Consider the following 144,179-nt stretch of genomic DNA (forward strand, 5'->3'; position numbering starts at 1 on the left):
CCTCTTCTGCCTAAGCCCGTTTGAGACCTCAGTCTGGGGCACAGACCATTCTCTCAGCCCTGTTACAAGCCCATTAAGTCGGTGTCTGTGGAGACAATAGGCACCCAACTCAGTCGCCAAGCCCATCTGTTTCCCACCCTTAGGACCAGTTAACCACAATGGTGACCACTACAGCTCTTGAGCCGGGAAAGGTCATTACCTCGAGTTTCTGTTTCAAACTTTTCCAACCATGAAACTCTAACAGATATGGAGATACAGGAGACTAGGTGAGAGGAACTCAAGCACAGGGGGAAAGGGAACTAATATTTACTTTTACTATCATGAAGAGATTATTCCGTCCCCAGTATGCTCATACATGGTGATTGCTCAAGTGTTTAAAGCTTTATTTATTTATTTTTTTTTAACTGCAAATGCCAGTGTGAACCGGTTTGGAAAGGAGTTTGCACTAAAACTGTTCTGGCCTTTTGAAAAATCTGATCAAGAGCTCCCAACTCCTCGGCTGGTGAAAAGAACCCTGAGTTCTTATTAGGGTCATCTAAATGAGGCTTAATAGCACTTAGTACTTCAAAGCACACTGAACGCATTAACTAATTAATCACCACCATACCCCTTCAAGGTATATAAATAGCTATTATCCTTACTTTACAGTTGGAATAAATGAGACATGGATGCAGCCCGCTTGCCCTGGGCTCGGAATGGAGTCAGTATGTGCAATAAAGGCAAAAATCACAAATTTCTGAATGCCTCATCTTTGCTGCAAACCGGCTCTTCTTCTAGAATGTTCTCTCCTTCTAGACCTCTGTGAAACTGTTTTACATTTGGAGTTGGAGAGATTTCAAATCTTTTCCTAAATGTGACTGTTTCTGACATAGATACTTTAAAACCAAGGGGGTCCAAGCTGATTAAAGTTATAACAAATTGGAACGCTGGAAAGTTCATGTCATCAGCCAAGGAAAGAGGTTAATCTGATTGAATAATGAGTTTCATCTGGATTTGCTTATGCCATCTGTTACCAAATGTTTTCCAAATCATGTAGTGTCAATGTAAGATTTTACAGACCCGGAAGATTAACTATTACAACAAAAGTAACATGTTCTCATTTTTCCTTAAAAAAAGTAAATCTTTCCCCAATGCCTATATAATATTAGAGAAATGTTTGGAGACATGATAGAGGAAGATACAGAAAGTTGTTGGTCCCTTTGAACAATAATCCAACTGAATCTGTAAACTTTTCTCAGCATTGATAACTTCAGTGTTAACACCTGCTGGTCTCTAAAACTTCCTAAACATAGAGTTTTTGATAAAGGGAGTCATTTTTCTGACAAAGGGAATTTCAGAGAAGGAAGTGAAACTTGAGATTGCTGGCTTCAACCCACAAAGAAGACAGCAAAAAAGTCTAAAGTTAGGGTTGTTGGGGGGCCCTCCCTGGTGGCGCAAGGGATTGGGCACTGTGCTGTGGAGCTGTCCACAGCCTCTGCAACACGAGTTCGATCTCCGGCCAGAGAGCTACCCACATGATGCAGCAAACCTCTCCTGTCTCCCCCGCTGCTCCCCTCAGCAGTGTATTTCATCAGTCTGCCTGTTCTGTTCCCCAGTCTGTCCCTGGTGAATCCTCTCACCCCCCTGCACCTCTGCCCTGTACCCCAGTTCTTGTATTAAAAAAAAGATATAAAAAAATCTGAAGCTGGAGAACTGAAGCAAAGAGAAGTTGGGGCTCCTAATTCTTGAGCCTCTGTTTACATAAATATAAGGACACCTATTTATTATGTGCTCCAGCCTATAATTTTACAGATGCCAATTACAGGCAGACCATGAGTAGACCCGGGTAAACTGCTCCCTAGTCCTCATTCTTCCCACCTAGCAAGCTAGCTTCGTAATTCCTTCTTACTTTATTTAGCAAACTGTGATACTTCATCTCATTTTGCGTTTTGCTTTAGCGCATGCGCCAAAACACCACCTAAGAAGATCACCACGAGGTGGATATTTTCTCATGGGAACAACGATAAAATCAAGGGTTGTATTTCTAATGAAGAACGTAGCATCAAACAGGACCTATATATGAGCAACAACATTCATAAAGACAAAGATTAAACAACCACAAACCTTTAAAATAATTTTCATCTCTCTAAGCCTCAATTACCTCATCTGTAAAATAGGTATAATAGCGGGGTCTATCTCATAATATTGAAGGGTTAATGGAGATAATGTATATAAGGCACCTGACACAGCGCCCAGGTTTTATTAAGTGTTCTTATAGGAGGAGGCTAACTGTTATTAACCATCAGATACTTGCAGTCACTCTACATTTTCTAAGTCATAGTCCTGCAACAGTGTTAAAAGGAGGTGTCATTGTTATTGCCTGTTAAAAAAATGAAAAAAGACCAGAGATGCAAAGTAACTTGTACTAAGCAATGTAGCCAGAAAGCAACTCAGGTGGCATTTCAACCCAGACAATTTCAATTCAGGATTGACACTCTTACTCCTAGTCTACAGGTAAAGTTGATGTATGATACAGGGCTAGGGAGGAAGGAAAGTCACTTACACCTAGTATTGGAAACTGCCCACAAATTCTGCAGAATCCCCTATAAACAGCTAAGAGGGTTGACTTGCTAATTGCACTAACTGTAACTTTCACTGTGATATGAAACCTTAATTCCTGAGTGTACCCTGTGGCAGTGCAAACACCCACCAGAAATTTCAAACTGTTACCAAATTGGTTGTTGCTAATGTGGCTCTTCCAGCTTCTTTAGTATTTCTATATGGTCATCTCCACCTACCTACACCATGCAAGACCGCTGTTAGAAATTCCCAAAGGAAACTTTCATCCACACCAAGTCCAGAGACAGACAGAGAAATTTTGGTGTTATCTCTCTTCACTGGTGGACAGAGTTCCTTTACCTGCTCGTTGAGATTCATGGGCCTCTCAGGTGGTGCAAGGGGTTAAGACTGCAGCATGAGTTGGATTCCTGGCCAGGGAGCTAATACACATGGTGCAGCAGACCTCTCCTGACTTGCCCACTGCTCCCCTCAGCAGTGTATTTCAGTACATCTGCCTGTTCTGTTCCCCACTCTGTCTCTGGTGAGTCCTCTCCCCCCACCACCTCTGGCCTGTACCCCAGTTCTTGTATGCATAAATAAATCTTAAAAAAAAATCCTTCATGGTCCTGGGTAGCGATAGGATCTGAGGTTTTCAGTGCTACCTCATTTACTGCATTTACAAGCCCCAAGTCCCCCAAATTCCTCCATAGCGCCCCCAGCCCTGCCCAAGGCAAACTTTCAGACTTCCTCCTGCTCAACCTCTCATCTCTTATTCCCAACTGACCCCTGGAAGCACCCAGAGCTTTCTTGCAAGCTCAGCCACGCATTTAAAAGGATGTTTGCTAACATTTTCCTAGCACTTAGAGATATTTGTAGTTGGAGGGATTTCAGGTTATTTATCCACCACATTTCTGGAACCAGAGTTCTTTCCTGAGAATCGTCTTTGAAAGCCAGGAATGACTTAACTTTTCTCACCTTCAGCCTTTCTTTTCTCAAATGTTTATTCAAAGATTGACTCAATCCCCCTCCCCACTTCCCACCCCATCAAAATGCAGTTATCTGGACACTTCGCACATCATTGGAAAATAATGGAAATGAGTTTGGGGTCACTTGAGACGTGGTGAAAGGAGCGCCAGGCACCTCTGCCCCAAACACTCTTGCAGCTCATGGAGTTCAGCCACTTCAGGATGTTGAGACCTGATTCTGGTTTATGAGGCTATGCTGAACCTTGAAACGCAAACTATGCAGATTGCCTGTGTAGACGCAATTCTTCCCCCAAAGCAGCTCCATGTTTTACAGGAAAAGGCAGAACTTAAATCCAAAGGCTGTTATTTAAAACCCAAGCTGCACTCTGCACTCAAAAGGAACCTAAGACTTAGGGTTCTTCTACCTAACAACCCAATCCCAAAGTCCCTTGTCAGATCTTTCCTTCTCTCTCCTTTCAAAAAGGAATATTCTGGCATTATCAAAAGTGATCTGATGGATGGTTTCCCTTCAAATCTCAGATCAAGACAATGGCAGGATCAGTTTTGCTAACTTCTTTTAACAAAGCACCTCTTTGCTAGCCCCACCTGGGCTTCTCCACACACGTAAATATGTACATGTGTGTCCTTGTGTGTTTGCACATGCACATACACACATACACACACACGTGTGTGTCTGCCTAACTTCATGACTTACAGCCTCCAAACTGATCAGTTTCCTTGACACATGCTATTTTCTTGTAAAATATATTTACCAAGCACATTGGTTTGTGCACATCTAGAAGGTTACAAAAGTGAACAAAAAGCAGCCAAAGCCCCTGTCCCCAAGGATCTTACCTTTCAATGTCTGGTTGTCATTATTGCTACCATCTATTGAGCACTTGCCATATGCAAGACTCTCCAGGATGCTCTGGCTATACATTATCTCTAATTCTCATAAACTCCCTGCACAGTGAGTTATCCCATTTAACAGACTAAGTTGAGTCTCACAGAGAATAAGGTTCAAAGCTACAAACATCTGATCCCCAAGTCTTTCTTCTTTTCATGCCATGGTGTTAACTCAGCCTGAGCCAAGCCAAGCACCTTCTTTCCCTGTGAAAGCATCACCAACCCCATGGATAACTGAGCAGCCTTCATTCTGTATGATGGCACTGAGCTTCCCAGGATGGTTACCTGCTGGCATACATGTCCTTGAGCCCCTTCAAAGTACAATCACATCTCATTCATCCTGGTACCATCTGTGCTCAGCATAGTACCAGAGCAAATACAATAAGAGAGATGGAATTGCTAAATGCGTATTCCTTTGGCCCATCTCTTGTCTCCAAGCATCTGCAGGGAAACCTCCCATGATAAGCGGAGCATGATTGACTCAAGATTGTACACACAGAGTTTGCAAACGTCTTTCCCTGGCTTGTTCTCATTTCATCATCGCAGTTGTCAATGAGCAGATAAAATGCTGAGTAATACAGCAGGATGGAACAGCCTCAGCAATTAGACAATGGATACATGGAAAATGAGCTACCATAGAATATGATATAATGTCACAGAAAAACAAAAGATGATATTATTGCTACTGTGCAAGCAAGCCTGGTCTTTTGGTCTTTGAACTGATAGGTTCATGAGACAGAGGCACTTTTGTCTTAAACACTGCAGTTTTAACTGAACGCAAAATTTACCTATCTGCCTCCTCTTTAATAGCATAAAGTTTAGTCCTCAAACTCAAGATTAACTCTGCTGAATAAAACATATTTTTAAAATCTCTTCAAATTTTGAAAACTGATGTTCTCAACCCTAATCTTGTCAATATATACTTCCCCCCACCCCAAACCAATTTGCCCCTCTTCCAATGAATGGCTAAGAAACAATTATAGGTAACACATTATATTGTTTCAGAAGTTTCAGATCCTCCTGAACCTGCTTTCCAAGTGTTAACCCTCTTTCAATCTTAAACCAATAGTTTGGGTACATGGGGTGTAAGACAAGGCTCATTTATTACCTAGTCCACAAACTCAACTCCTGCATGAGTCAATAAAAGCTCCTGTCAGATTCGTTCTATTTTCTATAGGGAAATCATGATGAATGAAGACTGAACATTAACCATACACTCTGAGAATTTAGGCGATAACGTAGCAAAACATTGATGTTGTCCACTAAGAATTCCCCCTATGTGACCAAAACAACCGCCATAAAACCACAACCAACATCGCCTCCTTTTCACAGGCCACCTCCGTGGTTAATTCTTCCCTTTAAGCCTGAAAGGCAAAACCGTCCTATAGAGGGAGATTTTGTTTTACTTCAGACTGTCTCCCACCAACTGCGCTAACAATGAAACATTAAACAGTAACCTGAAAGCCCGTCCACAGGAAGGTGTGTTCTCAGTGATTTAAGACACTAGGGTTGGCCTCCCTGGTGGTGCAAGGGGTTAAGCGTCAGCACTATGCAGCTATCTGCAACTACAGCAGCATGAGTTCAAGCCCCAGCCAAGAAGGTGACCCACATGGCACAGCAGACCTCTCCTGACTCGCCCGCTGCTCCGTTCAGCAGTGTATTTCAGTAGATTCGCCTGTTCTGCTCCCCACTGTCTCTGATGAATCCTCTTAGCCCCCGCACATCTGCTTGTAACCCAGCTCCTGTATTCATAAATAAATAAATCTTTAAAAAATAAATAAATAAAGATACTAGGGCATGCCCCTTTATGGCATTTATCCCAGTGGCCTTGAATCAGAAGCTCATCTTGGTGATGATGTAGGTGGAATACAAGGGCTACCCTCCAAGCCTCAGCCTGAGCTAGCTCCTGCCTACCTTCTCCCTCTACCTTTGCCACACTCTTCCCTTCACCTCTGTGCACACACAAGGCTTCCTTATTCTTCAAACACACCACACGTCCACCTCCTCAGCCCCCCGGGGTCCACCACAAGATATTGCTATATTTGGAGTTGTCTGCTCCCCCTTCCACCAGTTTTTGCTTTTGCTGGCCACTGTCTCTAGGTTTCCAGAATACTTGCCACTTTCCCTAAGGAATCTTCCCTGACATCCAGATTTCTCTTGGTAGCATTTAAAGGACTTGTGTCTGCTTTCCCTTCTGGAATGTGAGCTCCGTGATGTCCAGAAACACGCTTTGCCTTCTCCTGCCCCGTCCCCAGCAGGCAGTGCAAAGTAGACAACATGTTTGGTGAATCATTCAACGTGGGCTGGGTCCTGTTTGTATTTACCATCACTGCTACACACGGCAAACATAAAACAAAGCACTGGGTGAATCCATGAGAGATTGTTTCTATAAACACAATTTAGCATTAAAAATTGAGGGTAAACATTAAGTACTCTTCTTTTTATCACCTAAGTTCTATTCATGTTGTCTATACACACACACACACACAGTTTCTTGAAATTTTCATTGTGACAATTCCAGGGTGACTGAAAATTCCCCAGCCCACAAAAACTGGCTTGGAATCTTTTTATGGGGAGATATCACTTCTCCCAGAACTGGACTCTTTTTGCAAAGTGACTCATTATTCCCAAGATGAGAGAAGTTTCTCATGTGGCCCTGTTTTGTGGTCATTTCTGAACATCTGTGTTGATTTTTCTTTCTTTCTTTTAAAAAAATATTGGCCTACAGTTTAAGAAAAATGAGAAGTTTCACATTGTAGCCAAAAGGCTAATAGAATCTCACCCTCCTGGATTACAGTTAAAAAGACTCTAGTGCTGTGGCTTTGTCTAAGTAAATGCTCCTCCTTATTTCCCCAGAACCCCAGGAAGTGACCCCCGTGTCAAAAGTCTAAGGTGGAGGGGCCTCCCCGATGGCGCAAGGGGTTAAGACACAGCACTACGAAGCTATCCGCAGCTTCTGCAGCACGAGTTCAATCCCTAGCCAGGGAGCTACCCACATGGTGCAGTCAATCCACCTGTTCTGTTCCCCACTCTGTCTCTGGTGAATCCTCTCACCTCCCCCCACATACCTCTGGCCTTTACCCCAGTTATTGTATGCATAAATAAATCTTTTTTTAAAAAGTCTAAGGTGGAGAAACATCTCACACACATGCTTACACTCAACACACAAAATACACTCAACACATACCCACATACCCAAAGTGCATGAATAGCCCTACCACCCAGCCAACACCAACACAGCACCCCACAAACTACCCTGCACAGACAAACACACACACACACACTCCTCAAGAGTGTGTGTAACCCTAAAATAGTAATCCTAAAATAACACCTGAACTTTCTCTTCTTTCTCTTCCCCTGTTCCAGCTTGTAACCTAGCCTCAATTTGAGGCAATTCACCCTCACACTTAATGTTATTTTGATTCAGGAAGACTCAAAGGTAATGTCAGTTCCTCAAGTTCTCCAAGGAGGGCAAACTTGACTTGGCACGACCTTGGGGACTGCAGTTGGATGCCCCCTGGAGCAGGGATGGACTTCTTGGCAGTTCTGAATTCAAATACAACTGCCCCAATTAAGAATCCCTTTTCTTACCCAACAGCAGAAATGCCCTTCTTACTGTTCTCTGAAAGTCCTTCCATGGGGAAAATAGACAACCATGGTATTAAATCACCCAAGGATGGTGTCATTCCAATTTCAGAGTGCTGCTGCACTTAAAATAGGATAAAGGCATGGCAGGGAAGAGTCACAGCCTCTCACCTGGGTGACCCTCTAAAGATGAAATGTCCATATCAGAGAGATACATGGGCTCTGTTACTGGCCACTCCTCCCTCAAGCCCCACTTAGGGACATGGCAGAATGAGAATGTGAACGGAAGGAACCTCCCCATCCATCTCCCACTGCCCAGGGCACCCTGCCACGTGATTCAGCAGGACTGTGGGCATCTCCAGGACCTGATCATTCAGGGAGGTCTAAATCTGGTAAGAGAGAGAAGTGGAGGTGCTGCCTTTCAAGGGCAGCGCCCCTGAGGCCAACCCAGGCAGACAGGTGGGTCACCCAGTTGGGCAATCAGCATGATAAAGGTCTCCAGGAATGTTGTCTAATCTGACAATTTTATTAGATTGTGGGTGAGAGAGATGGTGGGTGAGTATCTGGTGTGATTAAATCAAACCATGGAGGAATCCCCCCACCCACCCAACACATAGCTGATGGCTGAAAGAATGTCGAAGGAGAATTCAACATCCTACTTGTGTTTTTTTAAGTTACCTTTGTGGAAGATTTGAATGCATTTTTACTGAAGAATACATGGACATGAATGCTTTTAATAAAGATGAGGATGAGGATGATGGTAAACAACTGACAATGATATAGTGGCACCTCTTTGGAGTCATGAAGTACTAGTTACCATGGCGATGAACACAGCTACAAGTCCATTTTGCAAAATTCTACTGAAACATCCAAGGAGCTTTTCCAGGTGGAAATGAAATGGAAATATTCAAAACCTCGGTACCACAAAGCACTTTTCAAATATAAAGAGAGGGGTAGAGCTTCTGGCCCTGAGAATCACCACACGACAAGCCTAAACCAATAGCAAGAATTTCAAGCATCAACTGTGGAGGCCAAATGGCCAGCAGCAATTATACTAACACCTTCCAAATAAAACTGTTCTCCACAACTGATTTTCTACAAGAACCCTGTATCTACTTGGTGGGTGACATGTGATAATCTTCTCTGTGAGTTGGCACAAAGAAGGAAAAGGGAATGGGCAAGAAACACCCACCCCTCACAGGGTCCCTAAAAATGCTGCTTCTGACCCACTTGAGCTCCAATTTTTCAGGTCCAGATGGTGTGAAGGGACCAGATCTCAGCTGTTCTGGTCTCCCTGATTCATTCTCTGGGAAAAGAAAGGACTGTTGCTGACTGCCAGAGCCTCCAGAAGTCGGTGGGAGTTCATTAGTGGTACTTACCCAATAAAAAAAGGGACATCCAATTAACTCTTCAATTTTTCTCTCATTTCCAAATTTTGACTCTGTGGCTGACTGCCTGGAATAGCAATAACAGCTGTTTTTACACCTACTGTGTGCCAGGCATTTTCTGTCATTGTCCTATTCACTCAGCAGCTCTCACCCTTGGTCTCTGCCCTGATCCCAGGGGACCCCGACTCTAAAGTGAGAGCCATGAAGGCACTCCAGGTCCCGGAGGCTGATGGGGTGGCCACTCTTCACTCACTAATGAGCTCCTGCTACCTTTTGGAGGCCCTGGCTGTCAACAAGGGTCCTTCCTTTTTCCAGAGTATAAAGCAGGGAGACCAGAATAGCTGAGATCTGACCCCTTCACACCATCTTCAAATTGTTTTGCGTTCACACTTTTCAAAGTATTTGGTGTGTTCTCCACTCTCCACACCATGCCACGCCAGCCCATGGTCAAAGGTGCATTTGGTGCTCACTTCCTCATAGGTATGATGTGTTACCACCAGGAGCTTCCTGGTAGACACTCAGTCTCTCCTTCGGTCAGTAGGTTCCAAGTTGGAGGATTTTACCAGTTACAGAAACTGGGCAAGGGGTCATGATTTGTTTAGGGAAGTTAGGCAATACTTGTGTTGGCGGCCTAGCCATCTTACCCTAAGAACACCATGTTCAGGACCTGGGATACTAATCTGATTTTCTGCTTCTTCTAGTAATTATGCCACTCCTGACAGGTAAGCACCACCTACTCACCTGTATTATTTCATTGATAGTATCCTGTCATCCCCACCGCCATCATGGACCCATTTTGTAACTAGCCCATAGCCACAGCCCATAGCCACTTCCAGCTCTGGGGGCGACAGAGAACCGTCACTGCTGCATTTCTCAGGGCATTCCTCATCGCTCTGGTAAATGAAGTCTCTCTGGCGCCTCCTACAGGGAAGAGTGAGCTGGTGCTTTTTCCCACCTTAATATGTGAAGGCAGATTCAATGGGTTTTTGATTCGTTTCTCCCCTAGATGCTATGCAATCTGACTCAGTAGCGTGCCTCATTGTATGAGTTCCCATGAGCCATTGTAGGATAGTCTGTAGACACTTTCTCCCAGGGCCCATGGCACAGCAAGGACATGACTCCTGGAGTGGAGAGTCCCTTTTCCTTAGCAGCCTTGAACTTCCCTGGCCAGGTTATCTGCTATGATCTGGTCACCAGGAAGAAGATAAACCCTGGAGAAGACCTATGTTTCTGTGAAGGCACAGGCCTCTCCTCTGGAGTGTCTTCGAGCAAACCAGAGAGTGCTAGACCTCACAGTGGCAAGCAGGTTGTTTCTGAGCACCTAGGGAGTGCAGGAGTCCTGGGATGTTGAGCTTCTTGGCTGCATCAATCCAGAAGTCTCCATACCAAGTTGGGGTCTCACATTTCTCCTGAGTGTGGGTCGCAATTCCTCATTTTCTTTGCATGTCCTGTCATTTTATTTTTAGTTAACTGTTGAACTCTTCACATAATAAGCTGTAGGCATTCAGGGTGCTGACTTTCCCCAAGGGAACAGTTGTTGCTGCTATTGCTTTTGTCTGTTTATATTGTCATTTGCTGGGAAGATGTCGCTCAGAACAGCCACTGATGATTGCTGAGTTCTATTTGATATGTTTTAAGCCCAGCTTCCCAGGAGTCACCCACGTGTGAGCATAGCTTAGTGATCAGGGAAAGTTTGACAGCTTTTGTGATAATTTACTACAAACCAGTCTGGTTTCTGTTCTTGATTGATAGATCCATGGAGGGCTTGGGGAACATGTTGGAAGTTTAGTCCATTTTCAAGACCACCCCAGCTTTCTGCTATGGGTCCCTCTTTTTTCTCCTAAGTGTCTTTTCTTAGGCTTTCTCAACCAGGGATGTGAAGGTGACTTTAGGCCACTTGGTCTCACCTGTTCATGGACACAACATCTAGTCAACTGGGTATGTGCAGAGCTCGTTAAGCCCATTCTGGCTGTTTCACCTCTTGGAATTCCATTGATATCAGACTGTGCCCAGACCATTGCTTGCCGGAGACCACCACACTCACTGACAATCCAGTGGAGAGAGCCATCCTGTCCAGCTGGAAGGGCTGGGAGAAGGATTTGGTCAACTTCTAGAATCCAAAATGATTGTTTTCACAGGTTATTTTTTTTTCCAGTATAATAGTTGCTTAGGGGGGAAGAGGATTTGTCTAAGTCCTCCTTTTAGTGTTCTGGAAGGGAATTTCCCCAAGCATTCCTACCACTATCTACCAGTGAAGCCCACTCTGGGTAGACAGGGCAAGGAGAGTGAATTTTGGGTCAGCTTGAATGGTTTACCATCACATTCAGTTCCCCCTGCCCTGCCATACAGGTTTGACAACAGAAGACAAGCTCTGTCAAGTTTGGTGGCTTGAGGGACATTGGAACCTATGACACCAAGTTGGTCCCTGTGGACCGGCGGCTGGCTTCCCTGGGGAGGCACATGGTCACAGCAGATCCCAGGAAGAACCCTCTACTCATCTCTGAGCTTCCTCATACTCCTTGTCCTGAGACCAGACTGACAAAGGAGACTGTTCTCGGGCCTCAGTTATAAGAGGATGGAAGCAAGTCCACCCTCCACAGCTTACATCACTGCCATGGGACTGTCCGTCCCCCCTTTCAGACTTCTGGGATGGTCAATGGACACTGAGTCAGAAGTGGAGGCCTGAGCTGGCAACGGCTGCAGTGTTTTCCAGACATGACCCATGGAAGACAGGGTCTAGTCCTAAGAAGACCATGTGAGACTCAGAGTAGGAATCACGATCAACATTTCTTGGCTAGCCGTGCTGATCATCATGAAATACTTACTGACTCACTTAAACATGGTGTGAAGCAGCTGCTGTTTCTTCTAAGGAAAAGAAAATGATCATAGTATTCCGTACAAAAATTTTCGAATATATACTGAGAGCAAACTAAATTTGTGCCTTGCCCCAAAGTAAGCAATTCATAAATTAAATTTCTAAAATTTCTATAAAGCACAAAGAATATAGTGGTAACTCTCAAAGTAGCTCATTTCATTCAGCTGTAATAAAGAATTAACTTAAAATATTTGTTAACCAGCATGATCGCTTAATATCTTATTTAAAATATCTTAAAAATCACCTAATAGCTTTACACTTTTATCCTACATAACTCTGTAGCTTATAATTTTTATGACTTTTTTATATTTTTATATTCCCCATAAAATTGCAACAGATGACCCATGCCCCTCCTTCCCCACCCCCCCATAGTGTGTCTCTGGTTTATAGTTGTTTGTTGATTTTGATTTTTTCTTTCTTATAGTTATTCTTTTGTCCTGGTCCTTTATTTAGGTTTTCTATATTCCTGCTATGAGTGAGACCATCCGGTATTTTTTTTTTTCTTTCTGGCTTATTTCGCTGAGCATGATCCCTTCCAGCGCCATCCATGTTGCTGCAAATTGCATGTGTTTATCTTTTTTGATTGCTGAGTAATATTCCACTGTGTATATGTACCACATCTTCTTGGCCCAGTCATCTGTTTTTGGGCATTTGGGTTGTTTCCAAAGCTTAGCTATTGCAAACAGTGCTGCTATAAACATAGGGGTGCAGGTGCTCTTTGGAATTGATGTTTCTGTGTCCTTTGGGTAAATACCTAGGACAGGAATTGCTGGATCATATGGAAGTGAGGCTTATAATTATTTGCCAATTATTTTTTGTTTGAACCATTAAACAGACACCATGAGTTTCATAAAACACAAATTGTTCTAAAAGTTTATTTAAAATGTCTTTTGTTTATTAACAATTATTTATGAAGTTTTAAGATAATACAAACAAGATTCTAACTTCAACTATTAACCTACATATTGTCTTTACTGTGTAAAAATGGCTTTTTTCTCCACCCCTTTCACCAATCCCCCAAATAGCATTTTATAATGTGGACAATGAAGACATTAAAATATTTGCTTTTGACAACTTTCAAGAATTATAACGTATTCATATAATCCATTAAAATAAATTTGAGGCTCAGAAATCAGTGACAGCTTGTGCAATGCTCTGTTGTTAATAAATGACTATCAAGCTATGCCCAGGAAGGAAAAAAGACATTCATGCTCTCTGATATTAATAAACAGATACGGGAGTCCCCTCCTCGTAGAAGCTATCACTCAAATAGTTATTTCCTATGCAGTCCAAGTTGGAGAAGGGGGATGGAAATGAGCCATTAAGAATAATTTCAGCTGCATAGGAACTATGCAGTAGCGGACACTGGGATTTGTGCAAGGATGGGGTTCCTGGGCCCAACTCTGCAGTGAGTATGTATGGAGGCCTCCCTTATCAACAGATAAATTTCAGTCACAGACAGGGAGCCTGAAAATTCAACTTACTTCAGCTCAATCCTGACATGATGTACCTGGAAATCACCAGCTTCTGCAGGTGAAGATGAAGGTAGCCCCCAACAAGAGACCTGGGTCAATGCAGTGGAGCTCAGGGGCAGCCACAGGGGTGCAGGCAGAACTGGGGAGGGGCGGGTGGAGGGACTCCCTCCTCCCTCACTGCGCCTCTGACAGAAGGGTCAGTAATAACGAACTTAAAAACCAGTTTCCCGCTCCATGAAGAAATTCTGTCAACTCAGGATTAGCGTGTTGAATCATGATGCCTCGTCTCCTCATTGTTTAAAAACATTCTAATGGATGGAACTGAGCAAATAATGCTGAAAACAGCACCAGCCGGGCGAACCTGCAGTCTCTCAGGCATGCCGCCACTCGCTGCCTGGAGCGCTCCTCAAATAGTTTACTTAGAGAGCTGCTAAGCATGTCAGAGACAAGAAGCTTTCACCCCTCACTTAAAAGAACAATGATTGTTATCAAACACAGGAGATACTTAGAACTAACAACCAATTCACCGACCCCTCACTCATTTTATTGGTATCCTCTCTCTCTCTCTCTCTCTCTCTCTCTCTCTCTCTCTCTCTCTCTCAATCATTCTGATTATATCTTTAAAAACTTGGCGTTTAAATTGTTTCAGATAGCAGCTTATTTTGAAGTAGTGTCCTGGCTTGGGAAATAGCATATTTACAGAGATCTAAGGAATATATTTAGTCTTCCTAAAAATCAAACCAGTTTTTCTGTGATTATTTATTTTGTTTGCATGTTTCTCTTCCTTTTTTATTTATGCAATCTTAGTTTATAACATTGTGTGGGTTTCAGGTGTACACTTATATGTCAACATCTATATAGATGACATTAAGCTCATCACCCAAAGTCTAGTTTCCATTCATCGCCATCCAATTGACCCTCTTATCCAACTGACCCACCCCCACTTCTTCCTTCCCTTCTGGCAACCTCTATTTTGTTCCTGTCATCTGTTTGTTTTGTTTTGTTAGTCGATTCATTTGTTTTCTTTCTTTATGTACCACAGTATTTGTCTTTCTCCATCCGACTTATTTGACATAGTATAACACCCACCAGGTTCATCCATGTTGTTGCAAATGTCAGGATTTCGTCTCTGTTAGAGCTGAGTAGTATTCCATCATGAACAGATGCCATTGCTTCTGTAGCCACTCAGCTATTGATGGGAACTTAGATTGTCCCCAACCCTTGGAATATACTGTGATGAATATGGAGTGTATGTATCTCTTCAAATAAATGTTTTTGTGTTCTTTATCTGGATAAATCCCAGCAGTGGGATAACTGGGTCATATGGCAACTCTATCCTTTTTTTTTTTTTTTAACTATCTCCATACTGCTCTTCACAGTGCCTACACCAATTTGCATTGTCACCAGCCATGCTCAAGAGCTCCCTTTTCTCCACATACTTGCCAACACTTTGTGCTTCTTATCCTTTTGATAATTAGCGATTCTTACAGATATGAGTTGATAGCCCAACAGAGTTTTGAGAAATTGAACCAATTTTGCTTCTTGGCTTTTCTGTGGAGGAGGATCCCATCCCTTCCTGAGGAAATAACCTCCTGAGAATTGCACCTAGATAGATATATTAATCAGGAGAGGGTGGTGTCCACAGTGCTAAGATGTCCAGCTACTCACTCAAGGCCAAAGTTCTTTAGTCCAAGGACAAGGCCTGATTCTTCAGGGAGCAGAGAGTAAGGAGAACATGGAGAACTGCTTATTTCTTCGCTAGGAAGTGCAAGGTTAAAAAGGAACATTCTAGAAGGACAAATGGAAAACTCTAGAATAAAGTGAGCAGAATAAGAGTGAGGAGCCATGTTGAGAAGACCCCTACCACCTTGAAGAGAGCAGAGGCAGCTCATTCTTTGCTGTCTGCTAATCATCCTCTTCTGAGGCTGATTTTCAAGAGGCAAGGGAAGTGACATGCCTGGATGCCCCCATACCCTTACATTGAAGCATCTGCCATCATGGCCCCTGTGAAGAGAGCAGCTGAAAGTCTTACTATTGTCTCCTCTAGTTGTCTCCCCCTTCTCTTTCTTTCTTTCTCCAAATCCTAACAAATCTGACACAACTCTGATGCAGCCAGCAGCCACTAGGCATCTTCGTTGAGAAAGAAGCAGGACCAATGAGACCCTCAGATCATTGTCCATTTCCCCATCCAGTCACCTTGCCAGTCCACTGTGGCACCATTTCAAGACACTAAAGCACTGACATGGGAGCTCTGAGTTAAAATAGCAGTTCACCCCACTTGAAGTTTTTAAGTTTCCAACAATTTTTGGGATATGTGGGATTTTTATGACATTTGATTTTACAGGACTTTATAGGATGCTTTTTTAAGAACTTAAAGGGTCCAAAAAAAAAAAAAAAGTAAAGATCGATCTACTATAATTATTTGCTTTCTTTTCTTCCCTCATTCCTTCTATCCCATTGAGAAATCTACAACCCTGAAATCTGATGATCCATCAGCTGACCTCCATAAACCTTTCTTTCTGAGATGACACATTCTTAGCCAGATCATATGCTATTTTCATAAAAACCATTGAAGGGGTGACCTGATGCTGTGAATAAGAGGATCATCAAATTTTAGCTTCATTCTCTGAGTTTCAGCAGTGATGCAGACTTTAATGGATTTTAACTGAGGTCAGGCTCATAAACGCATCCTGAAAACACCTCATTACATCCTTACAACACCCCATACCAGTTCTGCTCTAGTCCCATTGACAGGTAGGAAGCTGAAGCTCAGAGCCACAGAGTGGTTTCCCCAGGTGACAGAAGTAGAAAGGCTGTCACTCCAAATCTGTCTCACATTGCGTCCCTCACTCTGGACCATAGCCTCCCTTGCTTTGCTGTCTGTGGAGACCCTGGCCCAAAACTTTGGCACTACCAGGGGTGAACAAGGGGCTGTTAACAAGTCTACCTCGGCTTGCTGCAACAATTCAGCAGGGTTAACTTGGAGCTTAGTAACAGTCAGTTCAACCAGGAGGGCTTCATGGAAGAGGAGGAGCTCAGAATGGCCTTGAAAAATCACATGACTTAATGATAGAGGGTGTTCTAGGAGGCACTCTACTTTAGTTGACATTCTGCTTCCAGAAACATCTAAATTCCTTCTACTCAACCTCCAAGAGACAAGAGCTAGAGATTTCAGTTTCAACTATGCTGACCATACATCAAATTCCATCTCTCTCTCCAGTGAAAGAAATACAATATACCTGTGCATGGACTGAATTGAGAAATCAGTCCACAAATGTTATTCATTTTGTAGTTGAAGAACCTGAAGGCCCAGACAGGTGACCTCATTGGCCAGGCCTCACATTGGGAATTGGTGGCAGAGGTAGATTTACTTCTGGGTCTACAGATATCTGGCCTCATGCCCTTTCTACTCTGCCCCTTGGTCGCTATATCTATTTCTCTTCTGGAAATCTCCCAGTGGGAAGGATGCTGTCCCTTGTACTGTGTCCCATGTTCCATGGGACAGAACATGGGCCCCTTGCTTTTCAACCAGCCAGAAGAAGGTAGTTGCTGTCAAGAGCCAATGTGATCACCTCCCTGCTGCCCTGGAAATCAAAAAAGGCCAGGGCTCCTGGAGATAGGCCAGGGACTAGACAGGAAGAAATAGGTACAGAGCTCCTGTTGAAATAGCTGAGAACACTTTCCTAAATTGGGTAAACTCCCCAGCAATGTAAATCATTGTCACCTTTGCATTTATCTATTTGACAAACAGGAATTTTTTGAAGGGGGGGGTTTATATAGAAGAAGCTACAAATAACCAGTGTTGCAATGACGCCCACACCACACCTTGCACAATGCTCTGGAAATGCACCCAAAAGTCTAAAGAAGGTCCAAAACAAGCTGGGTGATGGGAGAAAGCAGGTCTTGCTCTCAGACATTCAATAAAATGGGGATGCCTGGAGTCATCGCCACACAAGGCTAAGAAGACACCAGGACTTGGTCTTCCTCTGAAGAGAAATGTCAGGACTCTGAAGGGAGGTGTTGGTGAGCCTCTATCCAGGACCATGTAAAGACTCAACAGGAACAAGCAGTCTGAGGAAGATTCCATACCACAGGCACCAACCAAACAAAGCCCCTTTGAGTTCCTCACGACTTGCTCATTTGATGTGACACCTGCAGCCTCCTATCTTTATTTCTAGTTTCAGTAAAGCAAAGGAAGTTTCTTCCTGATGGGCTGCATGCTCCACCAGTTTCTCAGATACTCAGCATTAGGCTCTATGTTCTGGAAATAAGAAATGCCAGAGAAGTTCTCCAATGTTCTTGCTAGTCAACATCTCCAAATCAAAGAGAATCTGAAAACCGCCACTGCCACCACCCCCAGAATCAAAGCTCTGACATCTGCAAGCTCATAGTTTATTGCTTCTTCTCCAGTTGGCCCGTTGAAAGATAAATTACAGGGGGAATAAAAACAACACATCGCCTTCAGCAGATTAGTCTGGACTGAATAATGCTATGTCTTTTAACACTCTTCTTAAGAAATAGCTTTCAGCCTGTGGGTTCTCGTGGACTATACCTGGGAGAGTCTGCCCACCTCTAAACTCGAAAGCAAAGTCCGTGATTTCACAGTCCCAGAAATGTTTATTTTCTCTTAGCCATTCACACACACTTGGGCATCAGCCAACTCTCTAAGAGTCACATGGATTATAAGGAAGCATGAAGTTCAGAATAATAGAATGTGGAGAGTTGAAAGAAACCTAGTGCCCGCGGAGACCAGCCCCTTTCTGTGACAAAAGAGTTCCCTGATTCTGAGAGCTTAAGGGCTCACTGTGAGACGCCACAGCTAGTAGGGGCAGAGGTAGCACTGGGAGTTGTGTCTTCTGAGGCCCAGCCTTCCAGAACTCTTACCATGAGCCACACTGTCTTGAGGTCAGAAGTTGATACTGGATAGAGGTAAAAGCTAAGGGAAAAGACAAACGAAAGAAGCGAAAGTGCCATCCTCTCTTGGGCCAATGCTCTTTGCATTCCTCTTCAGTAAGTGTCCAGAAGGAAATTTAAATGCAGCCATCAAGTTCTTTCAAGGAATCTGAAGTTCTATTTTGACTTCAGAAATAATCACCTTACATGAAAGAGCAACTTTGCCCATGTTCACAGGAAAGCATAAAATTACACTTTATAGCATGTTTTTCCTCTGTAGGAAACCTTAGAGGCTGAGAAAAGACACCACCTGAGAGATGTAGGCTGCAGCCTAACTCCTCTTTACAAGGAGGTGCCATGTTGACAAGAAGACAGGGGCACCCCGGAACAAGGAGGAAGGTCACCCAGAGTCTAAATGCCTGGGCCTGTTTGTCTGCGTTAGAGAAGCTCCTCGCTCGTCATTCTTCAGAAAGCCTCACACACTTGCCAGCTCTCCTTGCCTGCCGAGGGTATGCCTAGCAGGCTCTAGGGAAGCCGGAATTTAAAGCACAGTCAGGATCAATGCGCAGGACAAAGCCATGGGTGACCAGCCAGGCCTGATGTTGTGGGCCCTGTGTGGGGACCTTGGAGAGGCCTGTTTCCTGAGAATGAAAGCTTGTCTTCTGGAAGCGACAGTCACATGGGAACCACCTGCAGACCATGTTTACAAATCCACTAGCAGGGACTGACTGATCTTACAATGGGGCTGAGTAAAATAAACACTTCATTATTCTACAGCCAATACTCACAGGGACACCTAGATCCTAGAGCAGATCAGGGCAGTTACAATGGAACATGCTACTCATGCCCAAATGCAGCCATGTTCCCTTTAAGCAATGTGAACATGAACTCTACCCTCATACATGTCGTATTTTAACTGAGGGATTGTTTGTAACCTCTTTAGATATCTTAAGAGAAAATTAGGGCAGAGCTCAGAGCTCTGAATTTTGCAGTTGATGGGCTCATCTATTTCAGCAGGGGCTGTTGGCATGCGTATGAATATGTGTGTCTCTGAATGTGTGTATGTATGTGCGTGTGTGTGTGCATGCATGTGTGTGTGTGTGTGTGTGTGTGTGTGTATCACATCCCTTTGAGGTTTACTTACTTGGTAGCATTAATTTAAAAGGACACACCCAGGGGAATTTTATGAGGTGACAAGCTAGAATGTAAAAGTTAGAAAGGGAATAAATATTTTCCCAACAATAACAAGCTGGAAAAATTAAGGACAAGGAAGCAAAGAAAGAAAGTGAGAGAGTTTGGAAGGGAAAGAAGGAAGAGCAGGTTTTGTTTGTTTGAGCTAAACACCAATAATACCATTGTTCCACACTGCCAAAGTTTATTTGGGGGAATCGAAGTTTTTAACCCGATACAATTCATTTGGTATTCATTAGACCTCAAAAAAAATTATTTGGTGGAGACACAATTTGAAAACAGTGCTGATGTGTAAACCAAATAGATGTAAGGAAATGCCCTTTAGATGAATTTAGAGCAAAGTCCTCAGAAGCAGGAAAGCAGGGCAGGCCTGCAGTTGTGTCTAGCTGCCTCCAGGAGAGGTGTGGAAAGCCCTGGAGCAAGAGGATGGTTCCAGCAAAGTGGAATCACCCTGTATTTTGGGATAAACAAACTCCACAGGCACTGAGATTAATGACACTGCATCGCCTGTGGGAACATGTACAAACTCAGATACTACAAACTATTTTCCTGTTTTAGCCATAACATAACGACTTCAGGTGATTACACATCTACAAACTGAAAAATAAACTATGAACAAGGCCTCCCTTCACGTTGCCTCAAAGGCTCCAGCACAGGGAGGCGAGGAATGCAGTGTGCTGACTCAGACTAAGGCCTCTCCAGTATCTGGAAATCTCCCCTTTTTCCTGCCTCGAAGTTATAAGAAAGACAGGTAAATCCATTTCAAAAAGAGAGGCGACTCACCTGACCCCAAAAATGTACGTTTTGGAGAAAATTTCAGTCTGAGGCCAGTTTATTCAAAATGAAGTTTGGTTTTGAATAGACAAATGGTTTATGACATGTTTTTGAGAAGACTGAGATCCAGCAATGCAGAGCTGAGTTTCCTGAATTTGGACTGATAATCCTAATAAGAAGGGGGAACCAATCACCATCTGTTGATTGGTGTGATCTGAATTCATCTGCCCTTCAAAGGGCAGGATGTACTAAATGCAGGATATGAAGACCAGGATAGCTGAGTGGAGCAAAGAGCTAAACACGGATCAAAGGACATGGCCAATTCAAGGGTGAGGGGCCATCAGCAGCCATGTGTCATGCTGTGTGGGCAGATCTTACTGCAGGAGGAATGGCACTGACCCTCCAAAAATATGCACATATAAGAACTTAAATGAGGCCTCACGGCCCTGAGTCCCTAGTTCTTGGAATTCCCTGTATGATGATGCTGAAGGAAGGAAGCTTTAAGAAAATGGAAGACACAGAGCAAGGAAGGCCCTGATAGGATAGACATCGTCTTTTTCTCTTATATCCCCAACATCTAGCCCAATGCCTGTAACACAGTAAGAACTTACTACACATTTGTTGAAAAAAAAAATGAACAAATGAATGAATGAATGAACTGGGCTGGATAGTGTGGCAAATACACATAGTAAATATGATTGAGGAGCTTACAGGCAAGTTGAAAAGCAACACACAAAGTGCAACACAAAAAAGTGGAATCATCATCCTTCTCTTTCTCAGGAAACCTACCACACCCACATTCCCTGCTCAAGGTATGGCCCTAGACATGTATGTTCACTTTCATGAAACACCACCCACCCTCTAAGGCACACTCATTGGGCTAAGGGAAGGCCTTTGATATAAGACAAGGCGGTGCCTGGCACAGAAATGTTCTCCCCAAATGGGGCATATCAGTCTGTTCTCAAGAATTTGAATTGGGAAATATTGAGATAATTAAGTGGCAAAAACTGGGACTGGAAGCCGAAAAGATGCTGAGAGAAGCCACAAACACTGCAAGACCATGAGGATCTCAGAGTTGAGCAGTAGTATAAATTATGAGTAAATTTTAAGAAAGGAGGTAGAGATTAAGTAAGTCATCAGTAGCAGGAAAAGTATGAAAAGAAGTTGAATTATGTTAAAGGTAGTGGGAGTGATGAGCAGTAATTCCATTATAGGTTCTAGAACTGCTAGGGGACCCAAATGACCTTCCAGATTCAATTCCCATGAGATCATAGTTTGCAGTATAACTTCTCAAATCCCCATGTGGTTCCTTTGCCCTTATTCCCATATAACCATACATACACTTCATTTCCCTTTAACTGCTCTTGTTGAATCCCAGCACAAAAAAGAGTGCTTGAAAATGATTGGCTGTAATGGTGAATGGCATGGAAAACAAGTCTAGAATGGTTAGGATCGTTTAAAATGAATCAAATATTGGAAAGGTGGAAAGTGAGGGGCAAAAATGACAGCCAAACAAGTGGTATCGCATTACAGAGGCCTTCCAGGCAAACATTCCTCTGGGAAAGTGAGTAGCCTTGCTTGTCCTTCCCCTTTCTGCCTTGAGCTCTGTTCCACACCTTGCTGACCTGTTTATCAGGAGAGTCCATTTCCCAGAGTTCCCGGCTCCATGACACTCTGGTAGTTTTGGCCAATCGGAGACTTAGTTGGGAGTCTCGCAGGAGAAGGAAGAGACACTCAAAGATATTTCTTCCTCTCTCTAAGAGTTAGCAAAGTGTCTCTGGTAGCATCCACATTGACTAATAATGAAAAGAAAAGCAACGTACTATCAGTTCCAATGCTTCAGAAGTTAGGTGGTTAGAAACAAAAAGCTTTTAAAAATGCAGAGTTGGTGGAGGAGCCAGTAAAGACCCTGTTTACACTTTGGTGAAAATGTGCACTGGTTCCATTTTGAAGGGCCATGTAGTAGAATCCATCATTATTTAAGAGTTGCAGAACTTTCTAGTAATTATAAATCTAGGGACAGAGATTCTAGCAACCTAGGAATCTGAGAATTTATCTGGAGTCTAGGAATCTATTTCACAAGTTAGATAGATGATGGATGGAGAGAGAGAGAGAGAGAGAGAGAGAGAGAGAGAGAGAGAGAGAGATCCATAGCTATTCCAGGGTTTTAATCGTGAAAAAACAGAAATTATGTGATTTTACATCAGTATGCCCCTTATTCAATTAAGTTCCCACATCCCCTCCTCAGCTGGATTCCCAGCCCATTAAAGGAGACTATGGTGGAGGTAGTTTTGCCACTTGCCCAGGTCTCTCCCTGCCCACCTTCCTATGGGTACATCAGGATCAAGCACATTTCCTGGACCATGGTGCTAATGTTGACTCAGTTTCTCCAGTGTGGGTATCTCCAGCATGATCTCCCTCCCCTCCTGTCTCCTGCTTAGCTCCGCCAGGCTTCTCACCTGGATCCTAACAACTCAGGGAGACACCTCCTCCCCGTCCTCCCTTCCTTTTGGGTGGTTTCTTGAGTCACCTCGCCCATAGAAGTTAGAGGACATGGGGCCTGAGACTTGGGGTCAAGCCAAGGCAGTCACACAGCCTGTGTGTGTTCCACCATTCCAATGTGGGAACAAGCGTCCCATGAGGCTACCAGGACTAGCCTTACACACTCAGAGATGGCACACGTGTTTAGAACAGGCAAGGGCATTAGTTGCACATTTTCCTTGGAAAGCTGGTGGTGAACTTGGGGGTTCAGGACCCTGGGTCCCAGCTGCACACATCAGCTGGCACACCTGAACAAGACTCCCTGGGGCTGCCTCCTCCTTTGCATCCAGCACACTCATCACCTCTATGGGAAACTCTCCTTGTGCATGTTATTGTTTTGTTTTTGTTTTTGTTTTTTTATAGAGGCATGTTTTTTTTAATTTATTTGTTTGTTTGTTTTGTTTATGCATGCACTGGGTACAGTCAGAATCACAGGAGGATGAGAGAATTCACCAGAGCCAGAGTGGGGAGCAGAGCAGGCAGAAGGACCTAAGTACACTGCAGAGGAGAGCAGCGGGCTGCAGGAGAGGTCTGCGAGCCATGTGGGACCCTCTTCCGGTAGCTGGGGAGCAGCTGGGGATCGAACCGGCACCGCAGAGGCTGCGGGCAGCTTCGCAACCCAGCACTCAACCGATGCGCCACCGGGGAGGCCCTGCATGTTATTGTTTTGTGGGCATCATCCTGCACCCTGGTCAGCTTTCAGCGTCCTGAGGACAGGATCACATCTTGGGTCACTTTTCAACCTTTGCAGCACTCAGCACAGCCTGGTGCCTGCAGCAAGTGTTGTGGGGGGGAGGGACTGTGGACTGATGGTCCCCAAGGATGACATTCCAGCTCCCAGTCCCCAATGCAACCCCCTATTCTATCTCATTATTGCTCTTCCAATACACTCACTGAGCGCAGCTCAAGATCATCCACCAGGACAACAGGTCTCACACTCACTACCACCCACAGCGAGACAGCTGTTTCTAGGACCACAGTCATACAGACAACTGAAGCAAGAGCACCAGGAAATGAAACTTTCTCTCCTTTTCTATCACATTCTTATTGACTCTGGTTTTTCTATTCTGATCCATCTAGTTCTATTCTCTCCTCTTCCATTTTTAAGATACCAGCAGTCAGTCCACTAAATTGATGGCACAACCCACTAGTGATTGCAAAATGTTGATTGTTCCTGACTTTTTGGAGGTCGATGTAAGAACCTTGCTTTGCAAAAATGAGGAGGACACAATACCAGCACCCAAGAAGTTCACTTTCCAGGGGATGAAACAACCACATCAGCAACAATCAAGTTTCTCACTAGCTTTTCCACAATTAGTGTGTATTATGCATGTGATGTGTTTCTCTTTTTTCCTAAAAAAAAAAAAAAAAGCTAATATTAAATCAGTGGCACATGTTACAATAAGCAGCACCTCAGAAATGAGGAAATGCAGTGAGACAATCTGCTTAAGGGTGATGCTGCCCAACCAGCTGCTTCTAGGATTCTCTGCATCTGGTATACCCAACGTGGGTCACCTGGACACTCTCAGCAGTAACTGGTCAAGCTTCCCAGAGAGTCAGAGCGTCACTGGCTATAAGAGTTGCCCTTTCAACTGCCATCTTAAGGTGAACTTCAATTCACATTCCTCCCAAAAACCCTGATGCCAGATCACTCCACTAAGCCAGGGGCCAGCAAGTTTTTCCTGCAAAGGGCCTGCTAGTAAATATTTAGGCTTTGGCGGGTTCTATAGTCTCCATCCCAGCTACTACTAAATTCTGCTCCGAATGCACAAAAACTGAAAGAACCAGAGGGTCATGTCCCCATAAAATCTTATTTATGAACACTGAAATTTGCATTTCATACTTCTTTCATGTTATAAAATAGTGTTCTCTTGACTTTTTTTCAACATTTAACAAGTATAAACACCAGTCTTAGTTCACTGCTCAAAAAACAGGTGGGGAGCCGGATATGGCTCCAGAAACTATAGTTTATTGATCCCTGCTGCAAGCCAATAGGCTTGGAAAACACTTTACATTCACCAGGAACTGACAACTCTCCACCTGAGGGCTCCCTAAGGACCCTGGATCGGAGACAAACTAGGGAAGTCATCCAGGCAAGTTTCTCTGGATGTCTATATCCAAGAAGGGACATGTGGAGATTATAAAAAGTCCTTCTAAAGAGATTTTTGCCTGAGGCAAGAAATTTTAAAACAACTGCTGATTTTTTTCAAAAAAGGGAGAGTTTATAAATGGAAGGACTGGCAGACAGGTTCCTTCACCAGCGCTCATGGGCACAGCTCCTTTTAGAATAAAAGGAATAAATCTGCCTCTTAAAACAATCAAGGTCAGCCCATCATGTGGACTTTCTATTGCCCAGCATTTCAGGATAAATGATCACCTTGTCTCCTAGGATATTAATCCCCTCTTTGCCATGGTGGAAAAGGTTCCTGGTCCAGTAGGCAGCGTGCTCGATGAAGTGTTTCATTAGTCAGGATCAGTCCCAATCAGTCCTCAAGGTCTGTGGGCAGCTGCCCAAGCCCAACACATTCCTGCGTGGCCAGTGCCTCAAATACTGAAGCTATGCCCTCAGGTCAGTCTAGCTCCCTTCCCCAGCCTTGAACTGTGACATCCAATGGTCGAGTCCACGTATGACCCAGGCAGTCATTCTTATTCATACCCCCCAATTTTCTTTTCCTTTGCTCTCTTTTTTTTTTTTTGTAAAATTAATACCTGCTTTAAAAAGCATACAGCAATCCAGAAACATCCAAGCTCAGAGACCTGTCTTACTTACCCCTTCCTCTACCCAGTCTATTCCCCTCCCTGACTGTGGACAGCAATGACATGTCCTACAGAAATGCAAACATATGTATGTGCCTCCCTTGTACATCTGTACCATTTCATGTATTTCTGTATGTCTTCGGTGTGTCACTTTTTTTAAAGATTTATTTATTTATATAAGAACTGGGGTACAGGTCAGAGGCGCAGGAGGGTGAGAGAATTCACCAGAGACAGAGAGGGGAGCAGAACAGGCAGAGGGACTGCAGACACTGCTGAGGGGAGCAGTGGGCGAGGCAGGAGAGGTCTGTCGTGCCATGTGGGTTTCTCACCGACCGGCCAGGAATCAAACCCACACTACAGAAACTGAGTACAGCTTCACAGCGTGGCGCTCAACCTGCTGCGCCACCGGGGAGGCCCAGCACGTTGCTTTTTTGGCATAAGGAGCTCCCGCATCCACAGTAAAGACTCACTGCCTTTTAAAAAAAAGAAGATATTATTTATTTTTATACAAGAATTGGGGTACAGATCAGAGGCATGGGAGGGTGAGAGGATTCACCAGAGACAGAGGGGGAACAGGACAGGCAGACTGATGACATACACTGCTGAGGGGAGCATCAGGCGAGACAGGAGAGGTCTGCCGTGCCATGTGGGTATCTCCTTGGCTGGCAATCAAACCCACACTGCAGAGGCTGCAAACAGCTTCACAGTGCTGCCCTCAATCTGCTGTGCCACCCGGGAGGCCCAACAGAGGCATAGTATCGAGAGGGTGTATCTTTTTTACAGGTACCAGTTGAGCATGATATTTTTGCCTTGGAAAATGTCAAGCTCTTTTCTCCAGATGAAGTGGGGAACAAGTTAACTGATTTTTAATTGCTTGTTTGGTTGCCCTTCTCACATTCCACCCCTCCCACACCTACAGACATACAGACACATGGGTGTTTCACAAAAAGGCAAATTCCTAAAGGCTTATTAGGAGGCATTTGCTACCAGAAGCTCTTCTGCACAGCATTTCTTGGTTTTAATGGTCCTGAAATGCATTTTTAATAACCTCAACCACTCAAGTAGTAGCTGTGATATTATCTAGGTAAATTTGACTTAGGGGATTCCTTCAGTGTCAAAAATATTTGAATGTGTCTGCATGAACCTGGCCAGGGGTGCTCTTTAATACTCAGATGCTGTAGAACAAAAACAAGCCAGGAATGAAAATCTAAGTTTGGTGACATAGTTGGGAACAGAGGAAGCAGCTTAATAAAAGCAACTTCATAAGGGCATGCTGAGGAGGGATTGAATTCATTCACTTAAATATTCGATTAAATGCTCCGTAAATTTATAGGGTTGTACAACCATCACCTCAATCTAATTGCATTTTGTTTTATTTTTAATGGGCACCTAATTACTTTTTTGGAAGGGCTGGTGCAGATGAAAGATTTCAGTAGATGTTTTGATACAATTTATAGAAAAGGTAAAGGTAATCCCAACAGGTGTGCACTGCCTTGGTAAGCAGAAGAGTTTCTCTCTCTCTCTCTCTCTCATACACACACACACACACACACACACACACACACACACACATGCCCTGGCTATAAGAAGCCGGCCTAAGGCATAGCTTAGCTCTCATCACATTCTCCAAGGGCATACTTGTCAACCAGATACTCCACCATCTTGTGCAAGTTGGTTAAGGGGTTACCCAACTCTTTGATAGATTTCACCTGCTCATCCAGGTAACCACTCTCCAGGAAGTGACGCCAGTTGGGGAGGGATCTGGTAAGTGGCCAGTTGATGCAGGTCCAGTACAAACTGAGTTGTGCTTTTTCCCAAGTGTAACACCATCTAATCTTATTTTTCAAGATTCATTTTGTATTTATTTATGCATACAAGAACTGGGGTATAGGCCAGACATGCAGGGGTGTGAGAGAGTCACCAGAGACAGAATGGGGAGCACTCTATGGATCTACTAAAATACACTACTGAGAGGAGTAGCAGGCAAGACAGGAGAGGTCTGCTGCACCATTTGTGTTAGCTCCCTGGCTGGGGATCAAACTCATGCTGCAGTGGCTGGCAATAGAGTGATAGTACTGAGCTTTAACCCCTGTGCCACCAGAGAGGCCCACAATCTAATTTTAAAATATTCTGCCATCCCAACCCCAAAAATCTATGTCCACTAGCAGTTATGTTACATTCCCAACCATGTCTGGCAATCACCAGTTGATTTTCTGTCTCTGCAGATTTACTTTTTCTGGAAATTACACAAAATGGAATCATAACACATGACTTTTGTGAGCTGTTTTTCACTTGCAATATTTGTAGTTCATCCATACTGCAGTACATATCAGAACTATGTTCCTTTTTATGACTGAGTAATATTCCACCAAGTGGGGAGAACACAGTTTATTGATTCACAGTTAATGGACATTTGGATTATTCCACTATTTTGGGTATTATAAATAATCCTGCTATGCATACTTCTATATGAGTCTTTGTGTGAACATATTTTTTTTTATATTCCCCGACCCTGATTTTGACCCCAATCCTTCCTTTCCCTCCCCCCACAAAGAGTGTCTCTGGTTCATAGTTGTTTGTTGATTTTGATTTTTTGTGAACATATGTTTTGATTTAACTTGGATAGATAACTTAGAGTAGAACTGCTTTAAAATAACATTTTAAAAACTGCCAAACTGATTTTCAAATTGACTGCACCATTAAAAAAATATATATGTCTTTGCTACTTGCTTTTTTAAAAAAGTTTGGGATCGTTATTAGCTAATCTAACAGCAAGTCAAGATTAATAAGAGCATCTTGTTGGCCCATTCTGGGGAAACAATATTTATTTTCAAGCTGTTATCTACATAAACAATTGCATTCCATTAGTGTGCAAGATTCATATGTCTGGGGGTTCCTATTTACCTCCAATTTGAAATAACATTCATACCCAGAGACTGTAATCCATTCCAATCATTTCTATGGAATCTATTGCACCTGGGTAATTAAACTCCCCAACAACAGTGTAAGAAATGGGGATCCAACAGACACCAAAAAAATCCAGATGCAAATGTATGACATAAGTAAAGGTTTTAATAGTCTGAAAATGCTGTGAACTTTTCATTTTAAAAACATCTGCTCCTGCATGAGTCATGCTCTCTTCCAGCAATAATTAGTGACTGTATTTTTATATATATCACTCAGAACACACTCTAGTGATTTTTAGATTTCTAGTAGGAATTTGATTCACAGCCTATTAAAAGACATGCCTTTGTCTTTACAACTGTGCTTAGAACATGATGGTGATGGTCAGTTTTCAGGAGTTACTTGAAAAGCGATATGGTCTAGAGAATTAAAAACAAGACCTAATTTTAAAAAAAAAACCTTACTTATATCATTGCTCATTTTTGTACAATATTTGCTGTCTCCTTCAGGTGTGGCTCCCATAAATCTCCCGCCACCATGGCACCCGTGACCATCATCATAGTCCCTTGTGCTCATCCCACCCCTGTTTGACCCTTCTCCCTCCCCACACTCCCCTACTGGATGACTCAGATCTCTGGTTTGCCTGCAAATTTTGCCTTTTCTCTGATCTTTTGTTTGTTTTCCCTGTCTTCCCCCTCTAAATGAGACCACCTGATATTTTTCTTTTCCTTCTGACTTATTTCCTTTAGCATAACCCCTTCCAGCTTCATCCATGTTGTTACAAATGGCATGAGTTTATCTTTTTGATGGCTGAGTAGTATTCCACTGTGTATATAGACCACATCTTCTTGATTCATTTTGGTTTACATACAAGAGCTAATTATTTTTTTAAAGATTTATTTATTTATGCATACAAGATCTGGGGTACAGGCCAGAGTTGCGGGGGGTGAGAGGATTCACCAGAGACAGAGTAGGGAACAGAACAGGCAGACTGACTGAAATATACTGCTGAGGGGAGCAGCAGGCAAGACAGGAAAGGTCTGCTGTGCTATGTGGATTGCTCCCTGGCTGGCCGGGGATGGAACTTGTGCTGCAGAGGCTGCGGATTTCTTTATAGTGTGGTGCTTAACCCCTTGCGCCACCAGGGAGGCCCCAAGATCTAATTCTTTTAAAAGTCACCAAATACATAGTGTGAACAATCACAGGCTGAAAAAGGCTCATTAAGAAATTATCTACCCAATACACCTGCACCCTCCATCCTGAATGTCAAGTGCATTCCTGAATCACTTGGGACAGTTGAAAGTCTATCTGGAGTATACAAAGACTTCCAAGGGAAAAGAGTCACAAGCACTTCCTGGCAACCAACTCCTGAGCCTGGTAGCCTTCAACATCCCTATATTTTTAAAGGTAGCTAGTGGAAGTCTCTCCTCTTGAGGTTTGTGTCAGTTTCCCTTGTGTGTTCAAGGGCTTGAAGGAAGTGCAGGATCACTGCATCCCCACAGCAAAGAGAAAAGAGAGTGGCAGTGATGAGCTATATATCAGACCAAGAAGACATGTTGAGTCCACAGGAAGGATTTTAAGCTTTATCCTCAGGCCAAGCAGCTTGTCATGATGCTCAGGTCACAAGGGAGACTTCCCAAAGCACTCATGGTGGTGTGGCCCGTGGTAGGTAATGCTACCAGAGAAGACAATGGAACTTTAAAGTGTTTAAGGTAGAAAAGGTGAAACCTGGGGGTTGACTGGTGATGAAGCTTCAGGAAAAGGAGGTATCAAAGTCACTTAAATTTTCTTTTTTGATTGCTGAATAATATTCCATTGTGTATATACACCACATCTTCTTGATCCAGTCATCTGTTTTTGGGCATTTGGGTTGTTTCCAGCTGTTACCTATTGTAAATAGTGCTGCAATAAACATAGGGGTACAGGTGTTCTTTTGAATCAAAAAAGATAAACTCATGCCATACGCAGCAATGTGGACTGAGCTAGATGGAATTATGGTCATTGAAATAAGCCAGAAGGAAAAAGAAAAATATCACATGGGTTCACTTATAACAGGAATATAAAGGAACCAAATAAGACATCAGTTTAAAAATATAATAACAGTACAAAACACAACAAAGCAAAAACAGACAAGTATAAATCAGAGACATCCTGCAGGAGAGGAGGAGGGAGAGGGATGAGAGGGAGGGAGGGAGGGAGGGAGGAGCACAGGGGACTGAGGCGATGGTGCACGGGTGCATTGGGGAAGGAAATTCTATGGGGACTACACCTGAGGGGGTGGGGCAAGCAAATATTGTTCAAAAATGAACAGTGATGTAAGGCATGCACTGTCCTGGGGGAAGAGTCAGTCCGGAGAGAGAACGTTGAGCCAAAAAGGATGGAGACTTTTTAGAAGGTTATCGTTACATCGTAGACTCTACGATGGCTTGGATTTTCGTGGTAAATCTCACTTGCCTTTGATTTCAGCCTTTCCCACTCACTCCCTCCCTCGTCGGGCAGAACAGGAGATGCTGGGGTGAGCTAGGGAAGTGATGAGTCTTTTCCCAAATCCCTCCTACTCTCCCTTCCTCCTCACCCCAAGGATGGTGAAACCACACTATTTCTCTATATGTTTTAGCCACTTGCACTATATTACTGAATGAAAAGGCTGGTTGGTTTACCTTCAACCATTTATGCTTCCTATACCCTGCTGCTGGCAAGTCATTGCTCCTTATCTTTGGACATCCAGGGTCTGCTTTTTTAGGAAGTATTTTCTGATTCATCAATGCGAAGCAGCCTCCTACCCCAACTCAAACTGACCACGACTGGCATCCCCAAACACTGGTAGAAATGGGAAAGGATATGGTTTTGACTCTGGGTGTTTCCTTCTGAGAAGAAAATCAAGATCACAGTCCCTTCTTTTTCTTTGCTTCTCTGTCACTCCCAATTCCCCACCCCCACTTCAGTTACATTCCCTCCACCACCATCCCTCATCCCTGCCTCTAGAACTTCTCCCGGAACTGAGTCAAAGCAGCAAAATTACTTAGCCAGATGTCTGTGTGCCAGAGCAACCACAAGCAAGCAAAAGGAGTTCTCTAAGGATAAAAATATCATGTTGTGTGCAGGAAGAGGTGGATAAACAAATCTGCATGCATCCACTCCTGTCCCTGGGAGCATCTGTGTCTCTGGAGAGTTCCCCCAACATCAAATGTCATTTCCCTGATGTCCCCTTCACTAGGGAGAGCCTCCAGCAAGCACCTGTCAAGATTTACAACCTTAGAGGGTATCCCTTCAAACATCTGATGGGAGAGATGAGTCAGAATGAACCATATCCTCCCCTGTGCTGGGACAGTGTATGCAAATTTCTCTACACTTATAATAGGACAATTTCAAACAGGCTTCAGTCACATAGGCATTTGAAATCTTCGGTTGAACCCATCCTCACAGACTGATGGGAAAGGTGGGAGCTAGTCTGGCAGAGGGGGAGGCCTCCAAATTTAGGTCCTGTCCAACTTCCCAAGAGATGCAAGAGGGAATGCAAGAGGAGAAATACAGGGGAGCAATATCCCTGAGGGAGGTTCCTAGGCTGAGCCGTGGAGAACAGAGTCTGGTCAAGGATATGGCCCAGACATCTTTCCCAAATGGTGAATTATCCCAGAATCCTATTACCAACTTCTCAATGTGCTCTTTTGAATTTCAGAGCTCCTCCTTTTATCAGTGAAGTCATGAAGCAACAGCAGAGTGAAAAAGACAAAGTATCATCAGTTTTAGAGCCAGTTTCCTACAGTACGGGAACGTTCTACTGCACTTGCCCAGCTGTGTGACTTCTTTGCATCTTTTTCAGAGGCTGAGCAGAGGAGAGAGAACTAAATGAACCCCACCTGCCCCCATGAGTCACCCAAATAATAAGGCATAACAAAAGGGTTTTGCTTGATTTTGAGGATTCTACAGCACAGTTTTTCCCTTGATAATATCACACCCGAACAACCACCTTCTCTTCCTACCACCATCAACATCCCTCATCTAGAATTGTGCTGATGATCACTTCTGTTAAACAGGGCTTCAAAGGCCACGTGCCTTACACAGTCTACTGCTAGTGAGCATATCTTTGTACCAAATCAGTATCTATCAGCTAGACACAGACTAAGCTGCTATAACGAAGATTCTCTCAAATAAAATAGAACTATTTTTCCCCTATACAACCACCCAGGATGACTCGTGCAAAATGGGAGCTCCCCATAGCAGTTGGCTTCCAAGTTTGTTCCAAACATCATCATTTATCCAACTAACAAGAAAGAAACACCTTTGATCTCATTGATTTTGTTGGCTTAGCTTTACTACTTGTCCACAACTAGCTCAACAAGAAAATTAAGTCTGAGTGGGTGGTCATATACCCAACTGCCAAGCTGAGGGGATCCAAAAGGAATAACAGGAGACTGGATATTGGGGACCATTTAGCCACCACATGAGGTACCATCAAATAAGTTATCTGTCATTGGTTGACTCAGCAGGTCTTCACTTACTAAGGCCCAATACATACACTTATTTGACACATCAGACAGATGTGCTAGTTAATTTTATTTTATCCTTTGTTGACAGAGTACCTTATTGTTCCACACTTGTTTCTTCCACTTGAGTCTACCCTACCTCCCACTTCTGGTTTCCCTGTTGGGTCTGCCTGAGAGTTCATAAATTATCCATACTTCAAGCACTTGAATTTGTATACTACCTACTCTCTCAAGAGTGTTCAGACAATGGCCTTCTAACCAGAATATCAGCTATTTGCAATTCCCTGGTCTTCTAAGCTGACTGTTATTTGTACTTCTTCTGTGTTATTTTGTATCACTCAGATATTGCCCATTTGGTGAATTAAGACCAAGATGGAGGTGCCTGTTGGTACTATGTTCTGATCCTGTGACTGAATTCCTAGGAGAAACCTCTACATCTCGTTTCACCCCCCAGGGTAGGTCTCATAGCAGCTCTCAGAGCCTGGCTCTACATCTTACCCCAGGTGGCCTTGAGGGGTTGTTTTATTGTACCCTATGACCTGAGTTTTTCACTTGGTCTCTTTTGATGCATGGGTAAGAGGAAGTGTATGATCCACAGACCTCCATCACCTGTCCGGTGTTCTCAGGTTTACCTGCCAGAGCTGCCATGAGCAGATTCACAGTGGAGGTAAAACTGGGTGAGCTCAAAGAACTTTGGGGCTATATTGAATTGCTCTGTATAACTTCATTACTCTGCCAATGAATTAGAAATTTCATTTCTTTAATTTCACTGATTTTTATTCTCTATTGTAAAAAAGCAGTGGGAAACCAAGAAACAAAAGTTTTTACCAAGTTGTGGAGCCTGAACCAGCATTACTCTTTAAACCATTGAGGTTTTTTTTTTTTTTTTTTTTTTAATAGAGGCATGCTTATTTATTTATTTGTTTGTTTTTGTTTATACATGCACTGGGTACAGTCAGAAGCACGGGAGGGTGAGAGAATCACCAGAGCCAGAGCGGAGAGCAGAGCAGGCAGAAGGACCGAAGTACACTGCTGAGGGGAGCAGCGGGCGGCAGGAGAGGTCTGCGCGCCATGCGGGACCCTCCTCCGGTGGCCGGGGAGCAGCCGGGGGATCGAACCGGTGCCGCAGACGCTGCGGGCAGCTTCGCCAGCTTCGCAACCCAGCGCTCAACCGCTGCGCCACCGCCACCGGGGAGGCCCAAACCATTGAGTTTTAACCTTGGAATTTGACCCCTACGAATCCATCCTAATGAAACAATCATATGTATAAATAAAGAACTATGTGAAGAACTGTTCACCCTAATATTGTATATTATAGAAAAACATTGGAAACCACATAACTTTCCAACAAAAGGAAAATATTAAGAATGTTGTTTCCCAGGGTTGAGTCCTTCACATATTTCTATAATCATAGCATATTTCTTTGTTACTTATCTGATACTTGTCTTTTAATCTACTCTGAACTGTCTCTTTTTAATTAACCTCTTTATAAGCAATAGCATCCATGAAATAGCAGGAATGTGCATTAGTTCAATATTTCTCTCTGATATATATTCAAATAAATGTCACTATTGGAATAAAAATAATTGTCTCTATGCTAGCTAAAATACATCATCAGAAATGCATGTACCCTAAGATTGGTGATTTAAAATTATGCTGTATCCACACAGTGAAATAATATTCAGGTTGTTTTATTACATGGGAAAATTCATAATTAGACTAATGAAGTTATACAGCATGAGCTAAATTATGTAAGAATATGTATATGGAAAACTTGAATCGAAATATATGAGTGGTGGGCCTCCCTTGGTGGCACAATGGTTGAGCGTTGGGCTGCGAACCTGCCCGCAGCCTCTGCAGTACCAGTTTGATCCCTGGCCCCCAGAGAGGGTCCCACATGGCGCGACAGACCTCTCCTGCCGCCCGCTGCTCCCCTTAGCAGTGTACTTTGTCAGTCTGTCTGTTCTGTTCCCCGCTCTGGCTCTGGTGAATTCTCCCACCCTCCCATTCTTCTGACTGCACCCAGTGCTTGTATAAATAAATAAAGAAATCTTTGGGGAAAAAAAAAAGAAATACACGAGTGGCAAGATCTGCAGGTAATGTATTTGCTATTCTTTTAAGCATTCCTGTATTTTAGTAATGCATGTGAATTATTCTTTCTCAAATCTTATTAGTCGTTCATTTCCATAGTTATTTAATTTACCCATCCATAGGTGCACATGCTTCATTCCCCTCCACTCAAACTCCAGCACCCATGTCCTGTCTCCTTCCTTCCTTCTCTTAGTTTCTTTAAAAGTATGTATTACCTTTAAATTAGGAGGGAGGAAAGTTTTATTTTTAAGCCTTTTCTTTTTTTGGGGGGGGGAAGGCAATATTAAATTTTTATTAATATTTGAACAAAACCACCATAATTGTTCAGGTTTAATTTAGGAGCAAATTTGATTAACATCATTTCCAGGAGTTCACAGTTTGAGGCTAAGGTGCTGATTAATGTAATATGGCTATCGATTTAATATAAATGAAGTTTTTTTAGGGCTAAAAGCAGTCTGATCTCTTAAAGAAAAATATAACTGACCTAGACTTCTGTATTTAGTACATAAGTATACTTCCACACAACAGTCAAAGAGGAAGATCTTAATTGAAGATCAGAAAGAAGCACTACTATTTTCTTTTATAACATGCAAGACTTAGTCACTAACATGCTAGTATGAATAAGGCAAAGAATGGAGAACTTAAATGGGGGACAGATGAAGAGAAATTTATCATCATCTTTGGAACATGAAGTGTGTCTCCTTTGAGAAGGGTGTTTGACAAGTACATGACAATATCAGGATTTCAAATTGAGGAAACCATTGACCGGGAGACTTCTGGCAATTTGGAGCAACTTCTCCTTGCTGTTGTGAAATCCATTCGAAGTGTGCCTGCCTACCTTGCAGAAACTCTCTACTACGCTGTGAAGGGAGCTGGGACAGATGATCACACCCTCATCAGAGTCATGGTTTCCAGGAGTGAGACTGACCTGTTTAACATCAGGAAGGAATTTAGGAAGAATTTTGCCACCTCTCTATACTCCATGATCAAGGGTGATACTTCTGGGGATTATAAGAAAACTCTCCTGCTGCTCTATGAAGGAGAAGATGACTGAACACCTGCTGCTTGCTTGCCACCATAGCACTCGTCCCGCAGCCACCTCACTGCACTTTATATATGCCAGCACTTGACACATTCTTTGCCTTATTTTTAAGCCTTTTCTTAAGAACATGCTTGATGCATCTTCAAGTACTGCCCACTAGCACCTGTGACACAGAACCGTGGACAGAAGGCAATGATGGATATAACACAGAGGCTGCTACCTAAAAGGAAACACCCTTCCTTTTGCTTACTACTCCTCCTGTCTTACATTAAGACCTGCTGGTTTCCTGTGACTGAAATCAGAAGATCAGAATAAGCCTCTCTGAGGACAAACAGATGTCCAGTAAGACCTGAAGATATTTGATTGGATCATCAACCCCTGAGACCTCCTAGAGACACCTCAAAAGCCAGGCCTGGAGGTATTTTCACAGGGTTTTCAATTTTTTTTTTTTTACAGTTGGGGTCCCGCCTGGCTTTCTAAGACCCAGAGGAATCAGAAACAGATGAGGAAGCATGCTCTGTTCTCATACATGAGTGCCATGGATTCACTGCACTCTCACAACCCTCTGGGAAAAAAAGAAAATTCAGCCTGGGTTATAAATAATCACCTTGATCATTATGTAGATGGTGATGTATGTGCTTAAGAAAATGAGAGTAATATTCATAAATTAACAAGTCCATTAATGATAATGATGCAAAAATAATCTATTGCAAGTATAAGCAAGAAGTGTTATCACCAATCACCAGTGTTTGGATAGAAACACTGACCCCAAAGACTGGAGCAGCCCCTGGAGAGAGACCTGGGAATTAGAGCATAAATGGCAGAATCCCAGGCATCAGGATTCATGAGCTAGCGAGGAGGCTCAGACAGTAAATTACTCAGGTTTTTAGTTAACAAAGATCTGAACATTTAGACTAAAAAGGGCAATTCTTGTTTTTGTAATCAAATTTCATCACATAATAAACTTATCTCTCTGTAAGGTTTAGTTCTTTTTTCAAAAGTCATAATAAAAGGTTTCATATTCAAGGTATATATACACAATGGATGGATGGTTTCAGTTACAGGAGGAATATCGGGGAACCAACTAAGGGATTGGGGGAAAAAAAAGACAAAACTAGCAGGTAACTATAAATTGGAGATATTCAGCAGGGGAGGGGAGGGAGAGGGATTAAAACAGGAGAAGGAAGAGCACAAGAGACTATGGTGATGGTTCACGGGTGACTTGGTTGTGGGAATTTTATGGGGACTACACCTGAGAGGAGGAAGCAAACTATACAAAAATGAATAATGATGTAAACTATATATCTAGAAATAATAAAATGTAAAATAAAAAATTAAAATAATTAAAAATACAAAAAGATAAAAATTTTATATTCTAATGCTAAATAGCTAGAGAGCTCAATCTGAATAAGCAATCTTTATAAGTGTAGACTGTAAGGAATTTAATAAGGGATGACTTTGATTTAATGAATTGCTTTAAGTCAGTAACAATCACAAAATCCATTCACCTTTATGAAGATTTTAATGGGAAAACCACAGTTATTTTAAATTTTCAGTTATCATTTTAGAACAAAAATCAGAAGGCTGAAATGTCAAAAAGGAATCACCTAGATCTGAGACCTGTCAAAAGACTGCTTTGGCTGTAGAAGATGCAGGATTCCCCTAGAGGAAAACAATACTAGGAGGGACACAGAAGCCCAAGCTCCCCTGAAATAGGCAGGGACAAGGCACATCCCAAACACACACACATCCACACTGTGCAGGACAAGAACACAAACATACTCAGATCACCTTAAATTATCATCAATCACAACAGCAAGGGCTCCTGGGAGCAAGTACCTCTGAGGGCCCAAGGGGATGCCCAGCACTGCCCCTGTGGGTCAAGCAGGCATTAGTTCTCTGGAGGTAAAAATCTGGATACCTTTAAGCACAAAGGATATGTGGGAAGTGGTGGGGATATTGACTTTCCCTTGGATTCTGCCCTAGTGCTTACCTCCAACTCAACTAACCCCTAAGCTTAAAATGACCTCTGAAGTTACCCACTGCGACCTCCTGCCTGGCTCAAGGAAATGCCCTAGCACTGATCTCCGTGCTCCCCTGGGTGCTCAGGATGCCCCAACCAGATCTTAACCTCAATTCTTTTGAGATTAGATTAAATCCCATAATCCAAGGCAGAGCATAATCTAAGCTCAGTCTCTAAACTCAGTATCTAAATTACTCTAATATCTCCACTCTCCCACACTTCGCTCAGCATGTTACATCAAAGTAAGGTCTGCATGTGGTCTAGAAGCATCAGATGCCTTTGTGACAGGGAATAATGCTCCTGTTGTGTCATTGCTCTGGGCCCATGATTACAACTAAAACCGAGTACTGATGCGCACCTCATTCCAGACCTTTCTGTTTTTTAAGAATATGAACCAAGAAATCCTTTCTCTACAGAATATTTGCAGATGGTATCATCAACCCAGAAAAGAGTGGTTAGAGTGGATAACAGAGAGGGTGAGAGCAGGAAAAGGGTTGAACACAAACATGAAGACTTTGAGTCCCCCATGTTTACATGGGACCCGATTTGAGGTACATACTGTTTTAATGCACTACAGTTGTAGTCACTGAACTACAAGAGTGTGAACAGTGAAATAGTGCAATCTCTAGTTACGCTTAAAATGGAATCAGAGTCTACTTCTTCACACAAATGATGAAAGATGAATGAACAGCAGTGTTGATCAATAAAATAGATTTTGAGCACCAGTTACATGTGATAACTTTGTACAGACTTTGTTTCTATGGAAAGGAGAAAGATTTCTGTGGTACACTCAGATTCTAGCTAGAGATAAATTTTGAATGAATACAGTAGCCAAAACTAGTCATTGCGCCCCCCTCCATTACCCCTTTCTCCTCTCAGTTACAGAAAGAACCCTCTGAGTTTTGCTACACTTATGATCCCTATGTTTAAAAAAAAAAAAATTATATTTGCAATTCTCCTTTGCAACCAGATGTGGTTGTGCAACTGAGTTAAAGGCAACAGGCTGTGAGTAGGACAGAAACAAAAGCAAGCTCACTGAAGATGAAGCCCCCATGCCCCCTTCCTACTGGTTAATGGTGGCAAGGAGTCACCCACTCACCCTAGACCACTTAGCTCTAGGTTGTGAACCTCAGAAAGAAAGAAGCATACTCTTACTTAGTCCTACATGTGGGGTAGTTCCTTAACAGCAGCTTAGGTTACAACCTAACTAATTAAAAGAAATAATCTCATAATAGCCAATTTGGAGGGAAAGCAGATTAGGAAAACATAAAACAAATGATAGGAAAGATGGAGTGCAGGGGCTCAGATGCAATGTCAACTAAGCTCAACCTGGAAGGACAGTCAGGACTGGAAGAAGTAGGTGAGGAGATGTGGGGGGCTCTTCTTAGGAGGTGGGTGAAATGGGCATTGTAGAAGGACGTACAGATTAGTAGGTTTGGTTCACAGCAACATGCAAACAGGAGCAGTTTAGTAAATATCTGAGTGATGGTGTATAGGCATCAAATGTCCATCAAAGGCCAGACTTCACCTGAGGATTGTAGAGTGATCCTTGAGCTAAGTCAACTGGGCAGAGAGAGGCAGAACTGGATAGGAAAATTGAAAAAATGAAGGGAAAAAAAAACATAAAAATGTGTAGACTAAGTTAATAGAGACTTCAACCACATCATTTATCTTCCAAGGTGGCACATTCTTGAGAGTGGATGGGGAACTGTTAGCAATTACGCTGGGATGTTGGGCATAAACTGTGGTTATTCTGGGCAAGCTGCAATGTATGGTCAACTTGGAAACAGATAACTCGAATCAACTTTTTAGGGTTGACTCAATTTTTGGTACCTGTTTGGACAACTCTCCCCGCCCCATTAGACTTTCTGCATTGAACTTCTGCAGTGTCAGCTTCCTTCTGGCTTCAAAGATTGGACCTATTTTGTGTCCTTGGTTCCACTGTGCTGAGTGAGAAAGGACAGAACTTTTCAAGGATCTTTCTCATCACTTGCTCCTCTTTTATCTTCATAGGAAGTAATCGTGATTGCTTTTAATCACCTCCTATTTTCCCACGCTTTCTGAAGCTGCGGGTTTATTACTTCCAAAACCTAGTCATAACTAAAATTCCTGTGTTTGCTTTTTTATTCACTCCACTCTATTCATAGGAATAGACTGACATCCTCCACTTGGCATAGAGATGAGAACAATATTACAGAGATTCCATTCCCTGGAACCCCACAGGCCAGGCCATGGCTGGGGAAGTGTGGATAACACTCAGAAAGAGCTGTAGAAAGAAAGATGGCCATGAGGACAGCCCTTAAAGACTTTTGGGATTAGTTCAACATGGCTGGAATTTTTTCACCTTTCCTTTCAAAAATATTCCATATCAGCAAGTTCTCTGTCCTGAATCCTTCAGCTAGATCTTGAAAGAGATTGACCTGGGTTCACTATTCATGCACTACACTCGTATTTGTAGATATTTGTAGGCATCTGTAGCAATCAAGCATTTTAGCAAGCAAACCCAATCTTGAGTCCAAAATGGTAGTGCTTGTCATACAGAATGTAAGGGACCCAAGAAATAGGAGACATCGTCCAAATCAGTCCCCTCATTTTATAAATGTAGAAGTGGTACCCACAAACCATTGTGATACACACACACACACACACACACACAAATTTTAAATCTCAGTAAGCAAAGAAGTTTGTACTCCAATGCCCCTGAGTATCTTTTTCTTTTTAAAAATTTTATTGAAGTGACATTGTGTTATAATAATATTTAAGTTTCACGTGTTCATGATTACAAATCAGAATCTGTAGATACAACATGAAATTCACCACTGAAAATCTGATTTCATGCTTCACCATACAATTGGCCCCTTTTACCCTATTTACACTCTACCTTTCCCTTTCCCTTCTGGTAATCCCTAATTTGGCCTTCAGAGTACAAAATTTTACATTTGTTTTATTTATTTCATTTGTCTGTTTGATGTCTCTCTCTATATGTCATATAAGCACAATCATACAGTGTTTGTCTTTCTCCTTCTGACTTACTTCACTGAGTATAATACTCTCTAGATCCACCCACATTATTGCAATAGAAGGATTATGTGTTTTTATAGCTGAGTAGTATTCCATCATGAGTATATTCTATAATTTCTTTATTCACTCATGTCTTGAGGGCCACTTAGATTGTTTCCAGTTCTTGGCTGTTGTAAAGATTTGCTATAAACCTGGGATGTATATATCTCTTTGAATTAGTAAATTTGTTCTTTGGGTAAATACCCAGAAGTGGGACAATTGAGTCATATGAAATTTCAATTTATAATTTTTTGAGGACTAAATCAAAACAACTATGAAATATCACCTCATACCTCTTAGATTGGACATTAGCCAAAAGATGAGAAAGAACAAGTATTGGGAGGGACATGGTATCTTTTTTCTGCCGACTGAACGACCCTCAGCCAGAGCTTTTGAAAGCAACAAACCCACAACAGGAATCTCTTTAATAGCTGAGATGCATCATAAGTACAAATTTAGCTGAGATACTTAAAAGTTAGCCCTTAGAGAAAGACCCCATAACTTGTCACTGAAGTAGTAAGTCAAAAAAAAACATTTTCAGAGGAATCGTGACAGAAAAGTTTTATTTAACAAGCATGTCAGACATGGTGGCAGGTAAAGTAAGGGTGACATAGTACCTGCCCCCAGGTGCTCTCTTACACCCAGAAAGCACTCAGGAAACCCTCTGAGGTAAGGCTCCCGAAGGGCCAGAAACGAACCTGGGAATTCTAGCTGCTTTGAAGCAGGCAGCTAACTGGGTTGTGGTCATTGGAATGATACGATAGAACTTAAGTGGTGTTTGGATTTGGATAATTGGGGGTAAATAAATGCATCTGAGGTCCAGACATGAAACCTCTCTAATAGGACGGTTTCTTAGCAGTAATATTGAAGTTCTCTGTGAGGCCTCTCCCGTAACCTCTCTTCTGGCCTCATGGACTGACTCAGCCAGATCCCCGTGACCCCCCACCTACCTCCAAGGGTTCTTTCCTGTGCTCTGAAGGCCCAGTCTGTCTCCCTCCTTTGCTCTACCTGTTTGCTCCCTATTGATGTTCCTAGCACGTGGGTGTCTCAGCTTGGCATGATTCAACAAACCTCTTGCCAGCTCACGTGATGGACCCTGAGCCTTAGTCACAGGGCACCAGGACAGCCCCAGAGGAGTGGAGACCATAGACTGTTCTCATATCCAACATGCAGGACCCAGCTCTAGACAATACATAAATTTGGAGGCAAATTCACAGAGTACCGTTCATGCAGAACACGATAGCCTTTGGGCCAGAAAAAAATTACACTCTGAATTTTCTCTTAGTTTTAAGTTTAGAGAAGACTATGTTTTTCACTTCAGAATATCTAATTTCAGTGCTGACCTTAGTCTTAGGAGGTGTGTGTGTGTGTGTGTGTGTGTGTGTGTGTGTGTGCGTGTGTGCGTGTGTGCGCTTGATCCTTTCTGGGGCCTTGGAGAACTGCCTGGTTTCTAAAACATTCTCATATGGACCTAAACACATAAGTGTTTTTACAATTAGAGATTCATAAGTCGGGTTGTAAAAGCAAAGGCAGGGATGTGGAGTGGGGAGCAGGAGGGTATAGCTCCTACTAAAATGTAAATATATCTGTCTGCTTCTTCGGATCCTTCTTTCTCTCTCAAAGCACCCTACCGATCTTTTGCTGAGATTTGGTTTTGACTGCAGCATCACTTGTCAAGCCTGCACATTTCAGGGGTGAGGAAACTGAGCTCCATAAGAAAATAGTCACCTAGATTCAAGCTTCCATTCTGAAAGGAGTATACCTCCTCCCCCCCCAACACCCATCCTGGAAGAGAAATTCTTCTGAAACACATTCAACCCTCTTCTTGCCCCTTCATCGACAACTCCAATAGTCTGAGAAATTATAAAATGGGAATTTCAATTTTCTGTCCTTCCACAAATACCATATTCATAATGATAAATAATCTCATGCCAATCTAAGCCCCACTGACAAGCGCACATAGAGCCCATTCCTTATATACTGTTCACTGCTGTCTGGGTCACCTATGACACATATTTTTTGCTTTGGGGCACTTCTTAATACTTTTAGGAACTGAGCAGCCAATGGTATCATTTATTCACTTGGCAACGTCATTACATTCTCATTAAGCTCATCCAAAAGCTCTTGAAGGTGAAAGTGGTAGGAGAGGGGTGGGAAGGGGACACTGGTAAAAACATTTTAAAAGACTTCCTGATGACACCAGAGAGACAAGAAAATAAACAAGATATGGAAAGAAGTCCACACTTGGAAGAAGGAAACCATTCTGGGGAGAAATTATTTAAAATTCCAATCTGGCCAATTTATCCATTAAAATAAAAATTCAATAAATAACCTTCAGAGGAACATATCATAATTCAGAGTTTCAATGATATCCAGAATGGGATCCAAAATTAGGTATTTGAAGAAACTCAAGAGGTAAAATGGAGACTGACCCAAGATGACCTGTAATTAGCAGAGAAGGATTTTTTAAGGTCTACTTCTATGATATTAAGGAAATTATACTTGTAATGAATAAAGAACTAGAAAAGCTCATTACCCGCATGGCGCACAGACCTCTCCTGCCGCCCTCTGCTCCCCTCAGCAGTGTATCTCATCAGTCTGCCTGTTCTGTTCCCCACTCTGGCTCTGGTGAATTCTCTCACCCTCCCACACTTCTGACTGTATCCAGTGCTTGTATAAATAAATAAATAAATCTTTTAAAATAAATAAACAAAATTTAAAAGAAATTAAAAAAGAAAATCTAAAATGAAGATGTTTTTAGATGGCCATAACAAGAGAGTGGAAATGATAAAATATTCAGTGAACTTGAACATCAATTTGTAAAAATCCACCAATGGGAAAAACAAAGATTGAAGAAAGAAGAAAGAAGTGAGCAGAGATCCAACGACAAAATGAGAGGATCTAAAATACATGTGATTGATGTAATCAGAGTCCTAGAAGGATGAGAGAGGAATGGCATAGAATGTTTGAAAAAATAATGGCCAAAAATTTCCCAAATGTGAACGACATAAATGTACATATTCAAGAAACACGAGAGAGTGTAGATTTTAGAATGATAATGTATAGAATGTCTATATTCAGGTAATTTTTTTAAAGATTTATTTATTTATTCATACAAGCACTGGGTACAGTCAGAAGCGCAGGAGGGTGAGAGAATTCACCAGAGCCAGAGCAGGGAGCAGAGCAGGCAGACTGACGAAGTACACTGCTGAGGGGAGCAGCGGGCAGCAGGAGAGGTCTGCACGCCATGTGGGACCCTCGCCTGGCGGCCAGGGATCGAACTGGCACTCAGAGGCTGTGGGCAGCTTCGCAGCCCAGCGCTCAACCGCTGCGCCACCAGGGGAGGCCCTATGCAGGTAATTTTTAATATTTCTTTCTGGCTTTATGTATCAATGGAAGAAAAACTTCTATGACTGTTTTGGTGTTTCACCACTTATTATCATACTTGGGACTATTATGAAAACCATTTTCCCTCATTTCTTCATCCTTCTCATTCTTACAGAAGATGATCAGAACACTTCTTATGAGGGCTTATGTATTTTATTTTAATTAAGCATACAAGATTTTTAAACTCTAAAATAAACATTTCAATTTAAAATACTGTTGAATTTACATTTCTGGCAAGGATTTGTAAGCAAGAAGAGTAAAATTTTAGATGGTATCAAAGAAATCTCTTATACTTCTTTTTTTGCTTTAGCTTTTTCAGTATATTCCACAAGATAATAAATAGAATAAGCCCTGGAATGCCAGGGTCATCTTCTTTCCAAAAGGGAGATCTTAAATTTCCAAAACTGAAACTAGATTGTTTAATTTTTTGTGGTTATTTTCCCATGCCTCTGACATAACAGAGTGAGGAATGATCTCTAAGTCTCAGTCTTACCAATCTTGCTTCACTGGGAGTACATGTCCTCTGAATCAGCATTCAATGCCCAGGGCATGCCCAGGTCATCTAGAGGTTGTAAAATTGCAAAATCACATTGGTTCTTTGCACATCATTACTTGGAAGAGGCATGTCTAGCTACTGAGCAAACAAAAACCAGTATATGCTGCTTCCCATGTTTCCCCAAAAGAAAATGGCCAAGAAGTTTGCTGAAGGGCTTCATTCTCAATTGCTTGATCCTTTCCAACAAAACCAGAAATTAGCTTATCAACTTAGGTCAATAAGACTCTGCCATTTGGCCAGTACAGTGTGATTCAGACTCTCAGGAATCCACCTACACGGACACACGAGTGTAAGTCCTTGCTGCAACATGGAGTCCAACTGTGTAGGCTCCACACAGAGAATATGAAAACCAGACTTTCCTTCTTTCTGCTAAGTATCTCCTTTATGATGATCATCATTATTTGCAGGAATTTTAAAAACGTGCTGTGTTTTGCAAAAAGGTGCGGGGTGCCAAATGTTCAACACGAGATGAAGAGTTAGTCATCAGACTGTCAGTTTTTCTCATCAACTTTGGCAGAAGGGTCCATCTTGGCAGGGAGGAATCAGCACATCAGCTGAGACATGTGATCTTCTCCCAGCATCACTGCTAGTGCCAACTCGTAGTAAATTAGGCGCCAAACTTATTAATAGTGATGAATCCATTAGGGTTGACAGGCGCCTGGCTGTGCTGCTGGAATTAGCTGTGAGTAGTCAGAAGAACTGCCTGTGACCAAGCACAAGGTCAGATCATGTGTGGAGCTGCCGCATATCCCTGCGCTCTGATAAAATGGAGAGGTTAGGGATCGAGGAGACAGACACACACAGTGCTGGAGATCAAGGATCTGAACCAAAATTAGAAATATTTATGGCTTGGCACAAAACCTTCAATTTTTATAAAAACAGGACATCAAAAAAAAATTCTCTCTCCACCCCCTGGCATAAATGGACTCTCTCTCCTTGTTTGAAACACTTTTCCTTAATGGCACACAGCATTCAATAAGAAAAGCCAGAATCCCACCCCTGGGTGGGTCTGCCTGTTGGCAGCATGCCCACCTGCTTTGAAATCTAGTTTATTGAAATTACAGCACAAATACTTGAAGGATTTTGAAAGGTGATGAATGTTTTTCAACCCATATGGGTACACTTTGCAGACAATGAATGCCTGGCACTTTAACAGGGCACCACTGTGCCTGGAGATGGGGCATGAACTGGGTCTGTGCAGACGTTTACAAGTAGGTATTTGAACAGAGGCTCCAAATGCACTTGGGTTTGATAAACATAAAGCTGCTCAGAATCTGGTGGAGCCAGACACTATGGCCTGTAAGGCAATGTGGCATTTTGTGATTGTCTTAAATAATATGCCTTGCTTTATATACAGTGAATGGAATTTCTAAAAACAGACTCCTGCTTTGTAAAATCAAGTGAATTGCAAAAATCCCTTAGTGACATGACTCCATTGCAGCATCTAGAATTCTAATGATGTCCAAATGTTCTACCAGAAATCCTAGTATCACTTAGTCTTGGTAAATTCAGAAATTTGAGATCCTAGAATTTGTAACATAGGAGAGTAATTCATTGTAAATGATCCAAAACCAGAAAACTTAAGTTTTTTTTTTTTTTGATTTGTTTTTTTTTTTTTTATTAAATTTTATTTTTATATTCCCCCATACAATTGCAAACGCCCCATTCTGACCCCAATCCTTCCCCTCCCGCCCCCCCCCCCCCAAAAAGTGTCTCTGGTTCATAGTTTTTTGTTGATTTTGATTTTCACTTTCTTATATTCATTTTCCTGGTCCCTTATTTAAGTTTTCTAGATTCCTGCTATGAGTGAGACCATCCGGTATTAAAACTTAAGTTTTATACTATAAGATGAACTTCAGCTCAATTAGCCAATTGGAACAGTTTAGCCCAGTTTTATTAAACATGAGAAATACTCCAAAAAGAAGAAAGCAAAAGTTAAAGTGATTTCTTTAAGATCTATGATCATAGTCTCAAATACATTCCAGACTTAAAAATCCTTATTTAAAGGAGTCAAAGTTAGAAAGGGACTATTTGGAATTAAGATATTTTTTTCAAAGCACAAAATAGCTAAGTCATTATTGTACTTCTTTCCTTCATACTATAAAATTAAACATGCAACAAAATTGAACTTTTTACACCCTAAGGAAAGTGATGGCTAAAGACAACATTTCAACCTGGTCTCTTCCACCTGCTTACACACCCATCTTATTTGTCACTAATCAAAGTCATTTCACTCCCAGGTGGGCTCATCAAGCCCTGAATTCATCATCTTTGTACACAGCACCTGCCCATTGCTGTGTTGAATGAAAGTCTTCTGACCCTAGAGTTCTAAGGTTAGGGACAGCATCTTTTTAGCTCTTCCATGTTCTATATTGGACCAGGCATGTTTGTTGAAAGATCAAAGAGATCTCTTCAAGACAGAACACCAACCGAGTATTTTTCCTTAACTTCAACATTTTCATCAGCTTCATTTATATTTATAAACACATATCACTGATATGTCACTCTAACTTTGTGATTCATGAAGTTTGTGAATGGGCCTTATTTCCAGATTCTGAATTACTTTATTTTTTCCTACACTAACTCTGAATTATATGGCCTCAAATGCAGGTTAATCCACAAATTAGCTGCCGAAGTCCATAATACTGCTCTGTTTTTTTTAATTATTCGTACAAGGTGTTTTGATTCTACTTTTTTTTTTTTGCAAATAAGGTTTTATTAGCACATAGCCATGCCCATCTTTTTGCACATCCACTTTCCTGCTGCAAGTCCAAAGTTGGGACAGAGACCCTGTGGTTTGCAAAGCCTGAAATATTTGCTATTTGACCTTTTTGAGAACAACTTTGCCAGCTTCTACCTCAGACTAACATTTTGAGCACCGGATTTTGAGAAACCATGTCCCAGAAGTGACTGTTGGTTGTATCTCCCCCCAACTTATTTAATAAGAGCCCACACTCTATGTGTGTTTATAAAGTCCCAGAAGGAAAAGAAACATACATCTAATAATCCAAAGTCTAATAATTAAGACAACATAAGTAGATACTCATCAATAGTTACATCTAACACAAATATTTGCTTGGCATGTCAAATCTCTGCTGAAATACTTATTCCACATTATCGCTAATTAGGGCAATTACTGTATTTGCTTTGGTAATAGCTATTCTTTATCTTCCCCCAAGTAAATTAAATATATATGCACATGTATTAAATGCCATGATATTTTTCATCTTCTGACCTTTTAAAATATGTCAGATAACTTTTGGGGGCATTTGGAAGAAGCCAGCAAATTGATTGTGGTGAATCTTCACCAAAAATAAAGAGATAATACTTAAATAATGATCAATGAAGTTAGTGTCAGCCTGTGAAATGAAAATCCTAGTTGGATGGTAAAATGAAAGCGCGCAAGTCTAGTTTGGAGTTTGGCACAATCACAGTATGAAAGGATGGATAAAATCCAACCAGCAAATCCAACCAGTTCGGAGATTGAACTGAAGAACGAACAGACAGGTTTTGCACAGTAGCCAGCACTCAACCTGAACATGGACATGTGTTTGCCTATCTCGGCCCTTTTGTGTCTGTCAATGGCAAAAGAAGTGAAAGTGGCAACCTCTCAAAAGGCAGGGATGGATAATTGTTCAAAAGAAAATTTAAGGGACTTGAATTTGGAAATCATCGTGCCTGTGTGAGTGCTTCCAGGACTTCTCATCAAAGTTGCCTCCACACTCCTGCACTCTCTCTGCCTCTTTGTCCTCTTCATTTACTTCCTTTGCTCTTCTTCTCTTTCCTCTTACTTCTCATACCTTCTTTTCTGTTTTTCTGTCTCCTCCTACCTACCAGTCCTCTCCTTGCCTAGGGGTACTCCTTAGAGGACCATCTAGTAGAGCAGGGTATTCCACAGGGCACCACATGGGGCCTGGTGGATGGGGTGGGATCCCTGCCCTCCCCTCACTAAATCCCAGAGGGGCATCCAACACTTTGATGCAGCTTCATTCAGGGACAGATGTTCTCTGGTACCTAAAGCTTGTCCTTTCAGGCAACAAGCCAAATCTTGCATTCACGTTTTATTGTTGACTTGTTCGTAGGTGCTTGATAGTATTTAGTGCATGCTGCTTCATCAAAGTTATTTGTCTTGTTACTTGAGGTCCTTTGTCCCTTTCTTCAAGGAACATAAACCTTACTGAAGAAATAAAACTAAGGCAAACATGCTAGAAGACTGTCAATAATACAAACACACCCAGGGCCTGGGTGAAATGAAAAATGTGTATGCCACTCGATATTCCTTCAAGGGCTGGCTGAAGGCAGCTTCTTCCATCAAGCCTGTAGCCTTTCTCGAGCAAAAATTTTCCAAAAGAGCAAATAACCTGAATGTCCATGAGCAACTCTGAAGATAACACCTTTGTGTTTGTGTGAGGTGGTATTCTGAGAGAGGAGATTGTTTTCATCAAATTCTTGCAATGTCATGTTCATACTTACACACACAGAGACACATACACAGGCATACGCTGTGGCTGAAGAATCTTCTAGAAAGCTCTGAGGAAGACAAGAGGCTAGTTAGAGAAACAAAGGTAGGGAAGAGATCACTGGAAAAAAAGGAAGGACGGTGTCTGTGAGAAACCCTGAGACTCATTCACCACGGTGGGGTCCCTCAGGGAGTGAGAAAAGTGAATCTCCAGAATAGGATTGTGGGACCCAAGAAAGCCTCAGAGGGTCAAATGTGGTGAAAGAGGAAAAAGACTCATTCAAGATTTCTGAGCAGAAGATAAATCTGTTGAGTCAGTCTAGGACTCACCATGGAAAAATAACAAGGCTTGGAGTGCCCCTTGAGAAACCTGGTCAACAGATTAGCTAGGAGCACAGCCCCTATATATGGCAAAAGCTTACACAAAAATTAATTATTTAATGCAAAATCAAAAGATTCATTTGGCCAAATGCTTTCAAAGAGAGCTCTTGCTGCAGCTACGTTAAAGCTGAAATGCATGGTCACAAGACGAACATGATACAATCGTGTGGACATTGAAAGCAAGTTTGCAAGTGACATAAGGGTGTTGCATCTTATTTCCAGATTGTTTTCTTGAACATCTTCCAGAAATTTCATTCTAGTGAAATTCATTAACCACCATGAGGAAAAGGCAGTGATACTGGAGAGATGACAGGGCTGGCTCATTAGGCTGCAAGTTGAAGACAGTTCAGAACCAAGGGAACATGATTTAAAACAAAGTTGGGGGCTTGCTAGACCAAGCCAATAAGCAGCCCTGAAAGCTTACTGAGGAACTGAGGCTACAAGGCAGGGAGGGGGAAGCAAAATGGGGAGGGGCACAATGGACTATGGTAGAGGGTTGAGGGTTGTGGGAGGCATGATGACAGGAAGGGGGAAGCAAAATGGGGAGGGGGCACAACAGACTATGGTAGAGGGCTGAGGGTGCTTGTGGGGGGTATGATGACAGGCACCTGGGGACATTCCCAACTGTGCCTCTGAATCACATGTGGTGTTGTCAACCAATGTTACCTTGATTAAAAGAAAATGCAAAAGGTCCCAAGTGAACTGAAAAATGTATAAGCACTTATAGTTATCAGGAGCTATGGAAAAGATGATAACTTAGTATCTAAAACTTACCAGCTATAGACACTTTCTCTTCTTTTGAATGAATTTAGGTAACATTGAATAAAATCTTTCAGTGGTCTGAAAAATGCAACTCTCCTGGCTCAAAGGTAAGGGTAAAATGGAAGGGGAAGGTGAAAACCAAGCTAACAACATAATTAATTCATCATCATATATTTCTATGTTGACCTGGAACAAAACCTACTTGAGTTTTATTTTAAAGGATCATAGGTAACATTTAGAAATATGAAGCAATATCCATATGTGGTTTTTATTAAAATAAACATGAGGAAAATATAACGAAATGCATGCCTGCTATTTTCAGTTAAGCAAAAGAGTTTAAATGTGTATTACTTAATTGTGACAGTGACTGTCCTCCTAATAAGACAGTCTGTAAAAATATCCTCTCCAAAAGCATGATTAATATGTTTAATTAGAGATATTTAACCTTGTAATGACTTGCCAAGTAGCCACCTCTTTCAGTAACCAGACATACATAAACCAAATTAATATCGCCCTTCTTCATTTAACTGCAAAATTAATCTGAAAAAAGTAATTAAATGAGTACTATTTTAGAGAGGGTGCTGTGTCTTCATTAATTCTTCTCCTTCCTCCCCCTTCCATCTCCTCCTCTTCCTCCTTCTTCCTAAATGAAAATTCATTTTCCATAATCTAAAGGCTTTAAATCAAAGCTGCCTCAGATCAATCATAAGTGAAATGCAACCTAGTTTAGAAATCTTGGCAATAAACTATTTAGCAAAATGTAAGCACAGTCCCTGGGAAAGCCTGATAGATGAGATAACCACGTTTCAGAAGCTTTTCATGCTTGGAGGCCAAGTTCTGACCTAGATAAAACCCACAAAGCCTGCAGCTCCATGTTTCTGTGACTCTGTAAACCAGAAAGAATGTCCTTGATTCCTTGAGCCAACCATGTTAAGTGTATGGATTCCAGCAAGGACTCGCTTTGCCACTGGAAAACAAAATGAGGCCCACTTCAATGTTATGCACTAGTGAACCTGGATCAAACCTGGGGGACAAGAGGGATTGGGTTTGTTCTTCAGCTGAGAATCGATTTGGCAAATCGCTAAGTCCTCTATAGGATCTTATCATGAGTCTATCAACCCATTGCAAAAAGTAGCTGGCTTGCACTGAGCTTCTGGATCTCTTTCTTGCGATGGTCTCTGCTCTTTTACAAAGCCTTTTCCCTCTCCTAACTTGCCTACGCATCCATCCACTCACCAAAAGCAGAGCCCTTCATGAGCCTAACCCACCCCTGGAGCTGAAAGAAGAAAGGTGCCATTTTAACCCACTGTGACAGCAACAGCCAAGAGAAGCAAGAGCCATGTTAGATTGGGTGCCAACTACACAATCACAATCACTATCCAGGCCACCAAGTTCTAATTTCATTCTTTGCCTGGGTGGGCAGGTGACCCTGTTCTTCATAAAAATAGCAAGTGTGTCTAGAGGCACTGCCATTGCTGGTATGGATCCCCCAATCCCAGAAGTCCAGGGGCAAGCAGGAAGCTAATTAGGATGCCTTACTATTGTGAGTTTCAGCACAATTTGATAGTTTCCTAAAAATGAATTAGAACGTGGAATCTAAAAAAATGTCAAAGACCATGTCACACTTGAACCCCCACCATAGTCTTTCATGCTCTTCCTTCCCCTGTTTTGACCCTTCTTCCTCCTCCTCCCCTGCTGGATGCCTCAGACTATGGTTGGCCTGCAAGTTTTGTCTTTTGTCCTGACCCTTTGTTTTGTTTCCTTATGCTCCTCCTATAAGTAAAACCATCCAATATGTTTCTTTCTCCTTCTAGCTTATTTCATTGAGCATAATCCCTTCCGGCTCCATCCATGTTGCTGTGAATGGTAAGAGTTTATCTTTTTTGATTACTGTGTAGTATTCTGTTGTGTATATAGAACACATCTTCTTGATCCAGTCTTCTGTTTGTGGACTTTTAGGTTCTTTCCATACCTTAGCTATTTTAAACAGTGCTGCAATGGGACCTCCCTGGTGGCGCAGGCGGTTGAGAGCAGTGCTGTGAAGCTGTCCTCAGCCCCTGCAGTGCTTGATCGATCCCCGCTGGCCTCAGAGCAACCCACATGGCGAGCAGACCTCTCCTGCAGCACCCACTGCTCCCCTCAGCAGTGTATTTCATCAGTCTGCCTGTTCTGCTCCCCGCTCTGTCTCTGGTGAATAACCCTCTCACTGTCCTGCATATCTGGCCTATACCCCGGTTCTTATATAAATATAATAAAATCTTTTATAAATAAATAAAAATAAACAGTGCTGCAATGAACATAGATGCTCTTGTATGATTTTGAAGCAGCAGTTATCAGTCACCTGAAAAATACAGGTTCACTGAGCTTCACAAATAGGCCTTCCATTGTTGAGAAATTCCATCACATGATATTTAAAACAACCTGATTAATATTATCTCTGATCTATTACAAAAATATTGGGCAGGTATAACACTTGGAGTGATGGATCAATTTTTTCAAATCTCTAGTTTTCACTTTAAAATTCCAAGTTTCCCACTGACAACAAATACAATTTTTCCCCTCCTTAAAGAGACAGATTCATTTCTTTCATTTTCAAGAAAACATCTGTCACATTCTGAAGTCTACATAACCACTTTTTCTGTCATTTGCTCTTGCACACTAACATGCTGTCTCCATGAACAAATGTGGAAATTTCAGTGACCGCTCAGTCTCTGATGTGGCTTTCTTGAGTGACTATTCTCATCTGTAGCAAAAGTGCTTAATGTGGAGCTCCCATCCCAACACCCACAGTGCCAGAACCTGTCCTCTGGAGCCATAAGAAACATAATCAATAATTTTTACTGCTTCATCCAGGATATTGTTAAGTGAAACCTGCTTTCTGATTGTTTGTTTTTCCCTGCAACTATAATAAAATACAATGACCAAAATCCAGTATTTGGCCACCTCTGGTTGGGTACTGTTGCTGTCACAGTGAAAGGGACAAAGAGCCTGGGCACTAAAGCGGTCTGCAAACTATACTTTGAGAACTTTGGGTGAGAAAATAGACCCAAGAACCAATACCCAGTCTCTCTGGTACAACCTGGAGTTGGGACAGCTGAACCATGACTGCTAATGAAATCTGGATTGAACTCTAAACTCATTTAGGACTATCACATCTTTCATCAGATGGAGAAAATTGGAACAAATTAATCTTGCAGGTTATGAACCTTTTCCTCCCCACCATGTTGGAAAGTCAGCGATTCGACAGTGTTAAAGTCCAAAGTACATCAACTATAAACCATGTATTTCTGACCCACATTTGTCATATCAAATGCCAGGAATCTCTTGAAAACTGAGGAAGGTGAGAATGTGTCTACCTCTTTGGTAGAGACTGTGGTCTACCTCTTTCTGGCTATTTTGCAACATAGTCACTTTACAGCATTGACCCTGAGCTCAAGCAATCCTGGGTCGATCTGACACTTCATAGTGACATTTTTCTCACCTGTCAGTGGGAAAAACAATTGTACCTACTCCCCAGAAATATGAAAGCAGTGGCATGGAATACTACTGCAACAATGCTTAGCATGATGCCTAGCAGTTAGCAAGGACCCTCTCCTGGTTAGTTACTTATTAAACAAAGTTTATCCCCTTCTAACTTTTGAAAATGCCAGACAGAAGAGAATGTCACATCGCTCTGTCCCCGCCCACTAACAAACAGAAGGAAAATTCCACCTGGAAAAATGCACACTGACGCCAAGAAACGGAGCTGTGTAATAGTGCTTAATGATGCCCATATAAACTACCAGACCGAGGGTTATGTAAACTCTGCTAATTTATTAGAGAGGGAGTGGCAGATAAAGGCTCAAAGTTGATTTGTTCATGTCTGGGACAAGGAAAAGGCCATGATTTTTCAAGTCTAACCATGTCCAACTCTGACAGTTAAATGGGCGAATGTAATGATAATCTCCAAAGCAGTAGGCAGTGAGCAGGAGGGAGTAAGGCTTGGGGAGCTGGAAGCACTGGTTTGCTCCCTCTCATGTTAACATGTGATTGTCCCTGAGCTGACTCTTTGTCTATACCCCTGTCCTCCTCAGAGAGTTACTCCTCTTTTCTTTTCCATCACCAACCACTCTTGGCTGCCACAACTATTACCCTCCTGCCTCTGAGTAGGGTGACCCCATCCAGTCCTCTAACTAAGTATGCCCTTTTCCCTATGTATATGGAAGGGTTTTTGACAGAAATGCAGATTTCCAGCAATGCTGTTTATAGCAATGCTGTATTCATAGTAGGACAAGCAAAGGGTAGTTGTTTATTCAACTATAATAATATATTTGAGAGATTATCAGTTAACACCTGGCTGCAGGTAACAAAAAACCCACCAAAACATCATAAGAAGTTTCCATGTAAGCAATTATTTGTGTTGGTTCAACAACTCAGTAAAAGCAATGCTTAAATCTCTGTTCATTTTTTAACCCTTCCATCGTGGTTGCAGGATAGTAGCTACAGCTCCAACCATTGCATTCACATTCAAGATAGGAAGAAAAAACAAAGACCACAATAGCTGTATCTGTTCTGTTGTATGAGAAATGAAGCATTCCTAGAGATTCACAGGAGAATTATGTTAATGCTTAACTGGTTTGAAGTATGGTATATCTATCACTGTGATAAATATGGCCTCACTAGTTATGAAGGAGGTAAGAAAAGTAAGTATCTAGGTTGATTTTCTCCTTAAAATTATTGTAGTTCTATTTCCAAGAAAGTGAGAATAATGACAGTGTAGATAAAAAAACAAATGTCAAGTAAATGCCAATAGCATTTTCACCACAAACACACTTATATCCACACCAAAACTGATGGTGAACCTGAACAATGTACAGCTATGCAACACTTATTTTAAGTGCAGACTACAATAAATCCTTCCTATTTTTTACATACCACAATTATCATTTTTATCCCCTTAAGGACTCCTGTTTTCGAAGGCTCTTGATTGTTGGCAAGGGCTGGACAAGAACAAAGAAAAATTATAGCTATTATCAGTCACTTTGTCTGCTAGCTGGAAATGCCAAGTCTTTGGGGTAGTAGAAACTAAAATAAATGAGCAATTATAGCAGAATCAAGGAGGGACATGCCTTCAGCTGTGCTTATTTTTCCTGTTTAGCTGAATTCAACAACTTAAAGAAAGTTGAATTTCTGGAGCTCACCATAAAATATGGAATACCTGTTATGAAATCAAATTGAGGCCTGTTATGCTGTTCTGAACCACCCTCCAATGTTGAGGTCTCTATGCTATAGCAAGCACAAATTCTGCTATGTAGGGGCAAGATCTGGAAAATTAAACTTTTCGCAAAATAGGTGGAGGAATATTGTATTTGTTAGAGTTCACCAGGACTACATGTTTCAACTGTGCCTGGGGTAAACAGACAAATCCTCTCCCAGCCTTCTCAGAGCCTCATTAAGGTTTTACATGTAGACGAGTACATTGTTTTGCTCTTAAGTATGTGCAACATCAAATAAAGCTTACGCTAATTTTGCAAAATGAAGGATGAAACACATTCTCAGAAAATTAGAGTAAATGGTGCAACCTCTTGGACTATTGATGTAAATGTCATTTTGGGATAAGGAAAGAGGTTCAAGACTTAGTTGCTCCTACTTGGCAGCTGATTCCCAGAGAAAGAAAACAAAAAGCAAAGAAAACACAACAGAAAACCCCACCAGGAAAAGCAAGTAAGTGCTCAAAAAGGAAAAATGATAACGGAATCCTCAGATTTTGCAGTTGGAAAATCGTAGATGTTATCTAGTAAAATGATCTCATTTAGAAGTGGTCCAAATAAGATCAGGAAGGCTAAGAGAGTCTACTAAGATCACTGAGTTAAAATCATGGCAGAGTCAAGAGCCTAACTCCAGGATTAGAAATTTTCTGTCCCTAGAAGACTGTGAGTAACCATGGGAAATGAGCTCAAGGAAAGGCCATGGGACAGTGATGTAGAACTAATAATGAGTGGGAGTGAGAAAAATCATGACAATACAGTCATGTGACACTTAACAACAAGGACACCTTCTGAGAAATGTGTTGTTAGGTGATTTTGTTGTGTAAATGTCATGAAGCATAATCACACAAACCTACCTGGAACAGTCTACTACACACCTATACAATATGGTATAGCCCATTGGGACCACTGTCATATATGTGATCCATTGATCCAAATGCCACTAAATGAAACAGGACTGTATATCAAACAGATGTAACAGTCATTAATATTCATGCACCCAACTTAGGAGCAACAAAGCATACAAAGCAAATATTAACAAACCTAAAGGGAGATGCTGGCAGCAACATAATAATAGTAGGAGATTTTAACACCCCACTTACATCAATGCTCAGAATATACAGAGAGAAACTCAACAAGGAGATAATGATTTTATGTAACAAATGACAAAAAAATTCGGCAGACTTAACAGATATTTATGGTGCATTCCATGCCAAAGTAACAGAATACACATTTTTTTTCTCAAGAGCACATGTAACATTCTCAAGGATAGATCATCTGTTGGGACAAAAAACAAGTCTCAATAAATTTAAGAAGACTGGAATTATATGAAGCATATTTTCTGAACAATAAAAAATGGGACGGGATGAAAGTATAAATCAAGCAGAAGAGCTGGAATAATCACAATATATTGGGATTAATTAACATGCTACTGAACATCAAAGGAAGACTCAATGAGGGAAATCAAATTTAGAAAGACTCAAAATAAATAAAATGAGAAATGAAAGTGGAGATATCAAAACAGATACTCCAACAATATAAAATATTTTGAGATTACTATGAATAGCTATATGCCAACAAACTGAACAATCTAGAAGAAATGGACACATTCTTAGAAGACTGAAACTATGAAGAAACAGAAATTTTGAGTAGACCATTAATTAATAAGGAAATTGAATCACTAATGAGAAACCTCCTGGAAGAGTTCAGGACGTAACAGTTAAGGCTGGTGGATTCTAACATCCATAGATTTAATGCTTATTCTCTTCAAACTCTTCCAAAAAATTAAAATGGAAGAAACAGTTCTTCACTCCTTTCATGAAGCCAGTATTACCCTGATAATAAAACAAGACAAGGCTAGCACACAAAAAGAAAACATGATGAACATAGATGAGAAAATTCTCAACATAATATTAGCAAACCAAATTCAAGAATTCTTTTTTTCCCTTCCTCAACAATTCTTTAAAAGGATCATAAACCATGATCAAGTTGGATTTATTCCAGGGATACAAGGATATTTCAATATATCTATGCAAACCATCGGTGTCGTACACCACATCAACAAAATGAAGGATAAAAATTGCACAATCATCTCAAGAGACCAAAAAAAGCATATGACAAATTTCAACATCCACTTATGATAAACACTCTCAACATAATGGTATAAAAGGAACATTCTAAAATAAAGCCCATATGTGACAAACCCACAGTTAACATCATGCTCATTGATGAATAACTGAAAACTTTCCCTCCAAGATAAAGAATGAGACTAGAATCCCATGGAGCCAGTCATCCCATGAATCATATAACCTGTTGAATTCTTAAACCTAACAGATTGTCAGTTTTCTTTTCTGAATGTCCACAAAAATTGTGTGCAAATATTATGCAGGCAAAGACTATCATTACTGTGCATGGATGTTTGCAATCTTTTTTACTTAATAACCCTAAATGATATTCATGGTATCTACTAATAGGAGAGGCTGGGCAGAAATAGGAAAAAGATTGAGGAAATACTTTGAGATAATATAGCAAACTGTGTAAGATGGAGAACATGGGCTGAACTTCTAGATTCAAGCCTCTTTCAGCTTATAGACGCCACTGCTCTGGAGTATTTTGAAAGATTTCTTGTGGGTGTTCTGGCCACCTGAAATCTTAGATATCAAGACATAAACCTTCCACAGAAATTCTCAACTACTGATAGACACTGCAAACTAAAACTTTCTCCAGCAAATGCCCAATTCAAACATCCAACCTGAAAAACTACACAGGACCTTTCATTCTGACATGTGCCATGCCATATTACACTTTGACTGTTGGGAACACAAAATACTGACTTTCAGGCTGAGAATGTTGTTTGAATGCAACTTTTTAACCCTGTGAAAATCTCACTAAGCATCCTTATCTTTTTTTTTTTTAAGATTTATTTATTTATACAAGCATTGGGTACAGTCAGAAGCACAGAAGGGTGAGAGAATTCACCAGAGACAGAGCAGAGAACAGAACAGGCAGACTGACCAAATACACTGCTGATGGGAGCAGCGGGCATGGCAGGAGAGGTTTGTGCGCCATGTGGGACCCTCGCTGGCTGCCAGGGATCTAACTGGCGCTGCAGAGGCTGCCGGCAGCTTCGCAGCCCAGCGCTCAACCGCTGCGCCACGGGGGAGGCCCTATGCATCCTTATCGTGATCCTAGTCAAGGGTTTATTCCCCTAGACTTCAATGCTTAAAGTTCTTTTTTTTGTTTGTTCATTTTTCCCCATCACCATTCTTTTCTGCCTTCCACCCTCCCTTAACCTCAGAGCCTTCCTATTGTTCCTTTTTTTTTTTTTTAAAGATTTATTTATTTATTTTATACAAGCACTGGTACAGTCAGAAGTGCAGAAGGGTGAGAAAATTCACCAGAGCCAGAGGGGAAAGCATAGCAGGCAGACTGATGAAGTACACTGCTAAGGGGAGCAGCGGGCTGCAGGAGAGGTCTGCGCGCCATATGGGACCCTCACCCAGCGGCTGGGGGTCGAACCGGCGCTGCAGAGGCTGCGGGCAGCTTCGCAACCCAGCACTCAACCGCTGCGCCACCGGGGAGGCCCTCTTCCTATCTTTCCTTAATGTTAGCTAGTCTTTGTAAGTATTTTACTTTGTCAAATAGTCCATGTAAATGTCCAGTATTGGTCTTTGCCATTCTTTGACCTGCTTTACTACATACAACTCCCTCGAAACCCCTCCACTTTGCTGTAAATGACTGCATTTCATCCTCTTTGTGAGTGAACAGTACTCCAGAGTGGATATTCTTCACCTTCTTGATGTAACCATTTCTTAATAGATATTTAGGCTTCTGTCTCCATGCCCTATTATTATAGATGGTGCTGCAACAGACATTGGAAAGCACATAGGTTTTCACATTGATGGTTACATGTCCTTTGGATAGATGCCCAAGATTAGGATTGTTGGGTCATACAGTATTTCCATTTCTAATTTTTTTTGAATTTTTTATTTTATATATTTTTACATCATTTTTCATTTTTGTACAATGTATGCATTTTCATCTTGATTACAGTCCCCATAAAATACCCACCACCCTTGTTTTGATCCTACTCCCTTCTCCCCCCTGTAGTGTCTTTTGCTTATAGTTGCCTGTTGATTTTGATTTTTACTTTATTATAATTAGTCTTTTTCCTGATCCCTTATTTAGGTTTCCTATATTCCTGCTATGAGTGATTTTTTTAAGGTAAATACAGATTGCTTTCTGTACCAGTTTATATTCCCACAGCAGAATAACCAAGCTCCTCTTTTTCTATAATCTCTCCAGCACTTATTGCTGGGCAGGGCGGGGGGTGGGGGGTGGGTGGGGATCTTTTCAATATGTGCCAATCTCACAGGTGTGAGCTATTGTCTCACTGTGGTTTTTTAACCTGCATCTCTCCTTTTGGAAGCATAATGAATACTTTTTCATATCTTTTGGGCTTCCAGAGATCCTATTTGGTGAATTGTCTGCTCATGTCTACAGCCCATTAGAATCGAATGGAGTAAAGAGACAAATGAATTCATCAACTGATAGATTCATAATAGATAGGTAGGTAATAGGTAGGTAGGTAGGTAGATAGATAGATAGATAGATAGATAGATAGATAGATAGATAGATAGAAAGATAGATAGATAATAGGTAGGTAGGTAGATAAAAATTATATATTTAAAAATAGATGACAGATATATTGATTTGATGATAGAAAGAAAGAGGGAGAGAGGTAGAGAGAAGGAGGAAGGGAGGGAGAGAGGATCTAGAAAGGAAGGAAAAGAAAGAGGCTTTGAGTATACCCAGAAGGGAAAAATATCCTTAGACCAAAGGAAGTAGAGAAAAACATGAGTGTATTAGAGAGTCCCATGGCAGATATAACAAACATTCCTAAATCTGGGAGAGGAGTGCCTCAGAGCTTTGGCTAGCTCTGCATGTGAGGAAAAGCAGCAACAGTCACTTGCATCCATAAACTTGCCATTTATTGTCCCAGTGACAGAGGGTGTGATGTGTAACAACGTTAGAACCATAGCATGAACTAGACTGTCCAGGGACTAACATTCTCTCCCAAAGTTTACCAAGATTAAATTAAGCATTTTTCTTATTTTTAAGATGTAAATTTCCAAGGATCAGGAGAAAAGGAAAAGAGAGAAGAGCCATCAAATGTTGGAAGCCAGAAACACATAATGTGATCCTAAATAATAAAGGAGCCAAGAAAGCTGGTGGTGGGAAAATCAACCCTAATTATATCATGAATTCACCAAAGATTCAGAGACTTCCACACCAGGCTCTTACATAAGTAAGAATACAAAGAAAGCTATGATAGGAAGATGGCATCCATGCTGTGAGACGCAGGTAGTCCCGTGGGTCACCTTTTTTTTTTAATTTTTTTACTTTTATACATTTTTTTACATCATTCTTCATTTTTGTACAATGTATGCTTTCTCATCTCGATTATAATCCCCATGAAATTCCCAACACCAATTCACCCGTGTACCATCACCCTAGTTCCTTGTGCTCTTCCCACCTGTTTTGATCCTACTCCCCTCTTCCCCTTGTAGAATGTCTCTGGTTTATAGTTGCCTGTTAATTTTGATATTTACCTTATTATAATTACTATTTACCTTATTTGGATCATCTACATTCTTCCTAAAAGTAAAACCATCTGATATTTTTCTTTTTCTTTCTGATTTATTTCACTGAGCATGATCCCCTCCAGCTCCATCCAAGTTTTCGCAAATGGCATGAGTTTTATCTTTTTGAATGCTGAGTAATATTCCATTGTGTATATGTACCACATCTTCTTGATCCAGTCATCTATTTTTGGGCATTTGGGTTGTTTCCATACATTACCTATTGTAAATAGTGCTACAATAAACATAGGGGTGCAGGTTTCCTTTTGAATTGTCCCCTTTGGGTAGATACCTTTTCCTCCAGCCCCATGACAGCAGCTGGGATCAAAGAGGAGCCTCAGCAGGGGGCCCAGGCACAGCTAAGGACATGTTGCTACATTCAGAACAAGGGCTCACAGGCAACCCCAGGGACAGAAGGCTGAAACCCTGCAGTCTGGGCCTTCACTCCTCATCCAGAGCCACAGATTGTCACTTTGAATATATACACCTTTGACTGTCCCCCCAGCCATAAATCATCCCACACACCATGAGGCAGCCCCATCCCTTCCTATCACAGCAAGGACATCAGAAGACACCATCATCTTCCACATCAAAGCTGAAATCATTTAATCAACATTTAATGTAACAGAGCAACTGATGGCTCACTCATTGGGGGGCTGGAAAGTGCTCTTAATGACCTTATATTTGGCCTATGGCTTTCATTTTAATGTCACTCCCCCTCAAGGAAAAGTCAAATATGAATTTAGGATGAAACTGATACTTTCATCATACTACCTGACTCAAGTTCAGGTCTACACAGCCCATGTGGAGCTCACTTCCAACATTGCTCTTTGAAAAATCTGTTGTGTCCTTAGTGCTTTTCATCAGCTTTTGCTTTCTTGCCACTACTTTTATGAGTCCATTTTCCTGGACTGGATATATATTTGGCTTTGGGCCCCTCCTTTTATCTTCGGTAAGTGCCCTTTTAAAATCTGAGTCATCCTATAGCTCCAGGTAACAACATGCATTTTTCTAGATGCTTCCCCTTCTTTTTGCCCAAGATCACACAATATTATATTGTCAGCCGGTCATGTTTTAAAAGCCAATTCTCCTCTCAGTCTCTCTGGCCGTTGGATCACAAATGACCCTCCTCTGAACCACATGTTGCCTGGCTATGCCCAAGGCCTCTGTGTCTTCATTGCAAGAGTTCAGGACAGCCCAGAGAATCAGGAGATCAGACAGGACCAGGCTATTAAGAGGCCAAGTCAGCCTTTCCAGGACTTGAGCCTGTGGTTTCAGGCTCTCAGAGGTTTCTAAAGTTGACTGAGACCACTGGGCCATGCCCACCACTCCTCCAAGTGGTGTCATGTCTGAAAACAGACTACCAATGTGGTAGAACTGTGGTCCTCTATGTAAACTCACAAGCCAGACACAAACATCAGCTGCTCCCTCCCTGTCCATTCTGCTTGCCCACTACTGGGGAATGAGCCAGCAAATGGTTCATTATGTCCCCTGGATCTGCAGGTAGACCAGTCTCAGGTGAAACTTCCTCATTCAGAATGAGGTATCAGCAAGGTCTGCAGTCCTCCAACCTCTCAACTGAATCAGATATGCCAGGTGGCCCATTCTAGGGGTCAGAAGTTGATGCTGCTGGTAGGCTAGAATCTCGCCTGCAACTTCCAACCAGACAACCTACACCAGTGGGCAGCCGAGTTCCAAGAGAGAGCTCCCAAGAACAAGCATTCCAATGGACCAATGCAGACTAGTATGTAGCCTTGAAGTATCAGAATGTACCACTACTTTCCAATGACCAAGAAAATCACTAAGACCAGGCCTGTGTCAAAGGAGGGAGATTAGACTGTCCTTCTATATATCAAGGAAAAGGTTTGTACAAGGAGAGTTTGGGCAGAGGCCAGCTGCAAAGACTATTTACTGTCCATCATTGACTGACATCACCGAGACCCAAAGAACCTGGTCTGGAATCTCAGATCTTAGATGTAGCAACCTCAGAAGGCAAGATGGTCTATTGCCATCTCCAACTATAAGCAGGTATTACTTCTATCTAGTACTCACCGTAAAATGCATGGAACCTTACAACACCCCAAGCTCTCACCTCCTCTGCCCATTCAATCCAGAGCTTGAACAAGTTTTGCTTTCTCCTGACTCTGTCTTGGATTAATTCACCCAAGAAAGTGTTGACTCTCAGATGTTCATAAAGGGCTGTTCTTGACTAGAAACACTTTCTCAAGGAGCAGTAATCTCAATGACTTCATACTGGCAACCAGGCACTGGGCCAATGAAACTAGATCCTCCAATATACCTAGCAGGCATGTCAATGGCATCAGTTTCAAAGGTGGAGCACTGGGCAGGAGCACAGACTCAAGGGGACAGGTGTGTGTGTGTGTGTTGCAAAGGCCAACACACAGGGCTTTTATACTGTGTGGAAAGAAGGAGCAGAAGGAGGTATGGAGAGCTCCTAGTGGACCTGCAGCTGCACAGCATTTTGGAAGAGGGTAGGTAAGCCCAGGATGTAGGGTGAGGATTTAGGATGGGGCTTTCTGGAAGCACAGCAGGGTCCTCGGGTTTCTTGCCCTTAGGTACCAGGGACTCAGAAGTAAAGGTTTTTGGTGTACCTGAGACACTAACCAAATAAAAATTTTCACCTATTATTCAGTTGATGTGATTATATGATGGATCGTTGAAATATTTTTTCTTCAGTACCAGAAAATACCAACGTTGCTGATTTCTGTGACTTAAGAACATTTTTATTTCTTAGTAATGATGACTTTTAGTCATTCCCCACCTATGCCCCAGTCAGTCTGTTAGTTTTTATATGCACTCTCTCCAGCCTTCATCAAAACACTGCCCAATCCATTCATTTGTCCGCATTATAAAGATGGGGGAATTGTGGCTTACATATGCTTGGGGAATTGTTCAAAACAAAGTTCAGAGATGCAATCTTCTCTAGTTTAGCATGATAGAAAGATGGGAGTGTGCAGACTCCCTGGTTATCCTCCAATCAGCTTTGTTTTCCCAGCAGAATCCTGTCATGTGGAAGTCCCACATGCACAGGGATAGAAGAAAGCTGCTGTAGGTGAAGTTGGGGGGTCCCGAGCCCTCTCACCCAGCACCTCCAAGCTAGAAAAAGAAAGACCTAATGATTGACTTTCAGTTAGGGTTTCTCTAAAGTGTGGAACTGTCAAGTGTCCTGTGTCCCACACTTGACAATGTCCTATGAGGGACACAGGACACTTGCCACACCCCCCAATCGGGGACTCTGCTTAGGAAGGGGTCCTGTTCCTTTCTTCCCTTCCACAGGGTGGTTATGGTCCAAACTTGGAACACTTTTTTAAGAGAAAAGAGGGGATGTTTTTAATAATTACACCATAACAACAAGCACAATAGAGCACAATTTGAACAACCTGAGGTAACAGATATCCTACTTTTTGATCAAGGAAACAAAAGCCTTACCTGTTCCAAGGATGTTTCTATTTTAAGGAAAGATGATGAAACTAATCTTAGAGATTTTTTTTCTCTGTTTCTTTTACTGTTAGATTCCATTTTAATAACATTTTAGAGAAAATATTTGAATATATAGTGACAAGAAGATGATCAGTGGATGTGTGGGGAAGGAGTGATGGAAATATTCAGTTTTCATCATGATGATGTGTATATACATATGTCAAACCATACACCTTAAATACGTGATGTTTCAAGAACTTCAACAATATCTTAAAGAGTTGAGAGAGAGTTGTAGACAGGTCCACATATCTTCCAGCTGTGGGGCTGCTTAGTGTCCATTCTGAAGGAGTCACACGCTAAATTCCAGCTGAAGATGGCAGGTTCCACTCATAAATCTCATTTTATTCACTCCATGCAAAGCTAGATAAAGGAATTTTTAAGTTATAAACTGTCAAGAATAGGGAAATGATGATTACAAAATTTTGAACACTAGAAATCAGAAGGACAAATGATAAATCACCTGAGAGTACCAGAATCTGGCAATGAGTTAAGTCCAGAACCAACTCAACTAATGTTGCAGAAGATTCAGGAATCATCAGCATCCAGTACTTCTGAAAAATGGGGGTAAAAGGGTGAAGGTAAAAAACAGACACGCAGGTCAATGTCTAGCCTCCCCCTCCTGTTTCTCTGTCACCATGGACCACCCCTTTTCCGCACAGACATGATACTTCAGGTTTATTCCTCAGAGGAGAAACAGAGGGACTCTAGGTTGGAGACATCTGCCATATTGGAAAGCAGGGTCCTAAGGACACATCTGCAGCTTGAACGTTGCTTTCCTGTGGCTGATTCCCTCATGGGCTTCTGGAAACAATGGTGGTCAAGCCTTTGCCTTCCAGGTAAGAGACAAAGAATTTTCTTTATGGAAACTGATCAACCCAGGAGGAAATTCCTAAGGAGACTGATATTCAAGATCCTGAATAAAGAGCCCACCCAGTTCTCTCTGCTGTGAGACACTTGGCACAAGAGATCTACCTTTGGGTAGAAAGTTTTCTGAGCTTTTAAGTTCCCTTTCCCAAATATAAGACAAGAAAGCACCACCAGACGGATGAGGAAAGCTGCTTCCTTTTTTCTCCCAGAAGTTTGACTTAGTTTATCTGTTTGACTTAGTTTATCTGTTTTCTCTGTATGCCACACACAAGTGACATCATGAGGTGTTTGTGGAAGTTTCAAGGTGTATTCTCAGTGTCTTCTGTTAATGGTTCTCCCAAATATGCTCACTTTCTAATTCCTGGAGTCCAAGGATGTCACCTTATATGACAAAAGGGGCCTTGCCCTCACATCACTGCAAGATCCTTCTTGCTCCAGTGTCCTGTGTGCCATTTACTCAATTCCTAGTAATCCACCCTATGCACTAAGGAAAGAAGGGGAAAGGCACGCCTGCTTCCACTGCATGCATGGCCCCGACCCAGTCTTTTCTGCTTTTCAAGGGAAGACATTCCACCACTGAATGAGTCTAAATGAAACCCAAAAAATTCTCCTGCAACACAAGTGCTCCCTCCATGCAAGTCATTGGCCACATTTTGACACTGCCGCTGGCCCTCACATACTTGAACTTTTCCTTAGGAAGAAGAGGGGGAAAGCCCACAGGCAAAGCTCCCCAGGAAAACAAAGGGACTCGGCATAAACAGTAACCCTTTGAGAGAACGTATCTGGAGAGTTTCTTTTCCACATTCAAGTTGTTCTTGACAAGTTTTACAATATAACAAAAAGAGCTACTCCATACAGAAGTGCTCTGTAGATATTTGATGACATGTATGATTTACAAGTCATATTTTTATGAGACCCAGAGGAAACCTGAAATCCACTTTATGAATATGTATTTATATCATATATTTTCACATATATTACATAGCAATATGTATTATATAGTACTATCAAATTATACATACTTATATATCACATATAAGTATATATTATAGATATTACTTACAAGTATATAAGTATATATTATAGATATTTCTATACCTATAATATATATGGCCATGTGCCTATATTTCACATATATTGGGCATATATCTAAGGTAAAATAGCTGATGTGTTAAAAGTTCTCTTGTAATGACACTGGACTTATTTGCAATTTTTTAAAAGAGTTCATGAAACTGTTTTGTTGAGTTTTTTGCGAGCTGGCTCCTCTCCTCCTAATTTCGTGGACTGAGAAGTCCCACTATGTGCAGTGAACACGTAAACTATCATACTAGGTGAGACTTGCTTGAGCATTAATGAGTAGGGTTTCAATTCAGAAAAGCTGAAATCAGATTTTTCATGGATCAGTAGCATGTCAAGCTCTTTGTATGTATCTGTTTCTCAGGAAACTCTTTATCCTTCACCAGATTTCAACGAGCCTCATGTCCTTAGAAAGTCTAAAAACAGTTCCATTACATCAACCAATTCAAGACCTTTATTGGAACCATTTTCCTGATAGTAATCGCTTAATAAAAATGTTTAAATGGCCCTAACTTGTGCCATTTGATGTGGTAAAAAAAAATTAGCTATAAAATTGTTAAAGAAATCCCCTGAGTATATTTAAGAAGTTCAAATAATAGAACTAGACTTGATATTTAACATTTGGCTCCTTAGGAAAATGTATGAAATAAAATTCTTCTTCTTTTGGATGTAAATGGTTACTTGTCAAACTTTAAGAAGCTTTAAATCAATTGGTTCTCTTTAAAAATTTTAAACTAATCCCTATAATTTTCTTTAACTACCAGCTTATTTATCAAATCTTTCCTTTGACTCTTCAAGGTGAATCCTGTTCAACTTCTGTCTAAATTACTCCACCTGCCAACGATAAGACTTCAAATCAACTGATTTATATTGTGCGGAGATATTTAACAAGATGTTATGTACCATGCCAACCAATGTTGAATAGGTTAAATCAACCATGATTATCTCATCATCCAGAGAAATGATAAGGGAAAAAGATGAATTCTAAAGACTGGACAGACGGCCTTGTTATAGCCACACTGGCAGTGGGTAAAGGCTGATTTACCGCTGCCTGATACAGATGAATGTGGCTTGCACTAGCTTTTACCTAGTAATTTTGATAGGCACCACACTCAGATTTTAAGCCAAGCCATGTCTATGGGGATATTCATTAACACCTGCACACCTGCTCATCTTCCTTGAAGCCTCTGGCTCTGATACCTTGATTCCACCTTCGCCCACCCCCAACCCTCTCAATGAGGGCCACACTAAGTGTCACCTTCTAATACCACTTTCAATGTCGTTTTTAATTATCGCCCATTTGTTTTGATTCTGCACTTCCAGACCCTTCTCTGCAGGCTTCATATCTTTGTAGCCACTGACCTGGCACATGTTTGGTGCTAAACAAATGTTGTTGACTGAGTGAACAAGAGGTCCTTTATAAACCAAAAATAGAATCATGAAGGAAACCAAACATGCACTTGAATCCCATCTCATCATTCTCTTGAGAGTTCTGACTCAAGACAGGAATCCTCTGCGGTGCGATTTAGTAGGTACTTTTCATGAATAGAACTGAGAGACAAGGCACCCCGGCCGAAATGCGAGGCCCCTGTTGGGAGCCTGCAAGAGATCACACACATCACTCATCCACTTTCAACATGACAGCATGCTTGGGAGGCTGGATCTGCAGCTACAAGCCCACATTGCACAAGCCTGCGGGTTCCTGTTGCTTATGTCAACAGGGAGGCCTTTACCCAGCAAATGATTTGGTAGACTTTTCATCTTCCTTGACAATTAAAGCTCGAGTGTGGCATGTTTGTGTTTCAGGTGAAAGGTTTAAGGTACTAAGAGAGAGTCACCTTGTTGCATCATCAATAGCTAATTAGCTGGCATTATTTCCAAATAGCCTTTGATGAAAGCCTTTGTGGTCACAACGACAGTAAAGAACAACAAGGCCCAAGTCTTCATGAATCAAACAAACAAATGCCATCCCGAACCGTCATCTCTTGGAACTCATTGCAGGAAAAGCCAACCTACCAGAGACAGGCCCTCATTCAAGAGCATCTGAAAACAATCTAGAAGCACCTCCAAGCTAGGCATAACAGCATCTCCCAAAGAGCTAAAAATAGAGAGAAATTCAGAATTACTTTTCAAAGAACCTGGGAAAGCTCTGTGATCTCCAGCAGAAAATAGAGATGATGATGATGATGATAAAATATGGGTGTACATAAAAAATTACAACAAAATTTGTAAAAATGAATAATAAAACAGGGACTGCTGTGGCAAAGCCACTCTCAAACAGCTGACCCCAGACTGTGTTTGCTGGCCAAGGGCGACAGATCACAAACTGGAAGATGTACCAAGTGATGTGTCAGCTTCAGCCTCCCTGACTGTCATGACTCCATTCCTTCAGCCCACTTCTGGCTATCTCCCTGGGCACTCCAGCCCCAGATATCCCTCATTCAAGATATCCCTATTCAAGATATCTCTCCTCTTGAATCTTAGTGAGATTAAAGGCTGCAGCTGATGTGAATAAATTACATCTAATGTGAAATATAATCAGTCATGTTATTGCTTTACCTGCATCACCAGAGTTGGGTAATAAAGGAAAAGCTTAGTGCACAGGGCATCTGTTGAATGGAATCAAGTCAGCTTCTGCCAGGACCTACAGGAAAAGGTTAGTTGGGAACCACTGAGTGTCAACTTGGTGCCACACACTGTGCTCAACACTGAGCATGAAAAGCTAAAAAAGACATATGTCTGAGCTGCTTGAGTCTTGCTGGGCTGCAGGGGTTGCAAGAGCAATTTTGCTGTGCAATTCAGGGGGAGGGATCAGGGGAGAGAGACCCTGCTCTTGCCCTAACTCTCATGGAGGGGAGATGATTACAGGAGCCTCTATTCCAGACTCTACCTGCCCACCCAGCCACAGCACCAAAGTCTTCTCAGTCCATAGGCAGCTCTGTCTGCTTCCACTAGGCTTCATGTCCCATGGATCCCTGGTAAATCTGTGTTGGGGGAGACAGGGTCCAGTGAATGTTGGGCAGCTCTGTGATAATGGACATTCACTCAGCCTGAGCCCAGTCAAGTCATTGTATGTATAAAGCAGCATTTTTCCTACTGGAGAAGATAAAGTTTTCACTGTTAATAAACCCTCTAGGCTAATGATACAGAATCCACCATGACACAGCAAGAAGTCATAGGCACAAGGAGATTTCATGACCCCATGGAAATAACAAAGGCTCCCCAGCCCCTCAGTGATGCTGGGTTCAAACTGCTCAAATAGAACTGCACTCTTTTCTCAGGGAGAAGCTATAGACCCCGGCCCTGATGCTGAGAACTGCATATGTTTTGACAAAACCTTGCTTGGGGTTTGCAGAAGAGTCTCCATTATTTTCATTTCTTAGAGAGCTCAAGAACCCAGAATCTGGGCCTCCCTGGTGGCGCAGCAGTTAAAGTCTCAGCACTATCAGGATATCACCTGCCATTGTGCATGAGTTTGATCCCCAACCAGGGAGCTGACAAACATGGCATTTGTCTCACTCAATGCTCCCCTCAGCAGTGTATTTCAGTATATCCACCTGCTCTGCTCCCCATTCTGCCTCTGGTGAATCCTCTCTCCACCCCCCATACCTCTGGCCTATACCACACTTCTTTTATGCATAAATAAATACAATCTTTAAAAAAAAAAAAAAGAAAAGAACCCATAATCTAGTATCAAATCAGTCTTTCTGTCTCTGCCTCTGCTCCCATCAGGAAATCAGAATCTGTTTGCCCTGAGTCTGTGTCCAACTCAGATCTTCCCTGGTCCTTCACAACAACAGCAATTCTGCACTGTCATAGGAACGTCTTTGAGTTAGACAATCCCCTAGGAGATTTTCTTTACTAATTTTGTTCCAATCTGGCCAGTAAAACATTATGAATCTGTTTGTGTTTTCTGAAATTGCATTAACCACCCTACTTCCAAACATGTTAGAATCCACTGTCAGGGTCTTAAATGATGTTAGTAAACACAGTTTACTAGCAAAGAAAAGATTTGGCCAAATGAGATCAAGCAAGGTAACATAAAACACTGAATCGGGGAATCAAAGGTAAGGATATTGTCTCCTCAAGAGCATCTCATTAATGAGCTTTAAATATCTTCAACTTAAAATGACAGTATTTATTCAAGACTCGTAATTGCCTTGATGTTGAGAATCATGGTAGACGTAGTAAACTTAGCACAAGTAGGTCATAAAATCTTTGAAGCTGGATGGAGGCTTTTTGATCATCCTTTGTGGTTGCTCTCATTGTGTGTGTCACTAATGTGCCATTTAAAGTAATATAATTCTTGCTTTTCATTCACAAATTGCTTCCCTCTAAAGCAGTGACTCTCAGCTGAAAGTGACCGTGCTGCAGGGGACAATGTCAGAAGACATTTCTGCCTTTAAAACCTGGAGGGTTATGGGTGGGGGTGCTACTTGCACTTACTGGCTGGGGTCAGAGATGTTCCTAAATATCCCACAATACCCAGGACAGCCCCCACCACGAAGAACTACCAAGCCCAAAACATCAACAGTGCCACAGTTGAGCAACCTGCTCTAAAGGAATGCACTTATGTCCCCACCACCCTGTGGCTCACTTTTCCTGTCCCACAACTCATCTTTTCCATGTCACCCAGCTGAATTCACTGTGTCCTTCATGTAGTCAGGTATGGCAACACCATCCTGGTATTCTAGACCTTGGCTGGGGGCTGGATAGCTTATATCTTCTCTTCTATAGGAACATGCCTTCACCCAGTTGACCAGCACTCTAAGCTCTGGCAGTTGTCAGAAGGGAACTTCAACCAGAGCTGGACAATTATTCTGTTAAATTTACCTGTGAGGTTCAGAGAAATAAGTGGAAGAGTTCTACCTCATTGTGCATGCTTGGCTCCATGATGCCTGGACTGGCAATGTCAACTGCACTGGACCAGCCATGGATGGTGTAAACAGGCCCTCTCTGAACAGCACCTGTGCCTTGCCACATTCAGAGCTTCCTGATATGAATTTTCTGCACAAAGATCTCCATGATACATCTGAGGCCTCACTACACTGGCCCCAGATGTAAAGACTCCACACCGAAGGTAAGTGTCTGGCCCAAAGATGGTCCAGAAGGGAACTGGGGTAAGAGCTCTGCTCGACATGAGTTCTTTTTTTTTAAAAAAGATTTATTTATTTATTTTAAAGATTTATTTATTTATGCATACAAGAACTACGGTACAGGACAGAGGTATAGGGTATGAGAGGATTCACCAGAGACAGAGCGGGAAACAGAACAGGCAGACTAACTGAAATACACTGCTGAGGGGAGCAGAGGGTGAGTCAGGAGAGGTCTGCTGTGCCATGTGTGTTGCTCCCTGGTCGGGGATCGAACTACTGCTGCAGTGGCTGCGGATAGCTTCATAGGTTGTGTCTTAACCCCTTACGCCATCAGGGAGGCCCTTGACATGAGTTCTTAATGTAGGTGAGCAACAGGCAGTAACTACCTTGTCCTTAGTTTGGAGTCTTATTGCTACTTATAGACAAAGATACGGTTGAGATGGCAGCAAACAGAATCCATAGTGACAGTAAGCAGAAGCATGATGCAGAAAGAAGACAAATCCGTTATGTGCCCATGTGCATCTCACATATCTAGAACCACTACTGGCCCATGGTAGATATTCAATAAATATGTGTTTAAAGAGTGACTGAAGTACAGGGAGATGAGAATTATTAGTAGCCAGAGACTAAGAAGCAGAGCCAAGGGGAGCTCCTGACATGGTGTTCCAGTTCCAGTACAGGACACTCAGGCACCTACCTCTGAATGAATGACCAGGTAACTCCATTCCTAGAGGTGTCAAACCTTAGCCATCCATCCCTGCTGTTCTATGACAAACTTGGCCTCTAAAGAGGCTATTTCCTGCCCTTTCTTTATTACCTAAGCAATTTCAAAAGAAAATGACAGTGAATTGGGTACTCTGAGTGTCTCTTGAAATCAAAACAAGATCCATAAGATCTTGTAATGAGAAGGACATAGAGCCCTTCTCAGCCTCATCATGTCCCTGAACATGGGGAGATTTTCAAATGAATGGAAAAACACTGAACTTGAAGACTTGAGGTGTCTATCTGCCCTAGGGCTAATCCCCAGGACATCTTGACTTTCCTTCTAGTTCATAACTTGGATTAATAATAAAACAAAAATCTCCTAATGGGATTAGAAGAAGAAATATTTTTCAGGTGGTTTATTCCCTCCCCTGCTCCAGCCACACCATGCTCTTTTCAAATCCAAGAATTTCTGTACCTCTTCTTGCATGATATAAACAGGACTGAAAGGATTTGACGAGACTTACCTCAGCTGAGACCTGGGACAGACCACATCTCTGTGCCTAGCCCCACGCTGAATGACTCAGCACACCGCAAACCACCCTGTAATCAAAGCATGATTTTTTTCTGGAGCCCTGCTGTGAACCTACAGCAAAACACTAGATAATAACCAGCCCTATTAATAAGAGATGAAAGTGTTATTTTTAGATTAGGTTTGCCTAGTGGGGGAAAAAAAAGTTGACTCAATTTTGGCTTACTAAGATAACCAAGATTGTATATATTAACGGCTTGCCTATTTATGTGCTTAACCAGGCTCAAATTAACAGACTCATGTCAACTCTCAGAGCTCTTTGTGGCCTCTGACAAGCATGCATGTGATCCCAGTGAGAATCACCTCCGTGGATAATTGCATTTCTTTCTTCTCAGAAAACTTCTTGAAGCTTGTTCCAAATGCTCTGTGCTGCAAAGTCTATAAAGATATTACAAGTTAAATACAAGCTGCACCCTAACTACAATTTCACACTGAGTCAACAGCTGTTCACTCCACTTTTCAGTTTTCTTTGAAGGGTAGATAGCTGATAAACAGGCATGTCTCAGTATCAGAATGATGGGGATGGAGGGAGGAGGTGGTTACAAGATTTTTTTATTAAGAATTTACTTAATGCCTACATGGAGCTAATTTATAAGAGAATGAAGAAGTATTTTTTTCAGAAAATAATCACTTTCTACTTCCCTTCAATTCCTTTAATAGCAGCCCTGATAATTAGGTAGATGAGATAATACAACCATTTATAGCTGGGGGAACTGAGACAGAAGACCTATTATCATGAAACATTTTTCTGTTGATTCTAGGATGACATCCAATTTTCCTCATTTTAATTTCAGTGCCATGACTGAAGTAGCATGTATCTCAATGTCTGAGTAGGTAAAATGAGACCAAAGTAAAGAAATGGAACCTTGCACTCAAAATCATTGAGAAAGGATTTTCATTTTTTACTCGGATGGAGTGGCTTCTACCTGCCAAACCAACTTGCTGAAAACAACTACAAAATCTGAACAAAATACAAAACAAGTTGTTGGAAGACAAGAGACAGCAACCAAGGGTCAAGAGCCCAGAGAAAAAAGAAAACACAGGAGAGCTCAGAAACCTTTCTGGCTTTTTCCCTTGAAACATTTGCTCTACCCTAAGCAAGACTTCAGCTCAGTACAAAATCAGAGACTCGAAGCTTTCATTGGGTGTCAGAAACAAAAAGTGAGGTCCAGGCATTTCTCCTTGAGATGTTTATCAATTCATAAACCGTGTATGATAAGAAGCCAGAAAGTCAACAAGAGTCAACTAAGAGGTCGCAAAACTTAGCAGACTTTCAGAAAACTGACAATGCTAGAAAATAAACACTGACATCTGGAGTAAGGAGAACCAGAAATAGACTAACTCAAAGGCTTGAATCATCTCAGCCCCTGGTTGGATAAAGGTGATCAGCTCTTGTTGAATGGTCTATTAGCAGGAAAGTAAATTCTCTGTGAACAAAGATAATATCATTCAAAGAATCTACAATTTTTATACACAGTATCCAGTAACCAATATTAAATTATCATTTATATGCTAATAAATAGGACCATATGAATGAAAACTGAAATAAAAATATAGGCAATAGAAACAGACTCACCTGTCATCCGCATATTGTGGTTTTCAAATAGGACTTTAAAATAATCATGGTTCAAACAGCCAAGAGAATAGATGACAAGGGTTGAAAAATTGTATTTTTAAAAATCTATAAAACTGAAAGTGCTAGAAATTTTAAAAATAATTATGAAAATTAAGAATCCAAAGATGTGTTCAACAAACAACTCAACAAAATAATAGAGAGATTGAGTGAATTAGACAACAGGTTGGTAGAAAGAGTGAAGCAGAGAAGGAAAAACTGATGAGAAATGAACATGAAAGCCTCAGAAATATGAGAGTGAAAGGTCTAATATACATGTAATTGGAGTTCCTCCAAGGAGGAGGAGATAAAGAAGCAGAAGAATATCTGAAGAGGAACTAACCAAGAATTCCTCCCAGCTGGCAAAAGCATTAATTCACAGATATAAGAAGTCTTACAAAATGGAAGCAGATAAATACAAAGGGGAGGGAAACACATTTAGAGATGCCAGCATTACATGGTGCTGAAAACATCATAGGCTGGACATGCTAAAAAAAAAAAAAAAAAAAAAAAAAAAAGAGGAATCTTTAACAGAACCAGGAGAGGGCTGGGGGCAGTGAGAAAGGGACCATCACATTCAACGGAGCTTTTCCAAAGAAATAATGGAATCCAGAAGATTCCAGAATGACATCTTTAAAATGCTGAAATGCTGAAAGAAAACAGTTGTCACCTTCCAGAGCAAGAAAAACATCTTTTAAAATGAAAGCCAAATAAGGCATTCAGTAAAATCTATCAATATAGGCCATAGCAGACAAATGTGCAAACATATGCTAAAAAGATGATTTGTGCAATTCACCTTTCAGCCAATGTGTGCCCCTTCCCAGGAAGATACAGACCTCAAGGGAACAGAGAAGACAGAAATCCACAGCCACTTCTAAGAGCAACCAAACATACATTTCACCTTTTCCCTTGCTCTGGTTCACAACTTTCAGCCAACTTTTACTTTGGCCTTCAAATACAGAACAGGCTACACCTAAGGAAATAAGTCTCTATATAAGTGAACTTCTTTGATAATTCAAAGATATGAGAAAAATGAACAAATATTTTACTTGGCACCTCACATCAGCAGGGAAAGACAGGGAAGTACCTTGTGCGCTCGCTCGCTCTCTCTCTCTCTCTCTCTCTCTCTCTCTCTGTCTCTCCTGGACAGAATTTGCTCAAGGGCAAGGTGTGCTGCTAAACAGAGGCATAAGTGGGCCCTCCTAGTGGCCAAGGGGTTAAGTCTCAAGCACTAATACCTCTACAACCTGAGTTCTATCCCCAGCCAGGGAGTTAACCCATATATGGCACAGCAGACCTCTCCTGTCTCGCCCACTGCTCCCCTTAGCAGTGTATTTCAGTAGATCCACCTGTTCTGCTCCCCACTGTGTGTCTGGTGAATCCTCTCACCCTCCCACACCTCTGGCCTACATCCCAGTTCTTCCATACAAAAATAAATAAATTAGCAAATAAATAGAGGCATAAGTAATTTCCTACAGATGTGTGGCCTTAACAGGTTTGTGGGGACCGTGTGAAACATGACAGCACTTCTCCTTAATAATGTCTGCAGAGCATGAAGGGAGGATCACAGGTGCTGTTATCCAACAGGCCTGATGACCTCATACTCATCCCTTCCACTGAATGACCCAGTCAAAATGTTTACCTTCTTTAAGTCTTGGTTCTGCCATCTTTTAAATGGGAATACTAATACCACCTCAAAGCATTGTGAAGGTGAACTTAGATAATATGAAATTCATAGTATAGTACATGACTCCTAGCTGGCACTCAAATGAGTAGGTATCGTTACTATATAGGCATGTTGGTTTGTGAGATAAGAGGAAAGAGCTGAATGACAAAGCACCAAGTGGGAAAAACTAATAGATAAGTCCGTTGTCACTCGAGAATGATGAAGAACGGGAAGAATGTGAAGAAGGCACTCACAAAAACAATGTGTTATTTATACATGCTGATTTCCCTATTCCTCAAGCTGTGAAATTTGGTTGCCTTAGAGATAGGGTAGTTATTAACCACCAGTAAAAATAAGCACACCGCTGAGAATTTATAGGAAAATGCATTTAATTAAGTGCCATCTGAGCCACCCACACGGTGAACAAGGATTCTGGCAACAAAGGGGTTATTGATGCCAAGTTCCTGCCAAATGCTATTTCCTTAGTAGTGTGTTGTTTTGTTTTGTTTTTTTTTTATTTCTGACCGAGGCCTGAACAAAGAGTTCCAGATGGCAACGTGGAGTGAGAAAAATCCCATCACTACAGACCAGAAGTCTCCCCAGGTCCAAAGAAGATTGGAAAAACCTTTAAAAACATTTCTCCTGGATGAAGAAAGGGAGTGGGTAAGAAATAACAGTGATTAAACTTCAGACTAAATTCCTGGAAGGCTTTTTCATCTTTGGATGCACCCCCACCCATGCAGGATCTGTGCAAAGTACAAGGACCAACATTGTATGTGCTGATGGGACTGAATTGGACTGAATGGTAGATAGGAGAATAAGGACACAATTCAATAGAACAGCAACGACCACTTTAAGTAGCTCATGTCTGGGCCGCTATGCTGAACACTTCGTGTATCATCAAATTTCATTCTTGCAGCCACCCTATGATGACCTTATTTCACCCTCAATTTTTATTTGTTTTTTTAAAGATTTATTTATTTATACATACAAGAACTGGGGTACAGGCCAGAGATGTGGGGGGTGAGAGGATTCACCAGAGACAGAGTGGGGAGCAGAACAGGCAGATTGACTGAAATACACTGCTAAGGGGAGCAGCAGGCGAGTCAGGAGAGGTCTGCTGCACCATGTGGGTAGCTCCCTGGCTGGGGATTGAACTCATGCTTCAGTGACTGTGGATAGCTTCATAGGTTGCATCTTAACCCCTTGCGCCACCAGGCAGGCCCTTCACCCTCAATTTTTAGAGGCAGAAACCCCAAATCAGAGAGTTTGAAGAGTGCTTGTGATCGCGGAATGAGTCAGCCACAGAGCTGAGCTCAAACTGGGTCTTGTCTGACCTCAAAGGTCATAATCTACCTGGGCACTGACAAATAGGGGCAAAGTTCTAAAAACCCCACTTTCACAAGAATAGGTAACTAAAAACATCAATGTATTTGATTAAGCTTAACCAATAAGGGATACTGGCAAAATGAGACTATACATCAAAAAAATAAGAGAGAGATCCACTGGGTTGGGAAATCACAGGACATTCTGAGCAAAAGAGAAGTTCAATGCTGTGGGGTTGAAAGAAAAAGCATTCCAGGGGCCTCCCTGGTGGTGCAAGTGGTTAAGATGCAACCTATGAAGCTGTCCACAGTCACTGAAGCATGAGTTCAATCCCTGGCCATCCAGGGAACAACCCACATGGTGCAGCAAAACTCTCCTGACTCACCTGCTGCTCCCCTCAGCAGTATATTTCAGTCGATCTGCCTATTCTGTTCCCCACTCTGTCTCTGGTGAATCCTCTCACCCCCCCCACACCTCTGCCTGTACCCCAGTTCTTGTATGCATAAATCTGCCTGTTCTGTTCCCCACTCTGTCTCTGGTGAATCCTCTCGCCACCCACACTTCTGGCCTGTACCCCAGCTCTAAAAAAAAAAGAAAAGAAAAAACATTCCAAAAACTCACCCAAGAACAAGCATTTGACTTGGTCCCATATTTCCACCAGAGGAGTAGATTTTACCCACTACTTGAAAATATGGTTTTCAAGCTTTTTATGCAGAGCTGTAGTTTGTACACCCCTTCTCCTTAGTAGAAAAAAATTTAGATGTGCAAGTTGTTAAGTATAAATGTGAAAAATACTTCATTCATTGTTAAAATTTCTTCTAAGATGCTAGATATGACTAAAAGAAGCAATGATAAAGTGTTTTCAGAGCTCTTTAGAAATAGAAATTAATGGACTATAGATAAGGAAAGTAACTTAGCAGGGACTAAGTTGGAAGGTGACCTGCCTCTGTTCTGGGCTCTCCATCCTCATCTGGACCTGTCATTTATAAACAAAGACCCTAGATTATTCCCAACTATGTCTGCTGATCTGAAAAGTCATGTATCCAACTGGCTTCAAGACAGCTCCAGTTATATGTGACCAACAGTTCAAACTCAATTTATCCAAAATTGAGTTCACCATCCTGTAGTCCAAATATGTGCTTTCTTTGGTTTCCCCTATTCCAGTGTATCCTCATGGTAACTAGAGCTAGAGACCAAAGAGACATCTCTGATCCTCTTTCTCTTTCACCCTGAACACCTCTTCAGCCCCCAAATTCTGTCAGTTCCATCTTAGCATATTTCCTGACTTCATCTCTCTCAGTTCCCAGCACTACTTTTCATCAGTTTCTTGTCTGAAATAAATGTCACTATGATTCTCTCTCAAGTCCTGTTCCATTGTAATCCACTCTCCACATTGTGGGCAAAGTGATCTTTGCGAAACTTAATGATCCATCACCTCCTTGGCAACAGGCTTAAACTTATTCTCCAGACATTCCTGTATAAAGTTCAAAAGTCTTCATATGCCATTCAAGATCCACCATGATCTGTCCCTTTCTTGCTTTTCCATTTTGACCCTTGTCATCTCCACTTTGTCCTTCTATGATCCACTCAAAGCAACCTCCACACCTCATTTCAAATAATCTGTACTCTCATCTCTATGATTTTTCTAAATGCTGTACTTTTAAGAACAGACAAAAAAATCACAAAACAATAATGTGTTATGACCATCTTCCCAACTCGGTGTAAACATCTGAAGGACAGGAATACATTGTATTCATCTTTGTTCTCTATCACCTAGTATAATCTATAAACTAACAAATGGTCAATAAAAATTTCTGGAACAAATTTAGAAAAAGAAAAAGAAGGAAGGAGGAGCTCCATATGTAGGGAAAATTTATTTTCAGACACACTTAGCAGTTGTAAGACAAATGATCCATTGCATTTTCAAATTCAGGACTTTAATAGAGAGCTTGAAGGAATAAAGAGACTCCTAATATCAAAGATTTAAATAGAATAAAGATCAATTTGAAGTATCTAATGGCCTAAAGAGACAAACTGATTCATCAACTGATAGATTCATGGTAGACAGATGAATATACATACATAAAAATAGATTATAGATCGATGGATAGATAAATAATAGATAGATGAATAGATTAGATAGGTAAAGAGACAAAAAGATGATTAAAGATACTAAAAAATAGGTGATAGATAATAGATGAATTGACTGGATGGATGGATGGATGGATGGATGGATGGATGGATGGATGGATGGAAGGAAGGAAGGAAATAAATGTATGAAGAAAGGGGCACTTGGGACAGGCCCTGGCCCTCGGGCTTTGGTGGGGATGAGTGAAACATGAGGACACCTGGAAGCTGTACTTCCAAAGTCATATAGTTACATAAAAAATTGGCAAATCAATACATTTGAGCGGGGAAAAAAAAAGAGTGGTGAGATAATGTGCTCTTTGGTGACAGTTACATCTTAAGACAGTTATATCTTAGGCTCCCATTAGGAAGATGGCAGACACCCACAGGTGAGGCTGGCCCTTTAGGACAGCCCTTGGGTTATGTAGTTTTGGAAACTTCCTTTAGCTAAGTATTGGCCAGTCCCTGCTAGGCAGTCAGTCAATACTCTACCTTATTTGCCCAGGTGAGCCTGCATGTCACTGGTGGCCAAAGGGAAAGATAATCTCTTGTAAGCCAAGAGATGTGTCTCCTGAAATGTGAAAGCTTCCCCACAATGACGATAAACTTCACTTCAAGGGCACACCAGCAAAGACACTGGGGTGCAGGGGACTCCCATGTCTCCCTCTATTTCAATGAGCCTCTGTTATTGTGAATAATTAGATTATCCCAGATCCTGACTTCATGTCATGACCTGAGCCAAATCCAGACCTAAACCTGTCCCGGAGCGTGTGATAAACCAGGGGAGCCTGGAGCTCGGTGTCACCACCTCTTCAAATACAGGCATCTTAATTAAAAAATTATAAGCTACACTTTTGCCAAGGATTCAGATAAAACATCAAAAGGTTGGGGGAGGTGTCTGTTAGTTAAAGGGCAGGGAGCTGGGGGGAAATTCTCTCTGAGGAGGCTTCTAAAACCTGGGAGCGCTGGGGAACATCCCCAGGAGCAGAGCCGCCCATTTGGGAGGGAGCTCTCGCTGTCCTGAGGACCGTGTGTAAAAACAAACCTCTTCTCTCCACTCCCCTGTGCTTGTCTCCGACAACAGGCCTGTCCCAGCATGTGGGGCAAACAGACAAAACATCCAGCATTCAGATAGGAATCTGGATCCTATGGAAAATGGCCAAAAAAGTGGCATCTTGTCAACCCCTGACATTATTTAAGATCCCTCTGTTCCTTGCCGGTAAATGCGAGCTAGCACTCAGCTTGGGATCTCAGTAGAAAACAGTTTAACCCAGGGAGCAGCAGCGTCCAGATGCCTGCGAACAGACACAGGGAAAGAAGTTAGTGTCAGATTATTAAGAGGCAGACGTAGCCTCAGGATGACATAACTGATGAGCATCAGCCTTGAAGCCAGGAGAAAAACATCCCTTCTCCAGCAAAAGGCTGAGGATGACCTGCTGGTCTTCAAACATGGGGACATTAAATATAAACAGGTTTTTGTAAACTGTCTAATCACCAGCTAGAGGTTTTCCGTGAAAATAGGAGTATTGAGCAGACAACTGGATTTCATTTATCATCTGTGTTCTAGGGTTTTGCCTCCTCTTTGTCTGTGGAAAGACCACACTCTGGGAATGGCAGGGAGTGTAAGCAGAGCCAGGTCAACCTGCAGCAGATGGCCCATGATCACAGTCACCCAAACTTCCCTTCTCTTTGTGCCCAGAATTAGGTCTTTTCAAAGATTCGACTATGTGTGTTTTTCCAGTTAAAATGGGCTTGACCCTTGGTGACAGCAGGGGCACCCAAGTTATTTAAATCCAAGCTATCAACCTAGAACCTCTTTTTCTAAACAGCAGTTTCAATAGAAGATTTAGGAGACAGGAGATAAGTTAGGATATGTTCTCCTGGTTTTAAGAGCAAATTCAAGGCTTCTTGTATTAAAGGGCAGGTGACTTACAGGGTTCAGCACAATTTGTCATAAATTTGGACATAAAATATGAGATTTAGTGGTATTTTACATTGTGCTGCGGTCTCTTCTCCAGCTCCCCTCTAGCACCAGCCCTGCCTTTCTCTGTTACTCTAGAAGTCTGACACACATTTCTGTCATCCCAGCTTCCAGTTCATTGCTATCTTTTCTCCATAAATCTCGGAAAATTCCTTGAGAACCAAGCACCATTGCCAATGAGCAAATAGGAATGAGAAGTGTCCACTGGCACAGGTTGAAACAGTTCCTACCCCGGGCTTCCAGTTACAATACAGAGACTTTTCAGTGGCCAGTTAAGGATCAGAGAGTCATGAGTCCTGATGCCCAGGCACGCAGGGCATGTGGGAGAAAAATTCAGGTTGAGGATTCCTCCCTGGGTCTTCCCTGGTCTAACTGGCAGCAGAACTGGCAGATGCAACAGGGCAGCCAGTCCTGGCCTTGTGACCCCTGAATGCCCAGCAGGTGAGACACCTCTAGGGACTGGACAAGGGCCAAGCAGGACCCAGGCCCCTCCCAGGTCTTTCCTCTGGCTCCCCTGCTCTTTTGGGGACCACATTCCTGCAACCCCAACCCAGTAGGGCAGGAGGGAATGTCTCCTCTAGCTCATGCTCCCTCGCCCTCTTCTCTGCCTCCTCCTATTACTTCCTTTCTTAACTTTTTCTCAAAACAAGTTTCTTTGGGTATAGAGTAGAAAGAGCAAATAGTATCATGTAACTGGGAAATCAACATGGAAGACCCACCTTGGCTAAGGGAGAAGGAGTCAAGAGGGGTTTTGCTTCTGCATTTCCATGAGCATGGGCAAAAAGGGGTGTGTGTGTGTGTGTGTGTGTGTGTGTGTGATTTCCCCATGCACCTATGGTAAACACTGTGTTTCTAGATAAAACAATGATTAATTTCTACATGTTATTCTTCCTTCTTTCTTAGAGAAGATCTCTGTGTGTGTGTGTGTGTGTGTGTGTGTGTTCAATACTCTTAATAGATATCCAAGGAGCTTCTACTCTGTGTAAAGTAGACCTGGGGTGTGGGTGTGGGATGTGCACACGTATTCAAAGATAACACACCCCCCTATTGGGCACAACCTGCCCCACATACATACACAGCTAATCCCTCCCTCCTTTAAGTGTTTGTTTCAATGTCAGTTTTTCCCAATTCAACTCCACTTTTTCTTTTTTCCATGACACTGATAACCTCCTGAAGTGCAATAGAATGTGTTAACCTATTTGTCTCTTGTCTCTTTTTCAATTCCCCCACAGGATCTCATGCTCCAGGAAGGCAGGGAGGGTCTGTCTTTCTCCACCAACATGGAGCAGGGGCCAGAAACAGTAGGACATTCTGTGAAAACTCAAGTTGAAAACATCATTTTTTGGGACCAGGGAGGGTAGTGGGTGAGGGGTGGGCAAGGATGGTTTGGTGGTGGCTGAGTGGAACATGAGCACATATGAAAAGCATTATGTAACCCCAAAATTAAAATTTAAAAAATACACTTAAGGAGTCCTTCTGAGATTGCTTTTATCTAAATAAAACATAGTTCTGTTGCTTTGTATCATGCTATTTTGAAGTTGTTGAGAATTGAAAGTCTAGTAAACATAAGGTGATACCTTCAGCACATTCCTATACACTAAATGTATAGCCATGGCTTAGCTATAAACTTAAATAATGTGAAATTAGAAACATATAGTAATGTAGACAGATTTCAACATTGTTGTGAATTTCCTTGTTCAGATATTAAATGACATTCTTTCAAATTTAAGCCCAAAATCTTGGCATTTATTAATATAAAAATGTTCTTGAAATTACGATAAACATAACTTCCCTTTGAATAAATGCATTTTCTACATGTAAAAAGAAAATTAAGTGTACCCATTACTTTCCATATGTGCTTTGCTAGTGATCTTCTCTAACTGGGGTGGTAAAGGAAGCCCAACGGTCTCGTCCATATTCTACTTTCAGAAGAAATAAAATGTTCTCTGTAAAGAATAAAGAGTGTGAGCAGCTAGTTCTAAGGAAGGAGATGAGCAAGGTTTTACAATTTTAGTTGAAGTCCTGCTACTTCTTTGGGTGTTCAGACCCTCTGGTATAGCTTTAGTAGGTCTCTGCTTTTGCATGAGCCACGTAATATCAAAAGAGCAATGGCCACACATTTCCTTTCATCCAGTCCAGGAGAGGTAGTTTCCTATCTGTCTGAACCAGGGGCTTAGTTGAAAGTGAGTTGGCCAAGATTCAATCAAGATAAGGTTAAAGTGTGTGCTTGAGCAGAGGGAAACACCTAAGGAGTAACGAGAGAAATATTTTCCATATGTTGGCAGGATGGACTCATCCTTTGGCATTGTCTTCCTGCATCTGGAAGGCAGCAAGTGCCAAGGAGAGGACAAGAGACTAGAGATCAGAACCCATTTCCAGTGCTTGTTCCTCACTAACCACCTGGGGGCTGTCAAGAGGGCTTCAGATCCTTGGAGCTGCGGGAGGCCTCACTTTCCTCATCTGCAAAATGACAGGGTTGGAATAGATTATCTCCAAGGTCCTTTCAGCTCTAATTCAGTGTTGCTCCAGGCATCTCTGGGGATTTCTGAGGTCACCTGGATACCACCTGTACCGGTGTGGAGATTGTTAACTCTTCTAACAAGTGCTTGCCTTGAACTCTCAGTTGGAGAACCATTATTGGAGAAGAAGTTGAGGCTGAATATTCAGAGCTGCTGCCAGGAAGATAAGACACAACCAGTCATCATTGCTGTGGCTGTCTCTGAAGTCCACAGCCCAATGCCCAACGAGGCCCAGGCATCATGTTGCCAAGGCTCTGACCCTCCACTGGGTGGTTCCTTAATTCTATCTTCAGGGGAAGAGAAGTCACAGGCACTTCTCAAAAACATACCTCAAGAAGGACTCTGGTCAGTCAACTAAATACCAGATTTGTTCAAAGGTAGAGAAAGAACATCAGACTAGCCAGAGTCTTGGGGAAAACCCACTCAGAATGAGCCTGATTACAGATCATCTGGAAGAACAGCCAAGAACAATTTGACCGAAGAAGAAAGGGAAGGTGTACTTCATCAGAGACAAGCGTGGGGAATAAAGGAGCAATAACTGAGATGGCATGATACTAGAGTGAGGGCCATGACCCGGCCCCCAACGGAATGGAGGACAAGGTCAGACACATACACATCATAGTTTTACATATGATAAAAGGTGTATTTTAGGGCCTCCCCTGGTGGCGCAGCGGTTGAGCACTGGGCTGCGAAGCTGCCCGCAGCCTCAGCAGCGCCGGTTCGATCCCCAGCTGCTGGCGAGGGTCCTGCAAGGTGCGCAGACCTCTCCTGCCATGCCTGCTGCTCCCCTTAGCAGTGTATTTTGGTCCTTCTGGCTGTTCTGTTCCCCGCTCTGTCTCTGGTGAATCCTCTCACCCTCCCACACATCTGGCCTGTACCCCGGTTCTTGTATAAATAAATAAATCTTTAAAAAAAAAAGAAAACTAGAAAGCAATAAAGCAAAATGCTTCCCTGGTGTCTAGAAGGCGTAGTGTTACTCAGAATATGATTAATACAATATAACATAACACAGTGTAATACAAGAAAGATCAATATGAATGACCAAGATCAATATGATTATACTTACCTATGAAATATAAAGAAATAAAGCCAAGGCAAAGAAATAGACAAATCTAAACCAAGACAAACCCTGGAATCCTGACTGTAGAATGGGGGCTACCAAAGGTGGGAAGGGGAACCCAATGGACAATGAAAATTTGCAACTCTCCACATAAAAAGAGCACTAGTCAAATTAAAAGATGAATAACAAACCAGAAGGCAAGAATTTCATAAACAGGCAAGTTGTAAAAATTCTAAATAAAGCCCTTGATAATTAATTACTATTAATAAGTTAATTATATTATTTATAAAACATTTATATAAATGTTTATGTATTTAGAGAATATTTGGTTTTATTGATATAATATTCACTTTTATAAATGGATATATTAATATTTGATTAGTATTTCCTAGTAATTAAATAGTTGATATTTGCTATCAGTGAATATTAAATAACATTAGTATTTAATAAATCTCCTTAATTAAGATATAGCAATATAACACACTACCTGTATTACAAGGTACGGGTTTGGATGGGCCACTTAATTCTCACAAACTTGTATCACTTTAATGGGAGTAATAATTGAATATATCTCAGGACTGTGGGGATTAAAAGAGATAATGGCATATTAACTCAGTGAAAGGCACATAGTAAAGACTGTCTCCCATTATTATTACCACTATTATTATTAAATTATTGTCTAATATAAGAAGTAAATGATATTAAGTATTTATATTCATAAAAATAAATTGTCATTATTAAATAAGTAGAACTATGAGTAAAAACTTGAAAAGGTAATTCAAACCATAAGAATACAAATGTCAAACAAATTAAATGAAAACTGCTTATTATCTATTGACACAAGCATATTAAAGTAATAATATGTTTAAGTGATAATTTACAGGATATAAGGAAAATTCTCATACCTTGTTGGTAAAAGCACAAATTTGTATAATCTTCCCAGAGGGCAAATAATCAAAATGTACCAAAACATATCAAAATGATGTAAGATAATGTTCATATCATTTGATCTAATAATCCTACTTTTAGAATTTTACCTAAGAAAGCAAACAGGTATATACAAAAGAATAAAGTATAATGAGATTCATCACATATAAAACCTTGCCAACCATGACAACATGGATGGAACTGGAGGGGACGGAGCTAGCCAAATCAGTCAGAAAAAGAAAGACATGTAAACACCAGATGATTACACTTACCTATGAAATATAAAGAAATAAAGCCAAAGCAAAGAAATAGACAAATCTAAACCAAGACAAACCCTGGAAACCTGACTGTAGAATGGGGGCTACCAAAGGTGGGAAGGGGAAACCAATGGATTATGATAGGGGATTGTTCGTGGTTTGGTGGTGAGAAGTGGTGACATACATTTGAAGAGGTGTGAACCTGTACCCCTAAAACATAAACCAGTTACCTCAATAAAAATCATTTAAAAAAAGATTGATCATATATATGAGATATATATATTCACCATAATAGCAAATATCATAAACAACTTAATGTCCAACAAAGGTATATTTCATCCATGCAATGGAATCCATGCCATTGAAAGTCAAATTGTAGGTCCTCCCTGGTGGCGCAGCGGTTGAGTGCTGGGCTGTGAAGCTGTCCACAGCCTCTGCAGCGCGGGTTCGATCCTCGGCCACCAGCAAGGGTCCCACATGGCGCGCAGACCTCTCCTGCCACACCCGCTGCTCCCCTCAGCAGTGTATTTCATCAGTCTGTCCTGTTCCCCGCTCTGGCTCTGGTGAATTCTCTCACCCTCCCGTGCTTCTGACTGTACCCAGTGCTTGTATAAATAAATAAATAAAATCTTTTTTAAAAAAAAAGTCAAATTGTAGAAAAATATATATAAGCATGGGAAATTATTCACAATACTTGTTCAGTGAAAAAACGTAAGTTATCACTCTATTCTGCATTTTATCTCAATTTTAATAAAAATTCATATATTTCAAGATATACAGACATCTCTCCATGTGTATATATATATATATATATATATATATGTACAGAAATAAATACAATGTTTATATCTGGGTAGTAGAAATGCTAGTGTTTTTTTTTCAACTTTTATATTTGTTTTGTGCCTTTCTCTCTTTTCCAAAAGTCGTACCATTTATGTGTATTATTATTTTCTTAGTAGAAAAACAATGCAACTAATATTTTAATATTCCCTGAGATCTCTTTCATTCTTATTTCACTCATATAATACTGTCTAAGCTTACATTTTTATCTCAAATTAGAAATCAAGAAGGCTAGTCAGTTGCTTGGTTGAGGGTCTTATCTCCACTCAATCAATGGATCTAAGATGCTGTAATTAATGGGGATAAGTTATTGGTAGATATGTGAGTCTGAGTTTGAGTGGTTGTTCAGATGTGAAAAGAGAGAAAGAAACTGTTGGTGAGTCTTCAGTCTTGTGCAAAGGTAAGTGCTGGACTTGCAGTACTACCAACTCAATATCCACTCTCCCTATCTTTCTTAGTCACAGAATACCAATTGCATCCAGGCGACAATGTGCCCAGTGAAAAGACTACATTTCCCAGCCTCTCTCAAAATTCAGCATTGCCTTACTGTCGGTCAGCTATAAGTAGCCGTTATAAGGTGAGATTTCCAGGACAGATCCTTGAAAGGAGATCTTTGCCTCTCTACTCCTTTCTCCTACGTCCTACTTGGAAACTTCAAAAGCCATCTTGGATCATGAGATAATACTGTGATGGAAGCCACATTTTAAGGATGATGGAATAGAAAAATAGAAGTATACTGGTTTCCTGAAGAAGAAGGTCACAAAGTTTCCATAATAGCAAACATTATCCAGATGTATTTGATATGAAAAATAAATCTCTGACTCAGTTAAGCCAATTTTATTTGACTTCTTTATGTGCTAATTTAGCCAACATTAACTAATATGAAGAACACAGGAAATAGGGCAAATTTAAATTACTTAGTATTTAGAAAGTATTTAGTTAGGTATTTGAGGCACCCATATGGTATTCAGTTAGATTTTTCCATAAAGCAATTGGAAATATTAAGTGTCAATTACAATTGAAGTCCTGAATATGATCAAATGAGACAGAGATGGTGCATTCAGTAGAAGACACAGATTAACCCTAGGAGTTCACCAATATTGTATAATAATCATAAATATTATGTTCCTAATAACAGCTTCAAAATTTATGAAATAAAAATGGATAGAACTGAAAGGGTAAAAAGACTAATCCTTAATTTCAGGACTCCTCTCAATAATAGATACAGCAAGTAGACAGACAATTAGTTAGGACATAGAAAACCTGAATATAACACTACAAACCAGATTCATCTAAATTATACATATATATATATATACACATATATATATATGATTTCAACTTCAGCAAAATGTGCACTTTTCCAGTGCACACAGAAAGTTCACTGATACATATTCTGAGTCATAAAACAAGTCAAAGAAAGCATACTCTCAGACCACAGTGGAATTAAATTAGAAGCAAATAATGGAAGATATTTGGAAAATCACCAAATATTTGCAAACAGGATAATATACTTTTCAATAGCCCATGGATCAAGGGGAAAAAAGATAAATCAGAAAGTATTTGTGAACTGAATGAAAAAGAAAATATTTCTGAAATTGTGGGATGCAGATAAAATAGTATTTAGAGGAATATTTATTGCACTAAAATGACTGTTAGAAAGAAAAAAGGTTTCAAATCAAAGACCTCAGATTACTACTTAAACTAGACAATGAAGAGAAATGAAATACAAAATAACCAGAAGGAAGGCGATAAGAAAGATCAGAGAAGGAACCAATGAAACAGAAAACAGAAAGCAATAGGGAAAATCAATAAAACAAAAAATAGCTTGTTTTTTGAGAAATTCATCAGTCACATCTCAGATTAAATGCCTCCTCTGTAAATGTTTTCTTTAACACTGAAGGCTTCCTCCTGCTCTTATTCTCCCTCTGGTTCTCCATTCTTCTATTTAGCATCATATATTTTAACTTGTAGTAAACCAATGTAGACATTGGTTGGTTTAAGATTTCTCTCTCTCATCTATTTCAAGAAGATGTGGTACATATACACCATGGAATATTACTCAGCATTCAAAAAAAGATAAACACATGCAATTTGCAGCAACATGGATGGCGCTGGAAGAGATCATGCTCAGTGAAATAAGCCAGAAAGAAAAAGAAAAATACCGGATGGTCTCACTCATAGCAGGAATCTAGAAAACTTAAATAAGGGACCAGGAAAATGAATAACTATAAGAAAGTGAAAATCAGAGTCAACAAAAAACTATGAAACAGAGACACTTTTGGGGGGGTAGGGGGCGGGAGGGGAGGTATTGGGATCAGAATGGGGGGTTGCAATTGTATGGGGAATATAAAAATAAAATTTATTATTTAAAAAAAAAAAGATTTCTCTCTCTCATAATCAAGCCTTTGGGAGGGCAAGAGTCATATCTTAGCAATAAACATCCCACCCCTCAGACAACTTGTGATACATAGGTTCTCAATCAATGTCCAACAGATCAATGACGAGAGTAATCGCCCAGTGGTGAGAGCTGTGGTGAGGGTGAGGGTGATGATGAAGAAAATGATGATGATAGATGAATATGCACAGAACAAAATGAGGCAAAAAGGAGCCTTTTCTACCTTTTGACGTGGGCAGTTGAGAATCTTTTCTGCAAGAGGTGAGGGTTGCTTGCCCTTATAATATGAATATATGTACATGTCTGATATGAGAAATGGAAGCAAAGCTAGGTAGAGGAACCAGAAGGAACGGTAAAGAACAATAAAGGAGAATGACCCATGTGAGACTCTGCCAGTAGTTGGGCATGTGTAGAGCATAGGATGCAGGCAGGAGAAAATAGTATATGTGAACAAGGAGGCAGAAGACAGATCATGAAGAGTCTGCCATGAATTTGGACTTCTCCCAGGAGACCTCAGGAGTCTGAAAATTTTTAAGCAAGGAAGGACAGGAGCAAATTTGTTTTGGAGAAAACTGATTCTGATAGTTCATGGAGAATAGACTGGAAGAAAGAAGGAAATGTGGAAAGGAGGAGGGAATAGTTTGGCCACAGTTTCGGTTAGGGGTGGGTGCTTTGAGTGAGAAGGGAGTGAAGCTGTCTAATGTAGGCAACAGAAGAGATGGTGTACAAATCAACAAAATCAAGAAAGTAGAAAATTTTGTAGGAGCAAAAGATAATAAGTGCCTGTTAGAATACAATCACATGTTTTTTTTCCACAGTTTTGTGCCAGCTACCCTCACGCGGCCCAATGGCACCTGTTAAGGAGCCTGACTTGACCACACATGAGCCAGCTGACCCTCTCATCATACCAAAACTCAACTCTTCCGAGCTGTCATTCTCTTTGGACCCAGAAATCTACTAAGAGGAATAAAATAATTAGATAAGCTCTAGTCAACCTTTTCAGGTATTAACACCCTCAGACAATCCATGAGAATTTCCACAGGTGCCTTATTAAAAAACAAGCATGTTAAATGAAATTAATTTGGCTTAGTTGGGGAGGAAGAGGCCACCCAACTCTAACTGTGTTGTTGTTTGTTTGCATTCATAATTGTATGTGATACATAAAAATCTTCAAAAAGAAGAGCATGAGAGGAGAAAATTAACATAGAGTTAAGTCTATGACAATTTTCAACAAAAAGGGAACCTTTAATGGTGAAACTCGAACTGTGGGAGATGTACAGCACCATCAGAGACATCAACTGTTTAGACAGAATCGAGAGAATGAGACCTAGATTGTTTTTCTCCAGCCTCACAGATATAAAATCAAGTACCAGAGTCTAGCACCTTGCCAGCTATCAGGACTAGGTTAACAAGATGTCTCAAACTCAAAATCCATGAAGGATTCCACTCCGGCAGTATTGCTTCCTAACTCTTTAAGTTTGCTCCCTCTATTTCATTGTTTCTCAGTTTCCTCATCTACACAACCATGATAAGAACATCCACATCATCAGGTTGTTGAGAAAATTAAATGAGAGATGGACATAAGCACCTGACCCACGGAAGTCTCAAGAACTCTTAACTATTTGAAGAGTAACAAGGTCTGAAGGAGTATTTGAGCACTTCATGGTTTACTGCACCCACACAGTTAATTCCCTCCTGCTCTCCTCAGCTGACAAGGCTCACAGTTCTTTGTCCCTTCTTCAAAGCTCTGGAGACAAGGCAGGGTGCTGAATAAACTATGCAATCCCCACGGAGCAGGAAGTAAACAATGCGAAACACAAATAAAATCCAACACCATGTAAACAACCGCACAAAGTTCACACAGCCTTTGGTGATCCCCGTAAAGACAACAGGAACAATTAAGACAGTGAAGCAACAATTATGGCAATTAAGTTTAATAGGAGTAATTAAGCCAACTTAAATAAATGAGCATTCTTCAGAGAGCTTGCTCACCTCTTCCACTTAATGTTCTTAGGATTCAGAAGAGCAGAGCAAACATATAACCCCAAAGTCGTACTATAGAAGACTTGGGGAGAAACAGCCAAAGTTATAGATTTACCTCCTGTTCAGACTCCTTTTGAGGGAGTACAGCGCTCAGATTGGGGGAGACAGGGCAAGAACAGAGCCCCAATCTCTTAATGGCTTCAGTGTTTATCTACCTTGGGAGTTGAATACAAACTGCCTAGCCCAGGTAGGCCTCTGACAATGACCTTGGGATACCCACAGGTCCTAGAAATAGGACTCCAGAATTTCCCCTTCTATTCTCAGTAGGTTCCCTCTTGACGCTCTGCCATCCTAAGAGCACCTGGGTGGAGCAAGAAGGCAGCTTTCATGTTTAGATCCAGAAAGCTCACCAAGACCAACCTATTTCAGCTAGCGACTAAGCTCTTATTGAGGGAGGTCTTGTTGGGTGTATAGAAATGAATACACTTAAGGGCCTCCCTGGTGATGCAAGGGGTTAAGTGCAGCACTATGAAGCTATCCGCTGCCTATGCAGCACAAGTTCGATCCCTGGCCAGGGAGCTACCCTCTCTTGTCTCGCTCGCTGCTCCCTCAGCAGTGTATTTCAGTCAGTCTGCCTGTTCTGTTCCCCACTCTGTCTCTGGTGAATACTCTCTCACCCCACACCTCTGGCCTATTCCCCAGTCCTTGTATGCATAAATAAATAAATCTCTTAAAAAAGAAAAAAAAGAAATGAATACATTTGAAAGAAAGGTAAATAGCATCTATGATCTTAAACATTTCCTCCACCCCATCTCCAAAGAGTTCCAGTCTGGCCACACAAGAAAGGGTGGTGGCCCAAAGCACATTCTCAGGATGCCTGGGTCCAAATCACAGCTCTGCCACTCACCAGGGTCTCTGTCTCATTACTTAAATCTGCTTTGTTGCCATTTCCTGATCTTAAAAATGGGAGCAATTGTAGTACCTACCTTACAAAGTCACCTAGAGAACTAAACGGAATTAATCAATGCAAAGTCCTTCGAACAATTAGAAGTACATGTGGATTTTTTTTTTTTGAATTTTTTTTTTTTTAATTTATACAAGCACTGGGTACAGTCAGAAGCGCGGGAGGGTGAGAGACTTCACCAGAGCCAGAGCGGAGAGCAGAACAGGCAGACTGACAAAGTACACTGCTGAGGGGAGCAGTGGGAGGCAGGAGAGGTCTTCGCTCCATGTGGGACCCTCGCCCGGCAGCTGGGATCGAACCGGCACTGCAGAGGCTGCCGGCAGCTTAGCAACCCAGAGCTCAACCGCTACGCCACTGGGGAGGCCCACATGTGGATTTTTAATGCCACAGTCAACTGGGAGTTTATCCCACACTCTTACTTCCAAACTCTGTCCTTCCATGATAGCTGCTGAGAGTATATGCAATATTCCATTTTTGAACCCGGTACCCCAAAAGAGATATTTGATCTAGAAAGTTCTCTGAGAATCACAGAACTGATTTGACATTCCAGCATATTGTCTTTACATTATCTGAATTCACATTATCTCCTTTCCTATCCAGACCTTCAGCCAAGTGAGACTTTTTCTATGGTTTTCCTATTCTTGACCCTGACCTTGGGCATGGGTGGTAACTAACACTTGGAACAAACCTCCCGCTTCCTGTTTCTCCAACATCAGAATGAAAGTTACTAGTAACCTAAGTTAAGGACCACTGAATAGTCAGCAAGTCTTGGGAAGTTAGAGATGGAGACTTCTGGAAAATGTCAGAGACCTAGCCTCCAGAGACATCGGCTAGCACTTTTTGAGCAAAGGCCTCTCTTCCTCCCTGTCTCTTTCTGCCCCACCTTCTGCCTCTCTGCAGAGAGAAGGAGAAGCAGATGTGCCAGCTCTGAGTGTTATATATGTAAACACTGCTTGGTGAGCTATTTGGTGCCTCCCACTGGATCACCCATGGCAAAATGAGGCTCAAATAACCTACAGAAGTTGCTCTATGAGTAAAGGGTCTGTTCCTTGATCCAGAGTTCTTGTGTTTACATGTTATGAAGTCCTAAATACTGGTATTCTGTCTATCATTTATCTATCATCTGTCTGTCAATCATCTCTCAACCTATCTATCATCTAACTACCTATGTATCTATCACCTATCTATCCATGTGTTGTCGGTCCATTTATGTGTCATTGTTTGTCTTTCTATCCATCCATCTAAACTGTGAGCTAACTTGTTAGCATGAAGCTAGGATGACATTTACGACCCTACCTTCCTGTCTACCAATATCCATCTTTTCTCCAAAATTCACCTTGTATGCAATGCCCTCATTGGATAAAAATAATGAGTTCAAGTACTAGCTCTATTACTTTATTTCCTCCCAGGATCTGGTACACCCCTTTTCTGAGCAAAGCATAAATCCAGAAAGGATTTTCAAAGGCACTCAGAGACCTAAAATGATAAAATCAAGGTCCATTCAGAATATCAGCAGCCAGAACATCTGGGTGTTGCAAAGAGAACCACTTCGCAGGAGTGACACAGGAGTCCAGGGGTGACCCCGGTTGCTCCCCATTCTCCCTCTTACGATGTGGGGAGAGTGGGCTCCCACTCAAATCCCTCCACTATTTATCACATTTTTAAATGGCTTTGTGAGAAAGGGTGGTTTTTGTGGTTTGTTTAGTTTTTTATTTTCTGCTGCAAAGCCAAGCTTGTGGCAACTGCTCCATCGGCCATCTGGGCAACAGAACAGAGAGAGAAGGGACGGCGGGGCCAAAGCAGAGAACATAGAGATAGTCTCCCCACCCTCAGCTCCTCAGGGCCTGCTTCTGCAGTGGTTCTCCCAGCTGTGTGTTGAGAGAGACAGTTCTGTTTCCCACGGGCCCAAATCTGCAGACAGGAGGAGAAGGCAAGGGGACCCCTCCCTGAAAGGAGGAGCCGAGAAGCAAGTGCTTGGGAGGAAGACTTGAGACTGGGGAAGAGGATGACTTGAGATTCCATGAGGAGAAAGGACTTGGGCAACTCCCTTGTGGAGCCCCCTGGAAAATGGAAGAGTCACAGGGCATGGATGCCAGTTCAGACAGGAGGCTGTGGCCTGGGCACGGGACTCCCTGTCCAGATAATAAGCATGAACTCAACCGGAAGACTTCAGAATCACTGGCTTTGCCTTGGCTACAGTCACGACCCAGTGTGTCCTAAAGACCAGGGCTGCTCCCCATTATCTGCTAGCATGTGGTGGTGGAGACACAGGCCCAGATTTGGCTGATACCAATTGGGCCTTCAAAATGAGAATCTTGAGATCTTACCTGCCCGTGGAGGCAAAAAAAAGGCACAGATTGAATTTCTGGTGACCCTGGCTATGTGGAGACTTGCCGTCAGATAGATTTTGACTTAGAAAAAATAGTCTGATTTTTGTTGCAGGCCGTGGTAGGATAAAATGCCTCCTGGCTTCATAAATATACCCCCAAGGCATCACCTGGAAATATACTTCTGTAGATTGCTTTACAAGCAAGATTGTATTCATTTCAACAATTCTCCCTCCTAAATCTCCTTTCTCCCGAATTTCCTGTGAAGAAGGTTCCATGCCCCACCCTTTCTCTCCCATCTAGCCTCTTTGAAGCCTGGGGGAGTCTGGGGTAAGTCTCACCCTGCTACCTCCTCACCCCTCTTTAGTTGCTCAGTTGGAAGGGGCAGGAGGAAGCTTGGAAAATGCAAAGGGAGGAGTCAATCCCAAGGAGATAAAGCAAGCAGGACTGCTCCACCCCCACACCCCACAGAAGTTCTCTGTTGGATTGAGAACCTCTGTGCTGGGGGCATTTTTCCGGTGGGTTCCACCCCGAGAAACAAGTAGAGAGTCTCTGTCCTGCCGAGCCCTCTTGACCTTAAACTCACCAAGTCCTTCCTCGGGTCTGGCCGTGTACCTCAACATTAATCCTGCTCCTCCTGAGGAAGCTTGCCCACCCACCCAGCATTGAGAATTGCGTAACATCCAAACTTGGAGCAAGATCAAGTTTCGGTTGTTTTATGATCAATACCTCTTGCCTCAGGTTCCAGAGGAAAATTATAACCAAATAAGCTCTGTGTTTTTATAAACCGAGCGCAGCTTCCCTCAGACTTTGATCCAGCCTCCTGGCGGGTGTGGTGCCAGCAGCACCAGTATGCAGAACCCCCAGCCGCCTATGACCTTGTGGGAGGCTCCTTCCCAGAAGGCTCATCTGTACTGGCCTCCATTTCCCAGGAATCCTGCAGCCTGGAATCTCATCCTTGCACTCACGCACTTCCATGAGCCCACTGCGCTGACCTGACAGGACAGCTGGGAGGTGAGGGAGGAACGGGTCTCGCCCACTCTGAGGACCTGAGTGCTCTCCCTGAGGACGTGAGCGCTCTCCTCAGGCTGGGTGAGCCTGGAGAGGGTCTCAGCCTCTGCCAGGTCCTCCAAAGGTGGGCTCTCAGGTGTGAGGCCAGTGCGCACGTGTGCGCACACAGGCTCAGCACACAGAACGTTCCTGACAGGGTTGTAGGGTAAGGTAAAAAGCATCAGGCTTTTCTGCCCTCCCACCATTAGGATAGATGAGGGCACCCTGGGGTCCTGAATGCATGCCTGATGGCGGGCACCTGGAGTAGGGTGTGGGCATATGTAGATGGGATTCACCTAGGCTAAGACTGGGCTTATAAGGACGGCATCACGGAGATGCCAGCAGGAGCAGAGAGGCAGAAGCAGAACCAGGAGAAGAAGAACAAACAGAAGAGCAGAGAAGCAGAGAGAACACGAGAGAACGCTGGAGAGCCCAGACAGAGTGAAAACTTGCTGGGGGCTGGGAGGCCTGCCAGCTTCCTGGCCCCCCAGCATCCCCGCCTGCCATGTGCCTGGTGAATCCTAATAAAAGCCTGAAAAGCCACCCACCGAGGGCTCCAGGACTCCTCCTCATACCCCATCTGCTCAGGTCATAGAGAACCTGCACTGTGCCCATCCTGCCATTACAAGGGTCTACAAGGCTTATTTTTTACCCAGACTTCCTATTAGGTATCCATCAAGTCATTCTTTTCAAATGTATGATTGCTGATTAACTCCTTTTAGGGTAAGTGATTATTAGGCTTTTCTGCCCTCCCGCCATTAGTGTTGATGGTGGATCCCTGCGTACCTGCATGCGTGCCTGATGGCAGGCACCTAGAGTGGGGCATGGGCATGTGTACATGGGTACTCCTGGGCTGAGATTGGGCTTTTAAGGGCAGCATCAGGAGAAGGAATCAGAAGAGGAGAAACAGAATAAGAAGAAAGAGAACCAGAAGAGAGAATGAGTAGCAGAAGAGAGAGAACGAGAGGACGAGAAAATGCCCCAGAACCCAAAATGAGTGACAACTCACTCCATTTCCCAAGAAATGGAGGCCGGCCAGCCTCCCAGCCCCCGGGCATCCCTGACTGCCGTGTACCTGGTAAAAGCTCAATAAAATCCTGACAGGCCACTGAGGACTCCAGGACTCCTCCTTTACCTGTCTGCATAGGATCATAGAGATCCTGCACTGTGCCTTCCTGACCCTACACTCCTGTAAGGAGGAATCCCGGGCAGTTTCCCGCAGTATTGATCAGGATGGAAGCAAGAATTGGAAGCATTTATTTCAGAGGAATACACGTAAGTAGAATTGATAAGGCTGAGTGGGGAAGTTCCAGAATGTTCCAAAAGGGAAAGTGCCAAATAGTAATAAAAGTCACCATTGGAAGGAATGGATTTTGGTTCTCAAAAAACTAAAAACGGAAATACCATGTTACCCATGATACTGATATGAAAAATATGAAAACACCAATATAGAATATATCTGCACCCCTATGTTCATAGCAGCATTACTGACAATTGCTAAGGCATGCAAACAACGTAAGTGTCCATCAGCAGACAACTAAATAAATCATGGAATAAATAATTTATTTTTTAAGATGTATTTATTTATGCATACAAGAGCTAGGGTGTAGGCCAGATGTGGGGAAAGAGGTGAGAGAATTCACCAGAGACAGAGTGGGGAGCAGGACAGGTAGATCCATTGAAATACACTACTGAGGGGAGCAGTGGGTGAGACAGGAGAGGTCTGCTGCACTATGTGTGTCACCTCCCTGGCCGACCGGGGACTCGTACTCATGCTGCAGTGCTGGCAATAGCTTGATAGCACTGTCTTTAACCACTGCACCACCAGGGATACTCAATGGAATATTACTCAGCTACCAAAAAAGATGAAATAGTGTTTTTGGAGATAATATGGATGGACCTTGAGGTGATGATACTCAGTGAAGATAGATACTTGTGGCATCACTCATTTATGTACTATACATAATCAAAGAAAGCTAACTACAGGGGTCTCCCAGGTGGTGCAGCAGGTTGAGCACAGTGCTGTGAAGCTGTCTGCAGCCTCTGCAGTGCAGGTTCGATTCCCGGCCAGCCAGGGAGATTCCCACATGACGCAGCAGACCTCTCCTGTTGCGCCCGCTGCTCCCCTCAGCAGTGCCTTCAGTCTGTCTGCTTGTCCTGCTCCCCACTTTGTCTCTGGTGAATCCTCTCACCCTCCCACACCTCTGGCCTGTACCCCAGCTATTGTATAAATATAAATAAATAAATCTTTAAAAAAACAATAAAAATAACTCAATGATGAAAAATATGGTGGCCATTGACAGGGATCAAGGGAGGGAGAAGCAGAGTGAAGGGTTAAGTTGATGGGGCATTGGCACTGGAGTTTTGCTGGAGGGTGAGCATGTGCACATATTGAGGTGTGAAATTACACTCCCAAACTTGTATATTTTCTATAAAAGGATGGCAAGTCAATACAATTTCAATGGGAGAAAAAAATAAACAATACTAAAAAAGTTACAACCCATTGAGGGTCCCATATGAGATACATATATGTATGTGTATATATATATATATACATATATATATGTATATATATAAGTCATTTAATCTCTGCAAAATCTCAGAAGCTGTGTAACTTGCCAGAGGTCAACCAGCTAGCCAGGGGCAGAGGAGACTATGTGCTTGAACTGCCCTGCCTGGTCGCAGCCAGAGTGAATAAGGAGAGTAACAGGGACAGGCTGGAATAATGCCATTGGGGTGGATGGTGTTGCCCAGTGGAGAGTAGAACCCCAGACTGACCCTACCCCCACCTCTTCAAGTTCATGCTGGCAGATGACTAAGGGAGCCCCATGAGGAGAGAACAGCTGAGATGGAGGGTGAGGGCCTCCCACACCCACAGACCGTACCGTCCCCTCTGCTTCTGTGAATTTCCACCTGAGCTTCTTACAAGCCCAGACCAGCATAATACCCCAGTTGGAAGAGGGGCTCTCCCGGGCATTTCTGAGAAAGATACTCTGGGAAATCATTTCCTTCCCTCTGGGGGAATTCTGTCTTGCAGAACAGCATCAGAGAACAGCCCCAGCCCTCCCCAACCTGTTTCTTAAATTCCACAGGAATCATTGGCTGAGTGTAGTGCTCTCCCACCAATTTAGATTTGGGAGTCTAAGCTACAGCCCTCGATGGGCTTTGGCAAAAAAAAGTCTCCAAATAAGACTTCTTAGAATGAAGAGAGAAAAATCTTTTAAGTCCCAAGTTTAAGGGGATGTGATCATTTCTTAATAACCATAGTGCTCTAACCATCTGCTGCAGGTCAATCTCCCATCCTTTGAAGCCCTGTGGTTGGTGAACCTGTAACGTTCATCCATGCCTCTTTTGATCTCATCCTCCCTTTAAATCTCCCAAGCGATTAGTTGCTCATTCCAAATGTATCTGCTGTGATATCTCTTAATTGCTGGCTTATTCAGCCCCCACATGATATGCAGACTATTGATGTCAATTGTATCTCCTCACCACTCCACCAGTGCTCTCCAGCTTTCCATTCCTGGCACCTGCTCAGGGAAGGTTCATTATCTCTCTCACCTGAACTTCGGGGTGCAGGTGCCTCACTGGTGTCCTGACTAACCCAACCATCAATGTCACTGCACCAGGACAGTGATCCCCAGGGAGAGCAGTGGTCCCTTAGCAGCCATGGTTCTCCACTTAGTGGAGCAGGCACCCTGCTCCAGCACACACTTCCCGCCATCTTCCAGAATGACCACATGCCAGTCTCCTTGGGCCAAAGTTGACAGCTCCTGCCTCCCCCCAAACAAGTGCTGTGTCTGAGCTCACCCAGCACCTTCTGCTTTTAGTGCTTTCTCTCTTATTTCCCCTTGTTACACTCCTGTTCTCCTTCATGCTGGATACCCTCTAGAGTCACCTTGGCATTTTTAAGCAGGTGCCCATCTATCATCATACCTGCAACTGAGGCAGCTTCTCTGGGAGAAGACACCAGAATCTCATCAGCATTTTCCTCAGGTGATCCTTGGGCTCAGCTAGGGTGAGACACATGGCCAGAAGCCCCTCAAGATCACCCAGATCGAATGTGGGGGTTATCAAGTGAGGAGAACAGGAGGGGCTCCCTGGCATCGGTGGATGTTTCTGGGGAAGACAGCCCTGGGAAGCACTCTGCTCTGCTGGGCCACCACCTCTGCATGAATGCAAGTTCGGGCGCACCTCACTCCTCTCATACCCCAGCCTCCATGTCTGGTTCTTCTTCCCAACTGATCCCCAAAAAGTGACATGGAAAGCACTGGAGAGACCCAGTTCTGTATTCACTGTGTTTGCTTGTTTATCCAAAGAGAGTCAGGCAGGCATCCTAGCTCCCCACTCAGCCCTGAGATCTATTTCCCTCGAGAGTCCCCCTCAAAGGACCAGCCAGGGGCAGTCAAAACAACCCCAGATGGTTTGAAACACTAGAAAGCCAACAGTCAGCATTTAAGTAATCAGATTATAAGAGGTCTACGAGGAAGGTAGGTTTGAGATTGTCCATGAGTGATCAAGAATACCTCATCTACCCACTGTTGTTTTTTAAGATAAAACTGATCAGTTTTGTAATTAAATACACATTTGTTTAATCTCAGGAATTCCCTTTTAGGAATTAGGTTCATGTCAGGTCAAGTGCATCTAGCTCTTAATTATCTAAGGAGTTTTGATTGTCTTTGGCATTGCTCTTGAAACCCTCCAACTGACAGTCACAGTACTTGTAAAATAATTAGGAGTGAGGGTCACATGAACCTAAGTAACATTTGGTGGTCTTAAGAATTAAAAACCAACAAATGAATCTGCACTCTCCTTTGCACATGAATCATGCCTGGAATTTACTGTGAAATAGATCAATGCCAGATCCCATGAAATCTCACTATGGTCTCTCTTAACCCTTCAATCGTCCCAGAAGGGATGTTCACTTCACTCATTCACTTTTAATATGTGTTAAGGTGCAAGCCCAACAGAAGATCTGAATAGTCACTTTTCCAAAGACAACATACCAATGGCCAAACAGCACATGGAAAAAATATTCATCACCAGGTATAACCAGGTAAGTGCAAATCAAAACCACAAGGAACTCTTATCTCACACCTGTGAGAATGGCCCATAATCAGGGTGGAGAAGAAGCCTCGTACATCACTGATGCTAATATTAAGTTGGTGCAGCCTCTATGGAAAACAGTATGAAGATTCCTTCAAAAATTAAAAATAGAAATGCCAAAGGAACCAGCAATTCCACTTCTAGGTCTCTACCCAAAGAATATGAAAGCACAAAAATATCTGCACCCCTATGTTCAAACAGCATGTTTTATATATATATATATAATATATACATATATATATAAAATATATACATATATGTATATTATGTAATATGTATATAATATACATATATATAATATACACACAAAATATCTGTACCCCTATGTTCAAACAGTAAACAGCATTAATAACAAATGCCAAGACATCAAATCAACCCAAATGGCCATCAATGGGTGATGGGATAAAGAAGTTTGGTAGACTATGGAAAGCTGTGTGGACGATCCCCAAAATACTAAAAATGGATCTATCATATGATCCAGTGATTCCACTCCTAGGAATCTACCCAAAGGACACAAAAATCACTAATTCAAAAGGAAACCTGCACGCCTATGTTTATTGCAGCACTAATTACAATAGCCAAGATATGCAAACAACCTAAATACCCCCAAAACAGATGAGTGGATCCAGAAGATGTGGTCTATATACACAATGGAATACTACTCAGCAATCAAAAAGAGATATACCCTTGCCAATTGCAGCAACATGGATGGAGCTGGAAGGGATGATGCTCAGTGAAATAAGTCAGAAGGAAAAAGAAAAATATAGGATGTTTTCACTTATAGGAGGAATACTGGGAAACTGAACAAAGGGTAAGAGAGAGAGAGAGAGAAAGAGAGAGAGAAAACTTATAGGCAACTATAGATCTGAGGCACACAGCAGGGGAGAGGGAGGGAGAGGAGTCAAAACAGAGAGGGAAGAGTACAAGGGACTATGGTGATGGTTCAGGTGCTGCAGTGGTGGGAGATTTATGGGGACTACACCTGAGGGGAGGAATCAAATATTATGCAAAAACAAACAACAATGTGAGACAATTTTAAAAATTAGTTACTTAAAAAAAAAAAAAGAAATGGTAGGAATACTCACTGGTATACTACTACTCAGCTCTTATGAAATATGACATCTTGCCTTTTGCAACAACACGGATAGACCTTGATGTGAAAATGCTTAGCAAAATAAAACAGAAAGACGATTGCCAATTGTTTCATTCATATGTGGAATATAAATAAAGTGAACAGACTAACAAAACACAACAAAAATAACTCTCAGGTTCTAAGAAAAATAGGGTGGTTATCACAGGAAGGGGCCAAGGGGTGAGCGTGATGGTGTGAACCACACTAGGACTTGGTGGTGGGGTGAGGTGTATACACATCTCGAGGTGTGAAGATGCATTCACAGAACTTACAGAGTATGGTGAACCGATGGTGAATCAGAGCAAATTTATTTCAAACAAAAAAGATGCAAGCCAGGATGAGCCTGACTTCTGAGCCTGGATGCTTAACTACCATGCTAATCTGCCTCCCACTCCTCTAGGGAGATGGTGATAATGACCGACCCTAAATAGCTTTGCTTCTGATACTTATGAGAGTGGTGGTTGCCAAGCAAAACGTAGCAGTTGGCAACTTGAAACTCTGGACGTATGTTTTTGAGAAAAAAAAAGCCAGAACAAGTGTAAACTCCGTTGTCATGGCGCCTGGATTAAAATCCTCCAGCGACTCCTTCTTGCTGTGAGGTAGTTTTCTGGAATCCTCAACAGAGCAAACTGGCTGCCTCAGCCTGGCCCCACACCTGGCCTTCCTACTGCCCACTCTGAGCCTGCTCCAGCAGTAGGCCTCTTCCATGCTCAGATGCCGCTGGGCATCATTACTTTTCATAGGCTGTTCCTGGTCTCTGGCACTATTCCCTGCCTCCAGAGCTAACTCCTTTCTGTTCTCAAACTAGGTTATACACCTTCCTGATACCTGCCCCCATCAGTCACACAGTAACATCCTTGGTGTCATTTTTCAAAATAAAATCATTCCATGGTGTCATCATATACTCATTTCTTTAATCTGTGCCTCCTCTCCCTTTGCTAGACTCTGAGAACATGGAGACAGGAGCTGTCTCTGTTGCTATTATATGCGCTCCTGGCCCTGTGCATAACCCATAAATACTTGTCAAGGGAAGCAAAGACAGGGGTATCTTCTTTCCAGGAGTCACCTATGGACAAGCATGTAGCCTCAGCTGCATCAGGGCCTCCTGGGCGTGGGCTGGGCCCAACAGGGTCCATAAGACCCTGAGGGTGAACAGAGCCGAGATCCATCCAAGCATCTTATCTAATTTGCAGCCAATTCCAGTTCATCCAGTAGTAGCCTATTAACCATCATCCATGTTCTAGACACCGCAATTATTGCTTCCACATCTGTTATTTAATCTTCACCACGACCCCATGACTTAGGTCTGATTAAGACGTCTCATAGAAAAACAGGCCTTGTGGAGAATAACGTGGCTAATGTGTTCTGGGCCTGGTTCAAATTTCAGTGTTTTCCCACACACACTGCCAGATAAAATACAGAGCCCCAGCTTCACTTGCATTTCAGATAAACAATGGGTCATTTTATTCTTAGTATGTGTTAAATATTGCATAGGATATATCTATACTTTAAAAAAAAAAACAGAAAACAAAAAAAAACCCTGTTATTTAATCTGAATTTGAAGTCAAGCCGGGGATCCTATATTTTTATTAGCTGCATCTGCTAATGCTGTTTGTCCAATCACACTGGAGTATCAAGGAGTGGAAAACATGAATAAGCCTTTCATCAGACCACGAAGAACACTCCAAAGACACCTGGTCCTGTGGTCAGCAGCTGGAGGGTCAGGTGCAAACCAAACAGGATTGCATTTCCCCTGGAAACTCAGGTACTTCCTTCTCCCTGGCAGGCCTGGAAACACCTAGAACTGCCCCCCACAGCCCCCTGCATGTCCTCCCACAGCTGTCCACTCTGATATGCCCACTAAGTTCCCTCAGAGCCACTTGGAAATTTCTGGAAATACCTCTTCCCTAGAGAGTAGCCCAAAATCAGAGTTACTTGCTTGCTCATGTGTTTGTTTATTCCTTCCACTTTACATTTTAATCACCTTTTCATACCAGCCCCAAAGCTTGATCCGTTTTTCTTAATGTCATGAAATCTTGCACCTGTTAGAAGTCCTGAGGGGAGTAGAGGGGTCTCCCACTAATCCTCTAGAATTACCATCCTTAATTCTGGAGGATGGATAGATGGATGATATGTAGATGATAGATGGATAAATAGATGATGCATGCTCCCTTGCTCTTATTAGTGAAGGAAAATTAAAATCCAAGCTAAACAAATATGCAAACAAGCCCAAGACACGCTTCTGAGCCTAGAGTTAAGTGTGGCTTCCAAACCATCCCCACAGGAGGCGACCCTGCTGGCCAGCTGCTTAACTCCCTGTTTCTGAAGAAGAAACAGGTTTAGGAAAGTATTTTCCAATTCCTGTCATTCCACTCTGTGGGAATAGGATGGGGAGAAACAGAGAAGGAAAATTTAAGATTCCAACTTCTGTGAGACCACCTAGCCTTTGTTAATGAAGACAGTCTTTTAAATGTATCCAGTGCCTTTTTTTTTTTCAAGAAGGGGTTTGACTAAACAAATTGCTGTTGTTTATTGTTAACAATGCATCTCCTTTCCCACCTCAGTATCACTGGGAAGAATGGAGGCGGTGTTGGGAGGGATCCGCATCCTAATGACGGGGTCTGGGAACTGCCTCCTCAGGACACCTTTTATAGGGTCCCCCATTACATGTCCTGAACCCACAGTTGTTTCTGTGTACCCTCACATGGTGTTATTGGAGCTCCAATTACTGCTGGTGATATCCCCAAAGAGGCTGTTTAAGGGTACACATCTCGCAGGGTGCAGACTCAGCCACTTACTGGCGTTCTGACCCACCTTGGCCAAATTCTGTAACTGTACCTCTGATGCAGGGCTCTCCGGGTACTAAACCCTCTAAGAAAACGGTCCAATAGGGGACACTCTCTTTGGGTTCTTCACCCACACACACAATTGCAAGACCACTCAAGCTCAGGGAACAACAGTAATGGGGCTTATTTAACAAGTGGCCAGCTATCCTGCAGTGTCCAGAAGGCCCAAACCAAAGCCACACCTCCAAGACTATATCACCCGCCAATAATTGCCAGGAGACCTGGCAGTGGTAATTAGGGCCAGGATCCAACTCACCTTGGCAGCCCAGCCAGAGAGGTTCACAGACCGGCCAGTGAAAAGATGCAACAGCAGCCCACAGCAACAATCCAAAGGTCAGGGTGAACAGCAACCAATGCTGGAGCAGACAGCAGCGGAGATGATGGCGGATCCTATAAACAGCTCTTTCTGACCCTTTGGCCCATACTAACAACAACTCAGTGAGATACTAGGCCTGGAGCCTCTGCTCTCTCTCTCTCCTCTCACTCTCCAGACAGACCCAAGGCAGATTCAGGCAACTGGTGATCTGCAAAGCTTTTCAGTTAAGTTTGGACCCTTGGCTTGTAGGGGAGGTGGGGGGTGGGGGCGGTGGTCTGGAAGAATACATGCCTCCAGGCTTGCTCCTACTATTTCTTATCTTTTCAGATCCCCCATCATACTTCCTGCCTATTCACCTTGGTCTTTTCAACCTGCCCCCAGGGCAGGAACGCCCATCTATATAGCAGCCTTCAGTGCAAGCAGAGGCCACATTTTTCAAAGCTTTGTAAAACACCACTCTTTCCTGAAGTGCAATTGTAAGGCCCTGGTAACATCTCAACCCCTCCCCTGATAAAATAGGAGAATTGAGTGGTGTGAGGGGCTCCCTGAGAGACAGAATACAGGCCATTATGCCTGCCCAGGAGAGGAATAAGTAAAAGTCCATCACTTTATTTCTTAGAATAATCCCATTTAAATCCTATTTTCTTCAAACTTCACTGAAAGACCTTTAAAACCAAGTTTCTACACTAGTATCTTCCTAACCAGATTGTTGGTAGTTTTTCCCAGTATGAAATAATAGCTTACCTGACCCTGCGGCCAGATAAATTAAAGTTTATCAAAATTTGGTAAATATCATGAAAGAGAAGACAACAGATTCACAAAGCTGGTGTTGGATGTTTCAGGTCTGGTGGCAACTCACTGTGGGTCCCTAAGCAACTGGCTTCAGCTGGTTAGTACTCACGTGAACCATAGGAAATAAGAAGGGAGTTTAAATCACCTTCTTCCTTCCTTCCAGCATTAAAATTTTAATTCTTTGAAGAGTCAGAATATACAGGTTATAACCACACTGGGTTTTTTCAGAAGACATCATCATAATGCAGAGAATGTACAGGAGCGAGATTCCCTACATCGAGACCACAGTTTTTAAAACTAAAAACAAAATCCTGTAATTAGAAACTTAATGTCATGACTAAATTGTTAAAAACAACGAGCAAACCACAGGAATGCGTCTGTGAAACTTGTCCATCGAGTCGTTCATGTTATTTTCATCCCACATCCAGTAATACCCACTTCTAATGATGTCAGCTGCTGGAATCCAGGCTTCCTCCTCAAACTTGTCCTGGGTAATAAAATGTGGAAACTTCCAGTCCCAGCCTCACAGACCCTACCATGGCACCAGGTTGGTAGCTTAAAGACCAACAGTATTTACAACATAGATATGGGCAAAAGCAGCACATGAAAACTGTTTCCTACATCTACCTGCCCCACAAGCTGGCTGTTAAAACATTTACCTGTACATCTTATTAGATGTTTAATTTGCTCCTAGTAAAACATAAAATTTCAAATCCCAAACTAAAGCTTATTGTGAGCTGGTCTTCTTACTTAAGGGCTCTTTTGTAAAGACCTCTAAGGTCAAGCAGAATTTATCCTACTTTTTTAGAATCTTTGGGGGGGGGGGTGTTCACTCATATGTTATATATACACATAGGTTTGAAATGATTGTTTTATGGGAGAACAGAGTATATCCCATTATCTTCCTTATTGTATGGCTTCCTGGTCTTATGTGTAAATCTTTAATTTCTTTCTAGTATTTGCTAATTAATGAGTTCTCTCTCCTCTCTCTCTGTCTCTATCTCAATTTTAATCCCATTATATTTGGGGAGAATGTGGGCTGAATAAAGTTATCTTAAAGTTCACATGGAAAAATAAATGACCAAAGATAGCAAAGAAAAAGCTTTTAAGTGGGGGTGGAAGGGGAAAGGAGAGACTTGCCTTACCAGCTAAGACACACTATGCCACTCTAACACTACACTCAAAATAAAATGATATTGGCATCAAGATAGACAAATAAATTCATGAAACAAAACAGAATTCCAGAAACGGATGTTAATTTATTTGGGAATTTAAGAAATGGCACAGTTGGTATTTCAGTTTGGTGGGTAGAGGTTTGTTTATTAGACAAATAATGCTGGCACAAATGGTTCTCCATCTGGAAGGGAGGAAACTGGAAGAGCATCTTACACTACATATCAAACTGCAGCTATATGGTGTAAAGATTTTAATATAAAAATAAAATTTATAATAATAATTTACTGGAAAGTTTGGGAAAATATAAATATGACACAGGTAACAGGTTTTTTATCAAGCAAAAAAAGGGGGGATAAAGGGAGACATGAAATGTGCAGAGAATAAAACAAAAAATTTAAGCTATAAGGCATGATATATATAGTATAAATTAAATCCAAAGACAAATATATACTGGGGGCAAATACATGTAACATACATAATAAGGAGTTAACCTGCAGATAAAGGCAATGGATTATTCATAATATACATAATGCTCTCACATGTTAACATAAGGACATACAACCCCAAAGCAAAGGTGGCAAAGGAAAGGGCAATACAGACAGATGGCCAGCACGTATATGAAAAGATGCTCAACCCCACTGGTGACCAGGAAAATGAAGGAAAGTAGCAAGGAGAGCCCACTCAGTGAGGAAACACACTTTGAACACAGTATCTCTCCACTGGCAGGGAAGTTGGTAAAGAATACTCTCACACACTTTCTGGTAAATTTATAAGTGGTTGCCTGCTTTCTGCAAAGCAATCTGACAAATATCTACTAAACAAATGTAAAAGAATCCCTGTCTTTGAAAGTGGAAATTCCATTTCCAGGAATAGAATGTAGGTGACAAAAATAAAAGCATTGGTAGGTTAAGGACCTTTTAATGTTAATCATAACCAGGTCCTAGCAGCCAAATGTGAGAGAGAGAACTAAAAATCTATTAAAAGAGAACTATTGGATTAGATTTTCATAAATATGTTCAATGAAAGATGATAGTCATTAAAGAATGGTTTGCATGGCAGCTTTTATTTAATAGCTCCAACCTGGAAACAGCCCAGGTGTCTGTCACCAAGAGCAAAGAACACACTCTCAGAACATACTCTTAGAACACATTTCAGAGGTAATGCTCATCAAATGGAACACAGCAGAGGGGGAAAAAAGGAGAATAAACTCCTGCTATTGCAACAATCCAGGTGGATTTCAGGAACATCACGGCTTGTGGAAGAAGTGGTACAAGAGTCCACGGCACGTGGATCTATATAAGTCACTTGTGTCCATAGATGATGCTGAAAAGAAGGCAAAACTAACTGATGGTGGGAAAAAGCAGAACAGGGAATTGGCTGGGCAGGGTTCTGGCTGACAGGGGTGAATGGCTGTTCCAGAAACTATCCAAGGATACATTCCAGGTGAGTGCCTTAGGTTGTGTAAAAGATTTTGCTTCCAAAGGAAAAAAACTAATATTGAGCATGAACAAGTGCTATGCATGCAGATTTTTTTGAGGGGGATGGAGGGGGACAGATATTGATTTCTGTCACTTAGTTTGAAATATATTTGTTAATAAAATAAAATGAAATGATGAAGGCCAAATGGATGGGGGAGGTGGAAATCAAGATCACTATTAAAAGTTTACAGTTAGGGGCCTCCCCTGGTGGCGCAGTGGTTGAGCGCTGGTCTGCGAAGCTGCCCACAGCGTCTGCAGCACCGGTGCCATCCCCAGCCGTAGGCGAGGGGCCCACATGGCACGCAGACCTCTCCTGCGGCCCGCTGCTCCCCTCAGCAGTGTACTTCGTCAGTCTGCCTGTTCTGTTTCCCACTCTGGCTCTGCTGAATTCTCTCACCCTCCCGCACTTCTGACTGTACCCAGTGCTTGTATAAATAAATAAATAAATCTTTTCAAAAAAAGTTTAGTTAGAATCTGAGTAGCAGGAAAGGGTGTTTCCCATAACATTCTTTCCACACAATGTGGGGGAGGATGATTACCTCTATCAAATGATTGAAAAGGTTTCTACAGGGACACAACAAAATGTAGCAAAAGTGTACATAATGAGAGTCCATTTTCATTAAATAAGCAGTGCGGTAATGCATTCACATATGTGTATATCTACATTGTATAATAATCATATGGACATGAAGGCAAGTATTAAAGAAATCCATCCTAGTGGGTGGTTAAAGAATGGGAGGGAAATGGGAAAGGCAAAGTAAAAAGAGGGGAGAACACAGTCAGAGGGGAGGTCACACATAGCTTGTTAGCTCAGAGTGGCAGATTTCCCCAAGATTTCCATTTTTTTACAATGTTGGTGCTGTTTAAACATGTTTTTTTACTGCTCATTTATATTGATCATTTGAATGTTATTTTTTGTTTAGGAAAACTATAAAATCAAATAAAAAATATTTTGTATTCTAATTCCTAAGGGGGCCCTGGAATCACCTCAGACCCCCCAAAACCACAGAACACCGGCCTGCTGGTTGGCTGGCTATGTAACTTTGGGCAAATCACTTAACTGAGCTTCGCCCACAAAATGGAGGTGAGGACAGAACTGGCCTCAGGGGGTGGTTGAAAAGGTTTAAATGAGATCATACAAATAGCTTCTGACACCTTATATGGATAATCAAATTTAGCTACTTATTTTATTGTTGTATGCACAAATTTCTTTTCATTTTGTAATTTTTCTAAAATGTAAAATATCTAGATATTAGGCTGTCACCCCAGTTAACTGCTACCAGAGAAGAATGACAGTGCTGGGTTTGTTTTTGTTTGGTTTATTTTTTAAAGATTTATTTATTTATGCATACAAGAACTGGAATAGAACTCGTGCTACAGTGGCTGGCGATAGCTTGATAGCGCTGTCTTTAACCCCTGAACCACCAGGGACGCCCTGACAGTGCTGTTTGAAGTCACTTTCAAACCCACTGAATGGGATGCTTTCAGATTTAAAAAAAAAAAAAAAAATCCTTGAATGTAACAAACAACATACCCATCCAGGGCTGGTTCCAAAAAAATATAATTTCTTAACAGAAAGTGATATCTATAACAGCTATTTTTTTTTTTCTTTACTATACCAGTGAAGAGCAAGACTTCACAAAAGTAAAACCTTGTAAGCACACATTGCACACTCTCGTCACTAATTAACTGTTCCTCTTATCTAAACATGAGCCTGCCTTTGAACCTGAACCATTATCTGGACCTCCTGTTTGAAAAACTGACCTATCTGTACCAGCCCCTACTGTCCCAGCCCCTTCTGCTGTACCATATCACCCACTCAGCTCCAGCAGGGACCACATCTCCTCCCATTCTGTACCTATAAAGCCAGCAGGGTTCCTGACACACTAAATGTTTGCAAATTTGAAGCTCAACTGCTTTTGTTCCTTCATGATATATTATCCCCCAGCCATCTGGAACCCCAAGCCATTGAGACCTCATCCCTCTCTACCCTTCCTTGCCAGTTCCTCATACTTGAGGGGTTAACTTCACCATCTGTCTTCAAACAAGCTAGTGTAAGAGGCTAAACTTTGTTCTTATAATCTTGCCAGACACCTCCATCACATAATGGTCTCTGATAGGGTATTTCTGATGAGACTTGTTGGCAAAGCCTCCAAAGTAGGGTGAGAAGTTTTGTAAGGGCTTGGGAGGCCGAGGAGGAATGGCTTGTCCCAAAGGCAGGTCAAAGGGCTGAGCTTCAGGACCACATTTCTCACACGACATGAGTGAGACAAAAGCCTCAATCTTCCATCTACCCAGAACCCAGGAAGATTCTAAAGATGAACTTGGACTCAGGGACCACCAAGACCCAGTCTCTGCTTGTCTGGACTGCAGGGAAAGCTGCACCCGCACCCTCCCCTCCAGATGATGTGACTTCAAGTCAGTTTTGACCTCAGGCTGTTTATTCCCACTCCCTCACCCCGTATATCCCCATGTCCCTTTCTCCCTCCCCCTTCCCTCTTAACCGCAGAGCCCTAAATGCATTTGTTAATGTCCACTAGGCAGATGGGTAGGCAGGTAGGTAGGTGAATGGATGAGTGTGGGGGGCGGGGGTGGATGGATGGATGGATGGGCAAAATTGTGTTATAGATGTTACTTTTGATTCAAAATGTAATTGAAAGTGTCGTGATAATCCTTTAGGTCTTGATCCTGTGGCCACTACTAGTCAAATCATTCAAACATCACTTGTCTTTCTAAATAGGCTACCAGTTATATTTAAAAATAACTTATTGGTCATATGGCAGAGTAACTTGGACTCTTATAAAAATGGCAAGCACTTATCTAAGGTCTTTATGTGAGAAGAGAAAGAAACTATAAAAGATTATTTCAAGATACAAAAACTAATTATAAAAGTAATGACACTACTCATGGAAATAAAGGATTTGAAAAAGGAAACCAATTGTGTTATTGTGGCTTTGGACATGTTGAGTTTGAGATACAGTCACTGGAAACAGAACAGATCTAGAGATGAGTGTCTGGGCTTTGATGTCATGGCTGATGATGAGACAAAGGTGGTTTACTGGGGGCAAGAAAGTGGTATCTTTGCTGGGAACACAGACTTTGGAGAGCACCCCAGGGAAGAGACAAGAGGAAAGGGAGTCGAGTCGGTAAAGAGATAGAGGATCAAGACGCTTTGATGTCACAAAGACCCAAGGAGGAGAGAGTTTAAAGGACATGGGTGTGGTCATCAGTACCAATTGCTACCAGGACATCAAGAGAAAGAAGGTGGAGGGAAAATCAGATATTTCAAAAAATGATTGGCAACCTTCAGAAGTGCAATAGATGGTGAATAATTAAGAGACAGATAATTTTTTAAATTGAGACAATTGTTTGAGAAGGAAAAAAGAGAAGAGGACTGGCTTGAATGATCCAGAGGCATGAGGTAGGTAAGCAAAAATTTTTTTTTTCAAAATGAGAGCTATTTAAATATGATCTTAATGGAGGCAAGAGAATAACTGCTAAAGAAAAAGTGATCTCAATAGAATTGATTACTCTTCTATAAACAGAAGAGATAAAGAATGACTATGAGATGTTCAAGTAACAGGGAAAACTTTACTTTTCTAATATACATGAGCCAAAAAGGATCAAATGCTTACATGTATTTCCTCATCAGCCAAAGCAATCTTTTGGGTCTCTTTCTAGTTACCAAAAAAAAAAAAAAAAAAAAAAAAGACTGCAAAGACAAGTGGATGGTACCAAAGAGAGCTCTCAGTGTGCATTACACTACATCTGTAACAGTTGTTATTTTCCTATTCAGATTAGATTTTACAGCTTCCAGGAGAAACTTACATAAGATGCTTGGCATGAACTTGCCAATCAATGCTTATATTTCAAAAGTAAGAGTAATGTATTAGCTCGGTAAATTTGCTTTCATGCCAACAGGGGAAATGGTAACTCTGACCTGAAGTGCTTCCAGTGACTGATAACTATATGAAAGAAAAGTGATGCAATTGAGAGTTATAATGACTATTGGTGATAAGAATAGCTGAGTAACTTGTTTGCTGCTTTGGCAAAGCCTGGCTCGAGTTCAATTACATAAACTCCTTTGTCAAACATGTTGTAGATCAGGAAGCACAAATCCAAGCACTGTCATGAGAAAGTATTTTCCACAGTCTTAGCAAAATCCAGAAATCTGAGTTAAAGATATTTATTCTGTCTACTTGAAATCAAAATTTTTTGTATCTATCCATTACCCCCCCCAAAGAATTTAATGTTAAATGTATTTTTTGAATAAATATATAACCTGTCTTAAAATTCATGGTATATAACTAAAATATAAATACACATATACTAAAGAAAAAGTGCTTAAGTTTTTGAAGACACAGCCTCTTCAGGAAAGAACATGTATCAAAAGTGATGTATTTGAGAGCAAGGTTTGAGAATGAGCATGACCTTCTACTTCCCCAACCTCATTTGCACAAGATTAGCAAAGTGAGGCCAATGTCAGAGAAACCAATCAGTAAAAACTTTCCTTCAACTCTGATGCGGAAAAAGACCTCATGCCATTTGCAGCAACATGGATGGAGATTTAAGGGATGATGCTCAGTGAAATAAGCCAGAAGGAAAAAGGAAAATATCGGATGGTTTCACTTATAGGAGGAATACAGAGGAACTAAACAAGGGATCAGAAAAACAAAAGACAAAACTAGCAGGCAAACTATCAACATAAATTTGAGACATTCAAGGGAAGAGGAGGAAGAGGGATCAAAATAGGGGCAGGAAGAGCACAAGAGACTATGATGATGGTTCATGGGTGTCTTGGTAGTGGGAATTTTATGGGGACCACACCTTTGAGGAGAAATCAAACACTGTACAAAAATGAACGATGTAGAAAACATATAAAGAAAAAAAAGGGCCAGGACCAGTGTCATAGTTATTTAAGCTACTAGATAATTTTCTTCTCATTCCTGAGTTATCCCAATGGGTGGTATAAATTTTGTTAATACAAAAAATAATTAATAAATACTACTAATAATAGCAGCAGCAGCAATAAAGATGATGATAACAAATCTTGCTTTGGTTGTTATCTGCCTCCTGTCATTTTGGGCAAAACAGTAAAAATTGCAGGACTCATGATTCCTCCCGTCAGAGTGAGAATAAGTCCATATCCCTCATTCAGGAGATGGAGAATAGAGCCACCTGTTTTTTCAGCCTCCGGTGGGGGGCAGGTTGGAGAGGAAAGACAGCCGGCAGCCTCCAGACTATAATAGATTGATTTGCTTGAAATTCCAGGGGCACCAATAATCACACAAATTTTAAAGAAAAAGCAGGCTGGCAGTGGGACCAGATAAAGGGGGAGCCAACTCTCAGCAAGGAGATTTCTCAGTGTTATGGGGGTCTCTAAACTGAACCTGGATATCAGGCAGCTCAGTGGCCAAGCAGAGGGAGAGGTACCACTTTGTCCACCAGCCTCCAAAAAAGCCTGGTAGAAAGGGGCCTCACTGGTGGCACAAGGGGTTAAGAACCACTCTATGAGGCAATCCACACCCTCTGCATCATGAGTTCAATCCCTGGCCGGCCAGGGAGAAACCCAATGGCACAGCAGCCCTCTCCTGCCTCGCCCACTGCTCCCCTCAGCAGTGTACTTCAGTCAATCTGCCTATTCTGTTCCCTACTCTGTCTCTGGTGAATCCTCTCACACCCCACACCTCTGGCCTGTACCCCAGCTCTTGTATGCAGAAATAAATAAATTTTTTAAAAAAAGAAGACTGGTAGAAAGGAGAAGGGGGTCCTCTCTGGTGGCTCAAGGGGTTAAGACGCAAACTATGAAGCTATATGCAGCCTCTGCAGCATGAGTTCGATCGCCAGCCAGGCAGCTACCCACATGGTGCAGCAGACCTCTCCTGTCTCCCCGCTGCTCCCCTCAGCAGTGTATGTCAGTCATTCTGCCTGTTCTGTTTCCCACTCTGTGTCTGGTGAATCCTCTCTTCCCCCCAACACCTCTGGCCTGTACTCCAGTTCTCACATGCATAAATAAATAAATCTTTTTTTAAAAAAAGAAGAAAGGAGAATGGGGAGGGAGGAGAGGAGGGAGCAGAATGTGAGAGGGCCAAGCTGAGGGTGTGAATGGTATCAGACCTTTGGTGTTAGATGAGGTGGGTTTGCAATGTTATTGTAAAAAAAATGGTAAATCAATGCCATTTTTTTTTCTCATTTATTTTTGTGTAGAAGAACTGAGGTGTAGGCCAGAGGTGCCAGGTGGGGGTGAGAAGATTCACCTGAGACAGAGTGGGGAGCAGAACAGGCAGATCTACTGAAATACACTGCTGAGGAGAGCAGCGGGAGAGAGAGGAGAGGTCTGCTGTGCCATGTGGGTAGATCCCTGGCAGAGGATCAAATTCAGGCCATAGCAGTGGTAGTGCTGAGATTTAATCCATAGGCCACCAGGGAGGTCCCTCAATAGCATTTTCTTATCAACAATGAAAAGATCTAGCTGTTTTCCAGATTGGAGGGGAGAGCCATCAGAAAGTGCAGTAAACCACTTGTATGGGTTACATACCAAACCTTACCTGAGCTCCCCTAAGCCCCAAAAGCATCACCTATCACTGGGTCAGATGACATCACTATTGGCTCACCCCCTAAGACCATAGACATTTTTATTCTTTCCACCCAGTTCTCTTCTTTGGGGGTTGGTAATCAAATGACAGTGACTTCTAACAGATATAGAATGACTTTTTCTTTTTAATTTTTCCAGCCAAGTAGCAGAAAGATAAATGGTGTTCTTTGCTATACTCAAATTATCCTAACACTTTGGAAAATTATATAGCTTTTGTTAAAATGATGACCAGTGATTACTCTAAGATCAGCCTCCATTATTCTGGGGGTCTCCAGAAAAGTTCATTCTTTTAAGAAGAGTCCACTTGTGATCTATTTTCACTAGCAAGAGCCTGTCACACAGAAAAAGTTTCTTCTAAAGAAAAAAAAAAGAGGAAAACCTATAAATGATGCAAATAACCTTGGATTTAGACATTTTAATTCTGACATATATTAATGAAGAAATAAGCTACATCTTTTCAAATCGACTCAACCCGCCAATTGAATTATAATCCTTATTACAGATCAGTTATCAATAAAGAAAGGACACCCCGAGGAGGGAGGGAGGAAAATGCTGAATTATCAACTACATTTGATGTACAACTGCTTCTGATGTTCAAGAAAATGCATTAATTTCAACTAGGTGGATTCTATCAGTGCTGTATTGATAGTTCTATGCAGTGACACTGTTTTGATGAAAAGATAAGGGTTATAACCACTTTATAAATTATGATGAGGCAAGCAGTTATTTCTAAGCAGTATTTCTCAAACTGTGGCCCCAAGGAACTTAGCATCTAGGTATTTTGAGGCAAAAAGGCTTCCACCATCAGCACATTCTGTCTACTCCTCTTAGAAATCCCTAGAACACATTGCTGTATCAGAGTCTGACCACAAGGCCCCTGAAATTCCTGCTATGACATGTGTGAGTGAAATGTTATTCTGGAGTGTCCATTCTTTTAAGTAGTTTGAAGAGTCCACTTATGATCTGTTCTCACTAAGGGTTTGCCTTTTAAAGTCTTTCCTCAGAGATAATCCTAAGCAAACTTCTGCTCCAGTACATGTTTGAAAATCAAAAGGTCAGAGTGAGCAAGGTTTGAACCAATGAGCGTGAAGGACCTAAGTCCACTACAACAGAAAGGGTGAAGAAATACCACAACCACCCCCTAATCAAAGGCACATTTCCTGCTGAGTCGTGAGGGCCAGGGATGTGCCCATGAGCCTGCAGGCTTCAGGTCGAGTGAAAGTGATGCTGACTGTGCCCCTCGTTTCAGAAGGCACCAGAGTAGAGTAGATATCTTGGGATTCTCAGCAGCAGCACTGTTGACCTCAGGGCCAGATAATTCTATCCTATGCACTGCAGGATATTTACAGCATCCCGAGGCCTCTACTTATGCATGCTAATAGTACTTCCCCCACCCCAGCATTTTGACAACGAAAATGTCTCTAGATGCTACCAAATGTCCCTGGAGAGGGCCTCCCCAGTGGCGCAGCGGTTGAGCACTGGGCTGTAAAGCTGCCGACAGCCTCTGCAGCACCGGTTCAATCCCCGGCCACCAGCGAGGGTCCCACATGGCACACAGACCTCTCCTGCTGCACCCGCTGCTCCCCTCAGCAGTGCGTTTCGTCGGTCTGTCTGTTCTGCTCCCCACTCTGGCTCTGGTGAATTCTCTCACCCTCCGCATTTCTGACTGTACCCAGTGCTTACATAAATGAATAAATAAATCCTTAAAAAAAAATGTCCCTGGAGAGACATCCCAGTCGGGAACCTCTGACCTACCCCAACCATTCTTCTCAGGCCTGATCAAGTACCTAATCTGACCCATGAAAAAGGAAAAAAAAAAAAGTCTCCCCTGAAGGATTATCTTCTCCCAAGAATATCCATTGAGTTGCCCTGTGGTCCAGTATTATCCTTTTCTCAAAAACAACCTAAAGAAAGCTGCTTAAACAAACTACTCTGTCCCGCTGACCCTAAACCCTGTGGTGGGATTGACTTGCTATAGGTCTCACTAGTATATTCAGTACTTGAAACCTACATTTCCAGGATGGAAAGGGTAAGCATGGAGATTAATATGCCAGGCTCCCTGAGGTCACAGGAAAACACCAGATAACCTAGAAAGGAAGAGACTTATTCCAAAAACTCCTCAGCAGATTCTTCATGGAGCCATGTGCCTCACATCACACTCAGCAGGCTTGTGTGGAGAAAAGACAGTCGAATAAGCACAGTCTGTGCAAGTGCCACACACCTGGCCCCAGGGTGGCAGAGTGCCTGAGAGCTGCACCGGACAGAGCCACCATTCTGTGATCAGCCCCCTGTGTCCACACGCTGGGCCAATCCAGAGTCACAGATTTCCAAATAGCAATGTAATCACCCTGTAATCTACGTGTTTAAAAAAGGGGAAGCTACACACAACCAAACACAATCACATACCCTTTCCTGAAAGCGTCCAAAACGGTGACTTTTAAAGCAAATAGACCCCTTTGGGGAACTCACCAAAGTTAATCATGGATGGGCTGGGGAGCCCTCCCTAGACAGGTTGCCAAAAACTAAGAATTGAAATACTAGCAAGAATCTGTCTAAGAGATAGTATTCCTTTGCACCTCCTCAAAAAGGACTTGCTGGAGTACTGTACTATAGTGCTAGAAGCTTCTGCGTGGGTGACCCCCACTTATGGAGAAGACATACCCCTGTCCTTTTCCATGACTAGAGTGCATTTCAACCTCTGGATTTCATCTGAACTCACACGACTAGTGCCGAGGATCAAAAACTGCAAAGAGTATTATCAGGTACACCCAGGCATTCAGCAAAAGCACCCCTCCCTGTCTCACACCTTTATCAGCTGGCCAGTAGATGGTCATTGCAAACCAACTCTTTTCAAGGCAGAGAGGAGACTGTGAACCCCAAAAGGCCTGTGCACTATGAATGAACCATTCTTCAAAGGGGTGCGTGGGAGGTGAAATCCTAAGCTGAAGCAACGTCTCGCCTGATCTGTGCCCTTCCGGCAGCCACACTGTCTGCCCCCCCTCCCCCCCACCCCCGCCATTGTGGCTGCCTGGCGGTCTTCTGATTCTTTCCAGTCAGAACCTCCCAACTTCTCAAGGAAGGCAGAGCCCTGCAGGCAGCAGTGGCCAGGCACTCAGCAGGATTGGGGGCGTCAGCTCCCATTTCAAGAGGCATTCCTTCCACATGAGTCCACTGGCCACATTTATCCAAAGACTCTCTTTCCTCACCAGGCACAGGGACAGGGGCGGGCTGCCCAGCTGTTCCCCAGTACTGTAGCCGGAGCACCCCCATCCTTTCTTACGTCGTCTCCTCAGTGGGAACTGGGAGCTGGAAAGGAAAAAATGTTGTATGCACAGCAATTCTGAGCAAAAAGAGAAAAAATTTTCAACTGAAAGTCAGATGGAGCCTAAGGAAGATTTGATCAGAGTGATGGATTGCTGCAGAATTCCCAGCGGGAGACTTAAAAAGGCAACTGGGTTCCCAGCGGGAGGTTTCTCACCACATGAAAAGCAAGGGCATTTCTTACCACTCAGATCTTCAGTGAAACAATTAATCAACAGGTGTGTGTGGGCACCTGCTCTGGAGCCAACTCTGGGCTGCGGATTTCAGATAGAAAACAAAAGAAATGGAGGAAAATCATCCTCTTAACAAGATTTATTCAAATCTATGGCATGTGGAGCCTTAAACATACAAAAGCCCTAGGACTCAATCCCTGCTGATGAGGAACTCAGTTTTCTGGGGAACTTATACGAAGAGTTCCTCAACTTCAGCATTACTGACCTGTGGGACCAGCTCTCCCTTTGCTGTGGGGCTACCCTGCATGTTGTAAGGTTTTTGGCAGCACCCCGGACCTCTATCCATTAGAAACTGGAGCACCAGTGCCCAAGCTGTGACATCAAAAATGTACCCAGATACAGCCAACTTGTTTTCTGTAGGCCAAGATGGCTTCCCTCTCTCTCCATTGAGAACTAGTAAACTTGACCCATATTTGCAACACCGTCTAATAGATTAAGTAGTGGCGTTGCCTACAAATGATGGTTATGACACAGAACAAAGTCCAAATATCTTTGCCTTGGAAGGAACTCAGAGCAAAGCTGCTGGAACAAGGTCTGGAACAGAAACTAGGAATTCAGTGTGCCAACAGAATAAACAGAAGTCATATAAAACATCAAGAAAGCAAAAATCTGCAATGAACTGCAAGCACAGCATGTGGGAGATGGTCCCTGAGATGGATCAGCAAAGCTTCTTTGTCAAGTGCCAGTTAGTATTTTTGGCTTTGCAGGTGGTCTCTGCTTTGTGCAAATGCAGCCAAAGGTTGTATGTGAGTGAGCAAGACCCTGTTCCAATAAAACTTTATTTGTGAAAGCAGGCAGCACACTGGATCTGGGCCAAGGCCATGCTCTGTCTTGCTCTTGATTGCTTTCCAGTAGATCACCAAAAGAAAATACTCAGATGCTCCCAGACCCAAGTCTGCCGTCCATCTTCAAGTGAGCCCAGGCAACAGAACTGGATGGGTCTCTTCACAGAACAAACACAATAGCCATGCAAGTCAGTACTGTGATCCGGGGATGGGAAGTACAAGGGTTCAAGCGAGGCTTCTCCTCCTACAACTGAAGAGTTTGCACTTGTAATGCAATTGTTGGGTACTACCACTTTACTAGGAAGGATAGGCTGCCCACTGGGAGGACACCAGAACCCTGGTGGAGTCCAGCTAGGGCAGGGATTTGGGAGAGGATCTCCTCCATACCCTCCAAAGTGACACCCCTGCAGAAGAAGACAAACACAAGCCTGTCTCTTGAGGCTTCTGGTCTACCCCACCCTTACCCTGTCACATGCAACTTTCAATTTAAAAATAAATATGATGCAAACCATATTCATAAAGTAAAAGTATAATAAACAATGCCAGAAATGATCACATCCATACTACACCCCAAACCCCAACATATTTTGGGATACCCATATATATATATATATATATATATATTCATGGTCAGCAATCTTATTATTTTCAAAGCAAACATTTCTTGTAAAGGAAATATCAGATGTTGAGCTTTGGGCTGGAATCTTGATTGGGAAAATTTGAATTCACATAGATAGAAAGCTATTACCCTAATGTGAGTGATTCACTTAGTAAGAAGCAGGAAGCTTGTTCTTAAGAGGATAACATCTGTTCATCGCTTACTGCCTTAATATTCACGGTATTGCTCCTTATAGTTCTACAATTAACCTTTAGTCATACCATTTTCTTACATAAGACTTACCTAGATTGTACATAAAACTTGTGTATATACGCACGGTCTTTGATCTAGAGCGCCCATCCACAAAGGACTAATAACACACGATTGTGAAACCTAAGGAGGGCTGACATTCTCTGTGATGTTAGAGACATAAAAATCATTACGTTTTGCTGTTGGTAGTGCTTTCAGTTTAATTATTGGTGGTAAATCTCTTAGCTGAGTGATTCTTTTAAGGATGACTGTTAGAAGAAGACAAATGGATCAGTTCCTAGGCCTGGTAAGTACAGTGTGTAAAGTCTGAACATTTGATCAAATTGTATGGTTAATCCTCTAATTACCCATTGAGAAATTGTTTTAAGAATAATTACAGTACCGGTCCTATTCATGGGCATTGCTAATCCTTTTTTAAAAAGTTATGAAGCTATTTGGTCCAGCAATATCCTGAGGCTGAAGTTGCCATTGGCCTGACAGACATTTGCTTTAAAATATGAACCTGGACACACACACACACAGTAAGTATCTTTCAAAGCTCTCTTTGCATTTGAAGTAAGTGTTCACTTGTGAGTTTTTACCCGGGATTTTCATATATGTCATCTTAGCTGAGGATGAAAGGTATGCATGACAAATGGGGAAAAATGTGCCCTCTTGACCTGACTCTCAGCCTGGCCAACTCCTACTTGGCCCCAAACTTATGTCTTAAATGTTGAAACTACCAAGAAGTGGCTGCTGAAGACCCAATGGGGACCCCCAATGGGGTCCTTTCTGCTGCTCTTGTGTCCTGGGTATCCTTTCTCGGTGTAACTGCAAGGTGCCTGTGTTTCCAGGAAGTAGCTGAGATGACTTCAAGGAACTAGCAGGTGGATGATGACAAGATGGTGCGGTCTGTGTTGGTCTTGATGCATGGGGACCAAAGAAGGGACTGGGTTTGGAGAAATCTGGGAAAGGTGAGTGAAAGCAAGACAGACTTAGGCAGCTAAAGAATCTCCATGGGTTGCCTACCTAGACAGGCAAAAACTGGAGCAGCACAAAGGTAATCAAGTCATCCAGTCCAGAACAAATAGTACAGAGTATAACTGATGTGAATTTTTATGATTAAAAATAAAAAGTGTAGACAGTTCAACTCTAGTTGCAAAAAAAAAAAAAAAATGGCCATTTCTTTGGGTCCCCCAGTTTCTCCATTTTTAATTCTTACCACCAATAGTCTTTTTTTCTCCAAAGACTATACAGTCAGCTGGGTGACTATGAACAACCTCATTTTGAAATGGAACTAAATAGAATAGGAGAGTACTAATAAAATAGTAATTGTACTAAAGAGGTACAGAGAGTGTCTGCTGCCTCTCGGATACTCTGGGTTAGATCAGACAGAGTGGAGAGAGGAAGTAGGGGACTTTGGACAGAACTGTCATGGACATTTGTCATTTTCTTTGACCACCCCCCCATCTTTGGGAGGGCCACAACTGCTCTTCGCTGAAGCCAGCTGGAGACTCCCGCCTCCTTTGCAGACAGCTGCCCATGTGCGCCCCTCTCCAGCTTTGCCACAAGAGGGGGGAGGCATGAAGTCCCTCTTTGGTCGCCAGCACTGAGATATGGCCCTTGTGACCCGGCTGCCAGTCTGTGATGTCACTTTGGGTCCCTCCCAGAGAGTCTGGCATGCTGTTTCTTTTCAATGAATCTTTTTCTTCTGAACTCAGCCCAAGCTGGGATGCTACTGAGAACTTTGGCTGGAGAGGGTGTGCAGACAGAGCCTCGGAGGGCAGCCCCAGGACGGCTTCTCCCAGCTCCCCTCTGGTGCGGGACTCCTTTGTGTTCACCCTATCCAGGAAGCTCCTTCTAACAGGACACCACCCCAACGCAGAAAGCACTTCCATCTGCCCAGGCCCAGGCAAAAGGAAGATGGAGAGAACTGGAGGGAGACTGTGGAGTTTCTGAGCTGGAGGCTGGTGGAGGTGCAGGCATGCACCCCGGTGTCCCTGGAGGTTCACGCAGAGGACACCAGACCCCCTCTGGTAGGCAGAGGCAGACATGCAGTGCTCCCTCCCTTGCCACCTAACACAGAGCCCCAAATGTCAGAGCTGCCCCTCTCCATTCCATCAGTGCAAAGGCCTGTCTCAGCCAGGCCCCTGGAGGTCTGTGACCCTCTGGTCCCTGCTCCCCAAGGCTCCCTCCTGTCTCCCCGCTTCTACCCTAACACCGCTCTATGTGCACCCTTCCCTGGCCCTTGGTCCATCCCACCCAGACTGCAGGAAGCTGGAGAGTCCGGCCAGCTTAGACAAGCTGAGACCTGATCAAGGCTAGAACATCAGAAATGGGGGGAGTGGGGAAGGGAGCCAGAGGCCACCACACAGAACAAGGGGGGAATCTCCATGTGGATTTTAATGACTTTGAAAGTCAGGATGCCTGCGAGAAGGAGTCTGTGGTTAAATCCTACAGGGTCAAGGCCATCAGAAGAAATCATTCTTTCTCCTGTTGACATAAACCAATAAAGGACAGAGGACTATAATCTCGTAGTGGCGTGTGGACTGGGTAAAAGCCGTATTAATTGCAGTCTTGTGGGAGAATTGATTGTCTCTGAGGAATAATTATCCTAAGCACAATAGCGTAGGTATGATAGTATGTGTCACGTTAAATTTGTTGTAAGTTTTATTTTATTACAATACTAAGCCTCGTTCTTGTTTGTTCAAACTCCTATTGTCCTGTTAACATGCTTATCTGTTCGTGACTATAAAAACTTGGAGGTTGTTCAGCACAACAAGTTTATTATTCTGCCACTTCCCACATTCCTCTCCTGCCCACCTCCTCTCCCCTCCTCTGTTCTTTTAAGATTTATTTATTTATTTATTTATTTATTTATATAAGCACTGGGTACAGTCAGAAGCGCGGGGAGGGTGAGAGAATTCACCAGAGCCAGAGCGGGGAGCAGAGCAGGCAGAAGGACCGAAGTACACTGCTGAGGGGAGCAGCGGGCGGCAGGAGAGGTCTGCACGCCATGTGGGACCCTCCTCGGGTGGCCGGGGAGCAGCCGGGGATCGAACCGGCGCCGCAGAGGCCACGGGCAGCTTCGCAACCCAGCGCTCAACCGCTGCGCCACCGGGGAGGCCCTCTCTCTCTCTCTTTTTCTCTCTCTCTCCTCTCCCCTTTCTCTCCATACGGGAGTGTTTTTGGAGAACGTACACACATGTAACATAGGACACTAAGGAAATATAAACAGAGGGTTATAAAAAGACAATAGAAGTCTAATATTAGGTCATTCTAAATATTAAGGAGAGTGAAACTAGGAATTATGCAGCAGAAAAAGTCTAATCAAAATAAAGGAAGTCTTTTATTATCTCTCGAAGCCTAAAAAAGCATCATCCCTCTAACCAAATGAATAATACTGGAGCAGGAGGAGGCAAAAAGAGGAAGTGTGTGGTTCCAGCGTGATGGCATCAGCACCACAACCTTGGGGTTCGGAGGGGACAAACACCCCTGGTGTTCATGAGACCCCAGGGGGCTGAGCGTGTCTTTTATCCAGTGTCATACATGAAGTACTAAGTTTCAAACCCGGGGACCTCATCTCATTCTAGATATTCATTCATAAAGATACTGTAGATACTAAAGATACCAAATATCACAAACTGAGGGAATTCCTAAGCTCTGCGGGGCCCCAGCTGTGGGTGGGGGACCGGGTCACTGAGCTCTGTCTGGGGAGTCGGCAGTGGGAGTTCATGGGCTTTGGAGCCTGGAGTCCTGAGCTGGTGCTCAGCTTGGCTTATTTACCGACTTGATGACCTCGGGCAAATTACTCAGCCTCAACTTACTCACCTATAAAAGCGGGTAATAACCACGCACTGCCCTGGCAAGGATTTCCACCTCAAGTCACATGTGATCCGTGTGTCTCCCCCATCCCTTAGTCAACATCCAGACAAGTTGCTTATTCTCCTTTAACTTGACTTTTTTTTTTGCATAGAAAAACTGGGGTGCAAGCCAGAGACAGAATGGGGAGCAGAATAGGTGGATCTACTGAAATACCCTGCAAAGGGGAACAGCAAGAGAGGTCTGCTTCACATGTGGGTCAGCTCCTTGGTGGGGGATTGTACTCAGGCCATAGAGGTGATAGCACTGAGACTTAGCCCTTAGGCCACCAGAGAGGCCCACCTTGATTTTTTTAATTAATTAAATTTATTTATATATATTTTACATCATTGTTCATTTTTGTACAATATATGCTTTCTCCCCTCAGGTGTAGGTCCCATAAAATTCCCACCACCAATTCACCTGTGCACCATCACCATAGTCCCCTCCCCTATTTTGATCCCTCTCCCTCCCCATCCCTGCAAAATGTCTATAATTTATAGTTGCCTGCTAATTTTGTACTTTTTATTTACTATAACTATTTTTTTCCTGATCCCTTATTTAGTTCCCCTATATTCCTCCCATAAGTGAAACTATCTGATATTTTTCTTTTTCCTTCTGGCTTATTTCACTGAGCATCATCCCTTCCAGCTCCATCCATGTTGCTGTGAATGACATGAGCTTATCTTTTTTGATTGCTGAATAATATTCCATTATATATATATACTACATCTTCCTGAGCCTATTTGATTTTCTTAATGCATATCAGTAGTGACTTCTGCCATGTCCCTCTCAGAGGTGCTATGAAGAACCATTGGAGGGTCGTGTCTATTACCATAATGTCTATCTTTTCAGAATGAAGGCTTACACAGAAGCAGGTGAGTTTTTTCCAAAAAATAAGAAAGGTTTACTATTCTGCCTATAATTATCCAGTTACAATCTTGTAGCTGTGTGATGGCTACATTGCTGGATAGAGAATTGCTATTGAAAGCTAAAGGAATAGGGAAACATCTATTTCTATATTCAGTAAAATTACTGACCCTCTGAGTTGTGTTATAGGAACTCACCTGTGGTAGCATCTCCCAGACAGCCACCCAGGGCCCTTATCTCCTAAGGACACACTTGTCCGGTCCTCACCCATCAGAGTTAGCCTGTGCAACTGATAGGATATAACAGAAGTGACGGACAAGACCTTGGTGCCTGCCTGGGGGTCTCTATCTTGAGTCACTCTCTCTGGGGGAAGCAGCTACCCCTCCCAGAGAGAGTCAGACAGACTTTGGAGATATACACTGAGCCAAGAACTGAGATTGCAGCCACGGCCTGGAGAAAAAGTTCAGTCAGCAATCCCTTGAAGGGTACTCTTCCTCAGTGGACACTACAGTCATGGCTGACAGTTACTGCAAAGAAGGACTCTCAGCTAGACCACCTAATAAAGCCCCCTGGGATTCCTGGACTATGGAAACTTGCTAAGTTTGGGGTAATTGGTTTCTCAGTAATAGATAACTAACACATAACCTAATCAATACATGAAATCACACACACACACACGGGTACATACACATTTGTTAAGAAACCCTTGGTAGGGGCCTCCCTGTTGGCCTATGGGTTAAGTCTCAGCACTATCATACTATCCCTGGCCAGGAAGCTGAACCATATGGCGCAGCAGACCTCTCATATCTCAACCACTGCTCCCCTCAGCAGTGTATTTCAGTCAGTCTGTCTGTTCTGCTCCCCACTCTGATTCTGGTGAATCCTCTTACCTCCCGCACCTCTGGTCTACACCTCAGTCTTGTATGCAAAAATAAATAAAATTAAAAGAAAAGAAAACCTTGGTATACTATTTCAACCTGGTAATTACACTGTATTGGGCCCTAAAATTGTCCAGACAGAGGTACCGCCCCATTATGATGTTCTTTAGCTCTTCAGTCAAGAGACTTTAGTCCCTGACACCCCAAGATGTACCCATCTCATATGAAATCCCATCACACATGGGATTTTCTGATGTACCAGAAAGCATATTCTAGGTTGAAGAAAAAACACCTCTTGACTTTCACCTCTTTATCAAAGAAGGACAAATAAAAGTGAAAGCATTTGTCCTACTAAAGAAAAAACCTTATTAGGCTCTTGTTATAGGATGACAGGAGAATCCAAATTTTATAACCTGTGGAAAATCGGCTGATCAGGGAAGTAATGAATACTTGGTGCATTGCCTGTTGGTTGAGCAGATTCTTCTGAAGCCTCTATAATATTGGTTATTATCAAAAAATCAAGAGTTAAATGAATTGACAATTTATGCCTATATTAATTTTATGCTTTGAAGTATATGAGAGATTTAATGAGAATCCAAAGACACTTAACTACTTAATGCATATGTAAAACATAGTATGTAAGTATATTCATAAAAGGTTTAAAAGATTATGCCTAAGATCTTCCATGACCTATTAAATTCTACATCCATCACTTAGTTAATCCCCAAATTCTTTGCTGTCATCATGAGCTGAAACACCCTTGTTCAACAAAATGGTTTGTTTATTTACAAAGAATGAATCATGAAACAAAACTTCATTCCTGGTTTTGCCTATGAAACCCAACAACTGTGTTATGCTGTAATGAAACACTGTGTGGTAAATACTAAAGGTAATGATATTAACCAAAAATATCAGAAATGAGTCAAGGAATATATGTAGACAAAAACTAGAACATTGAGGTATACTTTAGCTGATTTAATTTTAGAGAGGTGGTCTGCAATTGAGTTGCTAAAACTATTTTTGAAAAAGTTTGGCATGCTTAATTCTAGACTTTAGTGTAATACATAATGACAAAGTGACAAAGTTACCCAGAAAATAGAAGGGTTGTCATGTCCTTTCAGAAAAAGGACATGTGGACATGAAGAAATGTGAAATTGTACCTTAGATTCTGAAAAACAAAAAACAAAACAAAAACTGAATGCCATCAAATCAACCAAGTAGTAGATAATTGATCTTTGAAGAACTTTCTGAAATCTACCTCTACTCAACTCAGACTCAGAAATTTCCTGAAATCTCAAATCCCCTTTAAACTCAGACTTAAATCCTCAGAATTAAAAGATGATAACACAATTAGAAAAATCTCAAAGGTGAGAAATTCAAGTTAAAACTACAACCACAAAAATAAATGATTATTTAAATATATACACAAAAAGTATTTGCAAATATTTAACACACAAGAATGACTTTTTTAAAAACTTCTCAGTGAAGTAGGTATAGAAGGGAGCTACTTCAAACTGATAAAGGGAATCTATAAATAAAACCTTAAGTGACAAAGAACACCTGCACCCCTATGTTTATAGCAGCACTATTTACAATAGCTAAGCTTTGGAAACAGCCCAAATGCCCAAAAATAGATGACTGGATCAAGAAGATGTGGTACATATATACCATGGAATATTACTCAGCATTCAAAAAAGATAAACACATGCAATTTGCAGCAACATGGATGGCGCTGGAAGGGATCATGCTCAGCGAAATAAGCCAAAAAGAAAAAGAAAAATACCGGATGGTCTCACTCATAGCAGGAATCTAGAAAACTTAAATAAGGGATCAGGAAAAAGAATAACTATAAGAAAGTGAAAATCAAAATCAACAAAAAACTATGAACCAGAGACACTTTTTGGGGGGGTGGGGGCCGGGAGGGGAGGGATTGGGGTCAGAATGGGGCATGTGCAGTTGTATGGGGGAATATAAAAATAAAATTTATTATTTAAAAAAAATAAAATAAAATAAAACCTTAAGTGAAATTGTGAATGCTTTATTTCCTAATTCTTCTAAGATGGCGAATTAGGGAAAGATGACCACTCTTATCCTATTCAAAATTTTCCTGGAAGCCTGGCTGTTCTAAGGTGCCAAAAGGAATAAAGGCATGAAGAGTAGAAAGGAATAAATAAAACTTTTTCTGTTCACAGAAAACATAATGGTTTATTTTAGAAAATCCTACAAAAGATATAAAACATGAATATTCATCAAAATCTCAAGATACAAGATGAGCAAACAAAAGTCAATTATATTTTATTCCTAGCACAAACAATTGGGAAAACTAAATAAAGAGACTTATACCACGTTCATGGATTTAAAAAGTTCAATATTGTTAAGACGCCAATTCTCTCCAAATTGAGCTATAGATTTAATAAAATGACCCCAGCAGGCTTTATTGTATAAATTAGCACACTGATTCCAAAATATCCATAGAAATTCAAAAGACCTAGATTAACCAAAGCAATCTTGAAAAGGAAGAACAAAGTTGAAGGATTTGTACTATCTGACTTCAAGACATGCTATAAGCTACAGTAATCAAAAGAGTATAGTATTGGCATAAGGATTAACCATAGATGAAAAGAACACAGTGAGAAGCAAAAAAATGGACCCACAGCTTAAAAGATCATTTGATTTTTTTCAAAAAGGGTGATAGCAATCCAATGTGTGTGTGTGTGGAAAGGGAGTGGATAATCTATTTAACAAATAGTACTTTAATGACCAGACATCTGCCTAGGAAAAATGCACTTTGGCTCTTATCTTATTATACCATCCAAAACTTAATTTGAGGTGGTTAATAAATCAAAATATAAAAGATAAAACCATGAAGCTTTTAAAGTAGTATATAAAATGTTTGTGAGTTTAGGCTAGCGAGGGTTTTTCAGATAAGACATGAAAAGAAATAATCAAAAAATGTTAAATGTTAAATTTTATCAAAATTTAAAACTTTTGTTTATTAAAAGATAGCACCAAGAAAATTAATTAATAAGACAGAGACTAGGAGAAAATATATAGAATATGTAAATATTTAGGCTAAATAAACTACTCCTAAAACTTAATGAAAACAAAAATAAGTGTAAGTAGAAGATGCCAGCATTTCAAAAACATATTATATATAAAAGGAATACATGAGAAAATATCTTCAACATCACATCAGGGAAATACAATTTGAAACTACAATGAGGGGCCTCCCTGATGGCCTAGGGGTTAAGTTTCTAGCACTATCACTGCTACAGCCTGAGTTCAATCCCCAGGCAGGGACCTAATCCACCCATTATGTCACAGCAGACCTCTCCTATCTTGTCTGCTGCTCCCCTCAGCAATGTATTTCAGTAGATCTTCCTGTTCTGCTCCCCACTCTGTCTCTGGTGAATCCTCTTACTACCATCCCCTACGCCCACCTCTGGCCTATACCACCATTCTTCTATGAAAATTTTTTTTAAATAATAAAAAAATGAATTTAAAAAAATGAAAAGAAACTACAATGACATAACACCAAACACCAACTAGAAGAAATATTGACAATATTAAATATAGACAATACTCAATATTGTGAGAATTTAAAGAAATCAAGTGTGAGTATAAAATGGTACAATCACTTTGGAAAAGGATCTTGTAGTTCTTAAAAATTCCACATCCACTTGCCCTATGACCTGGTAATTTCACTAGTTGCCCATGAAAAATGAAAGCATATTTCTATATATCTGCACAAGAATACTTACGATTGCTTTATTTACAATAGCAATTTTGTAGGAGAATAAATAAGCTAATTGTAGTTTTCTCCTTCAATGGACTACTATTGTGTTATTGGAAAAGTCATGACGTATTTTTTTTCTTTGAAAAACAGAAACAATGCATCATGACTTTCGACAACCCAATATTTAGCAGTAAAAAAAGCGATGACCTACAGCTATGCACCCTGACACCCATGAGTCTTAAAGACATCTTCTAAGTTCTACAATGAAGAAAATTAATCCCAGGATGTTGGAGGCAGGGTGTGGGAGCCTAAGGTAACTCAAGTGATGGCATTGTTTTAACTCCTGATAGGTGCAGGGTTACACAAAACCCAGAGAACGATACACTTGCAGCTTTCCTTTCACTTGATATAAATTTTTCCTCAAAAGAGAAAAGCTAAACATACACATCAAACCCCCTTGAGGCTAAGTACTTGTGTAGAAGAGTAAACTCTTGAAATGCATGAAAATGGAAGATGACTCTCACAGGTGGATTGGAATCAGAACACAGTGATGTCAGGATATGACTAGCTTATCTGTATCTCCAGGCTACGTGCTTGACACAGGCTTCCATAGTAACACGATGAACTCCATTTCACATGCCAGGAAGCTGAGGCTTGGAGAGGTTAAGAACGTTGGACAGGACACACAGCAACCAAGTGGCAGAGCTCGGATGTCAATCCAAACATCCACCCTGGAGGTTGCAGAATGAGCTCCATGCCATGCTCCCTGTCTAAATGGGAGAGAATCATAGACTATCAGAGCCAGAGGGGACAGAGAGCACCCACATAGCCCAGGCCACTGATACTATATAAAATGACAGATGGGGCAGAACCAGAGTCACAGAACAAAGTCAGGGCTCTTTCCTCTCTGACTCTCCAACACCAGGGTCTTTGGGGTTCTTCATCACCTCTGTTCTCACAGTCCAGATGTTCAGAGTGAGAGGGACTGTACGCCCCCTTCTAAAGCCCCTGGGAAAGCCAGTGCTTGATCTCACTGCCCACACTGACCTAAAGAATGTGTGCTGAGTCCTTGGCTGCTTCATGGGGAAAGGTGAGCTGAGGCTAAGTGGTTGGTTGTTTATGTAGATTTCAGCTTTAGAACAACTGCAGTCAGACAATTGGCACAGGTGAGGAAGGTCAAAACAATAACAAAACACCCTTCATTTAATATGATGGCAATGGTTTAATTATACAGTGTATTATGTTATTACATTGTAGGGTTTCCAGTGGCCTGTAACTCCATCCAACCTCCGACTGGACACACTGGGTGTGGCCAGCAGAACCCTTGCATTGGCTAAGGGGTTTCCTCGTGGACTCCAGATCCCTAGGACAATAGGGTGACCTGACAAACAGGCTGGAAGAAGCCCCACACCCAGAAATCAGGTTAAAACCCAGAGTAGCATTAGTTGGATGGTACCATCTCTCCCTGCCTGTAAAACATTGCTTTATTTTATTTTCTTTCTAAACAAAAAAAAAAAAAAAGAAAGAAAGAAAGGAAAAAAGAAAGAAAGAAAGAAAAAAATGCTTTCTTCTGTGTTGCTTGGTCGCTCAACAAGGAAAAAGGAACTGGTTCTGTTCTTTACTTTCTATTTATTTAGTGTGCAGAGGTAGAGCCCAATGCCTGTGGAAAATCCTGTGCATAAACTGGAAATTCTGGCTTCTTAAGGAATATCTTCATGTCATTTTATTTGGGGATGTGTAGATTTTCTTTTCACCAACTGTCAAGAGAAAGTTTAATATTCTCAAGGGGGAGGAGATTTGGTTTGTTTTTGGTCTTTAAAGGAACTGCCAAGTTGAGCACTAAAATGAAGGTAAGTTTTTTAATTCTCTGTTTTTCTGTTTCTTATTTTACAGAAGAAAATGTGCTAAGGAAAAACTGACAACAAGAACTTTAAATGCAAAATGTATTAGTGGGGTCATGTGGTTTTGGACAGAGTAGTCAAGTATATCATAAGGAAAGGAAAATAAAGAAGAAACTAATATTACTTCAAAGTTTTTGTTCTCAAGTTTGCCCTAGACTTTTTAATCCACATTCTCCAAAATGTTCATCAGCAGTACAGAGTGAACACCCTCAGTATTTTTCCAATTCATGGATGAAAAATAAAAGGAAACACTCAATCCAAAAATAAAAGCATCCTCATATATAAAGCATTATTTTGCTAAACACTGGTCTAATGGCTCAATGAGTCGTTGAGATTTCTAGAGTTAATTTTTAAGTGAGAAGTTCACAGTTCAGACCCAAGAAGAATTGCAAAACCCAACTTCCTAGAAATGACAGGCAATGAAGAATAAAATTCCCACACATGACAAAAGTATGGCTATTATGATTCTTTTGAAATAGTATTGGACTAGGAATGAAGAAAATGAAGAGAATTACATTTCTCTCATCAACTCCACAGGCACCCTTGGCCTCAACTGTCTCAACTTGAGTTTTCTCATCTGTAAAAGCAGTAGCCCAACTAGATGACTTCTAAGACCACTTCATAAAAACATGTCTATTATCATTTTCATTTTTTATCACTGTTGATATTTTGTCTACCTTTGTTTAAAACTTTAATGTTTGAGAGTATGCCTGACTGAGGCACAAAAATACGTGTCACATTTTTTTCAACCACATTTTTTATAATCAACAAATGTTTCATTTTGTGGCTTTGCAAAAACATGGAGATGGTGAAACTATGGGGTTTTGGAACCCTTCTCTCTAGGTATGAAGACTGGTGGTTCTTTTCCTTCCCTTTGAGATCCCCTCCTGCTAGAAATCTTGTTCACCTTAGCATCCCAATGGTCCTTTCACAAAATGTTTAGGTTAGTGGAAGAAAATGACCACGCACCTAGAGAACTACTATTTGAGGTCCAGGACGGCAGGGTGCCAAGTACCATCATTCTCCACAAGACTCTTGCCTGTAGAGGAACTATGAATATTCAGAGAGCCTACAGAATGACCCTGCTCTCCTCCTCTGTTTAGATTTCCTCCACCGTACTCAGACTCCTACCTCAGGATGTCAAGGACCCACTTCATGGGTCCCCCCACCCTTCCAGATTCACACAACCTACTTCCGGATCCACTTCTTCCAGTTGTCTGTGTCTTTCTCTGTCTGGTCCCTACCAATACCATAACCAGATAGATTCAGGGAAGCTGAGGAACTGAGAAGATGCAGAGAGGGCTTGAAGTCCAGTCAGATAAGCAATTTGACATCCACAAAATAACAGATTTATAGATATTTTAGAAAACCCTACTTCTTGGAGACAATATGCTAAGAAGAAAATTCCCACAATGACAAAAGTATGACCACTGTGATTTTTCTCTGGAAAATTTACTTATGTGGAAGGCTAAAATAAGTCCTCCCAAAATTCATGCATTTAAGTCTCAACCCCTAATGCTTCAGGTTGTGCCAACATTTGTATGCAGTGGCTACACAGAAATAATTAAGTAAAAACATGGTCATCAGGGTGTCACCATTTCAGTAGGACTCATGTCCCTACAAGAAGAGAATAGGACAGAGACACACACAGAGACTGCAGCATGAGGATACAGGGAGAAGACAGCCATCCACAAGCCTAGGAGAGAGACCTTAGAAGAAATTAACCCTGCTGACACCTTCATGTTGCCCCTCAAGTTCCAGGACTGTGAGGAAATAAATGTTTATTGCTTGTGCCTGTGGTGCTTAGTTATGGCAACCCTGGGGGGTTAATACACTTACCAAATAATTGTCTTAGTCAGCACTTGAAATTGCAGGAGGCCTTCTTGAAGGACCCAGGAGAACTACTGTAGGGTTCTCACTGCTTACTTATCACTTGACTGTTCTCCTAAAACCAGAGGAATTCTTGCTCAGGGATCCTTCCAACCCCCCCACTCCCTACCCCTCACACACACACACACACACACACACACACACACACACACTCAGTGTTTGGGCTCAGACTGAAAACTAAATTATTGTCCAGTGACTAAGTCAAAGTCAGAGCAAAGACAGTGGAATTGTTTTTAAGATAGTTTTCCATTATGAGAGCACATAATAGGTGCTCAATAAATATTTGTTCAATGAGCAAGAAAGCCTTTGAGAGCCTGATACATTCCCTTCTCCAGGGTGGGGTTCTTTCTACCCAAACAACCTGTGTATAGCCAGTTTCCTCCTGCTTTTTTCAGGGTTACATCTCTCCTTCTTCACATTCAACCTCCAAAACCATGCTCAGGTCTCCTGCATCCTTCTTTCTGGGCTACATTTCCTGTCTTTTCTCACTAATAAAATCCCACAGACTACATCCCAAAGGACATCTCCCATAGGGAGATTCCTAGCAGATAGTAAACTTCCAGTAAATGGGGGCCAGTGTCAGAGGGCAGAGATGTGATTTGGGGGGGATCTTTTTCAGAACTCCATTTCACCTTTTACCCAAGGTCAATTTTCTTCTCCAGAGATACGACACTAGTTGATGTGGGCAAGAAAGCATATCAATGTGTATTATCTCATTTAATCTTCACACCAACCCAGTAAGTCAAGTTTTATGATAAAAGATACACCCCAGAGAAGGTAAGATGATCTTAGTATGCAGCTCTAGTACCTATGGGTATTTACACAGCCTGTTAGCATGAAACCGAGGGGCACCTGGGAACTCCCAAATTGCAGGCTCTAATGGGGTCCAGCCATCTTTGTGTATAAAGAATAAGTAGACTCTTAGTGTAAAAGAACTTTAATAAAATTATTGTGCATAGACCCCAATGTTTATTGCAGCACTATTTACAATAGGTAAGCTATGGAAAAAACCCAAATGCCCAAAAATGATTGACTGGATCAAGAAGTGTGGTACATATACACAATGAAATATTACTCAGCAATCAAAATAGATAAAGTTATGCCATTTGCAGTGACATGGATGGAGCTGGAAGCGATCATGCTCAGTGAAATAAGCCAAAAAGAAAAAGAAAAATACAGAATGGTCTCACTTACAGCAGGAATGTAGAGGATCCAACTAAGGGATCAGGAAAAAAACTAATTGCAATAAAGTAAAAATCAAAATCAACAGACAACTATAAATCAGAGACATACTATGGGGGGGAAGAAGGGAGTAGGATCAAAACAAGGGTGGGAAGAGCACAAGGGTCCATGGTGATATCTCATGGGTGAATGGGGGGGGTGGGAAATTTACAGGGACTATAACCAAGATGAAAATATATACATTGTGCAAATATGAAAAATGACATAAAATATATAAAATAATAAAAAATAGATTTTTTTAAAAAGAGAGGAAAAAATTATTGTGCATAGAAAGGGGAGAAAAGGAAGGATAATAGTTTCCCAATAAAACACCCAAAGTTACCCATCCCCTCACAGATAAATGCCCAGCCAATCAGGGTTGGCCCAAAAGGGGTCCAGTGAGGCCTGAAATCTTGCCACAAGTCTAATTGACCTTCTGGCAGAGAACCATAGGAAAGGGGTTCTGAAGCAAGTCCCAGAAAGCTGGGACAAAAGGCTGCCATTGTCAGCCTCCCTAAGTATCTCTCACCCATGTGTCTCTTCCAAGTGTCTCTACATGTCTCTCCTTCATGTGTCTCCTCTAAGTCCCCCAAGTCCCTGGTGCAAGTCTAAAGCCGAGAAGCAAGTGAGCCCTTCTCCATGTGTCTCTCTGAGCCCACGGCCTTCCATGTTACAGAGCTTCAGCCGGGCACTCAGATACACACACACACACACACACACACCAGTTCTGGAAAGTTCCAGAAAGTTCTGGAAGTGCATGTATGCTGGGGCGGGGTGCGAGGGAGTGGAACAGCCTCTGTTACAGCCCTGCCTCCATTCTGCATATTTTGAGACTCTCAGAATGGAGCAGATAAGACAACTTGACTTTGTCTTTATCATCTAGGAACAGGAGTGGCTCATGGGCAGCATGAATCTCCAGTCTCCCCCTGCACCCACAAAAAGACTTTGCTAACCATACACATATTTCCAACAGGGCAGGCGATCAAAATAAATGTTCGTGACAGAATGTGACAGCTCTGATGAATGGCTAAGATGTTTATTTGTACATTTTGATACAGCAGATAATCTCATGCCTAGGTTTCAGGCGCCTGTTCTGGTTTCTTATCCTCCCTTGGGATCCAGTGTCAGTGGCCAACATCCTCTTCATAAGTGTCCAAAAGAACTCTGACCAAGCCAGCCCTGAACTAGTTGCTGAGCCCCCAGGAGTACTCGGTGCCACATTCTCACAAGCTGGTGGGAGCAGTGGAGACCAGGTACAGCTTCTTCCCCATTCACCCAAGCTCATGCATCCAGGTCCTAACCAAAACTGCCAATCACAGGTGTCTTGGGGAGATGGTGATATTTTTTTCCCATTTCTAAGCATGAATCACATAATGCCAAAAGCACTAACAGTTGAGACGCCATATGTGAAACCCTCAGCTTCGGAGTCCCATGCTGAGTTGAAGCTCCTGCTTCCTTCATGTCTCCTTCCCGACATCCAGAAAGCAGCTGGTGGGCTCAACCCTGCTCTTCGTTGAATAGCAGCATTTGAAAGCAGAGCTCGCTGAGTGCTTGGACCAGGAGGGCAGGTGAGCAGAAGCAGGATGTTCACTGCTAAGGCTAGTTATCCTCCTGCCCTTACTCACCTAACAGCATTCACAGCGAATCAGTGGGTACTGAGCTCAGCATCCAAAAAGTGGCCCCCAAAATATTGATTTCTTACAAATCAAGAAACCCTTCAGTTCTATCACTAATTTCTTTGGCTTTTGTGGATTCTGCATTTGCACAAAGATGATGGTCTTCCCCACCACCTGTCCAGTTTTGGTCTCATTGTTTTGCTAGCCCAGGACAGTCTTTAAAACACCTTTCATGCTGGCTTATTTCATTCCTAATTCCCACAAGTGACAGTCTCAGAAGAAGCATATTTGCAACAAACACATGATGGATGCTCAGGGCCGGGTGCTTGTCTTCAGATTCATTCACACCACACCGCACCCACTCCCAGCTGAACCCACAGCCATTCCAGAGTCAGCCTCACCCAGCCTCTTCAGGCAGACTCAGCCTGCTCAAGCAGTACTCTGGGGACACGTAAAACTAATTCAGGAATGTACTCCCAATGCTCATATGTGCACACATACTTGCACATGTTATCATACAGACATGTACACACAAGGCATGCCACACATACAGTGCACACATAAGGATGCTTATGTGTGGGCATCTTTGTGCACATGTATATGGTGTGATTCACCAAGGACACACATGTACCTGTGTGTGCCATGTGTGCTCACATGTGCACACACATACATGTTCATCTGGCCTACTTCCTAGTTGTCCATCCTAATAGGTTTTTCTTCAATCCAAATTATGCTTATACCTTAGATATAAACTTGGATTTTTAAACTACTGATGTCAGACTGACTGCTTTTTTCCAAACTTAATATTTCTGAGACCATTGAATTTAGCACCACCAATCCCAATGAATTCAACTAGACCTGTCCAGGTCCAGTTGCCAAAGCTTCCCTATGAGGGTGGTAAGAGCCACCAACCTATGGGAAGAGGCTGAATTCAAATGCAGATGTTGAAATAACCCCAGTGTACAGTCAAAATACAGCCTCTGGACTAAGTGACGGTCATTGACTCTTTAAGGAAGAAAGACTGCAAGAAAAAGGAGGAACAGTCACCAAACTAAAATGACTTCTTAAAACATCTGTAGAACCATTTTCATTGATTCTTGTAGAATTAAGTCTTACCAGAAGCTTTCTGGGACCACGATATCTCCACTACAATAGAAAGTACTCCAGTTTGGTCGTTCTGATCTGCTGCAAGTGACCTCAAAATATAAGACAAGAGAGTTCCTAACAAAAAGGATCACAGGTTCAGAGAAAAACAGACAATGGCTACACCACCCCCTCCAATGGCAGCCCAGGATATAATTCCCTAAGCCCTTTCCTGGAGTCTGTAGAAGTAGAAGGTCACCAGCAGAGCCTGTAACTTGGGGATAATGGGGGAAGAATAATGAATCGATGAAACCTTGGAGGTAATCCTGTCTTCTTATTTTAGCAGAGAAGAAAAATGAGATCTAATGAATTGCAATGACGTGTTTAAGGCCTCTAAGGTCATTTGCAACAAAGCCGGAGGTTAGAACCTTGGTTGCCAGGCTCCCAGCTCCTCAAAGCCTCACAGAATCCCACAGTCAGCAGGGGCTGCCCTGTCCAGCCAGCCCCTGGCCACAGTATACCAGGTATAGACCTCAAGTGTGCCTGGCTCTGCAGGTGAGATTTTACCTCTCCCCAGGCTGGCGCATTCTGCCTTCGGGCATCTCTGAATGTAAAAAGTGTCTTGGTTCCCAGCCCTACTCCTCCTTCTGCCTTTAGCGGAACTTCCGGACCCAAGTTTTAATGCTTCCCCAGTCTTCGTGCTTTTGACTCCTTAGTCCCCTGAGGGAGGGGCTGAGCCCGTTTAAAGCCCATCTCTAGGCACTGGATATTTTGTCCTTGTCTTCTTAAAATGGCCCCGTGCTGAACACCAGTGCTCCAAAAAACATCCCAGAGAAAAGAGGGGCAGTTCAGCATTACAAAGCAAAGCCTCCACCATGGTGCAGCCAAACATGAGCTGAGCAAACAGATGACACGCACCATAAGCCCTCAGTTAAGTTTTTATGCTCATTTTCAAACATAGTTTGTGGATTTATCATTCATTCACAGAACTATATCATTTAGGAAGCACAGCTCCACACCTGGACATGTGCCTGCTCACATACCCACCGCCAAAGCTTCTGTGCCAATCAGCACACTTTGGCATTGGCCCCTCCACACTTCCTCCCACCTCCTCCCCTTGGGTCACCACCATATTTTCATAGAATCTCTAGAATCTCAGTCATGCTTGTTGTATTTAGCCAGTGTGTTTGGTTTGGTTATTTCTACTCCAGAAGTGAGAGAAAGCATCTGGTAATTGTCTTCTGCTTTCTGACTCATTTTATCAATACTTAGCATCATCCCCTCCACTTCCATCCATGTTGTTGCAAAAAGCAAGATTTCATCTTTTTTGCAATATTCCATTGAGGACATATGCCACGACTTTATCGAGTCATCCGTAATTGGGCATTTAGGTTGTTTCCATGCTGTCGCTATTGTGAATAATGCTGCTATGTGCACGGGGGTGGATACCTAGAAGTGTTGCTGAATCATACAGTATTTCCATTTTTAGTTTCTCAAGGAATTTCCATACCCTTGCCCATAAAGGCTGCACCTCTTTCTATTCCGACCAACAGTGAAGAGTGTGGAGGTAAAGTGACATTCAAGCCTTTGGTTTTTTCAGTATTGCTGCTGCTGAGCCACAATGCACCCTTGGAGTGCTGGGGAGTTAATTCTTTAACCCCAAGTAAAAAGCAGGTGTTAGATTTAGGCTCTGAAATGTCATTCCATCCAACTCAGCCTTTCCTTCTAACGTGTGCTGTGAGGCCCTGTCAGACCTTATTCCAGGCTGTCCGAACATAAAACACTAATTTGAAAGGAAACCTGCACTCTCATGTTTACTGCAGCACTGTTTACAATATCCAACATATGAAAACAATCTAAGTGCCCCAAAACTCTGGATCAAGAAGATGTGGTATAGATACACGATGGAATATTACTTAGCCATCAAAAAGATAAAATCATGCCATTTGCAGCCATGTGGATAGAGATGAAAAGAATAATGCTAAGTGACATAAGGCAGAAGGAGGAAGATAAATACTGGCTGGTGTCACCAATCTGTGGCATTTAGAAAAAAACTAAGAATCAAAGAACAGCAAACTTAAAAACTAACCCTTGAAAGCTGACTGCAGAACTGAGACATCCAAAATGGGGAGAGAGTGGAGGGGGAGTTTGGAACAAAAAGGGAAGGAAACACAATGGACCATGGTGGTGGACTATGTGGTGGTGGGTACACTGTGATGGTGCTACCTAATGGGGAGAATCCTAACATTACCCTAATTAAAAGAATTTTAAAGAGATACCTACACACATACATGCACACTTGTAAAGAGTTCTATTAGTAATGGAAAAATAAATTATTTCTGATTTTTTATAAGCAGAATAAATAAAATAATGAGCCCCCCCCCCCAAATCCATGTCAATTATCACAGAGCAGAACAGCGTGAAGTCTCACTGCTCAGCATGAGAAGTCTCTGCAGCTCGTGGCTGGTGGTCACCTAGCCCAGCTAGTGCTGGGCTGTTCACAGAACCTCTAGAGGAGTCCCCGTCACAGGACCTCTGGTCACACACCTTCACCTTGCGCACAAGCATCTCATGGGGGAGACTGTGCCAAACACCTTGCTGCATCGCCCACCTGGCAGCTCAGTGGTGCGCTCAGCAGAACAATGGACTTGCCTTAAAGTGACGTTCCCTGTGACCTAGACGTGCGCACGGCCACTCCTGCTCTGCACTCCAGCAAATATCAACGAGCATGCCCGGCGCCCTGTTGTCATCTCTGCCACACCAAAGTCTGAAGAGCACTTAGCCAATCGAAAGGAACAGGTTTGCCCCTGAAAGCACCGGAAACCGCTGAGGTCTCGGGCTCTGGCTGCCCGGAGCTCTGCTGGGTACTCTCCCAATGAGCCGGCTGTTCTGTCCGCCTGGGCTCATGAGGGTCAGGGGTCATGTGACCCAGGGCTGCTGTCTGTACACAATCCAGAAGGAGGCTGGACATCAGCCTTGTCCTCTGCTCCGCTTCTGCAGGGGAACCTTCCCCATCTTCCAAACTCCTTACCTCCTCCCCTGAAGCAAACCCCGGACTTTCTGTGCCCCTGGTCTTGGTTCCAGCTCCCTGTTGTCTCTCTCCACCTCCTGCCAGTCTCCACCACGGCTCAGGGAACCTTTGGCTCTCGGGCCCGCCTGGGTGGGACCCATCAGAGTCAAGCATTCTGCCTGAGCTACAGATAAAAATCAATGGCGCCTGCGATCCTGCCACGGATCAATTAATGTGCCATTTGTCAGTTTGGACTCCAGAGAAAAATAGTGATGTAAGAACCCTCTGTGTTTGCAAAGCCACAAATCTGCCTGGTCAGAGGCCATTTAAAATCATTACAAATAGGTCAGTAATCTCTGCCTCCAACACAGAGGGCCCCCTTTCACATTTTTTCGGCGGTTTATTGCATAAATATTATTTTTACCATCATTCTTCAGTCTGTAGGTGGGATCTCTAGTGGACAGAGACAGTGATAAATGAGCCTCCAGGTGTTACTGCTCTTTAAAAAAAATTCCTTTAACAAGTATTTCTAAGGCCTGAAGTCACTTTCAGAGGCAGCTATTTAAGAGAGGCTCCTCCTTAGAGAATTCTTAAAGAAACACTGCTTGGTAGCTGCCCTCAAGGAGATCAAGCATAATATCCAGGCTTTGCTTGAATCCAGTTGAATGCAATGCAGTCAGATCTCTGCCGTATTCCAGCAGGTAGCACTGGGTGCTTGGAATCAGATCACAGCACTATACACACCCAGCACTCTGCAGAGCAGGACATGAACTGCTGCGGCTGATCCTAACAACACAAGGGAAACAGGGAAAGTAACTCTACCTAAATGTTTCAAGACTCAAGACTCAAACCTCAAGGATTTGAAGCACTGCATCAACACTGCCTGGTCAATTAGCAGAAAGATAGGACTAAAAGGCATGTTTTTTTTGGTTTTTATTTTATGTGTAGAAGAACTAGGGTGCAGGCCAGAGGTGCAGAGGGTGAGAGGATTCACCAGAAACAGAATGGGGAGCAGAACGGGTGGACTGACTGAAATACACTGCTGAAGGGAGCAGCGGGTGAGACAGGAGAGGTCTGCTGCGCCATGTGATTTAGCTCCTCGGCTAGGGATCCAACTCAAGCCATAGAGGTTATAGCCTGAGATTTAACCCCTAGGCCACCAGGGAGACCCTAGAAGGTATGTTTCTTTAACCTAAGATATAGAAGTTTCAAGAGAGAGGCAGTGAGGGAGGATGGAAATGCTATGGAGTGAGATCCATTCAGATTTGGATTCCAAACTTCCCTCTCCTTTCTACCAATCATGTGGCCTTGGGACAGTCATTTAAGTGCTTTGTGATCTAGTCTTCTTATTTGTAAGATGGAAGTATTTCTGATTTGAATGGCAGTGAGAACTGGAGGAAATTGTACCAGTGGGTACTCATGGGCCAGCTGTTACTATGAAAGCTCAGTCTTTCTCAGTGTAAACAGCATTTCCCAATGTGAGTCCCACCAAACTCGTGTCATGAAATGTTCTCAGAAAGAGGGTCTCGTTGTTAAGTGTGCCTGGGGAACTTGACCACTTTAGCATTTTTCAAATTAGCATTTTCAAAGCTCCACCAGACTTTAATCTCCAAGAGGGCAAAGAACACACCTGTCTGACTTTGCACTGCCTTCCCAGGAACTAATACAAAGTCTGACATGTGACAACCACTCACTGAACATGGTATATAGACAGTGAATGAATGAATGAATGAAGGGCATAAGAAGTCCTGCTTCAGAAAAGTACTCTATCTTTGTCAGCACTTCCAAAACTTGCGTTAGAATCTATTTTTTCTCTGAATACCTGTGAACTACCTTCTTGACAAGTGTTGTTTTAGAGGGGTGGGTGCATTTTCAGCCCCGCTCTGGGTGAGGGGAGTCTGCTGCTAGGGAGGTGAAGTAGGGAGAATCCAAGGGATTTTCCATTGTAGCCATTGCCAATTTTCACAAAGCCCAGACTAACTTTCCCCATTCCTAAAAATGGAGATGGCCCACTGATTAACTTAGAAGCTGCAAATGCAAATGTCATTGTCAGCCTATAGGAAAAGAAATCATCAGGAAGGCTAGTACACTACAAATCTGCAACATGTTCTAAGAAAAAATGAAACTTTTCCTCATAGGCATTCATGGATGAACTGAGTTCCAGCTCTCACCCATTAACCTGGATTCAAGACTAACAATATTGAAATGTCTCCCTAAGAAGAAAAAGAAAAGAACATATCATTTCTACCATTGCAAGGACTTTCCTAATGAGGTCATTTCTCTGCACAGAAGTCTTTGTCAATGTGACCCTTGAAATGCTCAACAGGAGCAATGGGACGGGGATCTTGGTCCCCAGGACCGTGGCCTTGACTCCCCACGTAGGTGCCACGGAGCATGACCAAAAACACACCACAGCCTCCCACTCATAGCTGAGCTGGAAATACTTCCCTTTCCTTGTCAGTCATTAACCACCTTTGTCCTCTGGCTGCCAGAGGGCCCCTCCCTTAATCATTTTACCTTTATCACCTCTCCACCATCGCGACCATATGAATTTGAGTGCAAAAGAAACTTGGCAACACTAAATTTATGCTGGAACAAGAACTACCAGCAAAGACCTGAAAAGCCAATTGTTTTGCAGTTTTAAGAGAGCCTGGAGTTGAATGGACTGGACATAAACTAGGAGTGTCTT

At 42.2% G+C, this 144,179-nt stretch overlaps 1 long non-coding RNA gene across 1 annotated transcript; it reads right to left on the bottom strand.

Annotated features, from left to right (window-relative positions):
• Positions 1-65,448: 65,448 nt before the first annotated feature.
• On the bottom strand, positions 65,449-106,388 carry LOC129146381 (uncharacterized). Its single transcript, XR_008553029.1, has 3 exons — positions 106,138-106,388; positions 65,890-65,980; positions 65,449-65,789 (listed from the first exon to the last, which is right to left on the bottom strand). It is a non-coding gene; the product is annotated as an uncharacterized LOC129146381 (long non-coding RNA).
• Positions 106,389-144,179: the final 37,791 nt, after the last annotated feature.

This window comes from Talpa occidentalis, unplaced genomic scaffold (assembly GCF_014898055.3).
Source record: "Talpa occidentalis isolate TD23 unplaced genomic scaffold, MPIMG_talOcc4v2.1 talOcc4.2, whole genome shotgun sequence".
Taxonomy (NCBI): Eukaryota; Metazoa; Chordata; class Mammalia; order Eulipotyphla; family Talpidae; genus Talpa; species Talpa occidentalis.